The sequence below is a fragment of the Onychostoma macrolepis genome, chromosome 12 (assembly GCF_012432095.1).
Source record: "Onychostoma macrolepis isolate SWU-2019 chromosome 12, ASM1243209v1, whole genome shotgun sequence".
Classification (NCBI taxonomy): domain Eukaryota; kingdom Metazoa; phylum Chordata; class Actinopteri; order Cypriniformes; family Cyprinidae; genus Onychostoma; species Onychostoma macrolepis.
In genome coordinates, this window is record NC_081166.1 from 12,772,984 (window position 1) to 12,893,568 (window position 120,585).

The 120,585-nt window shown below is 38.7% G+C and overlaps 9 protein-coding genes across 10 annotated transcripts; 1 reads left to right on the forward strand and 8 right to left on the reverse strand.

Moving 5' to 3' along the window:
* Window positions 1-1,326: 1,326 nt before the first annotated feature.
* Window positions 1,327-20,039, reverse strand: hoxb1b (homeobox B1b). Its single transcript, XM_058793538.1, has 5 exons — window positions 19,699-20,039; window positions 8,444-8,530; window positions 4,765-5,210; window positions 2,444-4,554; window positions 1,327-2,338 (listed from the first exon to the last, which is right to left on the reverse strand). The coding sequence occupies exons 4-5, from the start codon at window positions 3,024-3,026 to the stop codon at window positions 2,004-2,006; spliced, it is 918 nt and encodes a 305-aa protein (XP_058649521.1). The 5' UTR covers window positions 3,027-4,554; window positions 4,765-5,210; window positions 8,444-8,530; window positions 19,699-20,039; the 3' UTR covers window positions 1,327-2,003.
* Window positions 12,500-15,011, reverse strand: hoxb5b (homeobox B5b). The gene is made up of 2 exons (XM_058793539.1): window positions 13,863-15,011; window positions 12,500-13,425 (listed from the first exon to the last, which is right to left on the reverse strand). The coding sequence occupies exons 1-2, from the start codon at window positions 14,443-14,445 to the stop codon at window positions 13,178-13,180; spliced, it is 831 nt and encodes a 276-aa protein (XP_058649522.1). The 5' UTR covers window positions 14,446-15,011; the 3' UTR covers window positions 12,500-13,177.
* On the reverse strand, window positions 15,323-17,623 carry hoxb6b (homeobox B6b). The gene is made up of 2 exons (XM_058793541.1): window positions 16,635-17,623; window positions 15,323-16,158 (listed from the first exon to the last, which is right to left on the reverse strand). Exons 1-2 carry the CDS (start codon window positions 17,053-17,055, stop codon window positions 15,905-15,907), a joined length of 675 nt encoding a protein of 224 aa, XP_058649524.1. The 5' UTR covers window positions 17,056-17,623; the 3' UTR covers window positions 15,323-15,904.
* Window positions 20,040-23,846: 3,807 nt separating the features above from the next.
* hoxb8b (homeobox B8b) lies at window positions 23,847-27,032 on the reverse strand. Its single transcript, XM_058793540.1, has 2 exons — window positions 25,102-27,032; window positions 23,847-24,837 (listed from the first exon to the last, which is right to left on the reverse strand). The coding sequence occupies exons 1-2, from the start codon at window positions 25,523-25,525 to the stop codon at window positions 24,518-24,520; spliced, it is 744 nt and encodes a 247-aa protein (XP_058649523.1). The 5' UTR covers window positions 25,526-27,032; the 3' UTR covers window positions 23,847-24,517.
* Window positions 27,033-28,110: 1,078 nt separating this feature from the next.
* Window positions 28,111-36,516, reverse strand: ttll6 (tubulin tyrosine ligase-like family, member 6). The gene is given in 17 exon segments (XM_058793307.1): window positions 28,111-28,597; window positions 28,599-28,779; window positions 28,882-29,167; window positions 29,582-29,821; window positions 30,087-30,231; window positions 30,332-30,520; window positions 31,403-31,581; window positions 31,686-31,911; window positions 32,000-32,085; window positions 32,251-32,394; window positions 32,543-32,699; window positions 32,790-32,920; window positions 33,019-33,137; window positions 33,259-33,296; window positions 34,221-34,379; window positions 35,065-35,229; window positions 36,048-36,516. Coding segments are annotated over 15 exon segments (2,355 nt in total). The 5' UTR covers window position 34,379; window positions 35,065-35,229; window positions 36,048-36,516; the 3' UTR covers window positions 28,111-28,521.
* A 93-nt stretch (window positions 36,517-36,609) lies between these two features.
* On the reverse strand, window positions 36,610-80,822 carry srcap (Snf2-related CREBBP activator protein). The gene is made up of 35 exons (XM_058794542.1): window positions 80,756-80,822; window positions 80,174-80,255; window positions 76,876-79,799; window positions 76,593-76,634; window positions 75,725-75,982; window positions 75,441-75,626; window positions 75,190-75,330; window positions 74,884-75,079; window positions 74,181-74,350; window positions 71,157-71,244; window positions 70,972-71,061; window positions 70,496-70,672; window positions 58,251-58,471; window positions 57,981-58,158; window positions 57,749-57,885; window positions 57,435-57,604; window positions 57,090-57,282; window positions 51,186-51,322; window positions 50,796-50,982; window positions 48,121-48,290; window positions 47,856-48,002; window positions 47,547-47,731; window positions 47,295-47,459; window positions 46,958-47,131; window positions 45,142-45,453; window positions 44,847-45,010; window positions 44,246-44,556; window positions 43,951-44,153; window positions 43,631-43,800; window positions 43,343-43,539; window positions 43,108-43,222; window positions 42,898-43,017; window positions 42,604-42,783; window positions 42,377-42,460; window positions 36,610-42,284 (listed from the first exon to the last, which is right to left on the reverse strand). The coding sequence occupies exons 1-35, from the start codon at window positions 80,771-80,773 to the stop codon at window positions 38,151-38,153; spliced, it is 12,426 nt and encodes a 4,141-aa protein (XP_058650525.1). The 5' UTR covers window positions 80,774-80,822; the 3' UTR covers window positions 36,610-38,150.
* Window positions 80,823-83,093: 2,271 nt separating this feature from the next.
* On the reverse strand, window positions 83,094-104,000 carry fbrs (fibrosin). Of its 2 annotated transcripts, XM_058793305.1 has the most exons (19): window positions 103,536-104,000; window positions 101,808-102,425; window positions 101,391-101,582; window positions 100,692-100,724; window positions 98,814-98,843; window positions 98,690-98,735; window positions 98,093-98,429; window positions 95,564-95,778; window positions 95,183-95,403; window positions 95,039-95,083; window positions 94,833-94,916; window positions 88,979-89,047; window positions 88,848-88,886; window positions 88,673-88,744; window positions 88,344-88,497; window positions 87,946-88,026; window positions 87,688-87,771; window positions 86,017-86,224; window positions 83,094-85,891 (listed from the first exon to the last, which is right to left on the reverse strand). In XM_058793305.1, the coding sequence occupies exons 2-19, from the start codon at window positions 102,114-102,116 to the stop codon at window positions 84,373-84,375; spliced, it is 3,738 nt and encodes a 1,245-aa protein (XP_058649288.1). In that variant the 5' UTR covers window positions 102,117-102,425; window positions 103,536-104,000; the 3' UTR covers window positions 83,094-84,372. The 2 variants fall into 2 exon arrangements, with proteins under 2 accessions (XP_058649288.1, XP_058649289.1); XM_058793306.1 differs by lacking the exon at window positions 88,673-88,744 and having other exon boundaries at window positions 88,857-88,886.
* Window positions 104,001-104,597: 597 nt separating this feature from the next.
* chmp2a (charged multivesicular body protein 2A) lies at window positions 104,598-107,334 on the forward strand. Its single transcript, XM_058793310.1, has 6 exons — window positions 104,598-104,776; window positions 105,296-105,463; window positions 105,554-105,733; window positions 105,832-105,962; window positions 106,166-106,227; window positions 106,316-107,334. The coding sequence occupies exons 2-6, from the start codon at window positions 105,296-105,298 to the stop codon at window positions 106,435-106,437; spliced, it is 663 nt and encodes a 220-aa protein (XP_058649293.1). The 5' UTR covers window positions 104,598-104,776; the 3' UTR covers window positions 106,438-107,334.
* A 328-nt stretch (window positions 107,335-107,662) lies between these two features.
* On the reverse strand, window positions 107,663-113,295 carry msl1b (MSL complex subunit 1b). The gene is made up of 9 exons (XM_058793309.1): window positions 113,020-113,295; window positions 111,788-112,466; window positions 111,056-111,234; window positions 110,661-110,968; window positions 110,515-110,579; window positions 110,211-110,278; window positions 109,230-109,357; window positions 109,036-109,108; window positions 107,663-108,936 (listed from the first exon to the last, which is right to left on the reverse strand). Exons 2-9 carry the CDS (start codon window positions 112,394-112,396, stop codon window positions 108,846-108,848), a joined length of 1,521 nt encoding a protein of 506 aa, XP_058649292.1. The 5' UTR covers window positions 112,397-112,466; window positions 113,020-113,295; the 3' UTR covers window positions 107,663-108,845.
* Between the last annotated feature and the right edge of the window lie 7,290 nt (window positions 113,296-120,585).

The following is a 120,585-nucleotide window of genomic DNA, read 5'->3' on the forward strand; positions in this document are numbered from 1 at the left end:
ACACATAGCCAACATATTGTTTAAGGATGCTATTTTTATCGTCTCCTAATTCTCCAGTATCTGTGGACCGCTCCTCTTGCTCCACATTCTGCAGTGTGAGCCTTTTCTGCACACTGACAACCTGGTGAAAAACAGCCGCCTCCTCCTCCAGGCTGACTGAACATCTGTCTCTGCAGCACTGTAGCTTTTCTACTGATGCCCACAGATGGGAGACCCAGTAGGAGCCCAGAGCCACACTACACAAAAGGGCAAGCAACAAACATATTTAATAAATGAAAGTAAACATGTTACATTGTAGCTTTTTCCCCTTCTGGCTGACCAACTAATATATTTGTATGGATTTTCCAAACTAATTTTCATTTGCATGGTCATTTCAACATTGATGCTTGTGCCGTTATTTATGCACTTTCATAAATGGAACTAAACATGTTTTTAATCGTGTCTTTACTGCCAAGTTGTTGGATTGTTTTGGGATGGATTTAACTAAAACTGGGCATACCACAATGTAGCATTACTTTAAGTGTAAAAGTAAAAATTAAACTTATGCCGCTTTTTTGTCATGATTTCACCTTTCTATTTATGTGAAATTGCTTAGTGAAAATTCTCAATTTAACTAATATCTAAATCTCAATAGCATTTATCTTATAGCAGCATTGCATTAATTTACTTAAAATGAATTTTATTGTCTATTTATATTTGGCTAGAGATTTGATTTTCAGTTTATAGCAGATAATTCATTTTGGAGAGAGATAACACTCTGCTTGACCTTTGGGAAGACACCCTTCTCATCCCCTGCTGGACAGACCCATGGCTTCTGTGAATTAATTTAGGCCTGAACTCTGAGTGAACCTGGTCAGTGGAGAGGGTGCTGACAGTGCGTGGCTGCTGGGGCAAATACTGTGCAAACCCTACACCCTAAGTAAATATTGAAGCAGTCCATCAGATGATCAGGGAAATGAAACAGGGTTGTCAAGTCCCTGCAAACTTTCTAGAAGAATCGAGGCAAATGGAGATAGTGTCTAAGGTTAAACTTTTTTCTCTGTAATTGCTCACCTCTTCACTTGCATTCTCAATATGATTTCCCCCAAAAACATTAAATGAAATAAAGACACAGATTTACAGTACACTGTTTATGCAAACAAAGGCCATTTGTTTTATTTCCAAGTACATTTATATAATCTACAAGATCTTTAGCATTCTTATTAGCCTTACAAATGAGATGCCAAAGGGGGTCTTCTAACTTGGAGTTTAGAAAGGGTCTTACTCGGCTAAAAGTCCTAACCTGCAGTATCCGTGCCAAGTTGGATTGAAACATCAGCTCTAGTCAGTGAGTGTTATAGTGAGCACCAAGAAGTGTTTACATGTTTAGAGAGCCTGTAGGCACAAAAAGGTGAAAAGGTCATAGGAAGCCACCCGGTGTGTAATGCAACATTCCTCTTGTCAAACTATACAGACTAGAGCAACACTGATTTAAATTAGCTCTATTGTATTGCAACATCCTCCAACAAAGGACACAATCATGCCAACATCATGAAGAGCCTTTTAATTAAAAGAAAATCAATAAATTGATTTAAATCGGATTAAATTCACAAACATGTTTCAGAAAAATAAAATGTATTTATTTATTTACCAGAACATCACAGGCCAGATTGTTTTCTAAATACATAAACATGTCAATCTTTACTACATTTTTTTACTCTTTCAACAGAGGAATGAATCAGTAGTGCAAAAAAGGATATCAACCTGATGACAGAAAAAAAAGAACATTTAAACCTCTTGCTTTGGACTATTAAGCATATACCCTGTTAATGCATTTCGAACCATGAATTCAGTAGCTCTAATGCAGCAAAACTGATTATTTTGCGTTATATATATATATAAAACACGCATGCACACACTAGCGCATATTTAATGCTTTGTCTAAGACAGCAGAATAAGTTAAATAGTTTTTCACAGCACAATGATGAAACATGAGTTCGTTTGGCCACAAAGGCAGGTAAACATCAAATAGCAGTGGAAGAGTCTGAGGTAGGAGAAGCACCCGGGGATGAGCTGTTTGAGTTGTCTGCGTTTTGACCAGAAGAGCAAAGAGTCGCACGTTTAATTACCGGGACTGTTCCTTCCTTCTCGCGCTTCTTCTGTTTCATTCTGCGATTCTGAAACCAAATTTTAACCTGCGTTTCGTTCAATTCGAGGGTGGCGGCCACTTCTACTCTGCGTGCTCTGGTCAGGTACTTGTTGAAGTGGAACTCCTTCTCAAGTTCGGTGAGCTGCTTGGTGGTGAAATTGGTGCGTATTATATTCTGCTGGCCGTGGATCCCATATTCATCGACTTTAACTGAAAGAGACAAACGAATTAGAAACCACATTTGACATTAGGCTACATTTTATACTACGTAGGACATTAATCTTACAGTAGCCACTGTAATTAGCCTCGACTCACCTGTTTTAGGGGGGTTTCTCTTGACTTTCATCCAGTCAAACGTTGGCGCTTGTTTGATGTTCGTCTTGGAGTCGCTGTCACTGTCAGTGGAGACCTGGTACTTGCTAAACGAACCATAACCGTGTGGGTCATGTTCTCCATAGGGATAGGACTGATAATGGCTTGTAGAGACCGAGCCAGGCCTAGATTCGCTGTATGATCCGATGTTAGCTCCTATGTTCACGACAGAAAAAGCAGGGGACTGAAGACGCATGTGGTCATCTGCTTGCGTGAGAACATGTTGATGTCCATAGTCCGAGTGTGGAGGTCGGGTTTGCTTGCAAAAATTGGTGTGTCCCGTTTTCCCCATGTCCATATTCATGTGGTATTGCTGCGAATGAAGTTGTGCATAAGTTGTGCCATGAGTTTCGTGCGTTGCCGGTGTAAAAGTGTTCCCTCCGACTGGCCGTCCCTCGGGAATGTAACTATTTGTACTTGCACAAGCACTTGGCAAGTATTCCTGCTCCATAGGAAAACACCCAACCTTCGAACTGTAAGTGTTAGCACCACGGTTATAAATCGTATAATCTAAGTAGGAATTCATTGTTGACTGACCAAGCAAAATTGATTAAGCAGGGTCAATATAGGCTGATGTGTGGTCCCAGTGCCCCTACAACCTCTAAGCAGTATGTCAAATCCCACAAAGTTCTATCCGAGCTCATATCAGTTAAGTGACAGATCATGTGACAAATTTTGCACCAATAGTGTGCGACCTGCGGTAGCACTCTGGGCGTTGCAGGTGTCCATCAAACGATTCGTATTTACATGACAAACACATCAATCGAATCCACCCATCAATCTGATAAACTCACAATGTAGGTCTAATGTGAATTAAAGCGAGCACCGCAAATTTATATTGTAGCCTATTCGTGACGGCGAGGACAACTGGAGTTGTAGCAAGCTATTAATAAACAGGCCCTACAAATTCGTCATAGGCTACACAATAACTTTCACCATTGACTTAAAATAGACTGGTCAGCCTTTAAGTTTTTTTTTTTTGTTTTTTTTCTAGAGAGTTTCTTGTGCTATTTTCAAATCTAAGTTCCCAATTTAACTGGAATGAATGAACCCCCCATATACATCAATGGCCTACTGAGATTGGTGTTAGCCTATCTCTCTCTCTCTCTCAAGATATAGTGGGCCACCCTGCTTTTTAAGATAGTGCTTAGATATAATCTGCCATTAAAATAGGCTAAGTTTGTGTGACGCTATAATATTTTGCTCCTATAGGAGTTTAGAAAACGTGTTTTTGATTCCTAAAAATAGGCCTATACGAGGCTAGTTCGACTTTTTAGATAAACCTAAAACCATAATTTTTAATACAGGTAACATACTCCATTCGAATGCAGAAAATTATTAATAAGAGTTGTAAGTTGTAAGCGATAGACTGATTAGCTCATTTCAAATTAACATCGCGAGAAGCAATAAATAGCGTACGCTATAACACGCAAAATGTCAAAATCGTGGAACTATTCATTTTCACACAATAATTTGACTGATTTACTAAGAGTAACGTTATTAAATCAATCAAGTGCATTATTATAATGCTTATTTACCATTTTTTGGAAATATTAGCCTACATGAAAGTGGCATTTAATCATTTAAAGGGGGACTTTATTATTGGCTACGCTCTAGGGAACATGAGAGAATAGTTTTATGTAAATTGTCCAGAAGAGACAGAGAATGCCATTAATGCATACTGGATAACCATACCCAGATATAGCCTACATCTCTTGTCATATTTGCGGAAGGACGTTTCACCTGAGGCTCTGTAGATGCTATGCATAAATACATCTCTTGAAGCTTCACTCAAGACGGTGGTGGTGGGTTGTTGATCAGACATGGTCCAGCTAAGAGAGACATTCTTTTCAGCTTTTTTGCCTCACCCTCCAGCTCTGAAACCAGATTTTTATTTTCTTCTCAGTAAGTCTGAGTAAACTGGCCATTTCCACAGGTCTCCGCCTGCACAAATATGGGCTGAAGTGCAACTTCTCAGGCTCTAGCTGGTCACAAGCAGTACGTGCTTTTTTTGAAGCAATGAATCCTAGCGGGGGTTTCTTGTCGCTCCTGTGCTGTTGAAGAGCATATGAAATTTTTACATTAGGATAAAATTTGCATCAACAATATTTGAACGAATAGGGCTATTTTATTATTCGAATAGCCTACATTTTACACATTGATATGATTTTAGCTAACATTTCTTATGCTAAAAATGATCATTTTGTATCGTTATTTATGTTGCTGGTAAATAATTTAATTTGGATTTCTAAACTGTTACTCACCATGAAGCCGCGCTCCTCTTTGTGGCGTTTGCTTGAATTCTGTCATCCAAGAAAATATGGGTTGGTAATAGGCTACAGTAACAGTAAACTTTTTGATTCTTTCAGTTATCTCCGGTAGTCTTGATTGAGGATGGTGTACATTTTCCCCCTTGTTTTAACGTCCCCTTTTTTCTCGTTCAGTATTCCATTTCACTGTACAAGTTGGTCTTTTGCGGTCGCTGACCCAATATGTTTGGGAGGACAAATTTTGTCATTATGTTCAAATGCATAACGACTTTGTAACAAATAAATCCGCGACGTTGTGAGACACGTTCTTGTTGTTGTTCGTTATCTGCATTTTCTGGACGGCTTTCATCAGTTATGTCGGTCCTTTCTGGGGGTTTAGCAAAACTCTGGCCTCTCGTGTCATGTGACAGTATGGTTCCGGAGGCCCGCTGGAAGATGACCTGCAGGGTCAGAGCAACACGGTGTGAGTCAGAGAACATGAATCCATCATCGCAACTAAAAGGAAAAAAGATATGAATAGTGTCTCTTTTGCGGAGTAGCCTACGCACTGCCAGAAACTAGAATATCTTACTGTGCTACTGACAAAAAAGGTTTTCTTCTTCATGATATAGGCTAGCCTAAGCTGCATAATATTATTTAAAAATAGGCTATCCAATGTTATGCAGTGTGAACAAATCACAAACTCAAAAGAAGCTAAATGCAATAAAAATAAAGTATTTTACACAATTTTAGCAGATATTCGGCCATAGAAATATGACAAAATATAGGCTAAATACATGGACAAATAAATTGCATAAAAATATCAAACTATTCATGAGAAAACTTATACAATGTAATTTAAATATTGAGAACAGATTTTCCTTTTAATTTAATTTTAGGTAGGCTATAGGCTACACCAAGGTAAAACAAATTGAATTCATGGTGTCGAAATAATTCTATTGTATCTATCAAAATTAAGAGCGCCATGTGCACTTCTTATTCTCGTTTTATTTAGACAGTATACGTTTCTTTTTTGCTATTAAAAAAGGGAAGACTTCATTCATCCAGAAAAAAAAAAAAGTTAATCACGAATCAGGGCAAAACAATAATGCTCTTGAATTAATTTTTTCCCGAATGTACAGCAAGATCAGATCTTGAAGATCCCCATTTAAAATAATTTAAACAATATATACTGATATTTACGTCAGTTGCTATGGAAAATAAAAGCTAAAGCATTTAAAATAAGAAAATGGTGGGTATTTGAAACTACAAACTGCATTTCACTGTATTTTTAATCGTAACTGGGATGATAAAAACTACAATACATAAGAAAGATACTAGTTGGGAAAAACAATGGGAAGGGGAGTGTGCAGTGGTACAGAAAAACGCACAAAGCCAGTGAACTCGTCTTGAACCTTAGCCAAAGTACTAGGGCGATTAATCACCCAGACAGATCCTCCGCCATTCACAAACTGTGAGCTTATTCTTCAGCAGCTTGATTCCGTGGAGAGCTGGAATCAAGTCACAAATCAGAGGGACATTTACAAATAAATATATGTTATGTAAGTGCACAGGCTAATTCACTCTAATCAACAATATTTTAAAATAATAATAATAATGAATAAACAATAATAATAAAATGCTAATAACAGCCACTGATCATTGTATATTTTCAGCTCTACTCCGAAGTCCTACTGTGTAATTATGTCTTCTTTATATGTAGAATATAAAACAAAATATTTACCTCTCCATGATATAAGCGCAAAATGCTTACCTATAAGTGATACAAGCCAAAGGATCGAGTGAATCAAATTTACGGGTAAAAACTGCAGAAGATCTCGGTGCAATTAGATAATGTGACCCAACACTAATCAAACACACTTTAGAAAAAAAGACAACGTCATAACTAAACAAAAATACGCTATATTATGCAATGCATATTCATTTTAAACCAACAATATCAGACTGCTGAAAGGAAAACTTCCTCTTCTTGTAAAGGATTACAGATCTCTTGAATGTAAAAGCTGATGGGGGCAAAGAAGGATGTCTCTTGGAGTTAGCAATCGATATAAATTGAACTGCGAAACAAACAAAAATTAAGCAAGATCAGGATGTTGCTCTGAAGCGGTATTGACGTGGTACAAACGATCACCACAAACCAAGAATGAAGGGATGAAGTGTGCTCTTTCCAATTAAATAGGTTGATAATGTTTTGTGTAAATTGGAAGTGTAAGTATAGGCTACCTATAATACAGATGCTGCTATAGGCTATATGATTTTTTTTATTAGAACATACAGCGTACATACACACGAGAAAGAGAGAGAGTAGGCTATATAGTTATGACAACTGAAACGTTTTCTCTGCAGAAAGATCATGAGTCCTGAAACTGGTTGGAAGGTAGCCTTTGCAACCAAATTCACAAGAACCATAAAATGTTTTAGGTGCTTTAATATGTCAACTAACATCTTTACCATAAAACTGTTGTAAACGCTTGTAAAGGGGACATCTGTTTTGAATTATTCGTGCATGATATTGTAATTAGTGATGTTGAAGATGAGAGAGTGCCGCTGTCTTGGGACGGTCCTGCGATCAATTCCCCAAAGGTCCAGGAGCCTTTGATCTCTCAAGTTGATCTCTAGTGTTCCATTACTTCGCTCATGTCACAGTAGCAGGGTTCGCCATACACGGCCTAAACTGGGTATAGTCACCACCAGACGAGCCCATCGGGCCTTAAGTATCCACACTTAAACATTTTACCATATTACCAGTCCTTGAAGCAGTGATGTACTGCCTACAACAATATAATTTAATGTAGCGGCCATTTCATTGTATTAATCATCTAGATGGACTAACTTGTTTATATGGGCGTAGTCTGTTATTGTACAGTCTTATAAAATACATAAGAGCATGTACATAAAAGGGGGGAATTATTTACATACCGTGTCTACATAAGAATAAACGTAGAGGTAGGCTACTTAAAGAAAATATCACACAAAACTATTTTTCGCAGTGAACAAATAGAGGGACACGAGTTCCGTACATTTGTAATCTAGTTACATTATCTGAATAATGTAGTGTTTTATACAATAATAACTGATACATTTTTATTCATAATAGAGCAGTGAAAAATAATACGCATCTCAATTTTGGCCTTAACATGTTTTCTTCGAGTCAGGAGACAAGACCGTTCCCAGCAACTACAGTAGGCTATAGTATGTATCCACAAGGTTTAGATCTAAAGATAAGCTTACTCACAATGAGTGGTACTTTTGCTGTGCTGTTGCTCCTACATTCTCCCTCTGAGGATAGCTTCTTGCGAAGGAAAAGCCCCAAGAAATTTCTCCCAAACTCAAACAAGTTAGCTCGGCGAAAAGCCAGTCTTGACGAATTGGCTGCGTTGCCTTTCTGCTCTGCAGCCTCTTCATTAATTATTTAATGAATCACGTGATATGGCAAATAAGGGACGCGGAACCAGTATCTTTTCACTTATTTCATCCACGTCTTTACTATTCGTCGTAATTAGCTATACCTTTCGTATCAACGAAAGAGTTAAAAATGAAGGCTATTTAATTCAAGCAAGTATCCAGGAAAATTTGTAACCACGCCGATAGACTGACTCGTTTATGCATTATAATCTAAAAACAAAGGTAAATTCAGTTGACATCTGACAGTATTTCCTGATGTGAAAATTACCTGTTTCTTGTCATGTTCCTTCTTCTGATTGTCTGCAGGCTGTCCGTTTGATGAATGACACGTAGCCTTATTGGGATACACTTGTTGCTAGAAAAATAAAAGGAAGTAAAATCAGCATATAAAACATTAAATAACACAGCAAAACACTTTCTCAAAACATCCTCTAGAATATTGTCTTTTTTTATTATTATTATTCTTGAATTGTTAGGCTATATCATTTTTTTCATAAACGTTTTCAGCATTTTTATTGTCTGCCTCTGAAAACATGGAAAAATAGAATTTAGATGGTTTTAGACTGCGAAAAAAAAGTGGTGAAAAAAACTTTTACTTGAATGATCCTGCAGAATTATTAAATTGGAGTAGCCTGAATTTCGCACGTTGTCGATGGACTGCATTTGTCACCGTATGACAAATGATGTAGCGCCATCAGGTGTCTAATTTTCAAGACCATCAAATGTTTAGTTTTTTTTTTTTTTTTTTTCAAAACATGTCTCTAATACTGAGAGAGATAGATAGATAGATAGATAGATAGATAGATAGATAGATAGATAGATAGATAGATAGATAGATAGATAGGGACAAAAAAGTGCATCCACAATTCCACTATGGCGTTGGGTTTATGTCAACTACATATTCCCCAAGACACGAATTTGCGACTATCTATTCACACAAATTCGGATCTACAGGGTATATATAGATGACAGACATCATCGGTTTTGTTAAGCTTTGTAAAGAAAACAAACGTTACTTTTTACTGTGAATTCGTGGAAAACAACAACTGTTACTTGAGCATAGACACAGTTAATTTTCATATTTTCACCAGACATCATTGTGCATCATTCCCACTTCAGTTATTTGCTACTTACTTTCCCATATACTTCAATATTTCTAATTCAACTTCTCTAGCTCTGGATTATCAAACTGTGCATTATTAAACTATGCCCTACAATAAGATCTATCGTCGTTGTATTAATAATAGCTGTCAAAAACAAAAACAAAGGCTATCCTGCAAATCTTATTCATTGCTTGTAGTTGGATGAAATTCATGTAAAGAGATAGGTAAACTTACTACATGCCTCACTGTTTTGCACAAACGGTGGTCCCCGTCTTGTTTCACGTTGTCTCTACATTTTCTTTGCCTCCAGTAAACATACTTTCACATTGTAAATCCATTAGTAAAATTATACGTATTGAGCATATGGCTTTTTTTCTTTCGGACTTTCATTTCGTGTGTGTCTCTGCAGGACTAGCCTTCCAACAGCTTCACTGGACACATCACACAACCTTTTGGGTGCATAACGATCGATTAAAGATGAAAAATTCAAGATAACCTTAAGCGTAATATCGTTTATCAACTTCATTAGGCATCCTGCTGCTGCACATTTCGATTAGTGCTTCCTGAACGTGGGATCGCACTACTATCGAGTACAAACAGACCTCTGAAACAGACCACTAATTAAATATTCACCCAGAATCCTTTTCTAATTCAGTTTAATTAAAAAAATTCAAAAATCAATGTTTTTAGCAGTATGGTCAGCAGTATGGTTATTTATACATTTTATTTTCGAACCAAAAAATAGCATTTGAAATAGTACATCATACAAGAATTTTATCTGAGATTTCAGTCAATGCTTTCAATTTTTATTTATGTTTTGCCATTGCAACAATAGCTGAGAATGGTGCCAGCAATCACAGAACATATAGTGACCTTAGCATGAACTCAGATTCTTCACCATGCCGCACTGTCACGGTATGTTTTCTTTTTTAATATTCTAATAATAGCGTTGATATTTGAACATTTCCACTATTAGTATTTATACCATGCTGTTGGGTTTTTTCTCACTAGTTCTCATGGCTATTTTATGATTACACCCTTCCTCGTACTTTATTTAATAGGCTATTTTAACAATATTGTTTAGACTTGGATCACACACACCAAGAAACGAAAACAGATAGAAACATTTTGAACTGCCCCACTGAAAAAGCTGTCCATTTTCGCGGCTTTTTCTCCCTGAATTTTGTTTTCATGAAAAACCTGAAGCATCCGAATGTCCAGCTACACAGCGTGAGTAAGAACAGATCGGGAGCTCGGTGTGAGGCGGGCCCTGCTGGTGATGAAGCAACATTACATCAATCTTACTAGCAACAAAATTAGCCGTTCACAGACATTGTTTTATTGATGATTCAAGCAAAATGGTATTCATAATAGCAGAACTTATAAAATAATCTAATCTTTTTAGCGTTGCCTCGACTAATCATACAAATCTTCCAACAAAGTCTGTCCCTCCCAAAGATGTCGTTACAGTAGGGTACAAAAAAATGCCTTTTGGAGAATTAGACAGTGCTGACTGTTGATCGAAAATGTATTCCAGAACTGCGTAGGATTACCAGCTTGTCGGTTTGGCATGCACCCTGTGCTTCTCTGGGAAGGCATGTGTGCCACTCTCGTCTCCTGACCTCGGAGTGATCCCTTCCCAATGAATAATTGATGAGAACAGCGCCCAGATTACCCCTATCAATATGCAAAACACATTATAGGGGTAAAATGGGACTTTAATAGTTATGAATCGAGGAACCGTTTCTATCACGAGCAAATTGTAGTTACATCCTTACATCCACCCTATCTTCTTCTTCTTCTTCTTCTTTTTTTTTTAAATACAAACCAAATTCTCTTATCTCCCAACTGTTACACTTATCCAGACAAGTCCAGACATACAATAATAGGCAAACACTTCAATGTGGACAGAACAAAAATTATCCGTAGCCTAATTTTTCAGATTGCTTGATTGATACCATTACACAATTCACCATAACGCTGTAATACCAACACAATCTACATGTAACACCTCTCTGCCTGTATTATCTAGCCAGAGAAAAATGTCACTAGGCCTATTCTTAATTTTTGGACATCTGCTGTGAAGAATATTTTTAATGTGGTAAAACTACCAGATTTTTAAAATCCATTTTTGCAGGTATTCATGAAAGTATAAGGGCATATATTCCATAATCCACGCAACAACAAAAAAAAGCTTCGCAAATGCAAAATTCAACCGGTCCAATCATGCACTTATTGGTTAAAAAAAAAATATGCAGCAACACAATGTTTTTTTCCCCTTCGTCTTCATTTTTTGACCGAGTTAAAATTCATCGAAGTTTACAAATGTATTTTTATCACTGAGTAATAGGCCTACGTAAATCTAACAAGTCTGCGTTGTCTTGTAAATCTTTTTTTACGAACGAAATTGTACATTGGCTAAAATGCGTCATCCTCTTTTGAAAACAATTAATTAAATGATCATCTGTAGCCAAGGAAGAGACTTACTTGAGAACTACAGAGAAGACATCTTATCGTTTCACATCCAGCAGGAATATTATTGAAATGATTGTTGACAGCCAAGTCAGCATGGGATATTACGACTGTCCAGTTTGAGAAGACTCCGCATGCTGCCCACAACCTTTAGAATCCCGCTGAAGCAGTTAAACAGTCAGTTACATTCAAGAATGTGAATTATGTAGCACATTGTCAACCCCCCTAAAACCATAAAACTAACTTTATGGACCTCACGTGACTTTTTTAGAGCTACCAAGAGCTACATGTTGGTGTTGTGGACTGGACTTCAGAAGAAAATAGTCGGGGTAGATGATTTGTATATGTTGTTTCATACAAATAATGCTGATTGTTAAAATAGCCTGTAAAGATATCGTTCTGTTCATCCGCTTTGAGCACTGCGAGGTAAAGTTGAGGGTTGAGTTATTGTTGTGATGTGACACAAGAGAGTTTGAATATTGCCATATTATAAGCCATATACAGAGATCCAAAATTTCCTCGCAGAGCGCAGCAAAAACTGAATGGACTATTATTTGATTTATTAGTCGTATGCAGTAGAACACATTAACACCAATAGCTTTCATTTAAGAGCTAAATATTTATTCAAAGTGTAAAATACTGGTGGGTAAAATGAGAACAATTGCCGATCCAACGTTGGGATCACTAACCAAACAGGCCTACAGACAAACAGAGACTTTCATGTATGACTGAGAGAAAACTTTATTTTTCTTTTTGGATCAACTCATTTTCAGTTTAGACACAAATACAAAAAAATGGCAGAGATACCATCAACATGTCAATGACAAAACATTTTTCTCCAACTTTTAACACAGAACGTCCATAACTCACGTTGTGCACTACAAATAACATATTGGTCACTACTGTATAAAGACATTCTTCAAAGGACATCTTACGAGCCCAAAGCAATCTTGTGCTGCAGCCTAAGTACACAAATGTAAGTGCGAAAAGATTATTTTTCTCGCAGGTACCATCTACGAGAAATCAAAAAAGCCCGGCACATAACAAGAATATAGCATGTTGCGAGAATAATACATGACGTTTCAATACAAGTTCAAGGATACAACAAAAGTTTCTCTTTTTTTACACTATCACTTAGGATAGTTAGGTAGGTAGTGCGAGTTGTACTGTACATAATTCTTGTAACAGGTCTAGAATACGTTGCACGAATAGCTCACATGGAACATGCTTTCCTCCACGAATGTATAAACTTGACACACTTGACATTCACACTCATTTTATGGCGATTGTAACTAGTTTAGCATATGTGATAACAATATTCAAAAGCTGACAATTTTGAGTTGCACTTCGTCAGGTGATATCAACAAGCTGAAAGGTGCAGCGCTGTAACAGTAGTCGAATTTTCCAATTATTGTGACATGATTTGATCAATTTTGAAATGCGCTCCCCGCCGTAGCGAGACTCATGCTTTTCAGTTTATTGTCCTTCTTCCATTTCATCCTGCGATTTTGGAACCAGATTTTAATTTGCCTCTCTGAGAGGCAGAGAGCGTGCGCTATCTCTATTCTCCTCCTGCGCGTGAGATATCTATTGAAATGGAACTCTTTCTCCAGCTCGAGCGTCTGGTAGCGAGTGTAAGCTGTTCGAGCCCGTTTTCCATCAGGTCCAGTCATATCTGGCATAAGCAAGGGCAAAGAGATAATAAGCAAACATCACCAAGCCATCAAACGGAAATGGACTTAAATGTCCGTCACATTCTAGATGTTGAACTGCTGGCTGATTCTAGACTATATTCAAGGCGACGTGCAGTTTAGTAGGCTACCATTGCATTTTATGGCTTTACTGCTGCACAATAATTCTACATGCAGTCACCTCCCAGAGAGTGGTTATTCTCAATTTAACCTATACTTAGGTGAAACTAATGGTCCGTCTAAGCATTGCTGTTTTTGTTAGACAAACATTAGCAGGCTACTAAACGAATATGAAAATCTGAAGAGTAAAACATGCATTTAAACCACGCATAACCTAAACTTAGCCTACTTCATGAACTGTTATCATCAAAATAATTTCATTTTATCATGCCTAAATGAGACATAATAGAGATGTGTATACCATGGCTAATGTGCAGCTTCCTCATCCATGGGAATATCTGTGGAGTTTGACCGTCGTTAGGTGTTGTAGTCGAGCTCGCCACAGATTCTTGCTTCTGCGTACGTGTGGTGGTGGTGGTCTGTGCTCCTTCCTCGGTCTCGGACGAGACATTGGTCTCGTCTGTGTCCGCAAAATGTGTGCTGTTACTGCTGGTGAGATTGTTGCTGTTGGTGAGTCTGCTGTTGCCGGTTGGTGTGCTCTGATCAGATGGAGGAGAGGAACCCTTCAATTCCAGAGACTCGCTGGTGGCACAAGACAGGGGATCTGGAGACGAGAGCGAGCAGCTCGACTGTCTGTACCGGGTCTCCTGACCCGGATTTTGGAAAGCGCGAGAATCATCTCCAACTGCTCCGAAATGGCCATTGTTGGGACGATTTACACTAAGGTCTATTCCATTGTAGTTGTAACCGAAAGACCCGGAATGCATGCTGGTGGAGTCCCTGTAAGAAGCGTTCATAGCGCCGTTAGTACCATAATTTAGTAACTGATAGTCAGACCCATTTGGATAGCGCCCTGAGAACGAGTTTAGAAAATAAGAGCTCATTTGGATGTTTTAAAATGTCTTGATTTGTAGATCTTGGTCGTTAAAATCCAGCGCCGCACAATTTATGATGTAATAATGAATTATAGCAATGCACTGTACTTCGTTTTTGCCATGTATGCGGCCAAATATGGGAGAGCGTTAGGGCATCACGTGCCTTTGTTGACCAGTCGTAAATTCTCTCTGATGACTTCAAGAGGTAATTCATGCTCTATGGTTACAAATGATGACGAAATGATGATCGTTAGGTTCAACTCAATGGTGCCTCCCCATCGCGCGCCACATCCCACGTTAGCGGAGGGCGTCACCTACTGGGAGAACTGTAAAATGACCAAACACCTGCCCAATTCGTGAAGCCTTTTTACTGCATACATTTGTAACAGTGTGCTTTTTCTGCATAGAACTAGGTCGTATTTACAAACAAATTTACGATAAATTAAGGCAAAGTGTGAATATTTCACGTCGTTTGTAAAATGATTAAGACTCTCCAAGCAATCTTGGGTGCTTCAGCGACTTCACGCTGTCATTCAGTGATACGAATATGTGTTTTACTTAACATAGGTTAGTCAACCTAGTTTTAATCGCCAAACCAAGATGTAGATTTACAAGGGGGAAAAAAAAAAGAAGAAAAATGCTACAACTGGCGAGAATCTTACTATCAAACTGTCCCGTTTTCCCAACACAGCTAGCTTCACAGAGCAGTGAAGAGATGGAAATTTCTATATATATATATATATATATATATATATATATATTTTTTTTTAATTTATTATTATTATTTTTTTAACATTTATTTTTATTATAGGCTACAGCAGATGTCTATCAAATAAAAATATTTTGTCTTGAAGAGTGCCTTACACAAACGCATAAGACTGATAATAAAATGTCTCTGGCTCATTATGTCAGATGCTCATGTACACAAAGAAAAATGAACCACATTATTTGTTAAACAATCATTTTATTGACAAAATGACATTGCTAACAAAGTATGATAACGTATTATTCTTAGTGCATTCACATACACACACACAAAAGTGACGACCCAATAAATTAAGCATCAAAATGTCCCATTTTCTGCTTTTTTAGCACACAACGGACTGAAATACATATTCAGTGTAAGACCTTTAATCCCAAAGTTTTAAACTTTGGACGTGTTTTCTTTCAAATTATAGGCATTAGAATGTTCAAACAGCGAGAAAACATTTGTCTTATTAGTTTAAATAGGCCAAATACCGCAAAATATATAACAGTGGTAAAAGCACCTCCCATATATCTTTTACCGTCTTTACAGACGCCTGTTTTAATGAAAAAGAAAGTCTTCTCTTGAAGCTTTGTTATGTCAACATAAAACTTATTAGGTAGTTTTTTCTTGTTGGACAGACCAGTACTTATTAATTAAAACTACAGGCTACATGTTATGTACAATGTTTCTAGGGCTTCGTCGTGAGCTCCTTTTTAACATTTATCCCGCCTTTCCACCATCCTCCTCTTCGCTGACCTTTTCGGAGTTCAGCACTTTATTCTCCTTTTTCCATTTCATTCTACGGTTCTGGAACCATATCTTTATCTGTCGTTCCGTCAAACACAGAGCGTGCGATATTTCAATTCTTCGTCTTCTGGTCAAATATCTGTTAAAGTGGAACTCCTTTTCCAGTTCAAGAGTCTGAAACCGAGTGTAGGTTTGACGACCCCTGCGGCCAGTGCTGCCAGGCATTCCTGTCAAAAAAAAAAGTGAAAAAAGACACACTAGATGAACATCCAGTAGGCTATAGACTATTTACAAACAGGCCAACGTAAATAATAAAAGAACATTGTCACCATTATCATTATTAAGATAACTGTTATTACTGCAGTTACATCATATTTAATCCACATGTGAGGGTGAAATGTTTTAAGAAATTCTATTAAAGGTCATCGATGAACGTCAATGAGTGGAGTTTATTTTACTCTAATAGCCTATCTAATAAAAACGTGGAAGAATTTACGCATCGGGTTGCTTAAAAGCGCAATATTCAGGATGCAGCTTACTGCATCCACTGGCAATTTGTTTTGCCTGGATATAACTTTTTCTAAAGACTGCAGACTATGTCTCTTCTTTTCATGTGTTGACAGAGTCGCATAGTGGAAAGTAATGTAAATTGCGCCCCTACTTCTATGACATGCAAAACTGCGAAATCGCAAGCGTGTCTTACCATTACATGAGTTCATCCTCTGCATCCACGGGTAAACCGGTGTACACGGTTTGTCTTCACTGTTAAAATATCTCTCTGCACCCTGTTCAGTGCAGTCCGTCTTGCACTGGTCTTGGGTTAGGACCAGCGAGTCTTCCAGACCTCCGATAGCGCACGAGCGGTCCGCGGTTCGGTAAATGTTGGGTGTTGTGTAGTCACAAGCACTGGTGGATCCGCTTCTCCCAAAAACGCCCCCAGCTTGCTGGTAATACGAGGAGGTGTAAACCTTGTCCTGGACATTGGTAGCTCCGAACGTAGCGCTTGGATAATGTCTTAAAGGATCTGTATATCCAGAGGAATATAGCGGTATCTGACCCAAGAAAGACTCCTGTCCTCCGGGTAGAGACACGGGAAAAGTTGAGTTGACGAAATAGGAACTCATGGGGTGGCCAGTGTTATTGTCCGAGTGTTATGATTTGTTGTGTTTTATAGTCCAAGTGGTTTTTGCCATTACTTTATCTGAGATTTGGTTTTAGCCGAAGGGGGGTGGCGAGGTGCCAATCTGAGACCGCGGGGAAACGGACCAGCTGATCAGTGCCTGACCAATCCTGAGCACTTCTGACTACAGGATAACGTGTGAGGTGGGGGCCCTCTTGTTGCACAGAATGGAATCCCCAGGGCATATCAGAACACTCAGACGCAAGTGTTTTTCACCGTTTTGCGAAGAAAAAAAAACAACAACATATAGAAACATAACGCAATAATATAAATAAATTATTATTTTATAGGAGTATGAGGTTAATAATTAATTTCCCCTCCACATTTTCTCAATCGAAATCAAATGCACGTCATTTTCATTTAGACTTTGTCTTCATTCAAAAATGTCCATTGCTGATAATTTGCAAAATCTGTATGCAGACATAATTGGCTCAATTCATGTGCACAAGAGCATTTCAGAGACGCACAGACGGACTTTTGCTTTCCAACACGAAGTTGTACTGACCTTTACCCTCTTTTTTGTATTAAATAATACCATACCGTTGTTGAGACCTTCAGCGCATTATCTAAATAAATAAATACATTTAGACAACTGCAATAGAACTACGCTAATTTACAAAAAAAGACTTCATAACTTGCATATTTTGAATAGGCCCTGAAAATCATTCTAAACAATTAAAATCCATCTATCTAGTTTACCGTAAATGGCTTTCACGCTGTTTAAATACAGGGCAATTTTCCTCCAGAGGCACAGCATACATAGACCATTTAGTGAAATCACCATGAATGCTTCAGCAATACATTACCACACTGGACATAAAAAATAAAATAAAAAGTTATTTTTTCTACATCAATAAAAACAATGCATGAATGGTAAATATGTAAATACTCAACATTAATCCAAGATTAAAACATGTCCAACAACAACGCCATCACTAATATTTTAAATACAGCTTGGGCCATGTTGTTTTTGTTGCCCTCTTGCTTGAAATAGACGACGTCAAAGTTATATAACACAATTATAGAACGGACTTGATGTCTAGTGTCAATGAAATACCAAATTAATAAAAACAAATAAATTAAACATTTTCTGAATTTAAATATTTAAGTAGCCTATAGTCAAGCCTTTAGTTAAGACAAAAGGAAACCTCTCAGAAAAAGCTAACCATTAATCACCATTCTGTTTTGTAAATTAATAAAAATTGATCTTGGCATTATTGAATATCGATAGGCTGCAGTAAGTACACGATGATGTTATTGTTGTGAGTTTATCCTGGGTCATCCTCATATTCTTAACACTGCAGCGATTCTTTTGTCGTCACAATAATAATAATAATAAATGTCTGATTAAGTAAATGCTATGTATTATTTTAGTTTTTCCTCACTCTCTAGTCTAAGTGAATACAAAACAGCTAGTTCTTTCTTTCCGTTTGATATTGTGTTGTTGATTCACCCGAAAGAAAGAAAGAAAGAAAGCCTATTAACATGGACATCGCACGGTTTCAGTGCAAGGTCAATAAGAGCAGAAAAAAAAAGAAGCAAGATTAGCAAAGACCACATAAAATTACACTCAAAGCATTAACTATTCACAGACTTGCATTTGTCGATTACTTGCTCATTGTAGACACTCTGACTGAACACAGCATCTAGGGATGCTAGAGGTCTTTGAGTCAGTCAGATCACATGCAGAGGACACCCAAACACAGAATTTCTCCACAGTTACCAAATCTCGTCACTAGATGACATCACAGAGCAAGAATTGGGAAAAGGTGTGCTTCTTCAGGGATACACCAGAACAATTCCCCATTTTATTGTAATTCCAAATTAAACATTATTTTGGTTATTCAGATTCTGAATGACCAAATTAGGAAATAAAAATAAATAAATAAAGATACAAACTAGCTGCTGAATTTTTGTTTCCCCAAAACAAACATTAGAAAGCTATTGATGCTTTAGAGGCATAAACGTCCTCACAAATGTCAAAACATGAACCCATCACTGATAAACGGAAAATGTCACGGGTTTAAGCAAATTTCGAGAAACATTATCCAAATAACGCCAAATAGGCTAACAATGGACAGAAATAACAACATCCAACTTTTTAATAAAAAAAATCCCTTAAAAATGCAGAATGCATGTGCAATAATGCAGATTACAGAGATGAGGCATGCCTTTGCTATTCAGAAACTCAGTAATGCTGATTTGTACACTCAAAGTTCATACTAAATCTCATATAATCATTTGAATGCAGCGGCCATCTTGTAACTCTGTAAATAATACTCCCTTTTAAGTATATATTTTTCCGCATTTTCATTGTAAGCATACAATTAGGCCTAGCCTATTTGCGTTACACATCATGTCGGTCTTTTTAGGGACGTATATAGGGACGACCCCTATACGTCTTACTTCTACTTTCATGCCAGTTCTTATCTACTTGACTAATCCAACTTTAATCTATTTGTTTTGTTATACAAAAGACATGCTCAAAAAGTAATATTGTGAAAGTAAATCTGTGTGCAACGGTTTGCATCATGACACCGCTGGAATAAGTAGAGTAGCCTACAGAAGCCAATAGGTCCAGTCCTACCTTTTCCTTTCCCGTCCATCATCGCTTCACTGGAATGATCCAAAACAATCACGCAGATTCGTCGATTAACCAGGATCTCGCGTCGTATTATTGGATGTACTGGTAAGACAAACGGAGCTAAAACTTGACAAATTAGACAAGAATGAACTAAGGTCCTCAGTGAATTTTGACCCTTGCACTCTTAGCTGATGTGAAAATCTAAAGACGCTTCGTACTAGCGTGACGTCGAGCTTTCCATCCATATTAACGCACACCATTCGCCCAGCTCAGGAGAATTTTTCTTTCCCTCTGCTTTAACAAAACGTAAAAAAACCATAAAGGACAGAGGTGCTACTGACTGCGCCCTGACCAAAAGAATGCTGCATTATAGCCACTTGGGAAATCATAAAAAGTTCATGTTCACAGAGAGCTGGTCACGTGACCTCTGTCAGCCAATCCACTGGCAGAACCACACATAAAGTTCTATCACAAAGTTGTAAATTTTCATAAACAGCTGTGAGTTTATTGCTTTGCTTCAGCAGCAACTCGGTCGCCGCCATCTTTATTCGTTAAAAGAGAAAAAAGCACGACTTCACTTCATTAACAACCACAGAAATATTGGCTATTGCTTTATTATTATTATTATTATTTTACTCGAAGAAGAAGTCTATTATAAGCTACTGGAATTTTAGATTTCGATTTTAGACATAGTTCATAGTCAAGCTGCACAAAGGTTTTGCAATGTTTAATTAAACACATTAAAAAAATGTGTAATATATAAAAACGAACCATTTACAGAAATACGGGCTCTTTTGACTAATTTGTGGCTAAAACTGAAATAAACCAATTACCCTAATATAAAAGAGCACCATTCCCATTTTCTCAATGGTTTGCGTTCTTTTGTAAGGTGACTTTAAGAGAAGAATAGACAAATGGAACGTGAAAGCTTTTTACAGCACTAAACATGCGTGGAGGAAAGAATTGCTTCCTGTATCTACGAACAAACACTTATTTCCGACATTTATTGGGGCAATAAAACAGTATAACCCAAAAGTGACCGAGCATGGTCTGTGGGTTATACCCTCGAGAAGGAAATGCTCTTGAAGCTCACCAGTGCATGTTGTCCAGAAAGGCCCTAAAAGCAGCATACGAGGTATAAATTCAGAATTATTTCTATTTCTTAACAGCTTAGTTGTTAACATGTTTTGCTTATAACTAAATTAAAATAGAGTGTAATATAGCCTATGTTTTTTTTTTTTTTTTACGTCGCACTCCCCATATTCGTTTAAATATTAATTCGTTTTTATTGGGATACAACTCAACATACATTTGAATTTGTAGGCTATAGAAAGCTACAGTTTTGTGTAATAGACGGCTACTTATAAATAGCCTTTATATAACTAACCCAGTGCAATAGCCTATTTTTGTATTTTTAGTTATGCATTGTTCATTTAGCGTTGGACGAACTGCAAAGTATTTTTTCGTTATTATATTCTTAAAACTTAATCTCATCTTCATAAGCATCTCTATTTTGTTTTGAAATGAGCGATTTCATTACACTTAGTCTTTAGCTTGCCTTAGGCCTAAGAGAAAATGAAAATCAGATGGTATAGATTGAATATAGCCTAATAAAATGACGTTTTTCTTTCATAAACGATTTTATATTTAGGCTACTCGTAGCCTATTCGTTAGCTGTATATTTTAAATAGAAAAATATTGTATTAAAAAATATTTAAAACACTTTTTTTATGTAGCTATAGGCTTTCAAAAGTATTATCGTCATTAATAGCATTCAAAAGACGTAAATGAGACGTCGCTATTTGCCCACTTGAGTTTAAATGAAAGGTCTAACGAACTGTGGTATAATAGGCCTATCTTGGAATTATTTCACTTTTCTATAAATTTAGGATTACATTACAACTAAAAAAAGTATATGTAGGCTATATTTAGTTGTTCACACGAGAATATTTTAGATTATGATCTAATTTCAGAAACGTGAAAAATATGCTTCTCGTAATGGATGAAAACGTCTGAAAATATCTGATAGAATTGTAATATTTGGAATGGTTCAATTTTTGAAAACTCTATAAACAATGTGTCGTGGTAATTAGGTCTGTCTGAGCCCACGCCCAGCCTAAAGAAAATGTTAACTTCTGCATAGCCCAGGCCTCAATATCCGTTTTATAATGTTTCTTAAAAATAAAAAAAGAAATGGTTTTAAAATGTGTGATTTCAAGATGTCTTCATGCCCTGCTCATTAATACAACAACGAAAAAATACATACATTTTAAAGCATTATTTAAAAAAAAATCTACAATTTTTATAACATAACATAAAGAGCCCTTCCAACGGATCCGAACTGTAGCCCTTTGTCCACATCAAGACGAGTTTCACATTTTGTGGACACATAGAAAATAAAGTTTGGAACATTAATGGTTCCCTTTTATTTAGAACCATTTTTGTTCTGTGAGGTTCTTGGGTTGCATATGGTTCTTGGGAAATTAAAAACTTTTTGTTGTTACATTATATGACTGTAAAACGCCAGTGAACCTAATACAGTTCAATACAATTATGTCTTTTACTCGTTGTCAGAGCATACATTGTTGTTTTCATATTAAAATAATGCTAATTGTTATGACATAATATGCCTGCATTTTACACTAAACTTTTGGTAATGTTCTGATGTTTTGAGTGAATTCAATGTTTTGAAAAATAACATGCAACATTCACATTCCAATTATTTAATTATCTAGGTTTAATAACGCGGCCTAGGCCGCAGTCTCTGTTTTTGAAGATATTCTTCTCGTTGGTCGTGCACGTGCATTTTTTTTTTTTTTTATCCAAATACAAACGCAGCTCAAATATATAATTTTGCAAAAATAATGAAATTTAGTGTTGGCTACCTCTACAGCAAAACGATCATATTAATATAATAGGTCTACAATATAATAAGATATCTCGGCTTATACATTCAGTTTAATTAGACCTATAAATTTACCTTTACATTTAAATTGGTGGTGGTGGTGGTGGGGGGTGCTTAAAATACTTTTGCAACGCGCTGAGTCTTTCTTTAGAATGGCAACTTTGAAATTTCACGTTGTCATGATATCTTTGGTTTGAAATTACATGGTAAATCAGATTGATTTTAGGTCCCTTTTTAGGTAACGAGAGTAAGGAAACAATCGCTTGGCTGATCTTTTTATTTAAACAAATTCACATTCACGCATTTAGCAGAAATACAACGAATAGCTATATATTTCAAATCACAGAGTAAATTATACACCACATTTATAGACCAGAGTGTACACAGAGGAGAGCTCCGAGTACCTTCAAATATTTAATCTCAGACAATGAATATCCTACAGACTGAAGGCAGCCAAAAGCTCTGAAAGAAAGGTACCACAATTAAGAGGCATCTGGCACTTGCTGTTCATAAACGACGAGACAGAGATTGAGACCAGACTGCTCGGGAATCCAACCAGAGTAATAAAAGCCTGTAAACTGCCTACATGAAACGAAGTGCTCATATTGAACTTTTGGCTTGAGGTCAAATGGTTTTGGTCGACACTTTCTTGTCAATATATATATATATATATATATACACGTGATACGTAAATTTGAAAAAAAGTATACAGAGTTAGATGTTCGATATTTGTTCATTAATATTATTGCGTGCTTATGGCTCTAATATGTGCTTTAAGCACAATTCACCATTATCATTTTAGGTACTATATAATAGGCCTATATTAAGTTCCAGATGCTTGAAATAGTTTGAAACTTTTTACCAGACGACATGGGGAACAGACCACCTATGTTTATTGCAATGCATCTCACATGAGAGACTGTGAAAGATAAAGTCCTTTTTTAAATATTTGGAATTGTTATGATATGATCGTGATATTCATATAATCTACTTAATTTAATTTTTTAGGATTCGTTTAAATTAACTTTTTTATGTGACTGATTTACAATTTACGTAATTCTATTTGAGGATTACATGTGAAAAACTATCTCCAAATTAAATACATTAGAGGCTTTTGTTTGGGTTCACTTTGGTTGTAAAGTGTGACAATAATTTGGGTGTTTGTGCTGGAAACAAGAGACAATCCAAGTGAAAAGAAAAGAACAAAGGCGAAGGGAGTCTTTTCTTAAATTTTATTGTGGCTTCTTTAAGGAACCACTTCCAGTTAAAGACAATAGAAAATACAATAGAACAGTGCTTCACGGAAATGCAATATCAAATATTTACACAGCATATTTTTTAAGATTAACATTGTGCGTTTGAACCATCCCTCTCGGGAAAGCATATAACGCATGGATACACTGACAAAATGATTGACGCAATGACCCATATATTAGGTAGTTCGGTTGAAGATCTGTAAACCTGAATAATAATTTCTGAACAGTAATTAACAATCACAAAAGTGCATTTTCTTACAGTAAGAGATACAGTAATGCACTCACTAATGCTGATTCCTCACCCCATCTTATAGGCTATAACAGTTACTGAAGAGGTCTGGATTGTGACTCCCACTAATTCGGATAGGAAGCTGACGCCATGCAGACCGTGTAGCCCTCACTGCAACAGTAACCTCAAGAGTAATCTACTCGAGGACAAACGCACCAGTGAAACCTTACAAAACTGAGACTGACTCAGCAAAACATGATAAGCGGAAATAATCACCGTTTGGAAACAGAAACGCCTTATAAGTTTGCAATAAATTGAATATATGATTGGCTTTGTATTTGATAGCCTTTGCGTGTCGACATTTTGAACCTCAGACTTTTATTTAAATTGCAGTTGATCGATTGATGTTTCTTTTTTTTAATAGTCAACAGACTATTTAGAATTACTGGAAGTCTCCGAGTCCTCTTCTCCTGATGTGTGTTTTTCTGATACCTGGCTCCCCTCATCCCTCTCTCTCTCAATTTGCTCTTGTTCCACTTTGCTGCTGGGAAACTTGTCTTTGTTGTGTTCTTTCTTCCACTTCATGCGCCTGTTTTGAAACCAGATCTTCACCTGCCTCTCAGTGAGGGCCAGCGCGTGAGACACCTCGATGCGCCGCTTGCGGGTCAGGTAAGGGTTGAACAGGAACTCCTTCTCCAGCTCCAGCGTCTGGTAGCGGCTGTAGGTCTGCCTGCCCCTTCTCCGGCCGGTAGCTGTGGGGGGGAAAGCGTTATTTCCGGTGACAGTGTTTGATTTCTGTGTAAATAAAACAACGTCATAAAACCCTCACAGTTTCTAGACACTGCATGCCATTACGTAGCAATTTGGATTTTTTTTTTCTAAAAAGGGTGCTAATTCCTCAGTAATCTATAGGTGCCATAAAGCAGTTAATTGGGGGTAATAAGTAGGCCCTCCATCGTCTATAGCGTTTTATGTGGGACTATAACAGACTAGGTGTTTCTCTTCACTCATCTCACCTTGTGGTCTCATCCACGGGAAGAGCTGCGCTGTGCACGGTTCTGCACTTTCCAGATCATCCCTGATACTGCTGACCTTTAAATTACAATCCCCAAACGGCGTAAAATCCGCATCTGGTGCGCTGAAGAACGACTGTCTCTGTAAACTGTCCTGGCCCAAGATGTTTCCTGTGGCATCTCCAGGGTAAGCTACCGCGCACGGGTTCTGTTGGTAAGACGCGTGGGAGAAGGATGATGTACCGTGGTGGTAGAAGTCCGGGAACTGAGCCGCGTGCTGAAACGCAGATCCAGAGTTGTGACCGTACAGCACAGATGGTCTGCCTCCAAGATCCGGCGCGTACCCTGAGCAGTCATAGTAGTTGGAGCGCAGAGAATCGCCTCCTTTAAATTTAGTGAAGAGGGAATTGACGAAGTAAGAACTCATTGCCTGCAAGATCAACTCCCCGATGAAGGAACTTTGACAACTGTATTGAGAACCGGCAGTCTCTTGATGAGTAATGGTAATTGAGCAAATGCAGGCCTGTTGTTACAATAAAAACGAATTCATCCAGGTGGAAATTATACGCGTAAAATGTCGTAAATATTCATGCAAACAAATGTATCCGTAGCTGCACCCACATGACTCCTTAGTGATGGTCCCCGAGCAATAAATAGTTTTCCGTTTTTACTCTCTTTGATAGTGAGTTGCATTTCATATGGGCGTTAGTTATTGATTCCTTATATCATTGGATGGGCTCGACATCTCCAAACAGACAAAGCGCGATCTTGTGATAGGAAGAGCAGGAGAGACTGAAAAAGAGAGATGAAAAAGGGGAGAGAGGGAGTTCTTGGGGAGGTAGAGGGGGAGGCGGAGTAGGACTGTTATTGGTAAACCATTTCAGTGCCAAGAGCACATATAGCCTATACTCAGGACAAACGAAATGTTTCCAGTGGGCCAACAAAAACAGCTTTATTCAGGTCCATCGTATATGATGAAATATACCATATTTGTCACCACATTCATGTTTATGGTTTGATGATAAGATATTCGTCTGTCTTTAAGTCGAAAGCAATGCAGGCTACTGCAATTACTTAGGCTATATAGCCTTCATACGCTGTCAAGTAGGCTACGATGCAAGTGACTGGATCATTCAAGACGGAAAGGATTTTTGTCAGTCAACTCAGAGAAGCTAAGAACAGACCACCCATTATGTTTAGGCTATAGCTATTAGCCTTGATCAGAAAAATATAAAAGAGGGGGTTCTTTTGATATTTGGAATTTTATGTAATTATTTTAGGCTGCGAGCTTCTTCCTTTACCGTTCACATGTAAAAAAAAATAAAAAATATATATTTTTTTAAATAAATAAATTGTTTTTTTTTTTTTTTGCAAAACGAGTGAAGTGTGTGAATCTCTCTTCAGGTTAGACCGGGGATAGGCGCGCTGTCCTGTCTGCTTTTAGACTAGAGTAACACCGCCATCGTGTGGTGAACATTGCAAGTTCATCCGAATTCATTTACAGAACAGGACAATGCAATATTCTTAACGAATCCATTAGCACAAAAACATTCAACCGATAACATTTTTTGCTTTTAAATGTCGTTTTTTCTTTGACTATCGAAGAGCAAAAAATATTTAGAGTGTAAGTTACTTTGAGTTTTTTTTCTCTCTCTCTGTTTACAGCTTGGTGAGTAAAACGGAGTAATTTTCTGGAGAAAATTAAAAGGCAAACAACGCGGTGCTGAACAGCTGCAAGATATTTTCATACCACAGTTGCTTTCATTTTCCGCATTTACTTTACGACCAGAGGAACAACTAATTAGATTTTACTGCCTTAATTTTATGCACTATTACATCAGGCCACGCGAAATTAAACGCAGGCCTCCTCTGTCTCAAAAAGACAGTCGCTGCCACAGTATTTACGCTGCATTTCTCTGTAAAACATCCACTTATTATTATTATTGTTGTTAAAGAACCGGTTTGCTTTTGTTTGTAAAATAATATATTTGTAATATTCTTAAATATATTCCTACTCTTTATTATTATTATTATTAACACATTATTTTGCAAAAGTAGGCTATACATTAATAATGTGTGTGTTTTTTAATATTATATTGCAATAGTATTCGTTTTTTGGTGCGTATAGGCTATCAGATTACATCTCTAAAACTAACTAAACTGGTATTAGACCGTTGAAGCCAAATGAAGCCAACTGTTTATATCTGAATAATTCTAAGTTTACGTCCTACAGAACAGAACATTTAAATTTAAATATTTAAAAATTAATTTTAAACTAATTCTAAAATAATAAACTAATTTTAAACTAATTCTAAAATAAAAGAATATAGCAGCGATGAGATGAAATTACACACGAATGTTTTCATGCAACTAGTTTTGCTTTTGCGTGCGATTAAGGAAATAAAATAATAATAATTTCATTAGATTTTTATTATTTGTTTTTACATTTTTGATAGATTGCAACTAAAGTTGTAAAATGTTTTAGTTTGATATTTTAGCCTAATTGAACAAGTGTGCTCATCTAGCTCATCTGACTCCACAACAGTCGACAGAGGGTATGTTAAAACTAAACCACCTTTGACCCTTACCCATAATTCTATATTATTGCCCTCTGTATATTTATGACGATGTAAATTCAACATGACTGACTAAATTTATGCACTAGCTCTGTACAGAGGGGATATTTATCTTCTGCAATAACTATTTCAAATACTATTTTATTTTTAATTAAAAAATAATACATTATAAGGTTTTAATACTATACAAAGGTTTTTATCTAAGCCCCCCCAAAAAACACACTTTGGATAACAATTTTTTTTTTGGAAACATAGTGGAGATTAAATACAATTTGCCTGCTGATAAAACTCCACTTTAGCTAAATTTCCTTCTTCCTCATTTTTCATATTTATTTAGAAAGTGTGATATATAATAATAAAATCTATCAAATCAGTTTAGCAGCACACACTTAAGTGTTAGGAATTGCATGCTAGAACTAATAAACAAAATACTATAATTTTTTTTTTATTGAAATATTTATTTATATTGGCTCAGTATGACATGAAAAATCATGAAAATAGCTTACAAAGGCTGTGTAAAATAAAAGCATATTCACATTAATTTATACTGAAATCATTCTCTTATGGCTTCTTCCAAACTAAGAATGCATAGCAAGAAAAAACACGAAAGGCTACAGTAGGCACCAGCATACTTCATTGTCAAGTTGTAAAGTTTCCTGACTAACTGTAACCAAATTACAGAACTAAAGTAGACAAAACAGAGAAATGGCTTTCTATTGAACAGCAAAGAGAGAAATTTCACATTTTCAGTACGGAAGACAGTTGAATGCAGACCTTCTCACCTTCTATTCCTGATTTATTACTGACATCTTAACACCTTCCTTAGCCTGTATTCTCCATACTAATTTTATTGAATTACTTGGTTATGTCCTGGGTCATGCGGCAGGACTCTGCGAGGGGCCTTTCGAAGGCCGTGGGAGAGGTGGCCTGGGGACAAGAGGAGCAGGGGTGGAAATGACATAGAGAGATTTGGGGTCACGGAATACCGTGGCACCCTGTGACCGTCCTAGAACGAGGGGAGGCACTCCAAGCATTGACGCTCTCGCTCTCGACTCAGCCAAAGAGGAACTCATGCTGCCATGACGCCAAGCGAAAGACCCATTAACTGTGAAGCAGAGAAAGAATATAGGTGTACTGTTTTCTATGAATAATTCCTTTTATAGTTTTATGATATAAGATCCAAAAAACTATTCAAAAAGTTCATCACTTGTCAGAGGTATCCGCTGAGCACTAGTAGCTTTCATCAGAGGAGCAGGAGCCTGCTGCTCTGCATTTGACGCTGCCATATCTTCCACCTCACAGTGTTTCAGACCTCCCGGTTCAGTCTGGACTGGCTGTAGCAGACCGTGTTCTAGAGAGGGCCATGGCTTTCGGTTTTGCTGCGGCTGGGGATGTATATACTGCATGCAGGGCTTGGCTTTTGTAGACACCTGCTGATGCATCATAGTGCAGAGGTTCTTCTGCCTCCAAGAAATCTCTGCAATGGAGTCCAGCTGGATAGAGAAAGTAGGAACATTTTATATTAAGGCAGTTTAAAATATTGTCCAATAGGAGAGGAGAATCTGCTTACTTTTTTTCTGCAAAACACAAAATATTTTGAAGAATGTTTTAGCTGTTTTTGTGTATACAATAGAAGTCAATGGGTCAAAAACAACACCGGACCAGTGTTGTTACTGTTAACTAATTCTAAAACCATTAAAATTGTGTTGAAAACTTGAAAAAAAAAAAATAAAGTAGTAAAATGACCAAAACTAACACTGAAATAAAAAATAAAGCCAAACAGAAAAATCTGGTAAAAATGACAAAAGCACATTAAAAGTGACTAAAACCTGAATGACAACATTTTATTTATTTATTTATTTTTGGGTGAACCATCCCTTAAATAAAGGATTTTTTTGCTCACATACTTTGTGATCATGTCTGCAGTGTGAGGGAAAGCTGGTTTGTTCACGTGAGTGGTTGATAAGTTCAGTAAGATGATTGGCACTTTGAAGTAGCTGGCGCACTTGGTTCACCACACCCATGTTTAGCAGCAGAGTCTCTCGCTGGTGAAGTTCACTGACTCTCTCTGCCTCCTCTTCCTCTATTAGGTCAAGAGCAACAGGTGTCTCTCCCCTCAAGGTGGTCTGCTCTAGCATAGCTGTAAGCTAAAGAAACAGATCCCACCACATGGCATTCATTAGTTATTCATGTGTTCAAATATAGACACCAGGGTCCCTCTAGTGGTAGATCAACGGAACTGAATGCTTAGTCAACCAAGGAAACTTGCAATACACAATGCAAACTATTATTATAAGTGCATATATATATATATATATATATATATATATATATATATATATATATATATATATATATATATATATATATATATATATATATATATATGCAAGATCAAAGAGAATGACTCACTGAATTGGGGTTTTGGTGTGGGGGCTGAATTCTTCTTGGTTTTGCTCTTTCTCCTGCAGATTCACCTTGAAGATCCTGCTTACGTGATCCCTTCTTTTCTCGTTCTTTCTGCTCCTGCTTCAGACGCAACTCCTGGAGCTGCTGCCTACAGATACACACGTTTTGAATCAAAATGTTTCTTCTGCTGTTGTTTGAAACTAGCTTGATGTATTTCTGCAAAACATCAAGCAGTATTATTTGCACACCTGGCACACTCCTCCCTGGCTTTGGAGGCTGCAGTCTCCTGGAAGAGAGAACTGCTGTGTTGAAAATACTTTTCATATTTCTCCCCTGCTTCCCGAGGGAAGATTCGCCGGAATCCACCCATATGTTTTGCTTCATATTTCTCCATCTGCTCCACACTAGCAGCCTGTGACTGACGAAGCTCCTCATTCCTTGTGAGGCGAAACACACATGGACGTTATGTAAGATGTGCCCAGACATCATAAAACTAGTATGGAAGCCCACTTCTGCCACAAAAAAAAGGTATTTGTGACTTTTTTGGTATTTGTGGTAGTTTTTTTCTCAGAATTGTGGGTTTATAGATAAACAATTATATAAGCAATTTGGACATTTTCTTGGAATTATGAATTTACATCTTACTATTCTGTACCAAAACTTTTCTTGAATGAATTCTGCATTTTGTGATACAGACAGATTCTTTCATACATGAAATTAGGCACCCCTTTAAAGACATGAACTCAAAATTCAAAAGAAAAAAGTATTGTGAGAAGCTAACTCAATATTCTGAGAAAAAAAGTCGAGATATAAACTAAAAAAGTTTGAATTGCGAGATCCATCCATTCTCCAAATTCTCTATAAGGTTGGATTACGAGAGGTTAAGTTTTTAAACAATTTAAGTTACAAACTCTGAATTGTGAGAAATAAGTTCAGAATTGTGTTATAAAAATCAGTTATTACTAGTGCTGTCAAACAACTAATCGTATCCAAAATAAAAGTTTTTGTTTACAGAATATATGTGAACTGTGTATATTTATTATGTATATATAAAGACACACATACAGTATATATTTTGAAAATATTTACATGTATATAGTTATATTCATATAATTTATATTATATATAAACATATTTTTCTTAAATATACATATGCATGTGTATTTATATATACACATTATAAATATACACAGTACACACACATTTTCTGTAAACAAAAACTTTTATTAATCGTTTGACAGCACTAGTAATTACATATTTTTAGTTCCGTGGTGGAAATGAGCTTTCATAAACTAGTGCAGCTGTGGTTTTTGTGGTACCTGGCCTCTCTAGAGCGGTTCTGCTGGAGTCTCTCCTTTACCCGGCGCTTCTCCTCCTCTGTGATCTTCCTGCGGTCACAGGCCCCCAGGTTAATCAGCACCAAAGTGTCATACAGCAGGCTGTCCTTCACCTCCCGGTCTAAACGGGAGTCTGTGGTGAAGCTGGGGGAGTGGTTGACCTAAACACACAGTTTAAAAGGTTGCATACAGCTAGAATGAAAGCAATTTTGTTACAACAAAAAGTCTCAAAAATGGTGATCCAAGCCTCAAAATGAATCCACACCTCAAGAAGCCAAGGTTTAAGTCGACGGTCCAGTAACACATCAAATCCCAAGATCTCAAAGCAGGCACTTCCAGATGCATGATTGGGGAAGCAGGTGTGGTAGTTGTGTTTGAGAATAGGGTGGGCTGATATTAGTGTCTTAATGATGACATCCTCAATGTCTGTCCACATCTTCTCAGTATCACAGCTCATGGCTTCCATGTGCTTCTTGAAGCTGGAGAGTTTCCTATGAGGACGTAATTGAAAAATGGTTTTCTGTGCAGTTTTAAAGAAAAATAGCTGAAAATCATAATCTGCGAGAACATATAGATTACCGTTTGCTGCCCGTATCTTCATCACGTACAAAGTTTTCACTGTGCTTGTTGATGGCATAGTTAGTTAAGTGCATGCAAACATCCTCCTGTAGAGTTGCATAAAGAAACGTAAATAAAAGAATCAAAATCAAGTCAATATTTCATTACAAGCAATTTTAGTAGATTTTGTTTGTTTGTTTTAAACAATATTAATTACTACTAAAACGCAACTTTTGCAAGTTTGTACATTTACTGTTTTTAGAGCCCCTCACCAAATTGTTGCCAGTGGGCTCAGTATATTGAGTGGTGCAGAAACGGACTAGTCCCTCATTGTGCATGAAGATACGGAAGGGGTCACAGCTGGTCACTAATACATAAATGCGCAGGTCGAACTTGAACCCATCGATGATGAATGGCTGCAGAAACAAAGATGAAATAAAATTAATTAATTAAGACATCATCTTTGATTATTTTTTATTTAGTTTGAATCTACTTGGATATTAGAATTATGACACCAGTGCTTCCTGTTGTAGCTGTGACATGGCTTTATGAATGATGTGTTACCTTGGACATGTACACCTGGCAAATCATGTGTTCTCCTGGCCGAATATCTTTATTGGACTTGCTAAGATAGATACCACGACCTTGGCAACCTGAGTCTGGCTTGCAGATATACGTTTTGTGCTTTTTGGCTCTGGTGTAGGCTTGGAAGTCACTATAACTAAAGGACATTGAAAAGGTAAAAAGATTATAACTTTCTTTTTACGCTCATTAAAAGATTGATTTTCTGATTGAACTTGAATCGACTCACTCTGCGGGGAGGCACCATGTGCGAGGAAAGATGTTGTACTCCTTCGGGAAGAGTTTCAGCATACGGTTCATATTGCGTGCGAGCAAGTCCTTCCTGCAGATTTCATTCATGCCAGGAAAATGGTTGATTTTCTGTGAGAGGGAAATTTAAGCATCTTGTTAACAAAGGGGAACAAGTGAAACTTAACAGGACACTAAACAAGAGAAGAATGACTTCTGGCAGCAAACACCTGGTAACGTTTCATATCCATGACCCTGTCTAGAGAGACAGAGCAGTCAGTCCAAAACAGGGTCCAGTCTTCTCCTTCTGCAGCCTCTCGTAGTCCATATCTGTTAGCAGCACGACGCACTTAAAAAAAACACAACATGCAATTGCATTAACAATGTTTAGAAAAAGCTTTAATATTACAGTTAATTTTGAGACGATATCCACAAACTTCTGGATTTAAAATCACAGAGCAAAAACGTACCACTCTCATATTTGCAGCTGGTGAGATTTATCCACAGTCATCTGAAAAAGAGGAAGAGGACAAAGAGACAGACCTGTGCATTGTTCTGGAGTTGTAAAAGCTCTCTTGTTATCCTCTACACAACATTTTTTGTTCAGTGGAAACAATTCTGCACCTTTTAATTCATCTAACCGATGATTTTTAGGGTATTTATTAATCTACTTATTAATCCGACAAAATTTGTACTTTATTAATGTACATTCATTTATTAAACTGGTACTGTTTTTTGTTAATATGTTTTTTCATTACACATTATTGATTGATTAATTAATTCAGAGTCGCAGTCATTATACTTTTGCCAATGTTACTTTATACAACTTGAAATGTTAAAAATGTTGAAATGAACATTAACCTAAATTAATAAATGTTGTAAAAGTATTGTTCATTATTATTTCATGATAATTATTGTATTAACAAATGTTAATGAATTGAGCCTTATTGTGACATTACAGAAATATGTCATTATATTCACCACAGTTCAAACGTTTTTTCCCTCAAGAAATTAAAGAACACATTAAATGGATCAAAAATGAAAGTAAAAATTATGAATTACTAAGTTGATGAATCTCAGTTTTGAAAAAATAACAATATAAAAGTTTTCAGCATTTACAATAATAAGAAATGTTTCTGGAGTACCAAATCAGCATATTAGAATGATTTCTGAAGGATCATATGACTGGCTTCTGAAAATTCAGCTTTGTCATCACAGGAATACATTTTTAAAAATACTGAAATAGAAAACGGTTATTTTAAACTGTAATAATATTCCACAGTATTACTATTTTTACTGTATTTTTGATCAAATAAATGCAACCTTGATGAGCATAAGAGACAAATTTCAAAAATACTTTCCAAATTTTTCAGCCCACAAAATTTGAATGGTAGTATATATGAATACCATAACATAGAAATAAACGGCTTACTTCTTCTTTCTCTTTTTCTTCTTGTTCGCTGCAGGCAGGGGAACCGGTGTGTTACAAGGCTCTGCATGAGAGTCACTTCCCCAGCCTTCTCCCTCCACCCCTGGATCAGGCTCAAACCTGCATGTTTCACTCACTGAGTTCTCCGCCGGTGTCCCCATTCTGAGAACACACATAAAAGTTTGATGAGGACTGAGCGAGGGCTAAGAAACTTCTAGATTTAGTGAAACACCAATGTAATAACTTATGAGCTGAAAGATCTAATATTGCTACGTGATGTCACATCCCTAATTTGAAAATCAACCCTATCTGTAGTGTGTGCACATAAAGGGCAAAAATGCTAAGGCTTAGCACCATGTTTCTGTTCCACAGATGAGTACCCCACCTGTCAACAACATGATTGAGATACTTCAACTAACCCATATTTTTAGTATGTAACCATTTCAATGGGTCAAATAATTTGATATCATTTATAAGGAACAGCCCTGACATGCATCATGCACAAACAACATCACTGAGGTCCAAATCAAGTTGTAGGTGCTTTTGCAAGTGCCAATTAGAAGAGACCTTCATGATGTAACTGTGTTTTGATCTAGTGAACTAGATCTTCCTGACCATGACCTCTTGGCCCTGAGCTCAAATGAAATGGCTTGGAATCCTTATTAGGTAGGTAACATTTGCTCAGTGAGAAGGAAAAAAAATAAAAATAATAATAAACACATTTTAAAGGAGAACCATTTCACTGTTATCTGTTAAAGATTACAAGAAAAATACATAATGACTTTTTGATTAAATGATTTAAAACTATCAATTTATGTACACATTTTATAACGGATTCACCACTTACAGTAACCCGTGATCTCTTCAGAAGGAGGGCAGCAGTGCTGGCAGTCAGATCACAACCCTCTAAGACGGGAAATTCTCCTGTCCACACCACTTAGCTTTATCTGTCCAGTGGAAGGCTATCATCCTCCCCACAGCGAGCTGTCGTCTGGGTTCTGGCACGTAATACCTGACAAAAAGGAACAAATTCGCCTCTTCTGTGATGGGTGGCCCAACTAGGATATACTTACATACTGACATGCTGAAACCTCAAGATCAAGTGACCTATTAGAAACACAGGAGACCTAAACCTGATACATGAACATTAAAATGAAGGCCAGGAGGCGAGCAAGAATCAGAGAAGAAAGACAATCCCTACTTGTCAAACGTGATGAGAAAAGTGGTTGTTTGGTGGAACAAACAAGCATATAACCTATATAAAGAAGTTGTTAGTAACACTACACTGGGATCTGCAACAATGCAATAATATGAAATAAGTCAATGTAATAAGGACGTCCATTCAAACTCTTCATAATTATAACAGTTTCTTAAATATATCAAAATACTCAATCATTAACCAAACAAAGTAGATAAGATTTTAAAAAAATTGGATTATCAGATGAATAACAGAGCAGAAAACAAACACTTCTTTTTCCAGTCCACTCTAAAATATCCTATGACATTGAAGTAACGCTCACATTGTAATTATAGTGTAACTAAGGCACTTTAAAACAAATTGTAGGTATTTTTGGAACATGTTTTATTCTTTGAATAATTATCTAACTACACGTTTTTTGAGCTACCTTTTTGCAGTGTTGAAATCCAGGCTAAACCAAAATAATGGCGAACTTCATTCCCTTGCGTTGCAAGTCAGTGCACTACTTTCCCTGTACAATTGCCATGGCAACACAATGCGTTTCAAAAGCAGGTTAGCCCGCTAGCCGGCTAATATTCTTAAATAAATCCAGCGAATAAACTCAGTGTGTCCAGTAGAATTAATGTACACACCTGTTGCGGTGGTTTCAGCGGGGGGCAGGATCACGGATTTTCACGGCTGATTAGGAGGAAATGTCAGCGGATTTTCTTATGCTTACAATGTTGCCAAGTGCTCTTGAGAGCACGAGGTCAGGAGAACACAGAGCCGTCCAATCTCACTTCACGCTCGCAAATGCTTGATCTCTTATTGGTTCTCATTCTGGTAATGCCAATCGGGTTTGAATAGGAACTAGTAGATTATACGTGACAAATTGGCTTGAGAGACGTTAACTCAATCTACCGAGGTAATTCTGCACTCTTTTACAATCACAACAAGTGACAAACAATTTTACATGTATTGTAAAAGACCCATTCAGTGTTGATCAAGAAATTCGTGCTTCAAGTAATTTACAGTTTGAATGAGTACGATGACATAAACAAAAACGAGTGTATTTTTGGTCTTTTTATTCAACTTACATTTTTGTTTCAATCTTTCAAGTAAAACAATGTGGAATTACAAGGGAACATAAGGAATGTAACAAATTAGAATAGAGACAAATCAAAATGAAAATAAGACCATCACCAAATTCTACTAAATACCCCCCCACCCCCCACCCCACATCTTTCTGTCCAAAAAGGGCAAAGAAAGCTATCTTACAACTTACGTGACTGCCAATGTTCAGCAAAAAAATAAGATTTTTTTTTCTTAAGAAGTTCTTTCAGGTGTTTCCTACCCACCCAGTATCAGTCCATTCATAAAAAGGACCAATACCCCAGAAACAAAAATGGCTGACAGTAGCAAATTTCACTGGAGATTTCAGTTTTGGTTGCACATAAACAGAAATGGTGTTGTTACAGTGAAGGGTGGAAGAGCTTATTACACTCAAAGCACTATAGATGACCAAACTTCTATACTTTAACATGGATCCTTGTATGGATCAACAGGCACTCTCATTTTATCAAACTCATTTAGATTCTGTTTGTGAATACAATTTAATGTGTAAAGATGATCATAATGACTAACACTTTGGGAAAGAGAGAAGAAAAATAGCAAGATGTTGTCTCCCATTTCTGTACTGCTATAAAGCAAATGACAAGCAAATTTCAAGATTCATCACAAGCTCAAGAGATACACTTACTTTAGAGCTTACAAAATGCAGTGAGGTACCAGTAAAGATGTACTGACAAGTCGATGTTCCAAAGAAGAAAAAAAAATCCTAAACAACAATGCAATCCTCCGATGTCTGGGACATTTCAGATGTGCAAATGGGGAAAAGCAGGCAGCAGCAGAATTTAAAAGTAATGGACTGAAACATTACACAGGACAGGTGACCTAAGCAAATAGTAACTCCAGCATAGTGCAGAGGAAAAACAAAACAAAACAAACAAAACAAAACAAAACAAAAAAAAAAAAAATCACATTTTTTTTTATTTTATTTTTTTTAGACCTGCCCTCTTCTTCATACCCTGGAAGATATAGAAGATATTTTCGTAATTTATCAACTGACTTGAAACAAACAATAGTCAAAACAGCTGACAAACATTATCCAGAATGCAACAGTCTAAAAACTTTACAATTGTACAATCCCCACTAAATCATTTCAATGTAGCATTAATGAATTTCTTCCTCGTCAATACCATTTGCAGCACTAGTAAACTCTGTAAAAAGTGTACAATCTATGCGACCAACCTTTTAACACGTACTTCACATAGTATTTCCAGTCTTTCAGTCTTTATGATTACAGTACATAGTGTGAACAAATAATAAATCTTGCCTCTTGCCCAGCTACTTTGAAGTTCCAAAGTCTTTGTGGAAGGGTAAAATATTTTCCAGGTTTTAACTCAAATTATTAGGACATTTTTAAATAGGTGACCAAATCTTCATCATTGTCCTGTATCAAATAGACCTTTTCCACATTATAAATGGCTTGACTTAAGATAGCTGAGAGGGCAAAGGCGAGGTCAGATCTAATCACAATGTGCAACAGATCTTTTTTCTCTCGTCTTCTCTCATACAGCTAAACCATGGCCTTTAAATGAAACTGATCCACTTTCCTCCAAAAAAATCTGCATTTGCTCCTCGCTGAAGTTGTCTCACTCCTTGTTGAAACCTAAAGATAACTTCTCTGCTCCCTATCACGTCTTGGAGTGCCGGTTTTGGGTGGACGAAGAACGCGTGTTGCTAGCTGGAGTACGTGCCTGAGCGGCTGCCAATGCAGCTACACTCCTAAGAACCCTGTCTGGAGTCCCGTCGCTGGATCCAGCACTCAGTTCAGGTCTGTCCTGCTTCTGGGACCTCTTCTCTTTCCTGCTCTCCCTGCCTCCATCACGCTTACGCCGAATACTTTTGCCTCTCTCTGTATCACTACCAGAGGATGCTGCCCTGGAACGGGAGCGGGTGGCCTCTGTACTCTGCGAGCTCAAACTGTGGGTGCGCTGGCTGCTGTTGCTGCTACTCCGACTTCTACTGCTGCCTGCTCCTCTTTCGCTGCTTATACTACTGCAGGCACTATGACCTTCTGAAGACCTGGTCTCTCTGTTTTCATCTTCGCCTTCTTCCTTCTGATCAGCCTTTTTCTTTTCTTCTTTTTTAACCCTTTCTGTTTCCAAGGGGGGGACAAGGCTGCCCGGTCGCTGCCGGGTGGATCGAGCAGAAGAAGAGGACTGTGGTGATTCAGTTGACTGATTGGGGGTTTGCCTGCCACTCCCTGCTTTACTGTTAGACATCTTGGGAGAGTCCTGTCCTGTTTTCCCCTTGGGTTTACTGCTTTTTTCAGAGGACAGCGGTTTGCTTTGTTGTGCTGCTGTCTTACTTCTGGGGCTTGGTGTGTCTGGTCCTCTTCCCCTCATTGCCAAGAGCTTGGCGGCAGCATTAAGGGCTGAGCAGCGTTTGCCCAGTACCTCAGGTTCAGGAGAGGCTAAAGTATTGGGTTGTGGGCCTGCAGATTTCCGGGTTACTCTTGAACACGTTTCTCCACTGGACTCCCCTTCTGTGGTATTGGTGGTTTTACCTTTCTTGTCTGACCTCCCCCTTTGCCTCTTACTGCTCTCATCATTTTTAGTAATCATGCCATCTTTCTCCAACTTCTTTTGAGCCGATCTCGTCAAACATCTTGTTATGCTATTAGAGTCCTCAGAGTCTGAAGATGAGGAAGAGTTGGACTGGTGCTTTTTGTCAGACTCTTCTTCAGTTTTCTCTTTTTCAGACTTTATATCTTCCCGTTTCTTTTTTGCAGGCCTCCTACTCTCTCCAGCCTTTTTGGACTGGGATGATCTTGTACCACAGGAAGATACAGAAGATGGGGAAGAGGAACGGACTGACTCCTGGCTGCTTTGCCTACTGATGCTTCGTTTTTTGGCAGAAGTTCTGGTCTCTCTCTCCTCCTCTTCTGATGGCTTATCAGGTCCATCACTCTTAGGGTCATCATGGGACTCGATATCTGAATTTGATGAGGCAACTCCTGAGGTACCAGGCATCTGTTCCTTTGGCAAACTATCCAATTTCCTTCTTTTTAGCTGAGATAAGATGCTGTCTTTTTCTTTTACATTATCCTCAGCAAGACTGTCTATTTCCATTTTCTTGGTCTCCTCAGTCACAACCTCTTCCTCAGTTACAACCTCCTCCTTGGGTGAATGTTGGCCTTCATGATTATCAGCCATGGTCTCCACTGGCATGTTTTTGGACTGAGAAGATTCTGCATCTGTATTGGATGTGGACAAAGAATCTGTTGTTATCTGATCAGTGGTGAACGAAGATTGTGAAGACACTGAAGACATTTTGTGAGATACAAGTACTGAATCTGTTGCTGCTTCGATGTCTGTAGTTTGAGTTTGTGAGGGATGAACAGAAGTTTGATCAGACATAGGTGTGGATTGTTGGACTGTTGACACAGTCAGTGTCACAGAAGGTTCTGGTATCTCCGATTTAGATAAAGATGATTTTTGCTTAATCCCAGAAGTCAAAGCAGGTGAAGGAGAAGGCTGGGTGGATGACTGATGAGTGGGAGTAAGAGATGCAGCTATATTGCACATGTGTTCTACAGAGGTTTGTGGAGAGTCTTCAGTTGTACTGGTTCTTTGTAAGGGTTGTGAAGTGACTTGAGTTAATGATGTATTTGAGTACTGCAACTGATCTTTTTCTGTGAACGAATCTTTCTTGGTTTCTACAGCAGTCACTGAGACATTTGAAGCTTCTGAAGATGGTGTGATTTCACTGGTATCAAAAAGTACAGGTGTACAGGGAAGTTCCTCTTCATGGATGGAGACATTACAAATGGGAGGCTCTCTGATAGGACTTGGAGGATGTAGTGTAGGGGAAGAAGCTGTACAAATCTGAGAGATTGCTGCTGCAGAAGTGTTGTAAGATAAAGTTTCAAGTGTATTGGTGTCAGAGTCAATGCATGCAATTAGGGGGTTCAGACTGGTGTTAGTTTCACCATGTGAGTCACCAAGTTCTGATGTAGACAATGACATATTCTGAGAGTCTGTATGCACAGAGGACAGTAAAACAGATGTAGTTTTTTGATTTGTTTCAGAATCTGGTTTAGGAGATGACGATACTTCAGCAGCATTTGAGGGTGAAGTGGGGTTGAGTGGAGAGCTTATTGGTGAAGTATTACAGACAGCAGGCAAAGTCACAGGCATAACATTGGACCTTGACAAATTAGGCTCATGGGAGGAAGGAGCACATGTAGAAGGAGAAGATGGGGATGAGCTGGTAGTTGTGGTGGAATCTTTACGGGGACGACCTCTTTTCCGTTTTGGTGAGTGAGAGGGACTCTGCTCAGGACTTGTTTTCTGGGTTACTGGTGTCTTGTCTTCTGGCAGCTCTAGTGCCCGTGGAGGTGTTTTAGGCGGTCTGCCCCTCTTGCGCTTCATTGAGTCATTTGGAGCAGCACTATCCTTGTCTGAATTAGATTCTGGTTTCTTTGGTGATAAAGCAGATCTCCGATCCACCCCTCTACCTCTTCCTACAAATTGCTCTCCTAATTGTGCAGCCATTCGAGACTCTGTCTCAAGCCTTCGGCGTACTGGTAAGTTTCGTAGGACAGGCATATCTGGTGAATGGTGTGTTGGGGAACAGGGGTGGTGCCCTCTCCCTGGGCTACTATGTAATGGAGAGGAGGTCTGATCCTGCTCTTGTGTTGGTGGTGGTGGTGGAGGTGGAGGTGGAGGTGGTGGTGGTGGTGGTGGTGGTGGGGAAGAAGCTAAGAATGTGGGCACCGATTTGGGAGGAGAGTCTTTAAGAGTTTGACGTCCTCCATCAGACAGTTGAGAGCCTGGGTCTGGAACTGACTCAGCGTGTTCAGTTTCCTCTGATGAACCCTCAGTGTGCGCTCCTCCACTTCCACTCAAGCCCCTCCGTCTCCGTTTGGGCTCTTTCTCCTCCACCACTGTGACCAGACGACCTGGAAGCTTTCGAAGGACCTTGGCTGATGGAGAATCTTCTGGAAGCCCTTTGAGGATTTCCCTTTCAGCTGACTGCCGCTTTCGTGGTGAGCGAGAGTTAGGCGATGCCAAAGTAGGAGAAAGAGGGAGCTGACCATCCTGTTCAGAGTGATGTTCAGGAGAACAGATGGAGTCTGATGACACAGAGGTTCTTCTATCTCTCCTGCTACACTGTACAGTTTCAGACAGTGCCTCTCCCCCCTGCTCTTCACCGTCCTCTCTGCATGCAGTAGAGGAGGAGGACTGATGGCCACTAGAGTTTTTGTCCATTGCGGGAGATGCAGCAGCTGAAGGCACAGAGCTTGATGGGGACATGGGCTGGGGGTGAGGGGATGGCACATGTCTAATTTTTGGGTCTGAACCCTGCATAGCAGGGGACAAATTTGTTGAATCTGAGAGCTGCGGGTTGGTTTGACTTGTCTGGTTTTCTGATGACGTGAGGGACACAGATTCTTTGGTTGTCCCTCGCCCTTTTGGACCACTGCGAAGCTTCTCGGGCACTTCTCTGTGTTGGGGCGACTTTTGCGTTGACCCAGGGTTTTGGCTCATACTGCGTTCAGAGTTCATCCATGCCCCCCGCTTGCCTCTCTCTGGGGATCGCTGGGTTAGGGATATATCGTCAGCAGGTGTCCCTCGGAGCCTGCCACTGACCCTTGTAGATGGAGCACCTTTCTCTTTGTGTTTGCGAGGGCGACGGGTTGGAGTAGGTTCCTCAGTATTGGGAGGTATGGAATCCTCTTCGTCACTGTCAGATGACTGATGCAGTTTCAAACCTTCTTCCTTTGCCTGATCCAACCCTTTCCTTGCAGCCTCAACCTGCTCCTGTAAAGTCATAAGAGATGTTGTGGGTATAACTGCTAAAGGTATATTCTACCAGAAAGTAATCAAAGCTTGGTTACTGGTTTAATGGTTACCTCTGCCTGCTTCAGCTCCTCTTTGCAAATATCTTCAAGGGAAGCCTCAAGGAAATTCATAGCGTATCGCTCTATGGGAGTGAGCTGTTAAGAACAAGGACAATTGAAATGTAGTGAAAAATGGTACATTATGATTTAAAAAAAAAAAAAGGTTTAAGTGATGCATTGACTGAAAATTACATTCTAATTAAACATTCTATAAAGACAAGCATAAATATCATGACTACCTGTTCAACTAGGGCAGCAATTTCTTGCTCAGCCTTGGAGAGCTCTTCCTCTTCCTGGTCTCTGCTGTCACCATCATCCAGAGGGATGTTTTCATTAAACTCTGCAAGCTCAGCCACCTGCTCAGCCTTGGCTTGAGATGCCGCCACTATATCCTCTTCGTCCTCAGCACGACACAGGGCCTAGTTTTAAGAACACAATGAAATAAAATTTTCAGCAGTTTGTAACAAATGGAACAAATTCCTTACAATCAAATGGACACATGCAATACTCCAAATGGATATATTCTAAATTACCTGTTCCAAAATAGTGGTTTGTTGTTTATTTATGGACTCATCATCATCTGACTGAGGTGCACTCAATTCAGCCTCTTTCTTCTCTCCCTCTGACACATCAAACAACTCCCTTATAGTTTGCTGTTGGAACGAAACAATGGGGGAATCAATCTTTCCATAATTTAATCCAGGCTAAGATTTTACAATGAAAATTTTCAAAATAAGCCATACCTGCTTGAAAAAGGCAGTGGTAAAGTTTCCACCTTCAATTGCCATATCTCCCAACATCCTCTTTTGATTGGCTTTTTTCAAAATATTTTCTTCAACTGTGCGTTCGCTGATTAGCCTAAACAAATATTTTAAATGTCAATGTGCTCCCATTATCTGTACAATGTCAAGCATTTATTAAAAAAAGTAACAAAAATTGGTCCTAAATGTAAAAAAAAAGTTTAGTTTTTTTCTTTACCTATAGATGTGAACATCTCTCGTCTGTCCAATTCTGTGGCACCGGTCCTGAGCTTGGGCATCCATGGTTGGGTTCCAATCACTGTCATAGAACACCACTGTATCAGCCCCAGTCAGGTTAACACCAACACCTCCACTGCGGGTGGACAGGATGAAGCAGAATATGCGACGGTCTGCATTGAATCGCTCCATCAGAGCCTGAAAAGTAGACGAACATTCCAATAATGTCACATCTGACAAAAACATATTTTTACTGGATTTCACTAGAGTACTGGGACTAGTATTTCACCTGTCTTTGTTCTACACGTGTACTTCCATCCAACCGTAGGTAGATGTGCCCATGGTAGTTGAGGAACTGCTCAAGTATATCCAGCATACGTGTCATCTGAGTGAAAATGAGGACTCTGTGCGTTCCTGCCTTCAACTTTCTAAGCAGGAGGTGGAGTGTCTGCAGCTTACCTGCACACAGATAAACAGCCATAAAATGGTCTCTTCTATTTATTATTTAGTATTTTTGGTACTACATAATTGTTTATGTTGTATAAACATGGTAAATCTAACAAGAATGAAATCCCCAGATGCACACTGCACTGGGATTACAGTACTTACCACAGTCATACTGAATAAGCCTCAAGTCAGGGAAATGTGTCCTCATGTTACACTGGATACGATGGAACGTGTGTGTATGCGGGGAGAGATGGGAAGACAGAACAGAGGAGAAATTGCCTTGCTGGTGTCTGAGGGAGGGAGGTGGATGGCAGGTGTGCATGGTGATGGGCTTTGCTTCCACTGGAGGAATGACAAAAGTGAACCTGTGGAACGAGAGCATGCATTTAAGTGTGACACACTATTATTTTCAGCTGCAATTTTTATATTTAATTCTAAATTAAAGTTTAAGCTTTACCTGTCTATGACATCAGAGAGAAGTTGAAGCCTCTCCTCTGAGTTGTGGATGGCTTCCTTCAGGGCATGGCTCTTTTCCAGGAAGCTACTGGTATGGTGTGATTGAGCAGTGAGGCAGGAGCTATAACCTGAGTAACTCCAGTTGTTTATAACAGGACGTGCCGGAGTTGGACAAGGGCCTGGGAGGAAGGTTAGAAAGTCCAGCACTTCACGGCCGTACACAGGCTTAGCGCTGCAGTGTAGCTCATTGATGCGCATGATTTGAGAGATTCGGCTGTCTCGCTGATCCTTTCGGCTGTCTGCAAGCCATGACTGTCAAAATCAAAGTAACAAATATGTGAATAAACTAATAGCTCATTAGGAATTTATATACTAAAAATATGGAGTTAACATACTGTGCAAATACATAATTTCATCTGACCTAAGTGCACTATGATGTAGTTACTGATTCTTACATTAATGGGCATGTATGTTTGCAAAGTGTTACACCCTCTGATGTAGGTTGTCAGAAGATTAAACTGAGATTTAAAGTGACAGTGTTACGCATACTTTTGAGTTTAAGAATTTACAAATCAATATAAGATTAACACTCCATTTATTACCATGTAGAAGGGGGAACGTGGTGGAGGTGGCGGCTGAACACGGGGACGCTGAGATGTTGACCCACTGCTCTGAGATGAGGATGCAGGCTTAGGAGTGCTCATGCGCAAAGTAATCACATCATTACCACTGTCCACACGCACTGATGATGAATTTGCCTTTGTTACTGAAAAGTACAAAGAATACATACTTGATGCGTATTGAATGCATGATTACTCTACTTGATATTCTTTGTTTAATATTTTTCTTGAACTTCTGTCATGTAAACTCTCAAAACCACATCTGGGCTCAACTTACCTGGTGGTTCTGGGGCTGGTGGTGGTGGTCCCTGTACTACTCTCAATACAGGGCGAGTAGGTGGAGTCTGGGACGAAGCAACAGTTCGGGGTGGAGCAGCATAAACCGGAGGCCGTTGTGGAGGCTGTGAAGCAGTGGGTGCTCTAAGAACAGGGCTTGGAGTGCCATGTGGGTGAAGGGTGACCGATTGAGGAGGAGCAGGACGAGGAGAAGGAGGCACAGCCAGAGTTGGGATTGACCCTCCTTCTTTACTTGGTGCCTGGCGTACAACAATCTTTACAATTCCGGGCCCACTTACCATGGATGTTGGGACTGGAATTATAAACAAAGAGTGTTTAGAAACTACACAAGTATTTCACCTGGAAAGAAAGTTCAGTTAGACTGGGCACCAGACTATGGATTACAGTAGCAGAGCTATCAATAAAAGGTCCAGCACTATTAAATATACTATCGTTTAAATGTTTGGGGTTAGTAAGGTTTTTATTATTTACAAATGTTTTTGAAAAAAGTCTCTTATGCTCAAAAAAAAGCTATATTTATTTAAAGGGGTCATATGATGTTGCTAAAAAGAACATTATTTTGTGTATTTAGTGTAATGCTATGCGTTTACGTGGTTTAAGGTTCAAAAAACATTATTTTCCACATATCCGTACCTTATTGTTGCTCCACTCTGCTCTGCCTTTCTGAAACATGTTGATTTTTACAAAGTTCAACGTTCTGAAAAGCGTGATGTGCTCTGATTGGCCAACTATCCAATGCGCTGTGATTGGCCGAATACCTCAAGCTTGTGACAAAATATTACGCCCCTTACCATATTTGGAATATTAGCTTCCATGGCGGCGGCAGCAGCAACAATACTACAGCGAGAATAAAAGTTACACCTTCTTTCTTTGCGTATACATTTGGGCGGTGTTATGCAAATCTTCCCACACAGTGATGTAGATTTGTGGGGGCATGTTTTAATGAGGCGCTTTAGAAAGGTGTGTATGAGTTAACTTTTACAAAAGAACATCTCTTAATCTTTGCGACTTTACGGATCTTATATATGCACAAACAGCTATTAACACTCCAAAGACAAAGGAAACAATCGCGTCATATGACCCCTTTAATAAAAATAATGGAAAATAATATTTAAAATGATTTATTAATTTTAATAAATAAATATAAATTAATTTTGAAATGCAATTTATTCATTTGATGGCAAAGCAGCCATTACTCCAATCCTTAAGATCCTTAAGAAATCATTTTATGCATACTTGCTGAATAAAAATGTTTATTTCTTAAAAAAAAAAAAACTACCCCCAAATCTTTTAAACGGTAGAACAATTATTTAGTCTCTTAACTCTGGAGAAACATGGACAATTACAACTTCACAAATTTAACCTGCATACATTAGACTTAAAAGAACAGAATAAAACAGAAAACGAGAAAAGGAAAAAATTCTGAAATGACAACACTGCTTACTCCACTCACTTCATGAAATAATGAACAAGTAATTAAAATGAAAAACAAAGCCAGCCGTATCAAATGAAAAACAAACCCAACCATATTGAACCTCATGTACCTCCTACAACATTTGACTTAAAATGTGCAGTGGTGTTTGCATGTATCTTAATACCTTCATTCAACAGAGCCTATTGAGTTAGTAGCCAATAAACCATCCAAATAAGCGGTCACATGCAGTTTGAAGAAAAGAAAAAAAAAAAGAACCCGTGCCAGAATACCCATGCACATGCTCTGCTGAGTAACAGGTAGTTTGGTACCCAGGATACAGGCTGCACCTGAACAAGGATGAACTCAAGGACAGCACCAGTACCTTGAGTAGCGGTGAAAGGTACTGCTAGTCCAGAGCAGGTTGGGATTGTGCTGGTTGGGTGGGGATTTGCTGAGCTGCTACCTGACTGACTAACTGTGTGAAGAACTGCCACCTGAGCTGGCTGACTAATAAGGTGGTGTTGCCCACTACTGGAAACCAGATGCATTACATTTCCTAAAGGGCACAACCATAGAAGAAAGTGTTAGGCCATAGACCACACCAAACACTCAAAGAAAGACTGAAGGCGTGCAGGAAAAGGCGAAATCTGTCCATAGCAGGTAGTGGATTATTTACACAAGCAGATTATTCATCTATTAATGTGGAAGGCAGTGGATACCTTGGATGGGACGTGGCTGAGAAACAGGAACCTGGTGCAAGGGAGTTCCAGAGAGTGTGAGCTTGTTGCCCTGTAGCTGGAAGGTGACTGGTTTACTGCCCTGAGAGGACGACACTGGTCGGCCAGCCAGGGAGGCAAGCTGAGCGATACTCACAACTTCACCGGCTGTGACAAATCAAAGCAATAAACAGTTAAGTTTACAATTAAGTTAAATTATTTTCTATGAAACAAAGTGTGATGAAATGAACTTACATGGCAAACGAGCCTGCATATCCGGGCTGAGCAGGACCCTCTGAGTCATAATGTTGCTTGGTGGTTGAGGGGGAGCGGACACAGTTGTGACGCTGGACGGTCCTGAGGGGCGTACAGTCACTGGCTGGGGGGCTGGAGGCCTGACTGCAGGTGCAGAAGGGACACTGCTAGGAGCCACTGGAGCTCTTGGAGCAGCGACAGGAGTAACAGGACACACTAAAATAAGAGTAAAAAGGTTTTCTCTTTCTGTCATAATCACATGAGTGACACTTGCTGATTAGGATGTTAGACTTGAGCCCCTGAACTGACCTTGAGGGGCCGGCTGTGAGGGAGGGGGAAGGGATGACCTCTGTAATTAAAGGCTTTGGAGTCTGAACAGCCGTGGTGGTAGGACACGCAGGGCGAGGACTGTTCACTGAGGAACGCCCATCAGATTTAGGAAGAGGCTGAAGCATCCTGCAGAGAAACAAACACATTCCAAAACTTTATTTTAAGACAAATTTTGGTCATATCTTGATTTAATTCAATATAGCATACATCACAATTGTGTGTGTGACTATTTCGAACAACATACCTGTTGACTTTCATGCGAACAGGCTTCGGTCTGGGAGGAGGATCAGGGGACTCCATGATCTCCTGAATAAGCTGATGTGTCACTTTCCTCTGAGGCAGGAAGACATCTGCCTGGTATCTAGTCACACGCTGCTCCAGGCCAACCAGGTCAAACACGGACAGGTCACAGCGCTTTGGGGGGGAAGAGACATTTTTGTATTAACCTTCACTGAGGGTCCATAAAAGAAAAACAGATTTGAACAAACAAAACATTTGAAACGTCCTGATAACAGAATTGTGTAAAAATGTGTCAACCAATAGATATTTGACCATTTACATCACTTTACAGGACTCCAGACTAATTTTACCCACTGGTCGCTCTTTTGCAACTAACTTTCTCAGTTGGTGGCACGAGCACTTGATTTGGTCGCTTCTTTTTTTTGCGCTACAACGCTATTTTTTGCTATTCTTAATTAAAAAGCACAACAACAATAAAACCGTAAGATACAATGGCAAACTAGCACTAGCTTACAAAATGTTTATTAACAAAAATGAATAAGATGAAGCATGGCATACACCACATGCTAGGGATGTGCAACAGTGATCGATCATGAAACCGATGATCGTGGGAAAAAAAAAAAATTCTGATTGGTTACAGCAGCACTTTGGGCGGCACCCTGAGCTCGGATTGTTTAGCTTGCAACAGCATGCGGTTCAAAGTATAGACGTGAGAAGAGAGAGAAGCTTAGCTTTGATGTCACGTAGTGATGTCTGGGTTAGCTACATACATATCTGATTAATCTAATATAGGATGCGTTGGGTTATTTGAGATGGTCATATTGCTTTTAGATGTTTCTTTTTTTTCTGTAATAATGCAGCAGTGATTTTTTTCCTCATATTTGTTCAACAGAAGGCAATCAAAATTTTTTTTTCGTACAGCTTCGCAAACACGCAGACGATTTTAGGAATCACTTGATAAATGTAGATGAAAATGTAGCACAAATCTGCCATAAACATTAATGACATAAGCATTATAATGAGAACTTTATAGAATGTGAAATCTATAGTAAACCGGAACTCTCTCTCGCTATAGTGCGTAACTTAAAGTTCACTGACATATGCATCCTTTTGTGCAGATACAAGTTGTAATGTTACGTCTATGTTATGTATCTAAGTTATCTGATTAATATCATAGGAAGTGCCATAGAATGGGTTTCAGTTTATTGGCATAAAGTCAGCTTCACCTCAGGCAGCTATTCGTTTTTAGGTGCTTCTTTTTTAATAACATTGCTGCATCATAATCATAATCTAACAGTGTTCTAATCATGTGTTCATGTTTTCATGTCATTTTTATTTTTAACATTCATTTTCATAACAGTCTTCAGATATTTTCATTATCTCCATTACGGCCATGCCCCGCCCCCAGGGTACTCGATTAATCGTTTTTGAAACCTATCGATGATCGAAATAAGAAACGGCAAAAAATGCCCATCCCTACCACATGCTGTATTATATACCGACTAATAAATTACAGAATGTTCATAATCGCAGATGAATCACCTGCGATTATGAGCGCGATATTGCGTAGCTTGTCAGTTAACTATGGCTCTGTGTATTAAAGGGTTACTCCACCCCAAAATGCAAATTGTCATTAAATCACTTACCCCCATGTCGTTCCAAACCCGTTAAAGCTTTGTTTGTCTTCGGAACACAATTTAAGATATTTTGTATGAAAACCAGGAGGCTTGTGACTGTCCCATTGACTGCCAAGTCAATAACACTGTCAAAGCCCAAAAAAGTATGAAAGACATTGTCAGAATAGTCCATCTGCCATCAGTGGTTCAACCGTAACGTTATGGAGCTACGAGAATACTTTTTGTATGGAAAGAAAACAAAAATAAGGATTTTATTCAAAATAACGTAGCGGCATCAACTTTAAAATTTGGCACCGTAGCACCATTTTGGAGAGTATCGCTGCATGCAAGTAGCGTACACTCTTCCATGTCAGCCGCGACACACAGATGCGCTGTTTTCCTTTGAATCAAAGCGTAAATACACGTAGAAGACATATCCTTGTGTCGTGGCTGACACAGAAGAGCTTACGCTATTTGCGTACAGCGATACTCACCAAAATGGCGCTACGGTGCCGAATATGTTGAATAAAGTCGTTATTTTTGTTTTCTTTCAGTATAAAAAGTATTGTGATGGAGTATTTTTGATGATGTCTTTCATACTTTTCTGGACCATGACCAAGTGTCATTTACTTGGCAGTCAATGGGACAGTCACAAGCCTCCCGGTTTTCATACAAAATATCTTAAATTGTGTTCTGAAGACAAACGAAGCTTTTACGGGTTTGGAACGACATGGGGGTAAGACATTAATGAAAATTTTCATTTTGGGGTGGAGCAACCCTTTAAATGCCGCTCCATCTGAAAGCACGTGAAGGAGATTTACTACTAATCACAGAACCGGCTTTAGTGACATAAGGGTTAATTAAATAAGGTTATGGGGACAATTTTAGACAGCCACTGTCTTCATGATTACTAGAAACTTTCATGCAAGTGTGTTGGGGCCAGTTGTATATAAACACAGCAGGACAACTGCCCTCCAGGAACAGGATTGAACACTCCAATATAGATAAACAAGCACACAGGATAGTAAAGTTTTAGGTATTGCTGGTAGTCTTCACCATTTACCTCAAAAGGCGAGGTCTCAAGAGCCCGCTGAACCAGTGAAGCAGTAGAATAGATGACGGCCTTTGTGATGAAGGGGGATTGTATGGGCCTTGGATCAAACAGGTTGGGATGATTACACACTTTCCTCAGCTGCATCAGGATGTTGATCACAGACATGAAATGGCCGCTGGCTAAAGTCTCTCGAGTCCTGGGAGAACATGGTATGGGGCACAAAAAACAGAACAATTAGAAAAAAAATAAATAAATCTACCCCAACACCTGAAGTACGACAAAATTATCCAATCAATTATCATCCATGGCCTGAGTTTGGAAGTTATTATCTTTTTTTAAGAAAAAATGCCTTTTCTGCTTCCTCAACCCCACCCTTGTCTGTTTGCTCTGGTTACTCACGAAGCCTGGGCCATGAAGTCATCATAGAGAAAACGCTGTCTTTTGGAGAGTCGACAGCGCACAACATGTTCATATTTTTTTGGCATTTGTTTCTCCACATCTGCTTTGATTCTTCGCAGCAAAAAGGGTCTTAGCACCTAGAGAGAGAGAGAGAGAGAGATGTAGGAAACTTATGTTAAGCCAAAAGCCTAAATGCTTTCCTATAATATCACATATACAGTGGGTACGGAAAGTATTCAGACCCCTTTAAATTTTTCACTCTTTCTTATATTGCAGCCATTTGCTAAAATCATTTAAGTTCATTTTTTCCCCCAATGTACACACAGCACCCCATATTGACAGAAAAACACAGAATTGTTGACATTTTTGCAGATTTATTAAAAAAGAAATACTGAAATATCACATGGTCCTAAGTATTCAGACCCTTTGCTGTGACACTCGTATATTTAACTCAGGTGCTGTCCATTTCTTCTGATCATCCTTGAGATGGCTCTACACCTTCATTTGAGTCCAGCTGTGTTTGATTATACTGACTGGACTTGATTAGGAAAGCCACACACCCGTCTATATAAGACCTTACAGCTCACAGTGCATGTCAGAGCAAATGAGAATCATGAGGTCAAAGGAACTGCCTGAATAGCTCAGAGACACAATTGTGGCAAGGCACAGATCTGGCCAAGGTTACAAAAAATTTTCTGCTGCACTTAAGGTTCCTAAGAGCACAGTGGCCTCCATAATCCTTAAATGGAAGACGTTTGGGACGACCAGAACCATTCCTAGAGCTGGCCATCCGGCCAAACTGAGCTATCGGGGGAGAAGAGCCTTGGTGAGAGAGGTAAAGAAGAACCCAAAGAGCACTGTGGCTGAGCTCCAGAGATGCAGTCGGGAGATGGGAGAAAGTTGTAGAAAGTCAACCATCACTGCAGCCCTCCACCAGTCGGGGCTTTATGGCAGAGTGGCCCGACGGAAGCCTCTCCTCAGTGCAAGACACATGAAAGCCCGCATGGAGTTTGCTAAAAAACACCTGAATAAGATTCTCTGGTCTGATGAGACCAAGATAGAACTTTTTGGCCTTAATTCTAAGCGGTATGTGTGGAGAAAATCAGGCACTGCTCATCACCTTTCCAATACAGTCCCAACAGTGAAGCATGGTGGTGGCAGCATCATGCTGTGGGGGTGTTTTTCAGCTGCAGGGACAGGACGACTGGTTGCAATCGAGGGAAAGATGAATGCGGCCAAGTACAGGGATATCCTGGACGAAAACCTTCTCCAGAGTGCTCAGGACCTCAGACTGGGCCGAAGGTTTACCTTCCAACAAGACAATGACCCTAAGCACACAGCTAAACAGTGATGTCGGTAACGCGTTACTTAGTAACGCGTTACTCTAATCTGACCACTCTTTCAGTAACGAGTAATCTAACGCATTACTATTTCCAAACCAGTAATCAGATTGAAGTTACTTATCCAAATCACTGTGCGTTACTATTTTTGTCATTTTCCTTAGTAAAAATATATATTTTTGCTTTCTTCTTGCGTCTCGGGGAGTGAAGTCACGAATGCGACAAGTCACGTTTTCAGAATGAGGACACGTCACATGTAATACCACGCAGCGACACAAAGGTAAACAACAATGGAGGGAGGAGAGAGATGCGCGTTTTCTAGTTGGAAATACAGTCATTATTTTAAGTTTGTGTCAGCTAAAGATGACAATATTAAGGTTCGTTGTACACTTTGTGCTGGTGGCAACAAAGTGCTATCTAGCTACAAAAACACTACGTCAAATTTGAAGAAACATTTGGAGTCGCAGCACAGCACAGTCAAACTTACGGAGCAAGTCCCACCAGGTGGTGCGAAGCAGAGCAGGAGGACCCCCACCACCCAAACAACAAAAGCTGGACTTCGGTGCAAAACCAGTAAGTGGGGGAGATTTGAAAAAGTTGGTCGGGCAGTATGTTGTAGAGGAAATGCTGCCCTTAAACACGGTTGACTCGCCCTCGTTTCGTGCCATAATAAACAAGATCCCTACAACTGTCAATGCCGAGCTGCCTCACAGAACAGCTTTTTCTTCTTACATGGAGAAGGAGTTTGCAGTGATGGAGAGAAATCTGAAGGCCGCGCTGAATGAGGTCGACTTTGTGTCAACTACCGCAAATATTTGGACTGCTAACAACAGAAGTTATATGGGAGTAACGCTCCACTGGATTAGTAAATCTACATTAGAGCGCAACAAGGCTGCATTGGCATGTAGGAGAATTCGCGGTAGACACACGTATGATGTTATTGGTGCAGAAATCGAAAACATTCACTCTTCATACGGACTACTCAACAAAGTAGTTGCAACAGTGACTGATAATGGATCCAACTTTGTCAAGGCGTTTAAAGTTTATCAGCCTGTCACAGAGTCCGATGATGAGACGGAGGAGGGAGAGTCCACCCCCACAGATGATGATGATGATGTCACTTTTTTAGATCTGTCAGAAATCCTCTCAGCTGAGGATGAAAGTGATGGCCAGCTGTCTCTTCCCCCACACCACAGGTGTGCTTCACACACCATAAACCTCATTTCAACAAATGATGTGGAGAAATATTTAACTTCCAATGCAGAGAGCAAGGCTGTGTATAGGAGCAGCACAGCAAAATGCACAGCTCTTTGGACCAAATCAAGTAGATCTACCCTTGCATCAGAAACAGTGGAGGAAGTCACCAAAAGAAAGCTCCTGGTACCAACATCCACAAGGTGGAATTCCTTTTTTGATGCTGTAAATAGAATTGCAGAAATCCCAATGAGTGAGCTGAATACTCTGTGCACCAAGCTGGGAGTTAAGTGCTTCAAAGATAAAGAGTACCAGTTCCTGCATGAATACTGCACCGCCATGAAGCCTCTGACTGCAGCACTGGACATTTTACAAGGTGACTGTCCTTATGGGACTTTACTACCCACACTTGAAGTTTTGATGCAGAAGACCCTGGCTGTGAAAGATACCCTCCAGGATGACTGCAGGCCTTCCAGATGCCATAGTGCAGGTATGTTACATCTTTTAACTAGTTAAAATCTCTTGCATCACACTATTCATGAACATGGAACAGAATATTCATTATCATTGCAAAAGAAGATTAAAACAAATACAAATGTCAGTAAATAACCAAAAAACAAAATTAATCCATAATATTGATCCCACATTAAGCATGGTTTGCAAGTAATTCAAAGACATAATAAATAGTAGGCCTTGTTGGAATAAACAAATCAATTATATTTTTCAGGCTATCCAGACTCGTTTTGCCGGTGTGCTGGACGACAAAGATGCCCTTCTCGCATCGGTCAGTTGTCCGAAATTCAAACTCCGATGGCTGAGAGATGCAGGTAGGAGGGAGCGAGTAAAAGAGCTTCTGACAGAAGAGTGCCGCCGCACAGCTGCTCCTGCAGCACAGAGCCCTGCCAGTGTGCCCACCACATCTGCCAGCCAAGGTGAGATGGACTTTTTCACTTTTGAGGCAGAGCCAGAGGAGACCTACTCTGCAGAAAATGAAGTCATGGACTACCTGAAGTCAGCCTATGACCTTCAGATTCTGCATCAGTTTTCAAACATAAAGAACATTTTCTTAAAATATAACACTCCAACCCCATCAAGTGCTGCCGTGGAGCGGCTTTTCAGTCTGGGAGGTTTGGTACTCACACCTAGAAGAAATAGACTTTCTGACAAAAGGTTTGAGAAGCTGCTGTTAATGAGGTACAACCACTGGTTTACTCGCCCTACTCCACTGTTTCACTCATAACATGCGACTTTTTATTACAATATAAGATTAGGCCAAAGTAACAAAAGTAGACATGATATCAGCCTACATGTGGTTATACACTTGTTGTTTGTAAAACCACTCCTTGCTGCTCTAATGCTGTGAACAACAGGTTCAATGTTCATAAAACATGTTAAAAAGAATTTAATATTTACATTTTTAAACAATGTAGATTATAAATAGTAAGTTTTGCCATTGTAAGTAAGTTTGGCAGTGTTAATAGTTAAATATGTCAGGTCAAGAAAGACTGTCTTTATTTTATTTTTTATAAAAAACGTATTTATGTTAAGTAAAGTCAAGAAAGACTGTCTTTATTTTTTTTTTTTTTATAAAAAACGTATTTATGTTAAGTGAAGTCAAGAGACTATTTTATTTTATTTTTTATAAAAAATGTATTTATGTTAAGTGAAGTCAAGAAAGACTAATTTATTTTTTTTATAAAAAACTTATTTATGTTAAGTGAAGTCAAGAAAGACTTATTTTTTATTTTTGTTCACTTTACTGTTAAAAAAGCACTTCCAATAAAGTGAGTTTTGGCAAAACCGGTTGTCATTTTATTTTGAGGCGGCGGGGGTGTTGTCGGCAGCTGCTGAATGTAACTAATAAAGTAACTTGTAATCTAACTTAGTTACTTTTAAAATCAAGTAATTTGTAAAGTAACTAAGTTACTTTTTAAAGGAGTAATCAGTAATCAGATTACTTTTTCAAAGTAACTGTGGCAACACTGCAGCTAAAATAACGAAGGAGTGGCTTCACAACAACTCCGTGACTGTTCTTGAATGGCCCAGCCAGAGCCCCGACTTGACCCTTTTAAACCGGCTGTGTCAGCGCCGACACATCAGACCAAGCTGTATTCATGTTACCATAACTCTTCTACCGTTTGCACTATCAAAATAATTCAAATTGCTCCTGATAGCAGACAACATGCGCTTTTCGGCAATATATGGCTTATTACGGTAATTTCTTGCGCTCCGTCAACAAATGACGGCAGATTTCCGGGAGAGCGGGAAGGGAGAATTTGAATGGAGAGATAGGGAGCGGAGTTTGTTATTGCATAAAATAATAAACAAAATGAACAAAAACATGGTCAAGGAGGAGTAAACAGCATAAGAGTCGATTAGGATGATTTTTGATGAGACTTTGGGAGCAGGCTGAGTGAGACTTTTTCACATGTGGTGTGTGCGTTGCTATAATGAGTCAATGATGTAAATGAATGGGTGTATGCATGTACATGCATGTGTAAATGTGTGCGTATATGAACAAAAAAGTCTCCTGAATGAAAACTGTGCAACCCAGTGTCTCAAAAATACTTGTATATATGTATTATAGTTAAGTAAGAAGTGTTGGATTATTTCAATCATGATTTTTCTCTTTTTTTAAAAATAAATAAATAAATAAAAAATATTCTGTTTTTTTTATTTTTGTCTATTTAAATTCTGTTTACAAACTCAAAACACAAGATTAATGGTCAAAAACTGTACTTTTTTGAAAGCCATTTGTTTTCTGAAAAAAATGACACCTTGCACTTGAAAATAGCACATTCTGTTAGAATTTTACAGTCAAATGAACAAAATGTGTGAAAATGACCTATTTTACCCTTAGGTTTTAAAGGGTTAAACCCAATTGAGCATCTCTGGAGAGACCCAAAAATGGCTGTCCACCAACGTTTACCATCCAACCTGACAGAACTGGAGAGGATCTGCAAGGAGGAATGGCAGAGGATCCCCAAATCCAGGTGTGAAAAACTTGTTGCATCTTTCCCAAAAAGACTCATGGCTGTATTAGATCAAAAGGGTGCTTCTACTAAATACTGAGCAAAGGGTCTGAATACTTAGGACCATGTGATATTTCAGTTTTTCTTTTTTAATAAATCTGCAAAAATGTCAATATGGGGTGCTGTGTGTACATTAATAATTAATAAGCTGTAATGAACTTAAATTATTTTAGCAAATGGCTGCAATATAACAAAGAGTGAAAAATTTAAGGGGGTCTGAATACTTTCTGTACCCACTGTAAACAGGCAAAAATCACAAGAGAAACATGGCAACTATGTTTGTGCTACTTTCATAAATTCAATAAATTACATAAAAATGATTCATAAACTGGTACTACCTTGTGAAGCCGTTTGACCAAGCCTTCATTGTACTCCTGGCTCCCTTCAATCATTCCAGTGAGAGGGTTTGAGAACCACTCCTTGAACTCACGATGGGACTGGAAAACGTGCGGCATGAGGAAGTGCATAAGAGACCACAGCTCCATTAGACTGTTCTGGAGAGGGGTACCTGTGAGCAACAATCGCCTCTGGCTGCATGGAAGACAGAATTGAGAGAAATAATAAAATAAACTCATTACATCCTAATTAAATGGGTTTTTCCACATAAAAACAGAATGAAACAAAAGTCAGAATGGGACCCATATATGATCAAGACCTTCAAAGAAATTAATGTATACAAGTACCTGTTGAAATTGAGCAGGCTTTGCCAGCGCTGGGACTTAAAGTTCTTGATGTTCTGGGCTTCATCCAAAATGAGGTACCTCCAAGACTTGCGCCTAAAAGCCTGATGATCTTGCAGGACTAGCTTATACGACGTGATGCAGACATGGAAGGCATTGGGTTTGGTCCAGCCCTAACAAAAAGAAAAAGGAAAGAAAAATAATTATAAAATCACGGATTGAAAGGCAAAAAGAATACACAATTGTTTTAAAGATTTTTGTAGAAGTGTTTTTAAAATATCTTTATTTTAAATTAAAAATATTATTGTATTCATTACTTGTCTCTTGAGTTTGCGCTCCTTCTGGCTACCATAGTAGGTGAGGATTTTGAATCCAGGGCACCAACGTTTCAACTCCATCTCCCAGTTGAGCATTACACTGGTGGGCACAATGATCAGATGTGGACCCCAGTTGCCTGTAAAAGCAAAAAGCAAGAAAATGCACTGCACTATATCCACTATATTTTCAACACACATCAAAGGGAAAGGAGTACTTATGTGGACTTATTACCCTTTACACATGCTAGATGAGCTAACAAAGCAATGGTCTGGATGGTTTTGCCAAGCCCCATTTCATCTGCAAGTATGCCATTGAGTTTCTTCTCATTCATGGTGACCAACCAGTCCAGTCCAATGTGCTGGTACTCACGCAAAGTACCATGAAGCAGGAATGGAATTGGTGTTTTGACCTTGTGTTAAAAAGAAACCACACAAGTACAGTTAATGATAAACAGAAACAGTGTTCTCCAGCCAGCTTTTCTGAGGGTTTGTGTGTTGCTACCTTTGTTGTTGCCAGTGTATATCCCTTAGGTTGAAGGCTCTCGGCAGTAGCAGCAATGTGGCTGATTTCTTTCTTAGGTCGGGGAGATGTTGGTACAGTAGGACTATGGTCTCCCTCTCTCAGCAGAACCTCCATTCCCTCTCCTCCATCATCGTCATCCTCATTAGCACTCTCCTGCACACCCTGATCTTCTTCAACACTGTCTACAGCCGCTTGGGAATCTGAATATTGAATAGATTACAGATGATGCGTGATATTTGGTCACTTCATAAAGTTTCAGTGACTCTAGTCTCAGCCTCAGACGTCACACCCACGGAACGCTGGCTAAAGGTCTGATGCACATGGCACACTTAGCTGGAAACACTTCAGGAGTTTCGAAGTCGTCATCGGATTGGTTAAATTATACAGGATTTCCGGGAGACGTGTGTGTTGCATTCTTTAACGTTACGCCTGGAAACAAAAATGCTGTGGCGCCAAACCCCCTCACGAAAGAAGAAAGCCGTCGTGTTTACAACTGATGACGCTTGTCATGATCAACTAAATGCTGAATTTTCAAAAGTATTTGAAAATTTTAAAGTTTGTAGCATAGAATCCTTAAAATATGTCAGAGCTTTACTGTTATTGTGGTGACATTTCCTCGCCCATAAACATGACGCGGAACAAAACGAAACGTGATTGGTTGCTTTACCTGTCAATAAACAAATGAATGTAACCATGTAGGCATATATTATGTGCAAAAAAGGGTTAAAATCACATTACATTCTAACATTGTAACCTAAAAACAAAAATAATGCTTTTAAAGCAGAAGTTAAATTTACTAAACTAAAAATGAAAATAATAATAAAAAAAGCACAGGCTAAAAAAGGCTTTTTTGATTACCTGTTAGTCACTTTACAGTTAGTGCTATCATACTAATACACTTACTTGTAGGTTTAAAATTCTACATGTGAGACATTTATTGTCCAACTACAAATATTTCAGCAAAATGTATATTTTAGTCAGAATTATTATGCTCCTATTTTATTGAGCTCTGTCTGTTTGGCGTGCATGCGCGCGTCAGCGCTCGTTCTAAATGAAGTCTGAAGTTTAACGGAGAAAAAGCAGAAGGCTCATGCACTTCTGACAGAAAAATGGAAATATTTCAGCGGCTTTCTAACATTCACAGATGGAGAACATACCTGTGAAATGTAAGCATTTAGGAAAACAGCACATCTCAGACACATTAAACAGCTTGAGCGTCTTTGTCAGCGGCACACGCAGCCTTCCTGTCAGAGCCACTTTAAACTGAAACTATAAACTATAGGCTACTATATCTTAGGAGTTTTTTTTAAAGCCCTTCATATAAAGCCTGTCACATTTAGAACAAATTGTATTATGCACTTTCTCCGCAGCAGTTCAGTCTGTGTCCTCCGCTATATTTTGATCAGATGCGCTCGTAGCCTATCAAACTACTGTATGTCGATATAAACGGCATTGCCTCATATCGTATCGCTTATAAAAAAATACAGTCATGGCCAAAAATATCGGCACCCTGTCAGAAAATGCAACACTTCTCTCAGTAAATTGTTCCAATAGCAAATGTTTTGGTATTCACGTGCTTATTGTTTTTGCTTGCACTGCAACAACACAAAAAAAACAGAGAGGAAAAGTCAAACTTGATAAAATATCACACAGAACTCAAAAATGGACTGTACAAAATTATTGGCACCTCTCAAAATTGTAAGAAATAATTGCTTTTCAAGCATGTGATTAGGGTTGGGTACCGTTCACATTTGAACCGGTACAGTACCGGTACCTGAAATTTGGTACCGGTACCCAACAGTACCTTTTTTCGGTACTTTACTCTCTGTGTAATAACAAAAACATTTATTTCAGTGAAAAATTAAGCCCAAAACTCTCAATTTCAACATTTTTAACAATAGGGCTCTACAATTTCTTTTCTTCCAGAAACTTTTGTGTTTTATTTTTTCTGATAATCAAATGAAGGCATGAAACTTTTTTTTTTTTATAAATCAAATGAAAATGAAACCCTTTTATTTTTGGGCAAACAAACAGAGGTTTACGGTTAAAATTAATACATGGTAGAAAAATTGTGTGAATATTCCTTTAAAAAAAGTTATAATAATAATTGTATTTTGTTTTATTTTTTTACAATTAAGTCGTTAATGTGGTTGTAATAATTATTTTTTATCCTTTAATTGTTTTATTTAAATTTGTCAGTAAATGGAATATATAAAGATGTACATTATACTGTACAAAAGTAATACAAGAGTAATAGGCTATTTCTGTTACATGTTAAACCGCACTTTTATTTTGACAGGTTGCAGTGAAGTTTCTGTGTGTATACAGTATATGATGCTGGTTTTCTCAAATGAAACTGTAAAATTCTCATGAAGTGACTCTCGCAGCCTGTAAGTTCGTGTGTTCATATTGTCATGTAGTGAGATGCAGAGGCCGAAAATCACCGCAAGTTCACGTGTGCTTCGGTATTTGTGTACATTAGTAAACAAAACCGCATCTTCGCCATTCAAACATACCGAGGCTAACGGAACATGCAGGATTCATATTTAAACCATCTTTTTGCATTTTAATATTCACATACACTAGTTCAGTGGTTCCCAACCTGGGGGGCGCCAGAGTTCACAGCGGGGGCGCGGGAGCATACAGGTGCTGGTCATATAATTAGAATATCATCAAAAAGTTGATTTCACTAATTCCATTCAAAAAGTGAAACTTGTATATTATATTCATTCATTACACACAGACTGATATATTTCAAATGTTTATTTCTTTTAATTTTGATGAGTAGAGCTTACAGCTCATGAAAGTCAAAAATCAGTATCTCAAAATATTAGAATATTACTTAAGACCAATACAAAAAAAGGATTTTTAGAAATGAAAATGAAAAGTATGAGCATGTACAGCACTCAATACTTAGTTGGGGCTCCTTTTGCCTGAATTACTGCAGCAATGCGGCGTGGCATGGAGTCGATCAGTCTGTGGCACTGCTCAGGTGTTATGAGAGCCCAGGTTGCTCTGATAGTGGCCTTCAGCTCATCTGCATTGTTGGGTCTGGTGTGTCTCATCTTCCTCTTGACAATACCCCATAGATTCTCTATGGGGTTCAGGTCAGGCGAGTTTGCTGGCCAATCAAGCACAGTAACACTATGGTCATTGAACCAGCTTTTGGTACCTTTGGCAGTGTGGGCAGGTGCCAAGTCCTGCTGGAAAATGAAATCAGCATCTCTATAAAGCTTGTCAACAGAAGGAAGCATGAAGTGCTCTAAAATTTCCTGGTAGATGGCTGCGTTGACTGTGGACATCAGAAAACACAGTGGACCAACACCAGCAGATGACATGGCAGCCCAAATCATCACTGACTGTGGAAACTTCACACTGGACTTCAAGCAACATGGATTCTGTGCCTCTCCACTCTTCCTCCAGACTCTGGGACCTTGATTTCCAAATGAAATGTAAAATTTACTTTCATCTGAAGAGAGGACTTTGGACCACTGAGCAACAGTCCAGTTCTTTTTCTCCACAGCCCAGGTAAGATGCTTCTAACGTTGTCTCTGGTTCAGAAGTGGCTTGGTAGCCCTTTTCCTGAAGACGTCTGAGTGTGGTGACTCTTGATGCACTGACTCCAGCTTCAGTTCTCTCCTTGTGAAGCTCTCACAAGTGTTTGAATCGGCTTTGCTTGACTGTATTCTCAAGCTTGCGGTCATCCCTGTTGCTTGTGCACCTTTTCCTACCCAAATTCTTCCTTCCAGTCAACTTTGCATTTAATATGCTTTGATAAAGCACTCTGTAAACAGCCACACCTTTCAGTAATGACCTTCTGTGACTTACCCTCTTTGTGGAGGGTGTCAATGTTCGTCTTCTGGATCATTGCCAAGTCAGCAGTCTTCCCCATTATTGTGGTTTCAAAGAACAAGAGATACCCAGAATTTATACTGTAGGGATGGTCATTTATTCAAACTCAAATGTAAATATTCTAATATTTTGAGATACTGATTTTTGACTTTCATGAGCTGTAAGCTCTAATCATCAAAATTAAAAGAAATAAACATTTGAAATATATCAGTCTGTGTGTAATGAATGAATATAATATACAAGTTTCACTTTTTGAATGGAATTAGTGAAATAGATCAACTTTTTGATGATATTCTAATTATATGACCAGCACCTGTATATACTATAGCACTCTCTCCACCTTCGATACCATGACTAAGGTGCCCTTGAGCAAGGCACTGAACCCCTAATTGCTCCCCGGGCGCTGGAGCAAGGCTGCCCACTGTGTGTGTTCACTGTGTGTGTGTGTGTGTGTGTACTTGTTCACTACTCACTGCTGTGTGTGTGCACTTGGATGGGTTAAACGCAGAGCACCATTTCGAGTATGGGTCACCATACATCACAACTTAATGTGATCTGGGCAATAAAACAATAACTTCAATTATAGTGATATAATTTTCCTCGATAAAACAAGTTCGATAAACATTCAATATAATGTTTACATGAGAAAAGCGGAACAAAACAGCGCTACTCATTTGAACCGCGCCACACGGACCATATCCGCTCGGTTCAAACAGCGGCGCAGCGCAGAGCGCGCTGACTAGAGCTGATCACGCGACCACAGCGCCGTGAGATCCAGTGAGAAGCGCTTGAATTCAGCAAAGAACACAAATGACTGCTATAAACTAGTATCAGTCAACTATAAACTAGTTTAAATCCAGATAAAATAGCGCTGACAAACAGCAGAAAAACACTGTGTGCAACGATACAATGAGAAGGCTTTTCAATCTACAAATCGCCATAGTTTACCATGGATTTACTGTAGTAACATTAACTGCACCATGGTATTGTGGCAGAAATGTGTGGTATTTATATAAAATGTATCATTAATGTAGACGTGTATTAAATGTATTAAAGGAGTAATAGAATGTAATTACACTATATTTGTGATTAAGCTATAGGCTAGCGTTTGTGCATTTATAATAAATGTATTTAGATGTATTTATATAAATAGGCTACCTAGAAACCATATAGTTGGATTTTTACCACAGTATTGAGGTGCTAACGTTATATGTGTGGTTTTAACTCTGGTTATCATGATGTAAATTTATGCTACAATGGAAGAACAATGGTTAATTTGAATAAAACTCAAACAGTCAGAAAAATAAAATTTCACCATATAAAAAAAAGGAGGTTGTTGCAATTTTTTACAGATGTTACTGATTTTGAACATAAATTTACATCTGCATCCTAACTCAAACTACTACTGTCAACTCAATGTCAAATGTGCATTTCTAAGAGACAAAAATGTATATTATTATTATTGCATATATATATATACACATGTATGTATATATATATATATATATATATATATATATATATATATATATATATATATATATATATATACACACACACACGTATATATATATATATATATATATATATATATATATATATATATATATATATATATATATATATATATATATATATATATATATATATATACATATATATATATATATATATATATATATATATATATATATATGGGCGTGTATAAATATAATATGGGGGGCTCAGATTACCATGCGTGTAGGGGGGCCCATGAAAAAGGTTGGGAACCACTGCACTAGTTCATATCGCGATTCGAATTAAGTGACAGAGCTTCTTTTATTCATCCAAAACTTGACGAATTCCGTGGCATTCCACGATATAGAGTAAATTCAGTTTTTATGAATGGACTTTTCGTGGAAGCCATATGACCCTAGAAATGTAAGCACACTTCAGAACATTTCGGTTTGCCCTTTGTTGTGTTTTAAAGAGTTGCAGTGGTGACATCGTGTCACAGGGTCTCTCTCTCTCTCTCGTATGCGCCCAAATGCGTTCTCAGGTACCGAAATTTGGTACCAAATGACTTAATGTGAATCGATACTCTGTAGTACCGACGCAATTTGGTCGGTACCCTTAAAAGTACAGAGTTCGGTACCCAACCCTACATGTGATGCTCCTGTAATTTGTATTTAGACACCTGTGGCAAGTAACAGGTGTGGGCAATGTAGTAATCACACTTGCAACCAGTTAAAATGGAGAAAAGTTTAGTCACCAGAAGAGACAGACGGCAGTGCGTAAGTGTTTTAATACTCATTCTTAGCTCTGTTGTTTAAATTAATTCCTTGTTGCTAGGAAAGAATAGTTCGTTTCCTACCTATTTCTATTCTGCTTTTTCGTTGTGGTTTATATTTTTGATTGCACTAACTGATCATTATAATAACTGCCCTTTAGCTTAAACTCCTTTCCTGCACTTAAGTGCGAAGTGTTAGTTTCGATTTGAGCCATTGCCCTGCGATTGGCTGGTGGTTGTGCTAATTAAAAGCGACCACAGCGACTGTAAAACTATTTAAACTGTTCGGGCACTGTTAGACCCCGGAGAAGGCGATTAGTCACCAGAAGAGACAGACGGCAGTGCGTAAGTGTTTTAATACTCATTCTTAGCTCTGTTGTTTAAATTAATTCCTTGTTGCTAGGAAAGAATAGTTCGCTTCCTACCTATTTCTATTCTGCTTTTTCGTTGTGGTTTATATTTTTGATTGCACTAACTGATCATTATAATAACTGCCCTTTAGCTTAAACTCCTTTCCTGCACTTAAGTGCTAAGTGTTAGTTTCGATTTGAGCCATTGCCCTGCGATTGGCTGGTGGTTGTGCTAATTAAGCGACCACAGCTTTTTCACTCTAGACTGTGTATTTGTTTGAGGTGTGTGCGCTGACGCCGAAGCGTCTGCGGAAGCGTTCAACCGTCGTGTTCAGCCTCCTCGTGTGAAGACCGAGGAGTGTAAAGACTCTGCGACTTTTTCCTGTGCGACTTGAACCGAGCAACGACACCGAGCTACACACTTAAGTATCTTTTTCCTTCCTCACTCTGCTCTCCTATCCTCTTTCCTTCTACCTCTATCATGTGTCTCCAAAACATTCGGTTCTCTCTCAGCCACGCTCTAACATCACCGCAGACGGCAACGTAATACTGCTAACCCACGCCCTATCTCTACATCTTCCACTACACCTCTGGCTTTCTCTGTGGGTCTCTGGAATTGTCAGTCAGCCGTCAACAAAGCTGACTTCATTTCTGCCTTTTCTTTAAAATCCACTCTCAGCATCTTGGGCTTGACTGAGACCTGGATTCGTCCAGAAGACTCAGCAACCCCAGCTGCTCTCTACTAATTTCTCTTTCTCTCATACTTGGCGTCAAGTTGGTCGGGTGGGGGTACTGGCCTGCTCGTTTCACACAATTGGAAATACTCAACCCGCTCTACCCTTTGCAATTACAACTCATTTGAATGTCATGCCATTACTGTATCAGCTCGATAAAACTCCAGATTGTGGTAATCTACCGTCCCCCTGGACAAATTCTAGCCACCTTCCTAGAGGAGCTGGACGGGTTGTTGTCCTCTTTTGTGGAGGATGGCATTCCACTCTTAGTCTTTGGTGATTTCAACATTCACCTAGACAAGCCTTATGCTACAGACTTCCACTCGCTACTAGCTTCATTTGATCTCAATCGCCTTACCACTACTAGCACGCACAAATCAGGCAACCAACTTGATTTAATTTACACACGCAATTGTACTGCAGATAACATTCTGGTACAACCGCTACATATCTCGGACCATTTCTTCATTACATTTACACTACATTTTGCTACCCGTGTGCCACCAACCCCCTACCGGTTACTTTTAGGCGACACCTGCGCTCCCTTTCTCCTTCCCATCTTTCCTCTGTGGTATCCTCCTCTCTTCCCTCACCTACCCATTTCTCATCTCTGGATGTAAACGCAGCTACTGAAACTTTATGCTCTACCTTAACTTCTTGTCTAGACGACATTTGTCCTCTCTCCTCTAGGTCAGCACGGACTGCCCCTTCTAACCCTGGTTATCTGATGTTCTTCGTGAACATCGGACTAAACTCAGAGCGGCAGAGAGAAAATGGCACAAATCAAACAACCCGTCGGACCTGAGTAGGTATCAGTCTCTGCTCTCATCTTTCTCTGCTGATGTCCACACTGCCAAATCCTCACATTTCCACAACAAGATCAACAGCGCTCCAGACATGCGTAATCTCTTCAGAACATTTAATTCTCTCCTCTGTCCCCCTCCACCACCTCCCACCACTTCTATTACAGCTGATGACTTTGCTACTTTTTACAGACAAAACTAGATCGATCAGTGATCAGTTCTCACCTCCACGCACACAGGACCCCCAACCAACCACTTCCACTGCTAAACCTCCCATTTTCTCCTTCTGTCCCCTGACGGAGGCTGAAGTATCCAAACTTCTCCTCTCCAACCATCCTACAACATGTCCTCTTGACCCAATCCTCGCACCTTCTGCAAGCAATCTCTCCCACGCTCTTACCGACACTCACACACATCATCAACACATCCCTCCTCACAGGCATCTTCCCCACTGCGTTCAAGCAGGCTCGGGTAACCCCACTGCTCAAAAAACCTACATTAAACACTTCTCTTATAGAAAACTATAGACCTGTCTCTCTCCTTCCATTCATAGCGAAAACACTTGAACGTGTTGTCTTCAATCAGGTCTCATTGTTTCTTTCACAGAACCACAAACTGGACGCTAAACAGTCAGGTTTCAGGAGTGGCCATTCAACTGAGACTGCACTTCTCTCGGTCACTGAAGCCCTGCGAATTGCAAAAGCCCATTCCAAATCATCAGTCCTCATTCTGCTGGATCTATCTGCCGCGTTTGACACTGTCAATCATCAGATACTCCTCTCCACTCTCTCATCACTGGGCATCGCTGGAATTCCACCGCTGGTTTGAATCCTATCTCACTGGTAGGTCTTTCAGGGTGGCCTGGGAGGGAGGTATCCAAAGCACATACACTGGTCACTGGGGTTCCTCAGGGATCGGTTCTTGGACCCTCCTCTTCTCCACATACACTACATCACTGGGTCCCATCATACAGGCACATGGATTCTCCTACCACTGCTATGCTGATGACACACAGCTCTATCTCTTTTCAACCAGATGATCCAACGGTAGCTGCAAGGATCTCAGGTTGCCTGGCAGACATCTCGGCATGGATGAAAGAACATCACCTCCAGCTCAACCTGGCAAAGACTGAGCTTCTTGTCTTTCCTTCCGCTCCAACTCTACAGCATGACATCACGATCCAGTTAGGTTCATCAACAATTACCCCATCAACTTCGGTCAGAAATCTTGGTGTAATCTTTGATGACCAGCTGACCTTCAAAGACCACATTGCAAAGACTGCTCGATCTTGCAGGTTTGCACTACACAACATCAGAAAGATCAGGCCCTTTCTGACGGAGCATGCTGCACAACTTCTTGTCCAGGCCCTTGTCATTTCTAGGCTGGACTACTGCAATGCTCTTCTGGCTGGACTTCCATCAAACACAGTCAAACCTCTACAAATGATTCAGAATGCGGCGGCACGACTGGTCTTCAAGGAACCCAAAAGATTTGTGTAGGTTACACCTCTCTTTATCTCATTGCATTGGCTACCAATCGCAGCTCGCATCAAGTTCAAGACACTGATGCTTGCTCATAGAACAACCACAGGCTCAGCACCCGCCTACATGCACTCACTATTAAGAATCTACATCCCCTCCAGAAATCTGAGATCTGCTAGTGAGCGACGCCTCGTGGTACCATCACAAAGAGGCTCAAAATCACTCTCCAGAACATTCTCGTTCACCATTCCTGGCTGGTGGAATGATCTTCCCACCCATATTCGGAGTACTGGATCCCTGTCAATCTTCAAGCAACAGCTGAAAACTCATCTCTTTCGACACTACTTGACTTCAACCTACACATAAAAAAAAAAAAAAAAAAAAAATCTTTCTCCTTACTTATTCCTTCCCTTGCTAGCTTGTACTTATTTAAACAATGCCTGAGACTTGGTGTTACAAGCACTTCCTTTGTCGAATTGCCTCTTCAAGATGAATCGCTTCATGTGTTCCCCAAATTGTAAGTCGCTTTGGATAAAAGCGTCTGCAAAATGACTAAATGTAAATGTAATGTAAATGTAAAAGTTGACTCAACCTTTGTGTTGTGTGTCACACTGAGCATGGAGAAAAGAAAGAAGTGTAAAGAGTTGTCTGTGGATTTGAGAGAAAAAATTGTGGAAAAGCATGGACAATCTCAAGGCTACAAGTCCATCTCCAGAGATCTTAATGTTCCTGTATCCAGTGTGCGCAATATCACCAAGAGGTTTACAGCCCATGGCACTGTAGCTAACCTCCTTGGACGTGGACGGAAGAGCAAAATTAATGAAAAATTACAACGAACGATTGTTCAAAAGGGGGATAAAGAACCCCGATTAACTTCCAAACAAATTCATGCTGATTTGCAGACACAGGGTACAACAGTGTCAGGTCGCACTATCCGTCACCATCTGAATGAAAAAGGACGTTATGGTAGGAGACCCAGGGTGACGCCACTGCATAAAAAAGCAAGACTGGAGTTTGCCAAAACCTATGGTGACAAAACCACAATCCTTCTGGGAGAACGTACTGTGGACAGATGAGACAAAAGTAGAGCTTTTTGGTAAAGGACATCATGGCACTGTTTACAGAAAAAGAAATGAGGCCTTCAAAGAAAAGAACACAGTCCCTACAGTCAAACATGGTGGAGGTTCAAATATGTTTTGGGGTTACTTTGCTGCTTCTGGCACTGGATGCCTTGACTGTGTGAACGGTATCATGAAATCTGATGATTACCAAAGAATTTTGGGGCGCAACGTAGTGGCCAGTGTCAGAAAGCTGCATCTCCACCAGAGGTCATGGGTCTTCCAGCAGGACAATGACCCGAAACACACTTCAAAAAGCGCTGGAGAGTTCTGAAATGGCCAGCAATGAGTTCAGATCTGAATCCCATAGAACACCTGTGGAGAGATCTCAAAACAGCAGTTGGGAGAAGGCATCCTTCAAATCTGAATGTCCTGGAGCAGTTTGCAAAAGAACAGTGGTCCAAAATTCCAGTAGAGAGGTGTAAGAAACTCATTCATGGTTACAGGAAGCGATTGATTTCAGTTATTTTTTTCCAAAAGGGGTGCTACCAAATATTAAGTTAAGGGTGCCAATAATTTTGTCCAGTGCGGAATTGTATCAGATTTGACTTTTCTTCTCAGTTGTTTTGTGTTCGAATGCAAACAAAAAAATAAATAAACAAACATGTGCGTAACAAACAATTTGCAACTGCAACCATTTTCTGAGAGAAGGGTTGCATTTTCTGACAGAATTGCAAGGGTGCAGATATTTTTAGCCATGACTGTATATCGATATATCGTACAAACTTGATACACCGCCCAGACCTAGTCGGTACTACAATTTTAAAAACGTTTAAAAACATTTCCCGCTAACATTTAAGCACTGTTGAACGGATTCTTAAAACACTCGCTGATTGGCTATAGAGTTCACGCGCTCAACAGATACGCCTGTGATTGGCATCAATGATCAGCGCTTCATGCTTTTCACAGAACGCTCACACGGAAGCATTTGAAAACCCTAATGGATTCCTAATATATCTGCACATAGACGGATCCGCGCTGATAGACACAGCTTTCAAATGCTCCTATGTGCTTCTGTGTGAGCACTCGGTGAAGAGCGTGAAGCGATGATCATGATAGTGATAGCCCGAAGGTGCTCAAAGCGTGAATCCATATTCAGAAAGGCACAGAAAAACAAACGGAAAACAAATAATGATTGCTAACGGTTGCCTGTTACATTATAGTATATAAAATTTCACTTACCACATAAACAGAGTAAGGGGAGATGACTGAGGTTGATGGCGAATGATTTGCTGATCCTGAGCACCACTGACAAACATCTAATCTTGTAAAATGTGTGGTAAGTACTGCCGCTCCGTAGTATAAACAGAGTACGTGCGATCGCAAATCTCGAAAGTGAAAGTGAAAGTAAAAAGCGATCTTGCTTTCAAAAGCAGTTTCAATGCCAGTCATAATTTTCCTCCCATCTCTTATTTATTCCCTTTAGGTGTTCCGTAGTACACATAATTTTCTTTCCGAACAAGGCATTGGGATGCGGCAGATTGCGGGCGGATAGCCAGCTCAACATTGTGATGTATATATGGACAATGGCATCGTCTATCGGCCCAACCCCAGTACTGACTTGTACCAAAGTCGGTACTTTTGACAACACTACTACCATCATAAACTTCAGCTCACCTGAGGAGGAGCTACTATCATCAGCACTGTCCTCTCCCTCCGTCTCTTCCTCTGCTTCCTCCTCAGTTCCCTCTGATTCTTCTGAGGAGTCCGGTGACGCGGAGGCTGAGGGCTCCTCAAAATCAGAGGCATATGCTCCTCTGTACTTCTCTAAGAGCTCTTCCATGCTCAGCTCCCCTGTGAAACAAAGAAACCACAAGTGACAATATGACCTCAGGATATTACTGTGTCAGTCATAATTAAACACTTCATTATACAGTTTGGGGTTATTTTTTTAAAAGAAATTAATACTTTTATTCAATTGATAACAGTAAAGGCATTTATAATGTTTTAAAACATTGTATTTAAAAAAAAAAATGCTTTTAATGTTTCTTTTTGATACATATATTCACCAATAATAATTTTTACAGACCCCAAACCTCTGAACAGTAGTGTTTATATAAAAAAAATTAACTGCTATGCCTAAAAAGAGTTACCCTCTCTAGTAAGGTCATCAAGTTCCTCTGCATGGTCTCCATCTCCTTCAATAACTTCCTGGGCTGCAATGGTGTCTTCTTCATCTTCCGCTGAAGAGAAGAATATAATAACATAAGTTGTATATTTCCATTCAAATCAGTACGATTCCAAAGTTAAGTGTCTATCTATATAAAACTCTACTAACCATCTTCTTCATTGGCACTGAATTCTTTGTCTTCCTCTTCAACTGTAGAAGATGAAGTATCTGAGGCTTCTTCTTCTGATTCAACGTCCTGTGCAATTAAAAATAAGTCATATTTAAATATGTTAGAACTGAAAAAATAAATAAATAAAATACCATACTGAAACAAGCTGATATGAACAGTAGGGCTGCAACAAAAACGATTATTTTGATAATCGATTAATCTAATGATTATCGTCGATTATTTCACTGGTTAATCAGTAGACTTTGATTATTCAGCTTTTGCAACTAGTTAAAATATTAAGTTACACATTCTAACATAAATAAAGGTCACTTCAGCTTTAGAAAAGCATATTACGTAATTACAATTATTATACAATTAATTGGTAACACTTTACAATAAGGTTCATTAGTTAACAAACTAAGAATGAACTATACTTCTACAGCATTTGTTAATCTAAGTTAATGTTAATTTCAGCATTTACTAATGTATTATTAAAATCACAAGTTGTGTTTTTTAACATTGGTAAATGCACTGTGAACTAACATGAACAAACAATGAACAACTGTATTTTTGTTAACCAACATTAACAAAGATTAATAGTTAAATGTAATTAATGCATTGTTCATTGTTAATTAATACATTAATGTTAACAAATTATACCTTATTGTAAAGTGTTACCAATTCATTATACAAATAGATGTACAAAATGAGATGACAGACATAGACACTCTCTCACCATTTAATTAGCTATGTGAAAAAGTAACAATGACATCTTGCACATTCTGCCTAACATCTCCTTTTGTAAGTCATACAACGTTAGATAAGAAACAAAATAAAGGTAAGTGATAAGACGCTTTGGATAAACTATTTTATTCACAACATAATGTCTTAAAATACCTTATAGGGTTATGATAACCAAAAGAGTCCTGAGCTAAATCAAGCTTTGGTCTCTGTAAACCAAACTATCACTTTAAAGAAATATTTTTTTTTCCCACTAATAAAAATATTTTATCATTAGCTAGCTCCACACTGGAGAGATGCTTCATAACAGAAAATCAAGTTGTAATTCTAACTGAAAGCGACACTGACTCTGGTTTTTCATGTTTAATACTGTAAAGCTGCTTGAATTAAGGCTATCTATTGCATAAAGTACTATATAAATAAACATGATGCATTTTTAACTGCTGCTTTCACACTGCTGTAGGGATGCAGCGATTAACCGGTTTCACGATTAACCGCGCTTTAAAACGTCACGGTTAATTAATTGTAAAGGTTCCGCTAAACCGAGTGTTTCTGTTGCACGGAACGGAACTGTTGCAGATTGCGCAAAACGAAAACAAAGTTACACTAGCGGTGCACCAGCTTAAAATGACGTGCTTATCAGAGACACCCAGGCTACTACACGCATTAGATTAGTGACAGAAGGACTAAACAGCGACGCTTTATTTCCACCAGCGAAATGCCTGTCGATAGTGTGGGACCATTTTCGGTACACCAAGAATGACCAGGGTGTCATTTAAATATTGCCGTAAAAAAACTGCTGCTAAAGAGCGAATGCACAAGGGATCATGCACGGCTAGCTGTACATTGAACGATTTTAATGCACAATGTGAAGGCAAGAACCACCTGACGCGAAGCTACGGCTCGTTAGCTCAGCATTCTGCCCGCTTCAGATCAGAATGAGATGAAATAGTGCGGTAAGATCACATTTATTTGATTGAATTAATTATAATATTTAGCTACTTGAATTAATTATTCGATTGAGAGAGAGAGAGAGAGAGAGAGAGAGAGGTGACAGTTGCCTGTGTGAATTAGCCTACCTGCGTCTGTGTCTCTCCAGTAGGCTATTTAATCTAATTTATTAAAAAAAGTCGCTGGGCAGCGTTCAAGAAGTTTGTCCTCCTGAATGTTTGTATGCGTGCGCAGCGCGATCTCCGATCTCACAAACCAAAACAATAGACATGATTTTTTCAGGCCACATGTAAAATCATATGAATTATTATGAAGATTATTAAAATGAATACGTATGGATGACAGTTGATTACAATAATATTTCAGTTTATTTCCATCATTAGTAAGTTTCTCCTGTGAGATAAATAAAGTTAATATTAGTCGTATATTAATAATACTTAATTAACTTTGTTATTGTAGTATTATTCACAAGTAAAAAAAAATAATAAAATAAAAATTTTCACCATGTTTCCAAATTCTCTACCCCAGGTTCAAAAGAAATGTAAATAATGTAGCCTACAAACTGAAAACATTAAATACTTTTGTGATCTGTTTCCATTTCTTATTTTCAAAAGAGAAATACTGTCATGGATGTTTTCAGAGCAGCAGTCACCTTTTTTCATTCTAATGGGAGAGATGGACTTTTGTTTGTCTTTTGTTTATTATTATTTTGTGCTGTATTGTTGGTTACTGTGTTATCTCTGTTTCAAAAGCTAGCAATAAATAACACTTTAACATCTAAAGAGTGTTCATGTGATTTTATACATTAGTAATGTTGGGAAGTTAATAAATGCATAATAATCGTCATAATCGTAAAACCGTGATTATTCCTCAGACAACAATCGTACCAGCAAAATCTATAATCGTTGCATCCCTACACTGCTGTCAGTTTTTGTTGTGTTTATTTCTTTACTGAGAGGAAAGCGCGCAATATATATTTACATATTCATCCAAACGCCGCTCGAGTTCGGACGCATTTTCTCTGAAGCGCGGTGTCTGTCTTCTCTTGGATTGCATCCAGGAGATCTGAATTACAGTCTTGCGCTACAGCGCCACACTGATCAAACCGCAGTATTGCAGGCTCTTACATTAGGTCATATGAGATCAAACGATTACTCGACAACAAAAATATTTGTCGACAATTTTTTACTGTCGACGTTGTCGATAATGTCGACTAATCGTTGCAGCCCTAATGAACAGTGATGGACCACATTAATTGGATAGTCCAGACAGTAACATAATGGCTGTGTAAAACCAACTGTTTTGTAGTTGATCCTGGAAGATTGCTGTACCTGGGGGAGAGTTAAAGTACTGAGCAGCTGGTCTAGAGGCAGAGTGCCCTCCTCCCTTAGTAACTCTATCTCTCGTCTCTGTGTCTCTGCATCATTCCCCTCTTGCTGCTCCTCTACTTCTATGGTCTCTTCATCATCTTCCTCCTCACAAGGTGGCTCAAAGTCTCTATCTGCAGCAGAAAAGGGAAAGTGAACACAAAGTGAAAACAAGAACTTCCTGAATCGTGTTCAAAAATATATCAAACCCTATTGCCACAGAAACACTCACAAGAGTGGAATATTTGATTCACTAATTTTATTACAGCATCTGCATGTGTACAAAATAGCCCCATAGTATTTGGACACTTAAGTAACACTTTAAAAAAAATCTATGAATACTATTACGTTAGACATTAAACCAAAAAGAACACAAGCTTAATATAAGGAAAAACACATTTGCTAGGTTCTGAATTTAACATTCAAATTAGGAATGCATTTGGACTCTATCTAGTCCCTGTGGTGAACTGAATTCATCCACTAAACAAATTTAATATAGCATAATTTATAAGCAGATCCCACTTGGTTTGATATTTTGTTATAGGCTATTTATCAATGGCATTCATATATTGTCTTGTGTAAGTGTTCAAATACTTTCTGGGGCGTTTGCTCATTCACTTCCAAGATTCTTGATCTGAACAACAACAGTAAAAAAGTCAGTCCTCACCATCCTCATCAACAGCATTTAGCTGTGATTGTTTGGAGACAGCTGCAGTGTCGGAACTGTGTACAGGAGCAGCCTGCAGGGACTGACTTAACATGTCTGAGTAACGCTCCGTCTGACCCACAATGAAATCAAGCTGGAGATCTAGAGCCTTCTTCCGCTTCTCTTCCAGTCTGGACTGTTGTTTATACTGGACCACCTGTGTACAGCAATGGGTGGGAAAGAGTTTAAAGTGTGAATCATGGATAGTTTTTGGTGTAATAGAGATTTCATCCAAAAAAAAAAAAAAAAAAAAGTCATGAAAGTCACCTTCTCAACACTGCTCCAGAAGGCACGGACCTCCTTGGCAATAGAAGAAGCAACTCTTCTCAGTTTGGCCTGCTCCTCACGTTTCGCTCTCTCTTCCTTCTGTCTCAGCTCCTCATGGTGGCGCATCACCATTCTGACTACCTGAAAATTAGTTCAGATTGGAGAGATGCTCTATTAACCCAAAATCATTTAAAAAAAATAAAAATACAAACAGCATGTTTCAAATAGGACAGCATGAATGTAATGCTTACCTTTCGTGCCACTCCTCTTTTCCATCTCCTCTCTTGTGCAAAATCTGCAGAAAGCCACTGCATTTCCTCACAGAGGTAATCCCAATGCACTTTGGGCCGAACTGGTTCGGTTATTCGAGACAGACGTTTTAGGGACCAGAAACCTTCACGTTTTAGTGCAAGGGTACGATGTTCTATTTCTGCTTCCTGTTTAAAGTATTACAAAAAACAAGAATAACCATCCACTTACAACCATTAAATCACACTATTTCTGAGAGTAAAAGTTAATTGTGTCCTTCTCTTACATGTTTTGCCAGTTCTGCCATGTCTGTATGCTTTGGCGTGGATTTCGGGGTGGTTGTTTGCTCTGACTGAGAAGAGCCACCAGAACCCTGGGAGGAAGTGGAGGGCATGTTTTTGCCATGAGAGTTGCGTACAGGTGAGGCCCTGCCTGTGTGAGAACGCATCCAGTCACCCGATGAGGGAGATGGAGATGGACATGGAACGGGGGAGGTGGAAGGGGTAGAGCCTGCTGTAACCTTGCCTGCAATCCACTGGCAAACCTTGGGAAAGACAAATAAAACAGCGCATCTGACTGTGTGACTGCACAATATTATTCAGCATGGAGTACAAAGGAGAGATAGAGTGCCCAAGAAGAGATAAAAGAGCTTCATAAAAACAGCCTGGTCTACAAGGACATCTTGGTGAGCAAACATCTTATAACCTCTCTCCTAATTTCTAAATAATACATGCTACTCTGAATGATAAAACAGTTTTATACACTCAGCTCTATTTTCCTGTCAGTTTATACTTGGAAAAAAAATATTTTTAAGCTAGTGAGTTGAAGCAGTGATAGACCGATATATATTCCAGGTCAATAAAGAAGCCATTTTGAGATTTTTGGCATCGACCAAAAACCATGCTAGCTTGGACGCAACTTTTACATTCCCCCTTTTGTGAATTTAAATATTGGGCAAAATAAGTGTTCACTTTAATGCCCGCATATTTGTTCAAAATAAATTTTCTTTGCCTACATACCAGGAGTTTATTGCATACCCCACTTTCTAAATTGGCCACTGCAAAACCCATATCGGTCAACCACTAGTTGGAAGAAGCAGGATCATCGCATCAGCTTGCAATGATCAGATCTGAAGAATGCCTGACACCTCTTACCTTCAATAACAAGCCTTGTTTGTCTGTCCTGCTCTGCCCACGCTGGAAAACACACATGGCTCAATATACAGCCAAGAAGTGCACTAGCATCAGATCCTGGCTTTGAAACTGCTATGGATAGTGTACACAGGCTCAAAAACATCTAAATTATAAATACACTTTTGCTGACTACCTCTGATGCTTTCATCATGACTATTATCAATTACAACAAATTACATATGAAATCACTGCTTTAGCATGGCTGAAGTCATAATAGGCGAGTTAATAGTTTAGTCGCTTTTACCTTGTTCACTGCTGGACTGGGCATAGCATTGTTGTCCTCATTCTGGACATCCATAGAGCTGTCAACCTCTGCATCGCTGCTCTCTTCTATAGAAGCATCAAGTGGCTCCAGGATGGAGTTCTGAGCATCTTGCGTTGTTGACAAAAGTTCATCCGGTAACTGCTGCTGCTGCTCCAACTCCAGTTCACCCCCCAAAGTCACTGAATCCTGGCATGGTGTACCACCCGAAGAACGTTTACACTGATTCCCATCTGGGACAACACTGGATACAGTACCCCACACATCTTCAGCAGGAGGAGGAAGGCGGCTTTTTGAGTTATGGAGTTGAACTGAAGTTGATAGAGAAGTGCTAGCAGAGGATTCATTTTGAAGCAACTTGCCAGAACTGTTTGATTCATTTAAGTTTCCTTTCACAGAGCTGTTCTGTGAAAGTACATTAGAAGTGGAAACAGTCCGAGAGGACTGAGAGAGAGTGTTTGAGATAGAGCGGTCAGCAGGTAACATAGCATCCTCCTTTATGATGGAGGATGCAGCTGATTCAGTTTTAGCAAGGCACTCTGCAGCTTTATTTAATCCATCACTGGGTGATCCACCCGGGACAGGTGAGTTCTGCTTGGTTGAGATCCTAGCAGACAGGGAAGAATGTTGCTTAAGGGCAGGGCTGTCACCCTTCTTTAGGATCAGTAGCTTTGGATCAATCGTCCCACAAGACAATGAAATTAATGACACACCTGGTGTGTTTTCCACCACAACAGATTCTTGCTGCACTTGCACAGACTCAAGTGTGACGTCCATCACTGTGGACGTTAACCCTGTCAATGTGTTTGCAAGATCAGTGTGAGTTGAATCATCATTTTGCTTGACAATTATAGACTCTTCTTTTTGCGTAGAGGCCATGGTAAGTAACTCTTCTGTGGGTTTGAGTACATCAGGATGAGATGAGGTCCGATTCCCTAGATTACTCTGGGCTTGCGAGTCTTGCATGAATGTTTCCATTGGTTCCTCCTCTTCTTTGTCAGTTAACAGCAGCTTAACATCACTGTGAAGGGCAGATGATGTAAAGCAGGGCACAGTGCATTCATATACAGCAACAGTTGACTGGGATTCAGGGCACTGCACAAGAGACTCCTCACTGACCTCCATCTCTGCATGCTCAGACTGCCCGTCTATCTCACTTACAACCAGCCAGGTATCCTCCATATCTGGCTGCATTAAAATACCTACATCGATCAAATCTTTCACCTCAACAGCATTGAGAGCCTCTGCACTCACTTCCTGCCTCTCTTCCACATTCACGATATCTGGAGTATCATTCAGGCATATCTGAATCTGTGAGAGTTTATGATCAGCTGGAATGGACTCTTGTACATGTTGGACCATACAGTCAGAAAGATTTGGCTGATCTGATTCTAGCCCCTCTAAAGTCACACAGTTCCCTGTGTGTGCAAGCAGCACGCTCCCATCCTGTTGGTGATTTGAGGACATGGATATTTCTATTCGATTGGCACTGTCATTCTGCTTCAAAATCACATCAGAAGAACCGCAAACCATGACTTGAGACCTTTCATTCACAATGGGGACCTGTACATTGTCAGTGCATGTCCCTTGCCCAAACAGCTTTGGTTCATCAACAGAAATGTTGCGAAATACTTCTTTAGCAGCCACATTAAAACACAGATCTCCATCTACAGGGACTTTCTCGTTTCCTTGCCCCTCCCTTGCACTAGTCCCCTTACCCAAATGAAACATTTTGGGGGTTTCACTTAAACTAACAAACTGAGAGCTTAGCCCTTGCACAGACTGTGTATTTTCAGGCAGGGTGGGCAGGCCAGGTGTTTTTGTCCATGGTGTAGCCTTTTGTGTTTTACTGCAGTCCTCTGGGGGATAACAGCTGCCCTTATCGGAGTCATTTGGCATGCTATTTCCACTGTCGGGGGTAATGTGCTCCCCTCCTTGTTTTGATGTTGAATATCCTGAGCAAAGGGAATTTCCACTATTACCTTGTTTTGTTCCCAAGGTTTGTCTAATTGGACTAACTGCACCTTCTTTGTCTGTTTTAGGCAGATCTTGCGTTGCAACTTCCATAGCCGCCTTAGAGTCAAGTTTACAATCCTGCTTCGCTGAATTGGTCGTACTTTGTTTTTGTGGGACGCCAAACGCAGATGATGTGGCAGTCTGATTTGTCTGAAAAAGGGGAGTTGTTTGGGGCTGCTCCATGTCTTTGTCTGTTGTCTTAACTGCACTTGAGACTGCTGGGATGACTTCTGTTTTTGGGACAAAGGGGCTTTCTCCAGGTGTGTGCTTTCCAGACATGTTCTTGTAGTCCAATTTGATTGTCTCTGGAGGCAAGGGTCCCTTTTCTGTCTCAACAGGGGCAGAGACACCCCCTGCATCTCCAGGGTGTTGGCTCCAATCTTGGCAGTGGCCTGTGCTGGATCCTTCCGCCATATCGGTCTCCCTGTATGCAAGACTTGTTTGCTCTGTGTTACACCCGTAAAGCAAATCCTGTTTTTGCGTAACGCTATCCGTCCCACTCTCAAAAAGTCTGTCTGAGGGAGTCCGACCCTCCAATGTGTCTGTAAGTTTTTGTGTGTCTTCAGCAGTAGCCGACACCAGTCCCCTTTGGACAGATGATATCTCCTCGGATTCCTCGGTGCTGCTGTTTCTTTGAACGTGAGCGATGGTCTGTTCTTTACATGCAGCCTTTGAGTCTCCTTTCTGCTGCGATGCAGTGGCGACGTCAAGCAATGATGGTGGTAGAGTGGCAGCTGCGACTGGCTGCAGGGCATGCTGGGGTGGCCCGGCCACATTCTGCGCAGCCGCGGAGGTGCCACCCAGCACAGCCACTGCCGGACAGGTGCACTGCTGCACCGCCTCTTCCCCAGACTGTCCTGCTTTAGAACCGGCACTGCTACACACTAAACCTGAAAGAATAGAAGGGAGATACGGCATGACTAACCCTTTACAAAATGCACAAATTCATGACACACATATGTTGAGATAAACATATAAACAAAAAGATCTGCTGACATTTTTTCATTTTCTGTGCTGAATTTCAAGAGAATTTTTTCAGGAAGTATTTAAACAACTGAACTGATACAACAGCACTTTCACTGGCACCTGAAAGCATTACAGAATTAGCCAAGCTACTTAAAAATTGGACAAGCAAGGGGTGGAAGATTTAAAGATTTTATGCTTGACAAACATTCCAATTCAGCAGAAATTGTCGAACTGTACTACAGCTGCAGATTATGAGTAGGTCTACATATAACTTAAAAGGAAGTAACTAAATAAATACCTGTATGTGATGAAGCACCAGCTCCTTCCGTGATTTCCACTTCCAGGATGCTGAGATCAAGGGTACTGCTGCATCTGAGGGTCTAAAGATAAACAATTGGAGTGAATTTCATGAATTTGATCATCTATTTGTAAAATCAAACCTAAAATCCTGAAGAAACAGCAAGCGCATGATCCGACATGAAAGAAAAAAACTGTTTTCTTAAAATGCAAAGTATAGATGAATAAACTGCAGCAGGACTATGTAATTTCCTCAAAACCCATCTGCTCCACAGAGTTGGTGGTTAAAATGTAAGAGCAGCCTAACAATTCAGAGCAAACACGGGTAAAAAGAGCGTTTCTCATTGACTTAATCTACAAAGTTACGGACAAAACTCTCGTTTAGCAATATAAGAATTCATAAGAATGTACAGCTATTATTAATTCCTTCAAACAGCCGGCTTCTATACTACAGCAATATATAGAGCATATACTAAAGGAAATAAGGTATTGTCATTTTTAACTGCACACAACTTTTAAAACACACACATACACACTTGTCACTTTAACATCAACTGTTAAAAATACAAATGTTGTTGTATACCCGGGCAAACAGTCTCATTCAGTACAATAGTACGGGTGCTTCACGTTCGGCTAGCATTTAGCGACGAGTTGCCACTGATTCGTTGGTTATTCTCATACGACTGCTTATACACTTAAGAAGATATGATAGCGGTTAACGTTTAATACCGAATAAGGATAACAAATGTAGCCGGCAGTTCTGAATGCATGAGGCGGGTGAACACACATGGGCCTTTAGCAGGCTAGCAAAGCTAATTCACAGACGTTACAATGGAGCCGACACGATAACGTTTCATTTTTGTTGTTGGCGTTTAAATGACAGGGAGCTACAGTCCTAAACTGTTTTGTGTAATAATACGTGAGAGGGCGTTTGTTATTATATTATCTTCTGACTCAGACAAGCACATTGAGATATATATATATATTTATATATATATAAATACACACACCGTCTCGAGCTCTCACGCGCGCACTGAACACACTGCTCGGGCAAAGAGCGCGCGTGCTCACATCGGCTTCCATGAGAAGTTATGCAATGCTCAAGAACAAACTATGATTCATTATAATCCATATCGAGGGGTTTTAAAGACTTGTCACTAAACATAAACGTATTACTGGTCATTTTCTTATACACCCATTACTGGAACGACCTCTTGACGTCACCGCGCGGGGTCACGCGAAGCCGATTCGCAATCTCTGGAGTCGAATCTTTTCAAAATGAAAGTATACGAAACAGTTGTTCTTTCATATAAAATTATAAACTTTGTAAAATTGACAAGACACATGTAGTGTATTTTAGTACTAATGTATGCTATTTATATTTGGGCTCCAATTGCCTTGACATTATAAATTAGGGCCAAGGCTACTTAAAATTACAATAAACAAACTTATTATGTGCCTACATATAGCTTTATTAGAGGAGTTTTAAAGCATGTAATATGCAAAGAGGAGATTTCAGGCACTACTGGATGACAAAGAATCACTGAATCGGTTCCTAAACCGGTTTTTGGTTCGAAAGAACTGATACACAAAAATGAGTTGGACTTTCCATCACTACATTCAACAATTCTACAGTCTGTTATTTTGTACTATATTCTAGATTAGCAAAATCGTCAGGATTTTAGTAATACGTTGGTTTATTTGAAATGTTATATGAAAATCCACTCAATAAGGACACATTAAACACACTTGCAGATAAAGTAACGCACAAAATCATAGGCTGACTTGGTTGTTGTTGCACTTGCAGTGACAGACGACGGTTTCGTTTTCAGCTCGCTGTCTCAAAAGTGTGCAGTACTAAGAAATCGGAACCCATCAGATTTGCTAAGGTTTTTGGTGCAGTTGCATTAAAAGTAGATAACGTACATGAATGCGCTGTTGATCCAATCGAGTCAGCTCAAAAAGGCCGTACTGTTCAAAACGTTACAAAACCGACGAATACTTTTAGCACCCGATTGCTTGAAAGTCAACTTGTCCCGCCATGTCCCAATCCCCCCCAGTGACCCCTTTTCCCTCCTCCTCCTCCTCCTCCTCCCCCTCCCATCACTTCCTCCCCAGCACCCCCCTCCTCTCACCACCGCCATCTTAAGTTCCCACCTACCTGAAATTTCCGAGCACTTTTCTTTTACTAAATTCTCGCTGAAGGAGTCGCCATCCGCTTCAAATCGTACTCAATCCGTGTTGAGACTATTCCAAACTGTCTCTCGGTACCCAGTGAGGTACTGGCAGGTTCGTAGGATCAAGTTAAAGACCGCTCCGAGAGAGACTGGGTCCGGAATCGCTGAATCTAGCGGTTGTGGGGAGGAGACTTTCGACGCAGCGAAATGGAGGAACGAGCGACTGCTGACCAAGAACAGACATCTCGCGAGACGTGCTTCAGCGCGCGCTGCGCTCACTGCAGGCTTCTTCTGCACACATCTCAGCCGTTACTGGAAATTCACCTTGTTTTTAGACTTCTTTATTAAATGTAAATATCAAATAGAACCACGACTTGCTTGCACGTAACTTTAGATTATATGTACATTTTTCAAAACTACTTTTTAAAAGAATATCTCTCACTGTGTAACTTAGCTGCCAGCAGTTTGACAAGGTACAACTTACTGACATGACAAATCATTAATCGTTTGGAACAAATGTACGATTTTTTTTTTCTATCTCCAGACAAGAACAAATGTCTTGATAGATGTTTATAAGCCTAGATACAATTTTTGATCTCATGGCTTATAGTAACGATTAAGTCTAAGATGTTTGGTGCACATGGATCACTTAAATTAAAATAACTAAGTCCTGATATAAGTCTAGAGAGATGGCCCTGAAATTAGGTGACAACAACACAATGAATCAATACACTACCACACATGTAAATAACCAACCATTTTTAATAATTAATCTTTGTGGTTTTCTTTTCAAGGGGAGAGGGACATATTTAAAATGTATAAAATTGTTTTGCTCAAATAATTAATCCAGAATGTCCTGTATCTCAAGAGTCTTTCTAATCTTATAGTTTAGCTGCAAGTACAAGACGTGCACTCCTTTTGTCCAGTCAACAGATGCCTCGTTTCGCTCCGTGTGTGTTTGGGTGATGGTTGTTGGAGACTTCCAAAGGCTTCAACTGTGGAGAACATAGACATAACACACACACACACACACACACACACACACACACCCCTCTCCCAAAGTATGAAGATATACAGTTCTCTGAACCGTAGAGGCTGGCTTTGATACAACCTCAGTACACAGGCTTTAACGTAACCAGTATTTTGGAGCAATATCGCTTTAGTGCTTTGCTGGACAATAATCATCACTGACTCATTTCAACAAGTTGAGTGCATTTGGTGAGACCTGAAACATGACATTATAACATAAACAGTGAATATATTTATTATGGAAGGTAATTAATGTTAACAATAATTATTACAAAAGCAATATCACTATTCTACTATGTTCTGGCCCAGCTCTTGTACTGAAGTCAGACTAATGAATGGGAGACAGTTCTTTCCCTTTGAATTTTAAAATATTATCCAACAAGATGTACAGTTCATAATAACTTTTTTTAAAGAATAAAATAAATCTTAAGAAGTTCATTCTGATGTTCATGGAAGTTGTCTGATGAATGACTTGAATATATAAAGCAGAATGTGGACCGTGTGTTTCTTTTAATTCATACATTTCCCAACAGTGCTGATTCAGACAATGAGAAGTATTCGACTACTTCGGCAAGGGTCCGATTTCTCTTTCCTCAAATGCAAAGCTGAGGACCATAACTCTACAGTAGGTTTTCCTTAAGTTCACCAAGACAAACAAGTTCATAATTTTTGATCCATCACTCTTCAACAAAACCTGTCTTCATATTAGTAGTAATGAATAGTCTTTGAACATCCACAGGCCTCTTTGTAAAGAAAACCCTACATAAAAACCAGGGCACAGCAAGAGAGTACCTTAATTGCACCAACTTAACCACAGTGGATAAATATATCAAACAGCCCTGGGAAGGGTCTCCGTTCACTCCCCAGGTTGTTTCAACACTTGTGTATGGTCACTGAAGCTTAGCTCTTTTTGAGTGTCCTGCAAAGTCATGCCATTTAAGGAGCAGTTTCTTCAGCACAGCGGTTCTGGAAGCTCCTCGAGCTTTACCTAGTACTATCTGGACTCGCTGTCTTTATGTGTGGTAAAAAGGGCCAAGTCTCCTGCCCCACCAAGTCTGGGCCCACGGGGAGGAGTAGAAGATCTGTTCACAGACGGAATGAGAGGCGGTGGAGCCCCAACAGACAATGCCCCAACTAGACCTGGTGCCTTGGCTAGAAGGCCATTAGGTATGTGAGAGTGTGAATGCAGAGGTCCCAGTCTAGCGTACAGGCCAGGGTGATGTGATGCTTGTGCAGAGGCTCCAGCTGGTTGGAGGTGAGAGTGGGATAGCAGCCCTGCATGAAGCTGTTCTAGGTGGGCAACGTGAGATGGGCTAGGAAGGTGAGGTGCGGACAGGTGCGGATGTGGATGCATCCCAAAGTACCGCGCTCTCTCAAAGTCTTCCCGCATTAACTGAACACGTTGCTCCTCATCGAATGCGTGGGACATCAAACCAAACTCTGGTCTGCCTGCTGAGGATGAAGCAGAGGACGTAGAGGTAGGTACTGGTGGATGGTGGGGGCTGGTTGCCACAGCTACCGCTGCTGCAGCTCTATCGGCCTCAAAATAACGCTGTACATGCTGATGCTGGAGAAATCTAGACAAGTGTGAATCAGAGCGAAGTGCAAGGTGGGGATCTGACCTCAAAGCCAATACTTCCCTGCGTTGCTGTTGTTGAGCGGCCAGATCCCTCCAATGGTCCCAGGGAAAGCTGTGAGTGGCTTGGGGATGACCTTGTAGAGGACCATGTGGATGTGGTGGGAAACGATCAGCTGCAGCACTTAATACCAGTCCGGCTGAGCCTCCAGCACCACCAAGATAGGGATCAATACCCCGTGGACGATCTAAGAGGGACAGATGATGGTGGGGAGGGTGCGGAGTTGGTGGAGGAAGAGGCACGCCAGGTGTAGGTGTCAATGAGAGGGTTGAGGAAGGGGTGGATGGATGGTGTGGGTGACGACTATTAGGCCGTTCAAAGTTATTTGAAGGCACAGTGGAATGCGGTACGGAGATGGGCACTGGCTCAGGCTCCTCTTTACGCTCTTCTTTGACCTTGACTTGGGGGAGGATCAACCCAGAGGTTAGACCATGTGCAGGTTTGGATACCGGAGTTGTGGTACGATCAGGTTTCTTGACTGGAAGCGAACTAGAAGAGGCTGGACCATTGTTCTCTCGTTGGGAAGAATGGCTGGATTCTGTGCTGAGCGTGTGCGATGGCTGTCGGTGAAACAGATCCAGAGGAGAGGAGGCTAAGGGGACGTTAGAAGGAGAGGTTGTGAGAATAGATGATGTTGAAGATCGAGGTCTGTCTGGTGCTGCGGAGGAAGCTGACACTGGTGCTCTGGATGCAGAATGTCTCTTGTCTGACTCCCGTTCTCTTTCACGCTCTCTGCTTTGGCCATCTGGTTGAACTCCACCTCCGCTCAGTGGGCCCAAGCCATTTAGATGTGAACTGGGGGTGCTGCTGCGATGCTTGAGGGATGGGACACCAGGTGACATTCGCACTGGCTGGCGTCCATACAAGAGACTGTCTCTGTGTGAAACAGTATTAAACCAATTAAGTATGTCAAGTTGTGAGATGCGTTACATAATTCACTTTTGATCTTAAAAGTCCACTTGAAAACTACCTAATAACAACAATTTGTTATAATGTCATACCTGTCCTTTTCATCTTTTATATGAGTCGGTTCTCTTCTCTCCATATCCTTTCCTCTATCTTCTCTCTTCTCTGGTCCTTTTGCCCAGGACGATCCAGAGGGGAAAGAGGCAGGGGTAACATGCAGACGATTCCATGGATCATGGGGGTTACCCAGTCCTCCAACTGCACTTGCAGAGGGCTCGGTCTTATGTCCAAAAACATTGGCAACTAAAAGAAAATGTATAACATTTGATTATTCTTTGGCTGAGTGTGAATGTGACTGATAAAATACTACTTAAATTAACCTCTGCGAAACCTTTTATTAAAATGCTTAGGAAATGTTAGAAAACCAACACATTCAAATTAGAGCAGTGATTCTCAACTGGGGGCCTCTGCAAACTTGGGGCCTGAAGATGAATTAAATGATTTAATATATGAAAAAAATCAACTAAAAATCTAAATATATCAAGATAAATCAAGGTTTTGAAAAACTTTTCTTCGAGAACCAGAAATCCCACCGGAAAAGCCATGAACTTTTTAACTGAAAAAGCCATGTAAATTGATGAAATCTTATAAATTATTGGACACTTCTATAAATGAATATACATTTTCAATTTATGCCAAGTTGTGAATAAAATATATTTTTAAAAAATCGTGATCTAGTAAACCACAAAAACTGCCTTAAAGGGATACTCCACCCCAAAATGAAAATTGTGTCATTAATCACTTACCCCCATGTCGTTCCAAACCCATAAAAGCTTCGTTCGTCCTCTGAACACAATTTAAGATATTTTGGATGAAAACCGGGAGGCTTGCGACTGTCCCATTGACTGCCGAGTAAATTATACAGTCAAGGCACAGAAAAGTATAAAACAAACATCGTCAAAATAGTCCTTCTGCCATCAGTGGTTCAATCTGAATTTTATGAAGCGACAAGAACACTTTTTGTACGCGTAGAAAATAAAAATAATGACACTCCTCTGTCAGCGTAGCACCATTTTGGAGAGCATCCGATGGACGCAAATGCGTACGCTATTCTCCGTCATCAGTAACGCATGGATACGTATTGTGCATTTATTTACGCTTTGATTTGAACGGAAATGGCGCTACGCTGACACAGAGAGACACACAAAGGAGACGAATTGTTGAATAAATGTCGTTATTTTTATTTCTTTGAGTACAAAAAGTATTCTCGTCGCTTCATAAAATTCAGATTGAACCACTGATGGCAGATGGACAATTCTGACTATGTTTTTCATACTTTTCTGGACCTTGACCGTGTAATTTACTTGGCAGTCAATGGGACAGTCACAAGCCTCCCGGTTTTCATCCAAAATATCTTAAATTGTGTTCAGAGGACGAACGAAGCTTTTACGGGTTTGGAACGACATGGGGTTAAGTGATTAATGACACAATTTTCATTTTGGGGTGGAGTATCCCTTTAAGGCAGTTTTTGTGGTTTACTAGATTACAATTTTTTAAAAATATATTTTATTCACAACTTGGCATAACTTGAAAATGTATATTCATTTATAGAAGTGTCCAATAATTTATAAGATTTCATCAATTTACATGCCTTTTTTAATGACAAAATTTTCATTTTGGGGTGGAGTATCCCTTTAAGGTTGAGAACCTGTGTTAGAGTCATCCAATTAATACATATTCTTAATAAACAAATTAGCATGACAAACCTATCGTGGGGCTGCCTAGGCCTCCAAAGGCACCAGAACTCAGGGCTCCCAAAGAAGGGTAGGAGGATGAACGAACATATGGGTCTGTAACACGAAACCCGGCCATTAGTGATAAAATCAGCTAAACGCAGAGGAAATTATGCTCTACAAAGCTAGCAAATGAAGCAAGCCTGAAGAACAGATCTGCACAGAGCAACAAGAGCAGCATGGGTAACATTGGCTTTTGGTGCCCCTACTTTTTCAGAGACAGTCTCTTACCCAGATGTGCTGCTGAGGTGAGGAAAGAGGAATGGGGCGTTGATGGAGGCATGAATGGTGTGGAGGACGGATTGACTCCACCTGAGAAGACATGGGTCAACTCAGACAAAAACTTAAACACCCATAAATGGACTACCATTGAGTGTTGACATTTAGCCAAGTTTGTGCTTTATATCCTCCTTAAGCCTTTTTAATTTAGAGCCCTCGTATGGCAGCACAGTAGTACTGTAAAAATCCTTCAGTAGTGCTGTCAAAGTGTTTTGAACTTGAAAACTGTTATTTAGGTAGAAACAACCCACTTCAATAGCTTAAAAGCAATCATAGCTTAAGAACCACAGGCTTATATCACCTGCAGAATTCCTAAATTGGTTGCAGAAATAAGTGTAAGTATAACCCACCAGTGAACAGGCTTCCTGGTCTTGAAAGATCAGGAGTTGGGGCAAGGGGACCACCAAGTGGTCCTAGACCTCCTAGTCCACCAATACCAGGGCCGGGGAGTCGAGGCAACAGGTCATTACGGAAGTCCAGCTTTTGTGGATCAGCATGCATAAGCTGAGTAAGACAGCAACAGAAAGGTGGTCAACAGGACTGATGCCACTTTTATTTAAAAACATCTCTTAAAAGTAAGAAACAAAACAAAAACAACAAAAACAAATATTTCAACCATTTTGTAATTTTTGGCCTTCTTGCATTAGAACTAAAAATAAGCACAGATAAACACAAAAACCTTGACTTTTTCTTGATGCCTTAGAATCATCCAAGCAACACGGACATGCATAGCGCACCATTTTCCAGGCTTCTGTAAAGAGATCATCCAAATACAGTTAGAAAAGAATTGTCTGCTAGTGATTAAATAAATCAAATGATAAAATAAATCAAGTACAACAAAATACTAAACTTACATTACTGACTTTTGGTGGTGGTGCAAACGGGTCTGTTAGCTGTGGACACAAACACCATACATTATTCATAAATCTCTATAAAGTTATGATTACGATGTATGATGCAAATATGAATGATAGGGCATCTTTACCCTTGGAGCTTTAGGTGGAAGGTGGGACGGTACAACTCCCAATCCAGCAGCCATCTCTGGAGCAGCTCCCTGAAGGGCAACAAGCTGTCAATAACAAACTATTCAAACCCACTTCATGGGCTCAAAATATAAATAGGACAAAATGTGAGTGGATTGGTGCCAAACATTGGCTGTAACTCAATAAAAGCGGTCATCCTTACAAATCAGATTGTGCTTGAACTTTTAAAATTAATAAATCTAACATATTAACATTTTCTGACCTTAGAATATCTTGCCCAAAATATAAGCCATAAATTCTTCATGGTTGTGCCATCACAATAAAACACAAACATGTGACCACTCATGAATATATTAGCACCTTTAGCCTGTAATACATATTACTGCTAAAAACCAATAGAAAATACTATTCTCTCCTTTTACCAACCGGAATAAACTTTAAGACAAGACAATGAACATACAATAGGTTTTACTAACTTCACAGGTTGATCATTCATAATTCATTTAAACAGAGTCCTTTCAAAGATATAGCTGAAAATCGGCCAATTTAAGAGAGAGTGGAAAATTGTTTAAAATTAAATTGAGTGTTTATGTCTTGGTTATGAACCACAAGCAACATTTTAATTCTGATGAACCTGAAATCAAATGAAATCGAGTCCTTATTTTAAGATTATTATAAACATCTTAAACTCCAACCAGTTGATGTGTGTGATAGAAAGACTACATTTACAGTGAGGGAAAAAATTATTTGATCCCCTGCTGATTTTGTACGTTTGCCCACTGACAAAGAAATGATCAGTCTATAATTTTAATGGTAGGTTTATTTGAACAGTGAGAGACAGAAGCAACAACAAAAAAATCCAGAAAAATGCATTTAAAAAAAAGATATAAATTGATTTGCATTTTAATGAGTGAAATAAGTATTTGACCCCTTCGCAAAACATGACTTAGTACAAGCAAAACCCTTGTTGGCAATCACAGAGGTCAGACGTTTCTTGTAGTTGGCCACCAGGTTTGCACACATCTCAGGAGGGATTTTGTCCCACTCCTCTTTGCAGATCCTCTCCAAGTCATTAAGGTTTCGAGGCTGACATTTGGCAACTCGAACCTTCAGCTCCCTCCACAGATTTTCTATGGGATTAAGGTCTGGAGACTGGCTAGACCACTCCAGGACCTTAATGTGCTTCTTCTTGAGCCACTCCTTTGTTGCCTTGGCCGTGTGTTTTAGGTCATAGTCATGCTGGAATACCCATCCACGACCCATTTTCTATGCCCTGGCCCTGGCGGTACATGGCCCCGTCCATTGTCCCTTTAATGCAGTGCAGTTGTTCTGTCCCCTTAGCAGAAAAACATCCCCAAAGCATAATGTTTCCACCTCCATGTTTGACGGTGGGAATGGTGTTCTTGGGGTCATAGGCAGCAATCCTCCTCCAAACACGGAGAGTTGAGTTGATTCCAAAGAGCTCGATTTTGGTCTCATCTGACCACTTTCACCCAGTTCTTCTCTGAATCATTCAGATGTTCATTGGCAAACTTCAGACGGGCATGTACATGTGCTTTCTGGAGCCCCAGACCAAGGGAGATTGACAGTTATTTTGTGTTTCTTCAATTTGCGAATAATCGCACCAACTGTTGTCACCTTCTCACCAAGCTGCTTGTCGATGGTCTTGTAGCCCATTACAGCCTTGTGTAGGTCTACAATCTTGTCCTTGGCCATGGTGGAGAGTTTGGAATCTGATTGATTGCTTCTGTGGACAGGTGTCTTATATACAGGTAACAAGCTGAGATTAGAAGCACTCCCTTTAAAGGGGTCATATAATGCCATTTTTGTACAAGCTAATATGATTCTTTAGGGTCTAAATTGAAAGTTTGTAATATACTTTAATTAAAAATTCTCATTAGTATTGTAAGAAAACACTCATTTTACCTGCTCAAAAACAGCTCTGTTTTCAGCACACCGTTTTAGTGCGTGTGTTTTAAATGCTAATGAGCTTTGCTCGCCCGCCCCTCTGTTCTGTGGGCGTTTTGACAACACACGTGGAGTGTTGCCTTGACAACAGTTGAGGGTATATTTTGAAGAATGGCAGCGGGAGTCTGAGGATACTGTGCAACCGTATCAATTCGAACCCGAGTTGGACCCGGAACAGGATGACGGCCCCGAAGAAGTTCGACAATTAAGGCTCGAACGGGACGTTTCTGAATGGTTGGTTAACGTAATGTCACTTTTATCTATTTTTGTGTGTACTGTCAGGTAGAGTAGTGAGATACGAACGCTATGTGTTTACTGATACGTTAGTTAATTGACAGATTGATGTTACAGCTAATGGTCATGAAAAATAAATTCGGTAAATGTAGGCTTGTCAGTGATGCGTAACGTTATCTATGCAGTGTTAGGTACAACTCTCAGGGCGGAAACCATTAATTTTCATGCAGTTATAACGGTTATGTATTTATTTAAATTTTTTACATTACTTCTTAACAGACACCGTTATAAACCATCTACAAAAGTAAGCTTAGTGTAGTGTTATCATGTTAACTTTAATACCTGCGTACACAGTTTGTAATAACACAATAACCATAACGTTTTGTTCATTATAAACGTGGGATTATTAATTATATTGAGAACGTCAGAATAGAAGACATGCATGTACCCTGAATGTAAACATTAGCCACATACATCGTGAAGCGTGCTAGCGATTTGCAAAGATTAATATAAAGGTTAATTAAACGTTACACTCACTTCTTCTGGAGGTTCAGCAGGAACACGAATAGTTGGTACCGATTCTTTTTCAGGAGCAGCTTCTTAGCAAAACCAGCTTTATACTGACCTTCATTTATAAAGCAGTCTGGTGAAAAATGATTCGCGCAAACATGAAAACATTGACGTTGCTCGTGGGGAATATTCCTTCAAAAGCAAAACTCAGCCACTGTGTCTTCAGCGGTTCGACTTAGGAACATCAAAATGACTGCTGTGTTCATTATTGCACCGAGAACAGAACACCACAATCGCTAGACGCCATTCTGCTCATAGACAGCTCCAGCGTATATCAACAATGACTCGCGGACTATGATTGACAGCTCGCTCACGAGCAAGGGCGGGTCTGTGTTGAAACACTGCTGTCAATCAACCATCGTGGGAGGGGCGTCTGACCGTGTGGCGTCACACGGTCAAACGGCTTGATTTGAGACAGGGTAAAACAAATAAGGAGATTAAAAAAAAAACACTGGATGGATTTTTATCATTTTATGATGGTTGTGTACAGGCACTGCTAACACACATTTCAGTACAATCAACTTGTAAAAGTGCATGTACCATTATATGACCCCTTTAAGGACGCATTTACGCTGCATGGTTCAAGTGACACAATTCCGATTTTTTTCCTCCCATGTGGCACAGATTGGATACGGCCCATGACCGTGCAAGCAGGAAAAAGTCACATGGATTCCGATATTCTCCGATCAGTTTCAGGCAATAAATCAGATATGAATCGGATACATGCATTTGCGTGACATACCTGTACCAAATGAAACCTCTCTAGTTGAGTAGCAAGGTATTAATTTCGTTCGTGTGTGTTAAAAGACTTTCTGATGCTGAAATGTGTTGCTTTTGAAATCGAGTGCTCGTTGCTGCTGTTGTCTGTGACGACGGCTAGAGCGCAGAGGAGCGCTTCAGTCCTGTTCGTTCCATTGAAACCACAAAATAAAATGCACACAAACATGTCCCTGCCTTTGATTATATAATCACTTATGAACGCATTTGGTTTTACTTACTAAAAAAAAAATTCAACAACAATATCTACAACCTGAGCATTGTTCCACTCGCAAGCTTTCAGCGGAGCTGCGTAGGCCTACATCACTGTCCTGAAGAATTTGTAGGCTATATAATTATTTTTATGTATAGATGTAACTATTGCATTAAAACATTTTTATATGAATTCCATGTCAATAAATTAAATTCAATGTACTATTCAAATTGATTTGTGATATCATATGCTATTTTCAGCTCGTTTCACCAAGTGCAGTGTAAAATGCACACATCGGATACGGGTCACTTTTAAAAGAAATGTAAGCACGTAGTCAAAATTGGAATTGGTCATCAAGACTTGCAGTGTAAATGCAGCCTAAGAGAGAACGCTCCTAATCTCAGCTCCTTACCTGTATAAAAGACACCTGGGAGTCAGAAATCTTGCTGATTGATAGGGGATCAAACACTTATTTCACTCATTAAAATGCAAATCAATTTATAACTTTTTTAAATGCGTTTTTCAGGATTTTTTGCTGTTATTCTGTCTCTCACTGTTCAAATAAACCTACCATTAAAATTATAGACTGATCACTTCTCTGTCAGTGGGCAAACGTACAAAATCAGCAGGGGATCAAATAATTTTTTCCCTGAAAGTACAAAGTCATTCATAATGCAACTTGTATTTCTTTATAATATTTATGGTAACACTTTGGAATAGGGAACACATTCACTATTAATTAAGAGTTTTCCCTGTAAAAAAAGCTCCTAGATCATAAAAAATAGTTAGTAAGGTCAATTTAGATATGGTGTAGGATTAAGGGATCTAGAATATGGTCATGCAGAATAAGGCATTAATATGTGCTTTATAAGCAGGGCTCTGAACCGGTTCAAGGAACGAAAACGAAAACCGGAAACGAACGAAATTTTGACTGGAACAGAAGTGGAAACAGAAACTAAATAAAATTTTATAGTTCCGAACAGAATCGAAAATTTGAAATGGCCATTAATTGGTTAATAACGTTATTTTATCGTTCCATATAATATTTGAAATTTGCTGTCAACCAATCAGGAACTCAAATAATACGGCCTATGCAAATGTGACGCTTATGCATCCAGCGAGTGAAATGCCTGCGCGCTCAGCTGTGGACTCTTCATAGGTAAGTCACAATGGCAATGCACCGGCGAGGATAGTGTAAGATGGATTCAACAAATCTTATGCACCTGCAGCGCTTCCGTGAACGGAGAAAATAGAATAAAACTATAGGCTTACATAAAAAGGAATATATATGCCTATACACTAAATATATTTCACTTAAATCATTGACAGATTAACGAAACAAGAGAAAAATGAGATGGCAGAAATTAGTTTTCTTTATTTTGCAAAAGCTTTACAGTTTTATTTGTTTTGCAAAAGCTTGACAGTTTTGAATGAGGTCTTGCATCTGTATAACCAACCAGCGATTGGTATGGCCATATTGCGCCGGTGCCTCATGCGCACAAAGACACAACATATTTTTGCGACATTGCAGCCAGTTCATTATCAAAATAAAATACAGTTAAAGAAACGCTGACTGCAATGATAGAGCTTAGAAGAGCCAGGACCATTTTGATTTTTTACTACGATTGGATTCATCTGAAAGAGGAAAGTCATATACACCTAGGATGCCTTGAGGGTAAGTAAAATATTGACTAATTTTCATTTTTGGGTGAACTAACCCTTTAATATAATTGTGGAAAAAGTTATACATTTTTTTAGGATTCTTTGATGAATAAAATTAAAATAAACAGCAGGTAATTTATTTTGTAACACAATGTCTTTAATGTCAACTTAGATCTATTTAATGCATCCTTGCAGAATAAAAAAATATTAATCTCTTTGTCTTTTGAACAGTTGCATACATTATTAGGTAAATATGCGGACTGTTGTTAAATGTTTGATGAAGTGGTTGTCCTTTTTATGCTCTTATGTGGTTGACAGCACATTATTATCTCCCCAGGATCACTAGATATTGTGGTAATACGCAAGCATTCTTCACCTGATTTTAATATTTGTACACCAAGCTTTCAGATTTTAATATTCAAAACAATGTCCAAATAACAAGCAAGTCTTACCTTAGGCTGAAAAGCTCCATGCAATGATCTGAAAGGTCCTGTGGGCGGAAGAACGGGCACTGGGGGTGGGTACTGAGGAAAAAACTTTGTAGGAGAGAAAAGACATAACACATAAATCACAAACTAGAAGCACTTATGTGTTCCACAGAGAACTGCTATATTGACAGCAAATTTGAAAAGACAGCAAATGTTCAAAAAAAACTTACTGGGTGTCGAAAGAGACCGTCTATTTTGCTTGGATACTTATCAAACTGAAACACAACAAGCACAAGAGAAATGTCAAAGCGTGAAATTTCATGATCAGCCACTTTTTGAAACTAGCCATCCATGAGCTACAGTTGACTCCTCACCAGTGGTGGTGGTGCAGCTGTGGGATGTAAGAAGTGTTGGTGAGTATGAGTGTGCTGGTGCTGGTGATTGTGCTGATGGAACTGGTAGGCCATTGTAGGGATGGACGTTTGGGCCTGGGAGGATCTGCTAGATGTCCCAGAGCTCGAGCTTGACACAGATGGTCCTCCAGGTGCAGAGCCAGCATTTGAGTCTGTTATGTCCTGACAGATCAGATCCTGATCTATTAATCAAAGAGAAAAGAAAGAACTTCATCTTTCTGAACAAGAATATACACATTTCATTTTTATTATTTCATTGTCACTAAATAATGTTGCTAATGTAGTTAACAGTTGTTAGCATTTAGTATTTTTACACATAATGGCTGGTAAAGTTTGTTTTACCTGTTGAGGTGTGGGGTGACACCTGCAGGAGAGGAGGTGGTGGGGGAAGGTTGGGGGACGGCGTGAAGACAGCACCAGGACTCGGTCGAGAAGATGGTATTACTGTCCCCACACCACCTGGGCCTCGAACAAGGGACACACTTGTAGCAGGAGTAGGTGGTCTGATTGATGAAGAAGAGGCTGACGAAGATGGAGGCTTGCCTGAGTTACTGCTCCTGATGAAAAACCAATGCCACATCACATGTTTAGGGAACACAATCTGTCTTTCATTTTAATAGACACATGCTTTTGAATAATGGCATAAAATGTGATACAGATTGCAACTTTTTCTGAGCAAGAACTGCACACTATAATAGGAAAAGGCATGAGTGCATGTTAAGCAGAAAAAAAAATCTGCTTGAATTTGTGTCAGAGAGCGTTTAAGAAATAGATAACACCACAATAGATGATTTAAAAATCATTAATAAGTTAATAAGTTATATAAATACTTTAAATAAAATTGAAATATTTGCATACATAATTGTAACTACTTAAAATAATTATAATTGTGCTTGTGAGGGGGAAAATATTTATTAAATCTAACTGTGAAAAGAATTTATCCATGAAAAAATGCAAAATACCATTTTTTTTTTTTTTTTTTACAGATGTACACCCAAATGGGTTGGTAACATTTTTTTATGTTTTTATGCTCACCAAGGCAGCAATTATTTGGTCAAAAATACTGTAGAAAAAAAGTTAAATTGTGAAATATTATTAAAACCAAGCGTTTAATATTTTAATATATTTTAAAATGTAATTTATTCTTGTGATGGCAAAGCAGCCATTATTCCAGTCTTCAGTGTCACATGCTCCTTCATAGACATTCTAAATGGGACGTTTTTCTGTGGGCGGAGCTTAGGTGGTGGCAGTTTGTCAGCTTTTTTTAACAATAACTGGAGAAATTCCAATTTTACCCGCATATGTACGGTCACTCACTGTGCGGGACCACGTTATTTGAAAAGGTTAACTTTAACGGACGAAACCAGATTGGCCGACCCGCACACGCTTTTACTCAAAGGATGGTCGATCTGACAGGATTACCTCCAGTTGAGTGACTCACATCTAGCGTGTATAGTAAAGACAAATTCACCGTGTATTTAGTCATGAAGATGTATACATACAGTATATATTTCAATTTCAGCAGGCAACTATTTTTACAGCTACATTATTATTCCAGCCACAATTACTCATAACAATGTATATACAATTACATATGATGCGCCCATAACAACAAAAGACAATACTTCATTGAACCTTTACTGATAAGAAGTGTGCGCTGCAAACGCGAGCATTTTTGACGATTGTTTCTGTCCAGTCCGCTCGTTTTATCTCGTTTAACCACAGCTGTCGTCGTTTTTTTGTCTGGCAGTGGCAGCAGCGTTAAAATTTCAATATTTCAAAATTCTGACTTTATTCTCGCAAATCCGAGATTATATCTCACAATTCTGATAAGAAAAATCAACTCATTCTCTATTTTGAGTTTATATCCCACACTTCTCACGTTTTTTTCTCCTCAGAATGGACAAACTCGCTATTGAGTAGTTAAATCGAGTTATAAAGTCAGAAATACGAAATATAAAAGTTGCATTTGCGAGAAAGAAAAGTCTCAAAAAAAGAATTGAGAGACAATAGGTAACGTTGTAAAATGTTATAGGTTTAAATAGTATTTCATGCTGTAACTGTAGGGCAAATATATTATGTTCCCTATGAACTGCATATGTGAATATTATGTAGACCAATTGTTTAAATCAAATTTATGCTTTAAAAGTAGAGTAATAATAGCAGGTTTCATTCATTCTGTCTGTTTAAACTTCTGCGTTTAGCTTCAAATGGCATTTTGACGACAGTATTCTATAAAAATGATTTGCATTCCGATTCTGACATCCAAAGGCACAACAGTACATTTTATCTCTTATTCCGTTTATTTTTCCCGTTTCACTCCACTTGTTACCGTGTGTTTCTGCCACCACAATGTGTGCATCTGTGAGTGACGTAACTGTGACGTCTACACGAAATTGGTCTATACAATACATTGTTGCTGGACGAAAGTATTAATTTCTAATAGTATACAAAAGCACTGTACAACCCAGCATCTTGTAAACATGAATTTGTTTCCAAAAAATACTGTGTACCCTTACTGTGTAAAGCCAAGCAAACAGACTGAAACAACCAATTTCAGCCATCTCCATTTTTGTGTACAATATATGAACAGACTGTAGGTGTGAGAGATTATTCTATAAACTTAGACAGCATGATTGGATTTAGGCTGAGGGCATTATTGAAGTTAAAATGTAACAGAAACGAGTTTCCTTTTTTTCTTCATCTGAATTAAAGTATGGCTGAATGTTATATGTAGATGTGTGTATATCTATATTATTTATAGTATATTACTATATTTATGCTACTGTTACTTTCTGTCTGACCTAAGATGAACCAAATAAAATCAAAAGCAAAAAAAAAAGTACAGAAACGCTGTTTCATTACACTGACCTGTTGTTGCTGTAGATTGGTTGTGACTTTCCAGGGAAAGGGAAAGGCTTGTGTTTGTGCTGTGGTGTGCTAGGATCATGGCGGTGATAGGGGCCACCATTTCCATTACGCTGCTCTGGAAGTGAGTTGGAGACCGAGGCAGTGGAATGGGCTGCAAGGCTAGGCAGAGAGGATGAGGTAGAGATGGGCTCAGGGTAAGGCAGCTCCATACTCCTCTCCTGACTCCGCTCCAGGCCAGAGACCCGAGGTGTGACTGACAGAAGGGGTAGTGAGCTATTTGAGGGCAAGAGAGGGCAACCGTTGCCCACAGCAGCGCTTGCAGAGTTGGAGTTAACTGCTGTGAAAAAAGAGAGCCCTACATTGTAATGCGTGTAATGCTCTTTTTCATGCTTTACAACATCAAAAATCAGCAAACAGTTCCATGTAGGCTTTAATGATAAATATCTGAGTAGCATATAAATAAATCTGCATTTTAATTAATGATGAACACCACTGTCCAATTCAAATCCCAAAAACATACAAAAATATCATTATTCCTAGGTAATTCACCATCTATCAAAACAATATATACACCTGCTACTGCCAGCAGACATTTACCTTCTCTTGTGCAGACGATGAATGCTGGCTCCATATTGTCAGAAGCCTAAACAGTGGGGAAAATGTCATTATCAAAATAGTAAAATGCATGAAAATACAAAGCAAATTCAAGAATAATTTTTACCTTATCCCCTGATTCACTCTCTGTATCACACTGTGGATTAAAAATAAAGAGATAAAGTTATTGCCTACATTTGTGTGGGGACAAAAATGTAATGACAATTTCCCTTGTTTATGATATATCATTTATAATACACAAACAAAAACATACAATACCGTTCAGTTGGGTCAGTAATTTTTTTTTCCCAAGAGAAAATAGTATTTGTTATTATTCAGCAAAGGATGCATTAAATTGATCATAACGGACAGTAAAGACTTTTACATTGTTACAAAAGGTTTTTTTTTTGTTTTTGTTTTTTTAAATAATTGCTGTCAAACTTTTCCTGAATGAATGTGTCATGCTTTCCACAATACTAATTTCAACATTGATAATAAATGAGAAATGTTTTTTTGATGACAAAATCAGCATATTAGAATGATCCTGTGTCACCGATGACTATAGTAATGGCTGCTGAATTTAGCTTTGCCATCACAGGAATAAGTTTCATTTTCAAATATACTTGTATAGTTATTTTAAATTGTAATAATATTTTACAATATTACTGTGGAATATACTATTATTTTAATCAAATAAAAGCAGCCTTAGTAATAATAGACGTTCAAAAACATTTAAATAGTATTGTAAGGTAGTGTAAGTGAACAATATATCAGGGCTCGCAAAATCGCTAGCTCGACGTCCCGGGGCTATTGTGTTTTCCAGTCGGGCTACCAAAATGTATCACTGCCTGCCCGACGGGCTCCTTAAATACAGATCTCCCGCGGGTCCTTAAAAACTCTGAAAGTGAGTTGTATCAAACTTAAGACCATAAAAAGTTTTAAATACGTTAAATGGTATAAGAAATGTCTTAATTATAATTTCAAGAGGGGATGGAAAGACATGAGTCGCGATACGGCAGGATTAAACTTCAAAAGGCAATGATGTCATTGAATAAATAATGAGCGCTGCACGTTTCAAGTCAAAACGCGGCGCGGATGTCTTTATGTGAATGTATCTGAAGGGAACCGACTGTCCTCAGAAACGTGTGGTTGGCATTTTAATTTCACCTATAATTCCTGATAAAGCAGCGTTTATGAGCGCAAAGCTGCTTGCGTTTCCGAGGAAACCGCAGTATTTCAGTGCTCCTACAGTGCCACCACGTGGCAGAGAATGAATCTGCATTTCCAATAAGCCTTTCTTGCTGTTTATGGTCAGATCAATGCAAATATCAACTCATGTTTTTACGCAGCAAACACATGGTTGTAAATGAGAAAGAAGTTAATGTGCCTTCTAAAAATCTAAACAATTAAGACAGTAATATTTATACGTTTTAAATTAACATAATTTATATGCTTGATTTATCCCTTTTCATAAAAATGGTCTATAGCCTGAAACACTGTTGTATAAGATTTTTGTTTTTGTGAAAACCTGTATCTGAACAGTAAATCATGTAATTTTATGGCTCAATACTGTATGTTACCATAGACATTGTCCAACCCCACTCATTCTGTGTTCATTTTACTCGTGCAGCTCTTAAAAAGGGTCATAAATTGCCTTAAATTTATTTAAAAATAATTCTGCAGATACCCTGTAAATAGTGAAATAAAATTCCTTCCTTCATATTTGTTGATATTTGTGTATTGAAAATATTTTTGATTGACATTTAAACTCCTATCTGATTTTCAATATTTAAAAAAAAAAAAAAAAAAGGTAATTTTTTAATTTGGGCTAGTTAAATTAATTTTCGGGCTACCAAAATCCGAAGAGTACCTGCCCGAAGGGCTACCAGGGATTTTTAAATTTTGCGAGCCCTGTATATGTATGTTTTGAAAGTCTGAACAAATTTCAAAGTAATGTTTTTGGACAGCAAAGAAAAACACAAAACCCACTGGAAAAACAACTCACAATATATCCTGTCTCCATGTGATTCCCAGATACCTGAAACAGACATTTGAAAGAGTCAAACCACGGTGAAAAAAAAAAATACAGAGTAGCAAATAGTATGTAATTACATGAACACAATAAAAATAAAACATAGATCTATATTGATTTTTGTCTTACATTATAAAGGTCATCTGAAAGTATATAGTTAGACATATAGGCAAGGATAACTAATTGGCTGATATTTGGCCATTCTGAGATACTGAATTGGGCGATACACTTTGATTAACATAAACAGCCATTCCTTTTGGCATTATTTCTTAATCTATTAATTGCAATTTTTGTTGCCTTTGAATTCTATAACCACAAGCATGCAAATACATCAGCCAAGGATTGCAAGGCTCTCCGAGCATCTGTACTGTAAAAAAAAAAAGAAGAAACTCTTCTGACTGCTGCTAGAACAGCGAGAAGAATATTCACATGTGATGCAAATTTAGTTTAGACCAGTCACTGCATCTAATTTCCCCAACAATAAGTCTTCTGACACTTTGTGACTGCTCAATATTGAAAACTTATTTTAAAATGATCAATTGATTTATGTCAGACTCTCATCCACACGGGACTATTCTAGAAATGACATGTTTTTCATGGGTGTTTGCACATACAGGATTTTATCTTTGGTGTTTATAGAGCATTAAAGGGTTATGAAAGTACAGCACTAACCTTAGCATCTCCCTTTCTCTTCAGTTTAGATTTGATTTTCCTGCGCTGCTCCCAACTGTTGGTGTACGTAGCAGGAGGTCCTTCCTCCGGCTCTGACAGAGGACCTCCGTTTTCATCCAGACCTCTCTTCCTTTTGATTCCTCTGCCCATGAACAAGCCAGAACGTTCTGGAGGCTTTAGGGAACAGTCCATCTGTCAAAGTAACACAGTACAACATGTTAATGTAACAAATACATGAGCTCTATACTGAGACTTTGCTGTTTACTCATTTTACACCGAGTTTTAATAACTACCAAGTAGATATTCAGCATATTTTATACTAAAATTAACATGATGCAAAACAGCTCAACTTCTAATATACATATTGTACTGCAGCACTTAATACAAGACTAGTCAAAGATAGATAAACCCGCAAACCTCCAAGGCCTCCAGGGTTATGAAGCTGGCTATAGCGAAGCCATCGATGATATCCTCCTCGCAAGACACCGATTCTCGCTTCCTCCGACGCGGAGGACGGTGTCTGGCCCCGGGGAAGCCGGGTCTGCATTCTCCTCCGCTGGCACGGAGCAGTGAGTCTCCTCTGCAGAGTTCTTGGTCCGAGGCCGAGGATGGCGACGAGGCCCTGCGCTCAGCGAGATCCGCTCTCCTCCTCCGCCGCTCTCGGTCACGCTGCGAACGGGAGCGACGGCTTTGCCTGAAGCCTCCGCTTCGACTGGGACCGTCCATGTCAATGTCCGACAAAGGCACTTAATAAAAACACACCCTGGTCCGGCCTGGGGGACTTTACAACTGATACTGAATAAAAACCAGCGCCTCCAGGACCAGTGTTGCGGATCTCAGATGAAAATGTGGTTTAAGGTTCCTGTCTTATAATTTAATCGAGTCCAGTGGAGGCTGTGTGGTGCGAGTACACTGCAGTCTGAATATAGTCATGTCTGGGCATCACCGGGCCTGTTTTATCCAATAACACAGCGATTATGAAAGCTTCTAGATATTCCACTTACTGTCTTTCTGTCAAGACATTGTCACTTTCATCTGAGGAAGAAAAAAGGAGAAACTACCGATCAGTGGCGCAGTCGGGTTTTTAAAGATTCAACATGGCTGGTTAACTAAGAAAACATGGTGCTTTAATGCTGAAAGAGCTTATTTTCTACATATAAAATATAAACAAGCCTAAAGTAAACATCACTAAAGTGAGAAAGTATAACTATCACGTTTTAATGGCATAAAGGAGAATAGTGTCTACCTCATAAGTTAGGGTTGAGTTTTTGTTAGTAAACTTTATTAAAAGGAAGATGATCAGCACAAACAAAGTCCAATAGTGAAACGAAATCAATCCTTTATAGACTAAAATATTTTAGGTCAAGTCTTATTTCTGAATCTGAAGCACAAAGATCGGTTAATAGAGCGACGCGTTAAATCGCTCTCTCAGCTGACGATGTTAGCTTGCTAGTTAGCTAACCTAGTTGGGATCGCGGATTAAAGCACACTCATTTAAAACGACCAAATTCGGAAAATTTTTGGTTACTATACTATAAATGACATTATGAAAATTACTCGATTGTGATATTGCTAAATATTTAACGGTTATTATATACCCAGTGTAAACACAACCGGCCGAGCAAACACTAACGTTACCACCTTATCACATATCAAATGTCATTTTAAAAGAGCCATCATTCGTTTTACAGTTGTCTTGATCGTTATTTCTCTTCGAAGACATCTGTCGAGGGGTCCAAAGCTATTTAATATGACTCCAATAAAACAAGCTAATCATGTAACTTAGCCTGTGGTTCGTTGACACCCCATCTTGCACTTCACATTTAAGAAGGAAATAAAACTAATTACTCAGATCAGTACACTAATGCAACCGATGAACGTAACACGACTTGTAACTACTAATAGTCTATTTACTAATTTAAAAACAAAACCCGTAAAATTAATCAAGATACTAGCCTATTAGCTCTCTATGACGAGCAGAGGAGAAAAGGGGACACTGTGCGATGGGTTTTAATCTCAACTCAAGTATAAAACACATTACAATTCTTTTTTGCTTAAAACGAAACCACTCTGTTTTGCTTCATTAACGATGCTCAAAGACACGGACACGAACAAAATGACAACAATATTTCCAATCACACCCACCACTCGCGCTGTAAAGAGGGCCATTTTCCTCTGGCTTCTGCTTTCGTCCGAGCCTCCATTTAAAACGATAATAATATACAACAGGCCCCAAGGCCTCGGGCTGGAGTTGCACCGTCACGGATGTTGAGCGCAGCCCCGTCAGCGCAGGTTGGGCTCCTCCTTCCGCGGCCTGTTGTGTGATTCACTGTGTGCGGTCAAGCTGGAGATTTCGCCGGTGTCCGCAGCAGAAGCCGTTTTTTCCTCAAGCGTAACGTGAAAATGTACTTACGAAAGCTTGCTTTTCGTCCCGATCGTCAAAACAGGAAAAATGGACATCTTCAGTCTATTTGGGAAGCTGAGACATACATGAAGCCTGGGTGGATAACCCGTAGCAGTCAAACTGCATTGTGTGCTTCTGTCGGGTTTTCTTCCTCTGTTGATTCGTTCAAGGCAGGCGGTGCTGAATGCGACGACAGTACTGCCATCTACTGCCATCGAAGCGAGTGTAATAACTTCTGCTCAGCTGTTCTTGCTGCCCTAATGATCATAATGCACATCTGTTCTCAGCATCCAAAACAAGCGGTTTTAGTGTTAACACCGAGATGTTTGTTTAATTTAAATTATATTAGCATTTTTAAAAAAAATATATGTATAATTAAGCAATGTAAATACCTATTGTATTTGTTTCTGAAAAAGAAAAAATTACATATATTATGTAAACAAAAACTTTTATTTTGGATGGGATTAATCGCTTGACAGCACTATTTTATATTTTTATTGTTTATTTTTATATTATATTACTTATTTTATTTTAAATCTGAACCTTGGAGGTTATGTATGCAATTTTTAAAATTACAAATATGAAATTTAGCTAACAAAATAAAGATTTTAACAATAATTTCAAGATATAAAATAATTTATTTCTGTGTAAGATACCAACAATACAGTGCCGAATACCTATTTTGATAAAATGCAATTACAATACAGTATTATAATTTTTTTTTTAAAGTAAATGAGTCATAAATGTCCCTGTTGTTTGTGGAAAGTATTGTATGACGCGTTTCCTGTGACGTAGACCTTTACAAAGGAAGTATTGACATTCATATGCGGAAGAAGTTAGTGGGGAAAACAATCGGGTGGATCGACGAACTGTAACTTTAAATAAGGAATAGAAGAAACAAACGACGGCGTGATATTTGGCCTGTTCAGCTAACTGGTAACGTTATCTCTGGTGGACGTTTTCCACATAAAGAAAAGTCAAGGTAAAAACGAGAGCGATATAGGCCTCCGGGTTTTCTTTCTTTTCTTGAGCTAATTTTAGCAACTGGTTTCAATATTATTGTTATTTGTGAAGGATATTGGTCATTTTATAAACGAATAGTCACTTAACATGTTATTTTTCAAAGTTTCAGACTGAATAATCGCTGTCCTTTTAAATGTTTCGAGAAAGTTTTAGTGTTTATTATGCTAAATGTCCTGGTTCGTTGTCATTGATCGTATAACACACATATAAGCCGAATAATAGGGTGTGTTTAAATTGCGAAATAATGGAAAAGTATGACAGCTAATACAGTAGGGGTGATGTCACTTGATTCATAGCGTGTAAAATATTTTAATTTGCCAGTAGCTGTAGAAACTACCAGTTCATATAGTCCAATATGACATGCATGCAGACTATGTCATGGCATCACGTGGCTGTCATCAAATCGCATTTCTTTCAAACTTCTAACAGTCTGGTCTTTTTTCTTTCTCTCTCACTCTCTTGTATTTATTTATGTCAGATGGAGTTTCTGTTTGGAAGAAGAAAGACTCCAGAGGAGATGCTCAGACAGAATCAGAGAGCGTTAAATAGAGCCATGAGAGATCTAGACAGAGAACGCCAGAGACTGGAGCAACAGGAAAAGAAAATAATTGCTGACATTAAGAAAATGGCCAAACAAGGACAGATGGTAAGGAGAGTTTTAAATTGACATTCAGGTGTCACTGCCAGGCATGAAGTCTCACTGACTGGAGTGTAAATGATATTCTTTTTCCGACAGGATGCTGTGAAGATCATGGCTAAGGACTTGGTGCGCACAAGACGATACGTCAAGAAATTCATCATGATGAGAGCCAATATTCAAGCTGTCAGCCTTAAAATCCAAACCCTCAAATCAAACAACAGCATGGCGCAGGCCATGAAAGGAGTCACCAAAGCGATGGCCACCATGAACAGACAGGTATATCTGCTATAGCGTTTCAATTTCTGTTTCTCTTGCCAACAGACAGCTTGTCGATATGCATTTGCTGATGTAAATGCCTTTTCCTCTCAATGCAGTTGAAGTTGCCACAGATTCAGAAGATCATGATGGAGTTTGAGCGCCAAAGTGAAATCATGGACATGAAGGAGGAGATGATGAATGATGCAATTGACGATGCAATGGGCGATGAAGACGACGAAGAGGAGAGGTGAGAAAAAAAGATAATTAATGTAGACGTTTATAATTACAATTTACATAAGATTTCTATTTGATTTAAATGCTGTTCTTTCTCTTACAATTCAGAAAAATATATCATGGTTTCCACAGAAATATTAAGCATAACAACTGTTTTCAACATTAATAATAATAAATTATCTCCTGACTTATCTCCTCTTTTTGCTTTGAATGTAGTGATGCTGTGGTTTCTCAAGTTCTGGATGAGCTGGGTCTGAATCTTTCTGACGAACTTTCAGGTAAGCAAAAAAGATACCGCAGTTACCATGGTATAAAATTAGACTCTGAAGTCGTTCTCATATTACCTCTATTATTTAATTCAAACAGGCTTGCCTTCTACTGGAGGAAGCCTTTCGGTTGCGGCTGGGAAGAAAGCTGAACCGCAGGCTACACTGGCGGATGCCGATGCTGACTTGGAGGAGAGGCTGAACAACCTCAGGAGAGACTGAGAATGAAAGGACTTTAAGTAAAGATTTTGATTCGGAACTGTCTGCGCAAAGCTCGCTTCACTAAAATGTAGACTGATGCAAAGAAAAGAGGGAGGATGTGAATGCTGTCTGTTTTTTTTCCCTTACATTAGACGCTTTAATGCGTCTTTTTTGTTTTTCTGTCTCCTTTTATGACATGTGCTGTATAAATATTACCAAACGCGTAACCCAAATGAAGATGCAATGCATCAGACTGATCTCAAGCCTTCTGTTTAGACAAATCCTTTTTAAAGGAGATCAAATCAACAAAGAATATTTTACCCCAAGAATCCAACTTGAGGAAACCTTAACACTAAATATTTCATTATTATAGAAACTGGTTTGCCACACATCATCTTTTCATTTTAATAAACACAGATGTTGATACTGATCTTTTATATAAATAGTGCAAAATGGAGTCACTCCAGTTTTCAGTCTGTTCATATAAGGGTACATCAGAGGATTACCTTTAAAATACCTGTGCTATTATACTATCATGGTCTTCTAATAATATATTCATCTTGATCTTTTAGTGGTAAATACCTTATAATAAATGTGGTGGTTTCTATTTTTTTTCTCAAAGTGGTTGAATCTCTAGTTCCTACACCCAGGCCTGTTCAGTAAACTATAAGCCTTCGTAAACTCTGAAGTTTGTGCAAGACAACATCTCTCAATAACTTCATTTCATTATGAAAAAAAAAAAAAAAATCAGTTTTCCAAAGGTTGTTTTATCACAAAATGATCTAAAAAAATATTATTGAAAATTAAAAAGAAATATTAGTGCATTTATCTCATGGTGAATCAAGAGGTGGTATATTTTTTAAAAAAACAATTCTTATTTTGCATTTTTTTGGTTCAATAAACATTTTTCACACTTACTATGAAGTGATCAAATGTGTTCTGTAATATTTGGTGTTTCATTTGTTTTACAATGGCTGCCACATATACTGTTGCACACATGGGTAATTCTTACAAACTAGTATCCAAGTTTTGTGACAAATTGACTTTTGCATACAATATTTTTTTATATAATATTTGAAAAAAAGCAAAATAGTTAAATCTTCAGTCTTCGAATAAATGTGATCCGTTTTCACAATCTTGGGCAGATCACATCTTTGTAATGCTAAGTGCTAAATCAAGTGATTTGGGGACAAAAATACTACAGTAAAAACAAATATGGATACATGAGACATTAAAAGAGTGTCAATAAAGAAATCACAGAGTGAGTTTTTATTCCTTTTTTTGAAAAACAAAAAATCTTTTGTAAATAATGCTATCAATATAATATCTATGCTGAACAAACAACACTTCTGACATTAAATAAAAAAATAACAGCAATGTTTTCCTTATTTACAGCCAATGTGTGTCAGTAAAGATATTTACAGAGGTCCAGTTGTAGATATTCAGGGAAAAAAAAAAAAACTTGTGTGCGGTGCTCACAAAATCAACACATTTACACACAAAATCAGGTTATCACTTCTGAGTTAGAACAAGAATATCTTTAGGAAATATCACAAATGCCCTGAAATAAATCCCATGAGGCACAGAATTTATGCAAAATTAATAATGACAAGCAACACTTCTGGACATGGATAAGGTTGTTAAAAAATGGAAGTGTAAAATATAATGTATTTCCAATAAGAAGTTTGAAGTACATCAAAAACAACAACAGACCAACTAACTGATCCAAAAATAACGTTAAGGGCTTTGTCCTTAAACCTGCATGGGATGCTGAACAGATTCAGAGACATCTGAACGGCCATACAAACAATTCTTCCTTACTCTTTTACATCGGGCATTCATCTAAACATCTTAACATCCTTACTCTAATCCTGACAATTTATTTCTTTCTAAATGACTACGCTATGCTTACAAAAATATGTACAATTTTAGGCATAAGATTCATCAAGACATTCATGCACAATTACATTTGCAAAAACAAAACAAGCTCTTTAAAGTCATTCTCAACAAATATTGAGGCATTACATGCAAATGTGCAGCAATACTCCATAACTACAGTTTAGTGCACATTAAAACAGTATTTGCAGTGGAGCCTGCAATAATCAATATCACTTATCCTCAGTGAAAGGACACAGAACAGGACTACAAGTAAAGGATTAAATCAAGGCCACACACTGATTGTGAGGGAACTAAAATAGCAGTTAGCTGGGCAGTTGGTGCTTTATTATCAGGGCACAATAAAATGGAAACAGCTGTAATATGCTGCCATTTTCTTCTCACCTAAATGGTCTCTGTGCGAGCAGACTGCAGGCAGACACGAAACCATAATGATGGGCTAATATTCTGTCCCCTGACTGAACAAACCCTGCTTTGCCTCCTTTAACCCCATGTTATGCTCCTCTGTTTGGTGCCCAGAACCTGTTTGTGACTCATTTCCGACAGGTCCTGTGGGGAGTTTGTTTCTTTTGGTTTTCAATGCGACATCGACTTCTTTCGTCAAGCCAGGGCAGCTCAAAGTTCCTGCAGGACAACAAATGATCGTTATATGACACTAAACTCTATTTAAAAGCAGTTAAATGTTAATCAGGTGATATTTCAAAAAGAAAAAAAGGCTCTTACTGTTGAGGCAAATTGGGCAAAGGCCGACCAAATGCCACTACTGGCAGAAAGGGTGTTACCATGATGGCCTCCACTGTACAAGAGGAAGGAAATGAGAAAAAGAAAAATTGGCGAAATTATCGTATATAACCTAATAAGAGTTTTTGTTTTGTTCATAAATACAATATTTTGTCAAATGAATCTAAGGGTCATACCATTGTCCACATCAGGATAAAACGAAGACAATTCCGGCTCACTCTCCTGAACATTCGTCTTTTTCTTCTCCATGCGCTGCTGCAATCTTTGAAGCATACGCTGTTCACGTATTCTCTGAATGTCCCATCTACCAGGAGAAAAAAAGTTTAGAGCAAGTGTAGTTTCAGGGAGGTAGTAACTGTACATAAACAGCGAACTTTTAATGGCATTTATTCATTTTAAATATTACTATATTTTGTTGTTAATAAAACTCACCACAAAATTTTAATTGGTTAAGGGAACAAATTTAACTACAAACCGGAACTGATATCTTGATTATTAAATATGCATATATAGATGAGTATTTAAGTAAGCAGAATATTGATAAATTTTAGTCTCAAGAAAATATCACAATATAACTCAATTCACTTGATGCCTTTTTAATTAAACAAAATGTGCTTGTATAATTACACATTACATCTACTGTGTTGTAGACATACACTATCCTTCAAAGTATTAAGTATTAAAGAATCCTGAATTAATTGCTGTCAACACTGACAATAAAACTAAATATTTCATGAGCACCAAATCAGCATATTAGACTGATATCTGAAGAATCATGCGACACTGAAGACTGGAGTAATGATGCTGAAAAGCTTTGCCATCACAGAAATTCAGATCATTTAAATTGCATTTCAAAATAAGTTAAAATAGTCAATCCATGTTCAATTGTAATAACATTTCACAATATTACTGTATTTATGATCAAATATATGAAGCCTTGGTGAGTATAAGAGACTTCAAAACCTTCAACAAATCTTACCAACCACAAACGTTTGAACTTTTTTCATGTGCATGAAAAAACTAAAATAAAAGGGTTAAAAACGGGTTGATGTCAGCGCCGATAGCCTTGTGGAGAAAATGCCCAAAAATATATCTTTAAAAAAAACGGGTTGATGCCACAAACACAGATCAGGAAAACAGTCTTCTAGAAAACTCACCTTTTTCGTCTCTTCTCATCCAGTTCTAACTTTGCGTGCCGCTTCAGAAAAACACTGTCATCCAGATTCTAAAGAAAAAGGAAATGGTGGATCAATGACAATGGGCCTAATACCTAGGTTAATTCAATGAGTTTCAAACATTCTTCAAAATATCTTCTATTGTGTTTAACAGATAAAAAGAAATTCATACACGTTTGGAACAACATGAGAGTGAGTAAATGATGACAAATTTTTGTGTGAACTATCCCTTTAAGAGCCTTGGATTTATGTATAATACATATATAATGCAAATGCTGATTCTTACTTCTGGGATGTCAACAGCATCCTCCTCCTGAAGGGGTTCCATGGTGTTTTCCCTCCATGATGGGACTGAGGAAATATTTTTTTTTGCATTACAATTTGTAAATCAGTGTGTACAACTGCCATTTTGCATTTAAGAAAAGCACATACTTGCAACATCCTCCTCTTTCTTTGGAGACTCATCCCGTAATGGAGAGGGTGGAGGTTGCTGCCAGCAGCATAGGTACATCTCAGTTGTTGTCATGTACGGTAGATCTTCTGTTTCTTTGCTGTCTTCTCCCTCAGGCTGAAAGTCTGCCTGTCCAGATGATTTTGCAACATTCGTCTTCTCCGGGGTCTCCTTGTTTCGCAGGTCATGCTGACATGGTGATGTCTCTCCTGTCTCTAGTTTTTGGGGGTTCACTCTTGAGGACTTACCTCTTGACCTCTGCATCTTTGTATCTAACAAGTTTAACTTCCTAGGCAGAATATTTACAGGTCACATCAGTCAAGCAGAAGCCATGAGCAGACAGATAACAGGAAAAAGATGAGTTTCTCAGTCTTACCTCTTTTGCACTTTTCCACCTGACTTGCCCTGAGTTTGTGGGCTTTCGCCCAAATCTGATTCCCAAAAGTCATCTGTGTCAGGAACCCATCTCTCCAGTGGCTGGAAGAGCCTCTTGTCACGTGGTTCCTTACTTAACAACTGCAAACGGCGCTCCATCCGCTCTATACGGGCAAGCAACTGTTTCAAGGCAGGACAAATACATTAGAAAAAACATTATAAGCCTGCGAAGAGAAAATGGTTTGAAGTATAAACCATAAACCAATTTTATACTGAACATGAACTGTAAACTATCGTTCAAAAGTTCAAAATGTTGTCTTAAAATGAAAGAAGGGTCTTATCAAGGTTACATTTATCAATAATACAGTAACATTGTGAAATATTATTACAATTTAAAATACCTGTTTTCTATTTTAATATATTTTAAAATGTAATTTATTCCTGTGATGACAAGCTGAATTTTCAGCAATTAATCCAGTCTTCAGAGTGACAGAAACCAGCCTAATATGCACATATTTCTTATTCATTATAATGTTGAAAACAGTTGGGCGGTTTATGTATGTATTGTGTAAACTGATACTTTGTATTAGGATGCATTCAGCCTTAATGAATACATTTATTTAAAAAAGAAAACTTTTGCAACATTATAAATATCTTCAGTCATTTTCGATCAATTTAATGTATCCGTGCCGACTAAAAAAATTCTTACTGACCCCAATGGTTGCATACATACCGTGTCTCTGTCTGATTTTAGTTCATCTATTTCCTTGTCTTTTGTCTGCAGCTGTTGCTGTTGTTGCTCTATCAAGTCCAGCTGAAGCAAAAGCAGTTGTTTAAGGCAAGTGGCTTGTGCATGAGGATGACTAGTGATCTTCCTCATATTTGTTCTTTTGCCCTCCGAATGTTCATTAGACACCCCCATAGTCTCTAACCCTTTGGTGCTTTTCTCACCCACAGGGTCTCTAGAATTACTATGTGAATTCATGGATACAAACTCTGGCTTGTTATCAATGGTGTTGGTCTGTCCAAGAGGAGTTTTACTTTTTACAGGGGTGCCTTCACCCCCCATTTGTTTAGCTTGAGATGACAGTGTTTCTGTGCCCACAGAGCCAGCCTCTGAAGCAACAGCCAACTCTCTGCCGGGCTTTAAAGGCAGTGAAGTCCGCTCAGCTTTCCCAGTCTTGTCCAAGATCAGATGTTGTCTGGTCCTGTCTTGAGTGTCACCAAGAGGATTTCCAATCTCTCTTCGGACACTAACTGGGTGTCTTGTTTGAGATGGACTTAAGTCACAGTTATTTGAGTACAATCCCACTTTAGAAAAGCATTCGGGTCGCATATTCATGGCGAAGAAAAACCTCTACCCCATGAACCATGGCTCTTATAGAGTTGATATCAACAAGGTGTCTGCAGACCTGTACATGAAAAAGAAAAAAATCAATTAGATCAAATCAATATTATAGCAAAGTGACAGATATGTTAATTACAGTTCATTGTTTGAAGATCCCCTTGAATGCTGGGAAAATATGAAAACGCAAAGAAGCATATCCTTCCTGTTTCTATACGTAACCCAACCTTCCGTTTAAATTTGAAATAAATCTACTGGGTGTAAATAAAACACCAAAACCATTCACATAATATCTTTATGACATTAAGTTGTCGACAGACTAGAAATCAGATGCTTGGTCATAAACAACAGATCAATGCAGCTCACTACCGGTTGGAGTTGGGTGAAGACATGCACACATCTATTACACTAATATTAAAGCTCCGTGTGAATCTGCTAACTAAACGCAACGATGTATATCGTTCCAGAGGTATGAACCATTTTAACTTGCGCTATTAATAAATATCCCGCCTCCATTTTGATCCTCTCTGTGCTAGCTAGCCGCTGTTAGCAAACGAGGTGACAGAATATTAAATCGTTTTCGCTGCACAATGAGTTTGAATTCATGCCGAATTTCTTACATATTTACTGGTTCTCCCAGGGTAAAATCCTAAAGATCTGAAGAAACGCGTCTTATACAAGCCGTTTACTTTACTTTTATTGCTGTTTGTCCCCCATTTTCAGGCTTGAATCTGCACAATGTCCCAACATACGAGTGCGTTTGACTCAGTGCGCATGCGCCACCTCAGGACGTGTTTACATTCAGAGTGATGGGTCTTTCGGGCGATATTAAAGGCAGTATGCGTGTACACTTTTATATGCGCTAAAACTGAGTACAATTATTTAAGCATAGGTAAATTGGTCAGAATAGTTCTGGTATGGGAACGCTTGATGCCTGTCATTAGGAAAATCCGTGGATCGTACCGTGCACACTTGAGGAGAGGACCTTCCCAACGTCACTTCCTTTGACGCTTCGCTCTCCATCCCGCTTGGTTTATTTCTAACTTTATTTATCCGGATCCATAACATTATTTTAGAACACTATGATGAATATGACTCTACTAAAACAATGCATGTTATAAATATATCTTCTTTGCAAATTAGTTATCCACAAAGTAAATTAATCAACAACAAACCGATTTTTCTTTCCTTGTGAAAGAATTAAAAAGGAATACAATTTCATCGCCAGTTTATCTTCAGTAAATATGAAAGCAGGCAAAACGACTTCAGTTAAGTTTGTACTCTAATTGATGTATAAATTAATGTCTTGCCTTGTTTTGTCAATCTTCTCTATCGCGTAACTTTTTCATTCTTTAGCAAATTATTGTTAACTCTTTCCTCTCCTCTTTATTCTGTTGAGCGTATTGTTGATACATTTCGTGTCATACACGACAAAAATGTCAACTCTGTATTTTTTGCATTGATATTAAAAGCGTTATTTACCCGAATATACACACACAAGCTTTTAGTTTTATAAAACTCAATATCTGTTTTCTTGTGATATGTTTTGTGTCTGAAATTCGTAAAAAGTGTCCACTCCTAAAAAGTGTCCAAAAGTATTAGTCGAACTGATAAGGATGAAAAATGAGAAAAGAAACTACATTTCAAAATTCATAGAGCTCATGTCACTCACCTGCTGGTTTCCGCGGCAAATGATTACACGAATTTACATGTGTTTAACTGTAATCACCAGCAGGGGGAGAAGTTGTACAATCGATTATATTTTCTAACTGCCCTTCTCTCATTCGTAGAAAAGAAAGTTTTTAAAAAGGAAAACAAGATTTCAAAAAGTTGTATCGTTTTATTTCATTATCCATAATCCATGCATAATGTGTTCCAAATGCAATAATATTGTTATCTCATAATTACGACTAAGGCCACAAAGGAAATGATTGAACACAGAAAGTTGTTTAATTATATTGAGGTTCAGTTCACTCAGCTGCAGTAGTGTATATTAGACTGCATAACACTTGATCAGAGGGCTTGAGGCTCTCTCTCATTCTCTTTCTGAGAAACTGAGGGAACCCTGCTGATCTAAGGTGAGTAAAAGCCTGAAATGGATCAAATCAGTGTGAATGAATGTGTTCACAATCTGTTTGATCATACTGCAATATTCTTCTACACAGAACAGAAAGGAAAAAATGCAAATTCAGATGTAGAGAGAGAATCAGTAAGCGATTCTTTACTTATCGTGGTTTGCATTACAGTATCAAAGACTAAGATTAAAACATCATGTCAATATGCACAATAGACAGCTACAGGTCTTGTGGCATCTGTCGTATTCTCCTTGCCTGCTTAATGTACAAATGGCTCTCCTCCAGTATGTGTCTGCTTGAGTATTGAATATCCGTGCATGTGCATGATTAATTATTAGATTATGCTGTTCATAATTATAATATCAGTCAATATTTACCCCACCATATGCTGCAGACACACAGGGGTGCCCCTCTCTCCTCGTCACAATGGCTTTCACACCAGGAGGAGAGAGCAGGCTAACGTTTGGCAGGTATCTCTCTAATGCTCTTAGCCATCTGCCAATCGCCTGGGCTCTCCCCACAAGAACATAATGTTTCTGATTACTGGGTTAATTTCAACACAGTTTGGCACAGTGGAGACTCTACAATCTCTTGCTGCACAGTTAGCACGTTTGGCCGCCAGCCATCATGCTGCCAGCCTCTAGCCCGGTGTTGAATAGGTTCGGGTTTAGCCAAAGGGGCTGATTCAGAACAGTGGATCCTGGTGAATACTGTGATCGTCTATATTTTTACATTCACTGATTTCTTCTCTGCCAGATTTTGGACATCACAGATTGCTTTATGTAACAGATCAAAACGATATTTTCAGCCCTTTGTCAATGCTGTTTTTCCATTCATGCTCATGTACACATAACTTATCTTGTTTGTTAGTCTTTTGAACTGCCCCCTTTATTGCCCTGCTTTTAGTCTCCATAAGCTGTACTGCTGCTTTCTATTTCCACAGCCGGCCTTATGAGTGAATGACCTTGGTGGGTGCATGGGGTGTCAAGTGTAGGAGAGGATAACACAGGGGCTCATGCTTTTTGTGATCAGTCCAGCATTTTTTTCTTTCTTTGAATGTCATATCAAAAGCCAGTTCAACTCAATTCATCCACACTTTCTGTTATATTTGTTGAGTTACAGCAGTTTTTGGAAATGTTTTTTTTTTTTTTTTTTGGAAATAGTTTAAAGAACCTCTGCAGAAAGAAAAAGTAGCCCAAGTATTGTGGAAAAAATATAGAGTAACCAAATAAATCAAGTTTTGCTTATGATATCCTCTTTTTGAGAACTGTGGTAAGAAGTTTCATTTTAGACAGTTCTAACAATTCAGAAATACAGTTTTCTATTTTGTCTTAATATGGTTTTCAGTCCACAAGCTGACAAATATGAGTTTTGCAACAAATAATTTAGTTAACGCTTGGAATTTGTAAATTTACAAAAATTGTATTTGTAGCAATATGATCTAAAAAGCAATTACAATTCTACAAACAAGATGGCTGTTGTTTCCGGTACCCCATAAAGCCCAAAATATCACTTCTCTTCAGTTCTTACATGACAGCCGACGTACAATATGCAGTTATGATATTGAAACCAGAGGTGCACAATATTATTTGCCGATTATTCATTTAACAATTCTGTCCAAAGTCTGTATTTCTTTATGTCAAGTCTTAATATATAAGCCTTGCTGTTGCTTATAAAATATATATATATATATATATATATATATATATATATATATTTTTTTTTTTTCTGTTCAATTATGTAAAAGCTGCTTGAAAGAATGCTAAAGAAGTAACAGGTGTGACATTACTGCTGAGATGCTCCTTGTGGGTCAAATCACTATAGCTTTGGCATTTCTGATTCTCTTTTTCTTTTAGTGTACTTTCTACGTTCCCTTTCTCTGGAAAGGGCTCAAGCACTCAGTCTAATGACAGAGAGAGCTACTTCAAAGGGACACCAGCCAAAATGATTTATGGGAGAGAGTTTTGAAGACCTTTTTTCCCCGAACTCTATCCTATACATTCTAGTTCACAGTTTTCTTGCTCTTATTTCTTATGTATTTAGAGCTGGGTGAATTACCACAGAATTTTCTGTTCTCATGAATGCATGTTGGATTTCGATTTCATTTCAAGTAGTCATCAACTCTTTTGAGGCCTTGTGAACTGAAATGTTTCAAGACTAGCAAAAGTAGTTAATTCAGTAAAGGAGAACACTTCTACATTTTCATATTTATTACAAAACAACTTATAGTGCATGCATTTAGGAATTAAACTCATGACCTCTTCGTTGCTACAGGAAGGCTTTTGTATTGATCCATCTACCCAAACAGCCAAACTTCTGAGGCATCCTGGGCCATTCGTGTGACTGCCATTGAGTTCAGTGGGAATTCTGACAGATAGACTTCTCCAGGTATTATAAACCTCCTTTTGGAAATCCAATTTGTTGAACTCCCTCTTGATTTCGAACTGCCCCAGCTCTTTCCACACTCTCAAATCATATCTTGCGCATTGTTATCCGTCAACTCTCCTCTAGTGCTTTCTCTAGCATGCTGGTGCCATAACATCCCACCCCATATCCCCAAAACACACATTTGTACACGCATCCCCAGCTTGGACCTATGATACCCATTTAATCACTCCATCCAGTAAATATATGGCACGGTGTGAATCAATATCTTTTATTAATTACCAAAATGTGTATGTGCTCTGAGGGGAGACAAAGGGGTCAGACGTACCTCTTTAGGCCGACAAGCAAATGGGCGAAAAACAAACAAAAAGGCCTCGTAACCAGGCGGAGGGAGTGACTCAGACACAATCAATTCTCCATGAGCTCTCAGTGGAGCTTCGAAAGCCATGGAAACAAAAACAACACTCCCAACTCAGGTTTACAGCTCAAGGACCCGTCCTGTTTATTTTCAACCTCCAAAACCAGCCCTATTATTATTCCTGCAGCGGTCGGAGTTGACTTGTAAAATACTCTGTGTGGGAGGGATGGAGAAAGCTTTTTGAGTTCCATCACAACAAAGTTCACTCTAAGGTGACAAAAGCACTGTTTTTTGCATGCCAACACCTGGCCCTTATCTAATGGCCTAATTAGTCTGTAATAAAGGAGACTAATGGGCTCCGTTCATTTAAACTAATGAAGGTGAATCACCTGGCTTTTGGCACCCTATCCCACCCACATTAAGAGTAAATGCTGAGTCCTTCAGTGTAATTATAAATAATAAAAATTCATTTCATGAAGCTTCTGTCAGATATCTAATGATTTAAAGTGATGTTAGAATAAGCTAAGACAGCTTTGTCAAATTTAGTTTGTTTTAGCCTCTTTTCTCTTGGCTCTCTCTTTCTTTTTCTGTCCTTCCATCTCCTCCTCTGTCCTTTATTCCGATCTCTTCTCCTCTCCTGCAGTGACCGCATGATTTATGCCTCTCTCCTAGTCTGAGAGTACATAAATACATATAAAGGTTGTAAACTCCCACTATCCATAAAAATGATTAAAGCACCTATTTTGGTTAAATCGGTGCCTGCCCACAACTGTGTTTGATTTTCCACCTAAACCAGAGCCATGTGACGTTCTGCTCAAGCTTCCAGGTCTACACACACACTCACACACGCCCTTCTCCTAGGGCAGGAAATGAAAGCCAGAACAGGAATGGGAATAAAAAAAATATTTGGATGTCATCTTTTGAAGATGTGTATTTTCTGATATTTAAACCAATAGCTGTCTGGATGGTGCAGGGCTTCCTCTAGCATTAGACTGATTGGAGTGATCTGTTATTGGTTATTAGAGACAGGTATGTAGCTACAGGCAAGATCTATGAGATCTTTTACCACTGAAACTGCACACAGATGTTCAGGATCAGAGTGTTACCTTTGTGTGTGTTGTATATTCCATATCGATACTTCAGTTGGAGCAGATTTGTATAAAGTGTATAATACATTCATTTGAATGGATAATTGATAAAGACAATGTGTATGTCAATGAATTTATGAGCCTTATGAATTTAAACATTCTGGTGCCTCATTAAAGATTATTTCATTTTATTATATGGCTCTCTAAAATACTTTAATTTGATTGGTCATTTGAGCCATCTTGTGGTTTGATATATCCTAAAATCTCCCGTCACCAATGATACAGCTGGGACCACTCATCCGGGTAACTGAAACCGGTGTCATGAACAACGGACATTACTGTAATATTGTTACAGATTGATTTGTACATTGTGAAAGACTATTTGTTTCTAAGACAATAATCACAATGTCTACATATTTATTTTTTGATGAGTATCGTTGAAATAAATGTGATTATGTTGTTACAGTCATCTTCTAATAACTGTATCCTATTGTTTATGCAACGTGGTGTGACATTGAGTAATTTAGTTTATGAATAATGAATAATGATTTATTATTATTATTAAATTATATATTTACATTTACTCATTTAGCAGACGCTTTTATCCAAAGCGACTTACAAATGAGGACAATAGAAACAATCAAATTATATGTAAAAAAAAAAAAAAAAAAATATATATATATATATATATATATATATATATATATATATATAAATAATATAAATATAATATATATATAATATAAATCAAATAAATGAGAGTTCTTATAGCTCAAACAGTAGAACAGAGCACTAGTGTAATGCCAACAATTTTTCAACAATCGAAATATTCCATTGAAAGAGTGTTTAAATCCTCATATTTTAATTTTTTTTGTGTGTGTAAAACAATGTTATGTACATGAAGTGTTGCTTAAGAAGGCTCAGTTTTCTCTGGCAAAATCAGATGCATACCTTCTGGTGAAAGAGAAGCAAGAGAACGTTTTTTTTTTTTTTTTGTTCTCGGAGAGAAAAAAGAAAGATGAGAGATGGAGAGAGGGGGCTTCAGGTGTAAAAGCAGTGGGGGGCTTTTGCTTGGCTCATGAAGAATGTCAGCTGGAGTCTTGATGTTAATGTAAAAATCCTGGGTGAGTTTCTCCAGGCAAGCCACTCACCTTCCCTGATGAGGCAGATCACAAGGTGAAGATTCAGTATGTTTTATTCCACATAATAAATGGCTATAATGACAAAAACCGATAGGCACGTTCACAGACCTTAAATAACATTTGCTGAACTTTTGCTGTCAGTTGTACTTTATGTGCATACTAAAAATATATATACTGGTACTTTTTTTTTTTTCTGCTGTAATTCTTCCCTGCTACATATGAGACTAATTAATGCTCATTAGTATCACCGCTCTAAGCTATTAGGTTCTCAGATCAACTTTAAGCTGTCACTAAACATGTATGTCTCTTTGTCCTAATATTAGAGAACAGTTAGAGTGGTCACCACACTTCACCCCCTTCTGTATTAATGCCATGGTGGGTAAGGGTTAAACACCGGGATGAGGAGGCCTACTGTTGCTGGCTTAACATGCCCAGTTGGAGTTTCTGTGACCTGGGGTGCAAATCTGTCTTAACTAAGTCCTCTCCAGAGAGCCAGAGATGCAGGCTGGCAGATCCATCATTACAGGGGGTTGTGTGTCTGTCCACAGTGCAGGTCATGTTTGAAAAGAAAACCTTGGTGAGAAGAATGTAAAGAGACAAAAAGAAATGAAGAACAGAAGTAAGGAAAATTCTGATGTTTTTGTATTACATTATTACTATTTCATAATTATTTTATTTTATATACATTTTTAGTGGCGGGCCCTCATTGTGACAACTTACTCAGAATAGTGTGACTATATTGGAGCACGTTGGACAGGGTTGTGTGACATTCAAAACTGATTTGAGAATTCTGATTGTAAATTCGAAATTGAAATTCCAATTCAGTTCCTTAAGTTGAATTGAGGTTCGCAAACAGGATTGAATCGTGGATTCTAATTTGAATTTTAGGAAGTAGAATAGCCTGAAGGTTTTAAAAAGTGTAAAAAAAACAAAAAACAAAACTTAATTATCTCATATAATTTAACACATTTATAAACTAGGTTTGAAAGTCACTTCAATAAGCCATTATCTTTTGAATTTCAGTTCAAATTCCTGTCATTCTTATTCAAATTCTAATTAAACTTCTTGCGAGGCATGGGCAATTCAATTCAAAATCACACTTATGAATGAATAAATAAGAAAGGGATTCAGAATTTTG

Bases quoted from the DNA above. Each gene is read 5' to 3' on its own strand.
- hoxb1b (XM_058793538.1), bottom strand. From the start codon at position 3,026: ATGAATTCCTACTTAGATTATACGATTTATAACCGTGGTGCTAACACT. The intron at 2,339-2,443 runs GTGAGTCGAGGC...TGTCTCTTTCAG, and splicing joins GAGAAACCCCCCTAAAACAG to TTAAAGTCGATGAATATGGG.
- hoxb5b (XM_058793539.1), bottom strand. From the start codon at position 14,445: ATGAGCTCTTATTTTCTAAACTCGTTCTCAGGGCGCTATCCAAATGGG. The intron at 13,426-13,862 runs GTATACACATCT...TGCTTATGCCAG, and splicing joins GAAGCTGCACATTAGCCATG to ATATGACTGGACCTGATGGA.
- hoxb6b (XM_058793541.1), bottom strand. From the start codon at position 17,055: ATGAGTTCCTATTTCGTCAACTCAACTTTTCCCGTGTCTCTACCCGGA. The intron at 16,159-16,634 runs GTAAGACACGCT...TTTTTTTGACAG, and splicing joins GAGGATGAACTCATGTAATG to GAATGCCTGGCAGCACTGGC.
- hoxb8b (XM_058793540.1), bottom strand. From the start codon at position 25,525: ATGAGTTCTTACTTCGTCAATTCCCTCTTCACTAAATTTAAAGGAGGC. The intron at 24,838-25,101 runs GTGAGATGAGTG...TCCCCCCCACAG, and splicing joins CCCGTGGATGAGACCACAAG to CTACCGGCCGGAGAAGGGGC.
- srcap (XM_058794542.1), bottom strand. The intron at 74,351-74,883 runs GTGAGGACTGAC...TTTCTGCTGCAG, and splicing joins AAATGCTGTTGATGAGGATG to ATAGAGACTTTGAGCCACCT. The intron at 57,283-57,434 runs GTACTTGTATAC...TCTTCCATGCAG, and splicing joins AGCCTGCTCAATTTCAACAG to CCAGAGGCGATTGTTGCTCA.
- fbrs (XM_058793305.1), bottom strand. From the start codon at position 102,116: ATGGACGGTCCCAGTCGAAGCGGAGGCTTCAGGCAAAGCCGTCGCTCC. The intron at 98,844-100,691 runs GTGAGTTGTTTT...TTTAATCCACAG, and splicing joins ACATGGAGACAGGATATATT to TGTGATACAGAGAGTGAATC. The intron at 85,892-86,016 runs GTATGACATTAT...TGTTTCACACAG, and splicing joins ATAAAAGATGAAAAGGACAG to AGACAGTCTCTTGTATGGAC.
- chmp2a (XM_058793310.1), top strand. From the start codon at position 105,296: ATGGAGTTTCTGTTTGGAAGAAGAAAGACTCCAGAGGAGATGCTCAGA. The intron at 105,734-105,831 runs GTATATCTGCTA...CTCTCAATGCAG, and splicing joins TGGCCACCATGAACAGACAG to TTGAAGTTGCCACAGATTCA. The intron at 106,228-106,315 runs GTAAGCAAAAAA...TAATTCAAACAG, and splicing joins TCTTTCTGACGAACTTTCAG to GCTTGCCTTCTACTGGAGGA.
- msl1b (XM_058793309.1), bottom strand. From the start codon at position 112,396: ATGAATATGCGACCCGAATGCTTTTCTAAAGTGGGATTGTACTCAAAT. The intron at 111,235-111,787 runs GTATGTATGCAA...GCCTTGAAACAG, and splicing joins TAAAATCAGACAGAGACACG to TTGCTTGCCCGTATAGAGCG. The intron at 109,358-110,210 runs GTGAGTTTTCTA...TTCTCCTGGTAG, and splicing joins GATGAGAAGAGACGAAAAAG to ATGGGACATTCAGAGAATAC.